General features: G+C 42.6%; 3 protein-coding genes across 5 annotated transcripts; all 3 read left to right on the forward strand.

The window, feature by feature from the left end:
* Positions 1 to 9,291: 9,291 nt before the first annotated feature.
* Positions 9,292 to 82,514, forward strand: LOC146752458 (nuclear pore complex protein Nup153-like). 2 transcript variants are annotated; one of them, XM_085531821.1, is made up of 6 exons: positions 9,988 to 10,080; positions 11,374 to 11,594; positions 78,631 to 78,774; positions 79,827 to 79,919; positions 80,156 to 80,246; positions 82,197 to 82,514. In XM_085531821.1, exons 3-6 carry the CDS (start codon positions 78,766 to 78,768, stop codon positions 82,253 to 82,255), a joined length of 252 nt encoding a protein of 83 aa, XP_085387947.1. In that variant the 5' UTR covers positions 9,988 to 10,080; positions 11,374 to 11,594; positions 78,631 to 78,765; the 3' UTR covers positions 82,256 to 82,514. The 2 variants fall into 2 exon arrangements, 1 of the variants encoding a protein (XP_085387947.1); XR_014940611.1 differs by lacking the exon at positions 78,631 to 78,774 and having other exon boundaries at positions 9,292 to 10,080.
* A 1,400-nt stretch (positions 82,515 to 83,914) lies between these two features.
* On the forward strand, positions 83,915 to 112,282 carry LOC146752459 (nuclear pore complex protein Nup153-like). 2 transcript variants are annotated; one of them, XM_085531814.1, is made up of 16 exons: positions 83,915 to 84,071; positions 94,389 to 94,602; positions 96,599 to 96,847; positions 97,478 to 97,617; positions 97,700 to 97,828; positions 99,461 to 99,574; positions 99,688 to 99,732; positions 99,821 to 99,874; positions 101,486 to 101,632; positions 102,583 to 102,635; positions 105,350 to 105,479; positions 107,011 to 107,341; positions 108,868 to 109,236; positions 110,550 to 110,813; positions 111,365 to 111,524; positions 112,068 to 112,282. In XM_085531814.1, the coding sequence occupies exons 1-16, from the start codon at positions 83,955 to 83,957 to the stop codon at positions 112,150 to 112,152; spliced, it is 2,601 nt and encodes an 866-aa protein (XP_085387940.1). In that variant the 5' UTR covers positions 83,915 to 83,954; the 3' UTR covers positions 112,153 to 112,282. The 2 variants fall into 2 exon arrangements, with proteins under 2 accessions (XP_085387940.1, XP_085387939.1); XM_085531813.1 differs by having other exon boundaries at positions 83,924 to 84,071; positions 94,386 to 94,602.
* Positions 112,283 to 112,404: 122 nt separating this feature from the next.
* Positions 112,405 to 115,428, forward strand: LOC146752460 (uncharacterized). The gene is made up of 2 exons (XM_085531818.1): positions 112,405 to 113,115; positions 113,534 to 115,428. Exons 1-2 carry the CDS (start codon positions 113,023 to 113,025, stop codon positions 114,878 to 114,880), a joined length of 1,440 nt encoding a protein of 479 aa, XP_085387944.1. The 5' UTR covers positions 112,405 to 113,022; the 3' UTR covers positions 114,881 to 115,428.
* Positions 115,429 to 143,604: the final 28,176 nt, after the last annotated feature.

Genomic DNA, 143,604 nt, shown 5'->3' on the forward strand with positions numbered 1-143,604 from the left:
TAATTTTGTCTTCTTTACTATCATGTCTATTTGATTAAGCTAATAAAAAAACCGTGCTGCAGGTTGCATTATGTTATTTTAATATGCTCTTTTTCTTCTTGCTTGCTAAGCCTGACTTAGCTCAGTTGTCGAGTGCCAAGGGTTATGGGTTAGACTGTTCTGTGAGCTCATGAGCTGCAGAAAAAGGTTGGGGCTTGGTGGGTTGGAGGAACTTTCTATAGGAAACTAATGGGGGAATCTCATGTCTGCTGTGATGAGTAATGCTTTAGCAGATGCGCATGAAATGATGGAAATAGATCGACTGTACCACCACATTGAGCACTGAAAATAATTTTGGAAAGCCTGTCTATCCAGGCTATCCAAATAAAAACTTGATAGGAATTTCATTGCTGAGCTGAGGAGGGGATGTGGTCAAGAAGTAGGTAACTTAAAATTCATACAGGGAGCATGCTTTAACATAAATGCATGTTTTGAGTTCTGGTAAGATATGAAGTGTGCACACTGGCACACTTGTATCCATTTTTCTATTATGTCATATGCACTTATTAGTGAAAACCTCCATGTAATTTTTAATATGTGCTGAGTGAGTAAGATAACTCTCAGTGTGAATTTTCCTGCACTATAACTTTTGCTTTCTGGCTTCCACAAAGCACCGTAAGGACTTCATCTGTAATTAGTGAGTTGTTCGCATTGCTGTAAAGTGGTAACCTGCTGTAGCTATTGTCTTCTTGGCTGTACACAACTTTCAAAAATATGGTCTAGGATGTCATTATTCTTTTCTTTGTGGTTCAGAAAAGGAATCCATTTTCTTTGATAAAAGACCCATTGATCTTTGTGATCTATAAATCATTCTTTCAAAAGAAGCCCTTTGAAATATCAATTCAAGGTATTCTCACAGAATATAACTTTATAGCTTTTTCTAGTGATGGAAGATAATCCTTGCGCCTATCAAAAAGGAAAATCCATACTATTTTTCATTGAATTTTGTGACTTTAGTTGAAGCTTTCTGAAGGCCCAACATTACCATCTCTAGCCTTGTATACCATATGAAGTCAAAGCCTTTGTGTCAAAACAGCATTTCCTTACCTCCAGCAGAGCCTGAGATAATTGAATTAAAAACAGGACTGTACGAAACAGCACTCCTTGCAGCACTGCAAAGGCTTAGCACCTTTCATGAGGAACACTTGTGCAGTGTGTGATTTCTTCCTATTTCTATTTCTATTTCTATTTTTATTTTATTTTATTATTTTATTTTATTTTATTTTATTTTATTTTATTTTATTTTATTTTATTTTATTTTATTTATTGTCTTTTAAGGAACTGGTTTTCCATTACTGTAAACTGCTTTTAGTAGCCCTGATAAACTCTCTCCATAGGATGCGTTTCTTAGATGCCAGCTTGAAAGTGTCTTACATCCAGTGGAAATACCTGATCTTGCATAAACCTGTCCTGGACAAATCTGCCTCTACCAAGGCTACAGGCCAGGGTCTGCTAAAACTGTCGTATTTGGTGAAACAACTGGAGGGGAGGTGGTGAGTGAGTGGTGTCATCATGCTCTCACACCAGCTGTCAGTCCTGTAGCTATCAAGTTTTTTGGCATAAGGGTGCATTCATGTTTCTCCTTATGCAATAAAGGACTGAGACTTTTCTTTGTATAATCTGAAAACCATGGCCACATCTTCAAGGAAAGCACAATGTACGATAACAATGCTGGCTCTATTGCTAGTGGAGGCTAGAGAGCGGGCCTGGGGTGGCTGCCTTTCAGTGCTATAAGTAATGAGCAGTCCTTAAGTGAACAGTTTAGAATTCCTCAGAGACGTTCAGAAACCTGCTGCACAAACCAAGGAATAAACGCAATGCAGCTCTTTTACATAAATAATCCTTTCTGCTTCTAATCTTCTGATTTATTCCCGTGGTGGCATATTGTTTGCGGTGTTTATCTCAAGGGATTGCTATTGATCTCTATTGAAGTGCTGAGGAAATGCATTTATCTGCATGAACCTGTGTCACTGTAGAGGCGCTCTGTGTCTGAGTGTACAGTTCTCCTCTTCGTGGTGATCACTCCTTATCTTTATTTCTCTTTTCCCTCCTCAGTTTATCTTTTGGGTGGCTGGCGCAGAGCAGTGGAATGCTTGGTGTGGTTTGTGAAACTGATTTAGGAAGTCAGCAGTGCTTCTAGTCCAGATCTTACCTCTTCAGTCTGTGACCTGACTGTGGATATAATGTGATTTGGTTTGGTTTTTTTTTAATAACTTTCTCACAGAGACATCTATACTTCAAGCATGTTCAGTGAAATTGGGGCACTCAGTAGAGGAGGGGAGAAGATGGTAGTGAGGAAATACTACCCAAACTGCATCCTTATTGAAGCTAAATAGGGTATTCCCAAAGGTTGAGAAAAGGACCAAGATCTGAAAGTAGCTGGAGTGCCATGCAGAAGGGGGAGGATTTTGTAGCAAATGTGTCCCTCTGTCTGTATTCTCCTCTGAGAATGTGAGGTCTGAAGGATTCTTCAAAGAGCAGAGCCTTCATCACAGGGTTGTCTCGTCTAAAACTGCAGAATAGAGTGAGAAACCTCTTAGGTCTGGTCCTCAAATGAGAAGATTAAAGAGAAAACCACACTTCTATTTTTGTTCATTTGTCCTTCAACATTAGAAACAAGGCAAATGTTAGATTTCTGTTAATTTTTTTTTTTCCTGTTATTTTTTTTTTTAACCTGGCTTGTATTATAGGGAATGTCAAGGTAACTGACCAAAGCTTTGGTATCATTCCTATGGGTTTTCCTGCCCCTTGAAAAAGGCAACTGAGCAGTTTTTGTGAGACCTAACATCCTGAAGATTCAGATCCAGAGCAATCAGATATGTCTTTGCCCCATTGCACAGGCTGTCACAGCAGCTGGCTTCAGGGCCTTAGGCAAAAAAATCTCCTTGGTCTTCAGCAGGATGCTGTGGAAGGAGTCTGAACTCAGATGAGTTCCTTAAAATCACCCGTAGAGTTCTCCTTCACATTTCTGTAAGGAGTTCAGATGCCATTTCACTGTCTTCCTTGGGATAAGTCAGCTTTGCTGTGGAAATCAGTGAGGCAGGCCATATCCTTGCTAGTTGTTCTGCAGAACCAACCTGCTTGTTCCTGTTGGCTGGGTGAATGGGATTTTGGAAAGATGCTTAATGTCTTTGAAGTATTTTTCTGGTTAAATATTGTTAATCGTCAGAACTATTCAGTTCTTAAGGTAATTTGTGGGTTTCTTTTTTTCTTTCTTTTTTATTTTTTATTTTCTTTAAATCCATTAAAGGCATGAAATGGAAAAAATTCTTTGGTTCAAGATTATTCAATGTAATTAGAACAGTGTCACTCATCTTAGTAAAATCCTCTATAAAAGTGTTTATTTTTTTTTCCTGCTCTCATTAAAACTTAAATCCATGATACATAGGAAAAGATACAAGTTATTGTTCATTTACTCTGTACCTCGCCATATAATATATTCCTAGAAATAGGAGGCTCTTGGTTTTAGTTTTATAAGTTGAATGCAGCTACTGCTACTATAGGTTGCTGCATGTATGGGAGGCCTGGAAGTGCTTTCTGCTGGTATCGGATTAACTACCTCTGTAATGTATGAAATCCTCATGTAAAGGATGGCTGTGCAAGAAGTGTGGCTGGGATGTGAAATATGGATTCACTGGACACCATTAGGCAAGGCAAGCTGCAACGCTATTATCTGCTTGTAGATTGTCTTTAATACCGGAATACATGTTGAGCATCCTTCTGGCCATCAACCAGATGCTGATTGTGACTTGTTGATTTCTCGATTCCAGCTTCAGCCATGACATTCCAGGCTATGAGGAATAAGTTATTCTTACTACCAGTGCTCGGGATGATAAAGAAACTGTTATTGTTTTTCTTCTTCTCTGCTTTTGTCTTTAATTTGATTGCATAAAACCTTATTTTTCATTTTCTATTTTGTTCCTGTAGATCTCATGGTTCAGTGGAAAAGAAATCATGGGATGCTGCTTCCTTCTGCAAGCTCATCACTTTAAATTTTGATCATTCGAGTTAGTATTATTTCAAGGACTGTTCATTAATTAGGATTTGGATTGCCAAATGTGACATTGTGCCTTGTGTAATCATGTATCAACATATCATTGACTGTGCTGTTCAGCAAACTCTAATAGCCATTTTGGGCAGATAAAAATTACAATAGAAATTAAAAGCAGATTTAAGTAGTTTTATGCTTATGCTTTATGCTTATGGCTGCATATATCTAAATTTTCCAAGTGTTTCATTTGATTATTCTGGACTCATCTATTATTATTGAAAGATTTTTTCCCCCCTTTTCTATGCTTCTCATGACTTTTTTTTTTTTTTTTTAAGTATCACAATTTGTTCCTCTCTCTGTGTGATGAAGAGACCTCCTCCTAGTTTTCTTCACAAAAGTTTGGCTTGCTCTCCACTTGAATCCTAGGAATGAATTTCATTTGTAGCCTGAAGATCCATAATCATTCTTTGTCTACATAGCTCACACCCTGTCAGAGGCTGCTGTTTCTTACAAATTGCTGAATACCTGCAGTGTTTTGCCTTCTTTCTGTTTGTAATGATTGTGTAACAGCTTCCACCATTCCCTAAGTGCTATTACTGTAGTCTGTTCTCAGTTTGCTGTGCTCAGTCTTGCACTTCAGCAAGCCTTTGATATTTCCAGTTGTCCCATGTGAAGTCTCCAACAGGCCTGATTTTACCTACCAAATACCCATTTTCCTTGGCTTTGTGAGTTACCACTCATCTGACAGTCTCTTAGATGGAACTCTATCCCTGTTCCTTAGTGAGGTTGGTGCACCTGGCTGGATTGCCAAAGAAGTTTAAAATGAAACTGTTATTTGGAGACATTTCTCCCGCTGTGCCATAAACTGAGGTTTCCCGTGAGCCCATGAGAGGTTATTAACAACAGGCAGTCATGGAAAAGTCTGTTTCGCAGGACACAAATAAGTTCTATGAAATATAGTCCAGTACATTATTATTACTGTGGAGCAAAGGAATCAGGTTTTATTTGTATGATCTGGAAGCTTTGGTTTTTGGCTGGATAGAATGACTGGAAGATACTGGCAGAAGCTAAATACCAGTAATAAACACTCTTCTTTAGTGCTTCGAGCTTGTATTATATTTTTCTGTATGTTTGTCGGTTTGATATGATTGTCATAACTCAAATCCATTTGTTCTTAGGTGTTTAGGAACTGCTGTGAGCAGCTACAAGTATCATCCATTTATTTGCTCTCCTACAGGAAGATGTGTAAGAATACGAAGTTGCCTGAAAGAGACCTTTCCTGAAGTACTGATTTTGGTTCTCACTCTACAATGTGACAAAGCCACCTTCCTAAGACCTTCATCTACAGGTAATATAACATCAGCTGAGTCCATGGTGCTGCTGTTAGATGCAGCCAAATTGAAAATGTATCATAACTATCAATGCACATTGTACATCAGCATACTGAATACATGCATATGACACAGTCTGTAGCTTAGGATCTCTGGATTCCACAGGTTGGAGTATTGGGCACCATCACAGGTTGTTTACTCACCTGTATGTAATGTATGCTCACTATTTAGCAAATATGATAAATCTGGTATCAAGTTCAATGATATGGTTGGTTGAGGGAATCAGGCTCAAAGAAGAAGAAATGGTATCAAAACCAGCTGTATTCTGAAGTGCTTTTGGGGTCCTACAGTTGATAGTTTCTGAAGTGCCCAAGCAGCAGGTTGTTTTTGTTTACTTTAAAGCTTGTTGCCTTCTGATTATTTTCTTTCTCTGGTCACTTTTTCTTAAAGGGAAATAATCTGAGTACCAGGTTTACCCACTGTATTTGTTTGTGCGTAGCTTCTTTGCCTTGTTCATGTTTTTGCTTGAGGGGAATGTTGTCTTTGGACTGACTAGGTACTTAGATATTTCTCCTATGTTAGACGAAATATTGTATCCTTTACAGGGTGGGGAGTGCTACCATTTAAGACGATGGAATCAGTCTGTTCCAAAACTGTTTTATATGCATTAGGATCAAGTTAAAGAAGTTTTTTTTTCTGTTGCTATGACCAAACTGTTTCGGTAGCTTTGGACCATTTGCATCCTCATCTTTGTATATTGTCATTCTGAAGTCAGTGTTTCTACTGCAACACTGGAGCTTTTACAGATTTTGTATTGAGAAACTCTTCCTCAGTCTGGGAACGTATTTCTTGTACAGTCCAAATTATATTCACAAATAACTTGCCTTTGTGCGAGCCCCTACCACCTCCGTGCCTCAGCATGCACCGTACAGGATGAATACATTAAAATGCTTAGGCATTCACGGCTGACATTTGTTCTGTTTAATTGAAATAATTTCATCACCTTCTAAACTAAGCTTTTATGACACATCAAAACTTTGGAACATTCTCTTTTCAATTATTTATAAGCCTTACAATATATTTCTAAATTTCTAGTTTAGTTGTCTCAAATCATGTTTTTATGTTTTCTCATAACAGCCTGCTCTTCATCTTAAGAATGCTGTCTAACCTCTAGCTTTCTAGAAAATGTGTCTCCTATGAGCTGTAGGATGAACACACAACACAATCCACTCCATTAAAATGCACACACCATAACAATGCTAAGCTTTTGATGCAAGAGTGCTTTCAAGAAACCCGTGTTTCTTTGTGCTATAACATGTCCATTGCTGAAAGTGGTCTAGTACCTAGAGCTGCCTAAATGAAGATTGTGTTGTAGCTCGACTATATTACAATGACAGTAAATGAAGGACATATTTTGTATTCACTTACCGTGTTTTTTTTTCCAATTTACTGAAATCATGGAAGTATTTATGGTTAGGTTACCTTAACTGAATGGTATATAAGCCCACTATATGGTGGTACATCTATTCTAAGAGTCTGTAATTGAATAAAGTAGGAAAACAGGGTAAGAGTTTATTGACAGAAGAGTGGTTCTGTGTTCACAGACTTCTGCACCATCTTGTCTTATTAACTGAAATGTTGTTTCCCTAGCATATAGCTGTTCTATGGTTGTCTTAATCATTTTGCTCTGTAGCCTCTAACAGCACCCTCAATGTGCTATTAGCAGCAGGGTCGTTCTGTAAATGAATAAGACAAAATATCTGTTTTTTTTCCTTTTTCCGGTGAAATTTCTCTGCCTACACAAGTTCTGTGTCCCTGGGAGCTGCAAGGAGTCAATCTTTGGTTCAGGTTGGGAGGAGTTTTATTTCTTTTTTTTTCTTCCTCCTTTTTAAATGTAGTTCAGCCAGCCACTTGGAAGGTGAAGATGAGATAGCACTGAGGTTGTCTGCAGACTCAAGTCACGAGGACTTGTAGGCTTCTCTCTCTGCTCACAATATAGTGTTGCAGCGGGCACTTCTTGGGATCCATGATGAAGGTGTATATTTGATTCTAGTTTCAGTGCTTTTCTCTTGGTTTCTGAAGCTGTGTTCTTGCTAAGCAGGAAGGTGTTTTTGTAGTGTTAGAATTAGCAATCAGTGTTGGAACTAATACCTTTGCTGTGAGCTGGGCAAGAGCGCTTCAGAAATAGCGCGTGGTTGTCATTAAATGCAGTGAAATGCGGCAGTGTCTTCTAAAAAAATTAACTTCCAGGATTTCCTGTGGAGCTGACTATTTTCTTGATCTTCATGTAAGTGCTCAGAATTAGTGCTCATAAAAAGATTTTAGTACTAATCCTCCTGTAGGTTCCTTTGAAATACAGTGTTAACTTTTTTTTTCTTTACTCCCGTAAAAGTTCTTAATGTGCCTCCTACGCTTCTTTCAGTGAACACACAGCCTCTGATTTATTAATGCACAACGTGTCCCAGAAATCAGTTTAACTGATTCCCATCCATCATTCAGCACCATTTCTTCTATTATGTTGCAGAGCAGGTGTCTTTGAAGCCCTATTTTGTATACACTGGGTGATAGTTCCATCTAACTTTTCTGAAAAAGAGATAGAACTCACCAGTTTTATTATTTATGATTGAAGGGTGCATTAGTAAGAGCAGAGCCAGAAACCTACTTTCCATAAAAATGTTGAATACTGTTTTTCAGAAGCTGCCTTTCATTTACGCTTCTTAAGTTTTAGGAAATAAATTTAATGATCAAGAAAGGACTGACAGCACCAGTTCAAACAATGTTTAAGGCCAGGTCTGTGTACAAAAGCAAGGTCTGCAATCATACATTGTGCATTACGAATTAATCTAAACTGGAAATGTTATTTCTTGAAGGCCTGGAGCAAAGACGATATTTATTCCAGGCAAGTACCTTCTGTTCTACCATGTTGTGTCTGTCCATTGCTCTTAGCTGCCTGTCATCTCTGCTGAATGCAAAATACACTGATTGTCACTTCTGCCCTCTGACATTATTGAAGCCTAAATAGAAGGATGTAGAGCTAGTATTTGTTATGCTACATCAGCCATAACATACTTCCTGTACCAAAACATTCTCGTAGTCTCTGATGTTCAAAAGTAAGCAATGTCAGGGAAACAAAGACAAGCCCATCACTTGGGGACTTGTTTTATTAGCCTCCTCTAGCTAAATACTCCCTGACCTACATCTGGAGCTTGTCTGCAATTAGGAAATAACTATGTCTGCTGTGTTGAGCAAATCAGGAGAGAAGCTCTCAAAACAAGTGAGCAGTGGGTTATACCTAAGCTGGGGATATTTAAGGCAGAATCCTGAAGTTCACATTCAAGCACGGAAAGTGAGTGACGTGGTAACTTTCTGGTGCGCAATCCTACACCCTGGTCAGAAAGGTGACTGAAAGCAGCCCTCTGTGGGTTTGCTGATGGAAAAGCTGAGTTACCAGACTTTGATCCATAATCAGCACCATTATTCACTGAGACGGTTGGGATGGCCCATGTTAGAGTCAGGCAGTCTCTAATCTTTAAGTAGGAAGTTTGCAAAGCCTTGGATCAGTTACATTCTGAGTAGGAATAAGCTCTGTTTTTTTGTGGGGATTGAATATCAGTAAGACTCCACCAGCAGGGCTCCCCTTTGCTCCCACAGTGAGGTGGTGTCCACAGCTCTGTACCTTTTCCCACATTTCATGGTGTCAGTGTGGAGTTTTTAACAATCAGCAGCACTTAAGTTAGCTAAGAGGCAGGCAGTGTGTTGGCACTGCCAAGAATGTCAGCAAGCAGTTTGTGGCCACCCCACATAATTGACACATCAGTGCGTTATTCAGAGTTTGCTCCATACAAACTGTTAAACAATGAGTTAGGATTGCCAGCAAGGATAGTCAGTTTGGGAGTATGCAAATGTGTGCATCAGCATCTCTAAAATAAGAGAAGAAGAAGCAGCTTTGAGTCTGGGAAAGATTTACAGGTAGGCAGCACCCACTTGCTTTAATTAAGACTGAAAGAGAAGAGCTGAAGGTGACCTGTAGGGGTATAAATGAAGCTGGTGTGTGTAGTAGCAGAATAGGGATTAAAAGACCTGAGGAAGGGAACTGACTATCAGTGTTTGCTAGTGAGGAAGAGGAACCTGCAGCTTTTGGATGAGTACAGAGCTCTTCACTATTCAGTAAGAACCCAAACAGATTGAATGCAGTTTCCTCCTTTCTGGCTAAACAAAGACTGATGGAATATTACAATAAACTTCAGCCTTTTACTGCTTTAGTCAGTATAAAATTATAGAGAACAGGTCAGCCCTGTGAGTGCAGAGGAAATAGGTCAGGGGTAAAGCATATGAACAATAGCATCTCCATTTTCATAAGATATGTTATTCCTGTTTTGAGGCAGATTCTGGTCTTTGTGAAGTGCCAGAGGGCATGTGTTGTGAACTCTGGAACAGGTAGATGAATGGTGGCTGAATTTAACTAATATAAGGAAGCCTTCATTAACTAATGAACTGAATAAGTACAAAGAGAAACTGAGCTTGAATAACTCAGCTTCTCCTCTGAAAAGAAGAACAATGGCATGGAAATCAAATAACATACTCCTTACGTGGGAATAAATTTCTGGCCAATCAGTCCTTGATTTGTTTTCCAGGTTGTACCCATGCTGGCAAGCTTCATTTCTCATGAGTTGCTGGTAGTTGCTGGCTCTGGGATTCGTGGGTGGTTTATGCCAGAAGGTGAGTCCCAGTCTTGGCATTTGAGCTCTGTGTTCCACATGCAATGTAGTTGTCAGCATTTGGGCTCATGACCTTATTCTGACTGACATATCCTGTCCTATGCCCTGGAAAACCCATATGTGCACAATCCACTGTCAAACAGAGTTCATAGAGAGGACACGTTATTCATATAAACCTTGTTTTGAAATCTTTGGTCTTTGCCCTTTACCTGTTTATCTGTAAGTTTATTTACAAGACTGCTCTGTGTCCATTTGTGTCTAGATGATAAGTGACAAAATCAGATCTCACTTAAGGCTTACACTTGTTTACTTCTAGAAGATGGTGTGATATAGGTGCTAGGAGAGGTGAATCTATTGCAAAACAAAACAAAAATATTTCATTCAAAATTGAGCTTAGATACTTTCTTCTTGTAGTTCAGACTCTTTTACAAGGAATACAAATATGCAATCAGGTAATAGTGCAATCAGTGTCTTAATCAAAGTCAGGGGTCACTTGCTAGATGATCTCTTCGTTTGACACAAGTAGTAGGTGGCCAGATAGATAGTAGAGGACAGACAATTGCTATAGATAAAGAAACAATACAACCAAAATCAATTCAAACTTTTTTACTCTTATGACAGCAATATGAGTCATGCTGAAAAAACCTTCACAGCACACCTTTGTTTGGTTTTTTTTTCCCTGGTAAATGTTTCAAAGGCTGAATATGAAATTTGGGTACAATTATTATTCCATTAAAAATAAAGATGTACTGCATCTGATTTCACTGTGTATCCAAACAGTTTTTAACTTTTTTTTTTTTTTTTCCAGAACAAAATTGCACCAAGTAAATTTGTGCTAGAAACTTGCACTTAACACAGGAAAGAAACATTATTTTCTGGGCTGAGTGTACAGATGCTGCTGCTTTGGTACACGTGAAGTTCTTTTGTGTTTTATAGTCAAGTGTGTGATTTTTTTTTTCCACGTGGATGTACTTTTCTTTTGAAATGCCATAAAAATGTATTTTCTCCGCTTCCAAACAAAGATCAACAAGTATGTGATGCACTGACATGTCAGCAGTTACACAGGATAATTTTCCATGAAAAGGATGCTAATTAACTTGAATCAAAATGAATTTGAACTAGAACTTGCCTTCTGGTGGGTGAAGCATGTAACAAAAGTAATAGCCTATGAAAAAATGGGACACGTGTATGAAGGTTTTTCTTTTGTGGTGTGGCACTCAGGAAAATACTCTTCATGTTGTGGAATTTCACGGTGCAGTGGTTGGTAAGTTTCTCTCTATTTCATTCCCCATAGATACTCTTGAAGCAGAACTGCTGAGTCACAGCCTGCACCAGTGACGGAGCTCCTGGTGGGAAGGCAGGGCGTACCCAGGGGAGCTTAAGTGCATGTAATGTGTCTGAGTGATTGGAAGGGCTGGAGCCAAGATCTACCCTTTCCAACACCTCATTTGAGGGTTGGTGGTGAAGGTGAGGATATCTTGTTGGAGATTCCTGTATACCTGAGGCCTTCTCAAAGTAAGTAGCTACTTTTCTTTATTTCTGTGTCTGCTGTGTTTGAGCAAATCCTCACTTGTTGCAGCCTGTGATCTTGCTCCTCTGCTGTTGTAGTTGTGCTTTCTGTTGTGTTACAGCCCTGAATTGTGCTCTTAGTCTGTGGTAGCTCTATGGGCTTTTTCCAGACCTTATTTAAAAACAAATGGAAAATGGGCAAAGTGGGTGTGAGAGTCAGACGAAAAAGTTTGGGTTTCACAGTGTCAACAACATGTATTGCCTCCTTTGGATTCCTTGACAGGTGACAAAAGATCAGAATTTCTATATTCTTCGCTGCACTATTTGTTACAAGGCTATACTACAAAAGGAGAACTGTGGTTTCTTTTTCCTATTTCCATTTCTTTTCTTCCTGTTCATTAAACTTCTCTTTGTAGAACATAGTTTATCAACTGGATGTATATGAAAGGATGCAGCCTTTTCAGCCAGAAATTTGACTCAAGCACTGCTGTTGAGAGGAGAATGCCAGTTGTGCTTGACAACTTAGTACTCTGTTGAGTGTGGAGTAGCTTTTGATTAGTTTTAGTTTTAATGTAGGCATTCTGCAGGTGAGAGGAGGTTCATGTAGAATCAAGGTAAATGTTTTTGAAAGGCTGTTTCATTTCATCAAGCAGCAATAATAAACTTGCAATTGTTGCATATATATTTCTAGGCAAGTCAGTAATTTGCTTCCAAAGTGATTTGGTTATGTTTGGCCACTCATAATGAAAAGCCTTATTCTGATTAATCTACAGCACATGTCAATTAATCTCTTGTGTAAGACTGAACTATAGTGCCTAATGTGGTTCTTCAAAGTGATAACCCTCTTATGCTTTGCTAAAAAAGTACTTGTCTTTGCAGTTCTGAAATAGATTAAATTAAATTTCACATTGTTGCTGTGAAGAGAGGAGGTAGGAAGAGCCCAGTCTCATAGAATCATAACTGGAAAGCAGTTTTGCTCTTCATGAACACTCTTGTAACCTCACTGTACTAACCTATGGGCAGAACCTAAAGGAAATGACATAAAATCCAATTTAACTTCAGACTCTTTCATTTTATAAGCAAGAAGAATTTGTGAATCTGCATAGATGCAATTGAACAAAATATGTAATGCAAGCCCTTTTTCATTGACTTAATTTAACCAATTTCAGCCATGTGTCAAATCACATGAGGGGGATGCTCTAGAAACTAGTAAAGTCACAAACCTCTTAACTAATCTTGTTGATGCTAATTTAAATTCTTGTAATAAATTTCTATTATAAAAATATCAGAGGGAAATAGGAAATGCTGGTACATAATGCTCAGGAGATATGAAAACTAGTCTGATTGGCTGGGAAACTTGTGCCTTTCAAAATTCCACACTTACGAGCAGTCCTATGAATGTTTTGGTCAGTTGCTGGCATTTAATGAAACCTGCAGAATTCATGGCATCTCTAAGAGTCCCACATTGCTTTAGTTGATGATGGGGCTTGGGCCAACAGGCTCAGTGTCTCTGGATGATGGATCTCAGGTTGAAAATCACTGTGCTCGCTCACCCTTCTGATCATCCTGGACGTCAGATTCATGGGAAATCAAAGTTGCTTTGTTATGCTCATTTCTGAATGGAAACGCTTTGCATGCCTCTCATGTCTACATCTGGGCTTTGGGTCAGATGCTTTGCACACTCAAGATTTCATTCAGTAGCTGTGGCAGAGTGCATCATGTTAGGTTTTCATTCGTCAGTCCTGGGTGCTTGAAACTGTAAGGAAGAGCCATTCTCACAATATGAGTGAGAAACCTGAAGTTGTGGGGTCCTCAGCGCATCAGCTGCAGCTGACTAGCTAGTTAAAGATAATCTGGTCTTTCTAATTTAAAAATGTAGTGTAAGATGATAAGTTAAAGGGAACACTGTTACGGTTGTACATGACGCTAGAATAGATTTGTCCTCAGTGCTGTTACAAAACAAGTCTCCACAAACAAATTTTAGTGTCTCATTAAAGACTGCTTTATTGAGAGCATAGTGAACAATGGATATTTAAGGTTATTTTTTGAGAGCAGAAATTATTTACATTTAAAGAAAACTTTGACTTTATTTCTTGACCATCTTAAGCTATAAATCTTAAGCTGTGTTTTACTTGCTCTGTTATTACCAGAAATGCAGTGTAGTAAAACATGAAGTACTCAAAAAAAACCCCGCAAACATTATTGAAGTCTTATATGGGCACTTAATGTTGAAACATCTTTACTACCAGTTTATAGACACTTAAAATATCATTGTCCTATAAGGTCAATTGCTCTTGCAACTTCACTAATGGCAGTTACACTGCCTACCCTGTATTGCATTAAATCTTCGTGTACTTATTTAGAGTCATGTGCTTCTTCCACTTTCAATGCTCTTACATATGTTATAGGAATCAGAACTTTTAAAGCAGGCTTTTAAAAATCGGATGTAACTTTTAAATCATATGTGCCTTCCTTTTGTTTATTTCTAGAGCTGTTAGAGACACAAATGAAAATGCTTTTGTAATATAATTGATGTCTGACTATAACATGAATCTTGTCATATTCAACTTTTACCTCTGTTCTTGTACTTGTATCATTCTGCTCTTTTAGCAGAATTGAAGAGGATAGTGTCTGGTCTTGATAGCTTGGGTACAAAAAGGGATCTATGGCGAGTCCTAAATGAAATCATTTATCTGCTTTAAAACTATACTTCAAGGACTGTTATGCCTTCAGCGGAGATTTGCAGGGGAGGGGAAGAGATCAGAAGGAAAAACTGAAGCGATGGGTCATCATGACATAGTTGCGTACAAGCATCAATAAATACACTTCTTAGGGGCAGTTGCTGGTACGTCTTCCTCCCAAATATGAGTACAGAGGTATGGTGTCTGCCAGCACCCACTGGGCAGCTCAACACACAGCTACATGCCACACACACTCAGGAGAATGCACAAAAGGTAATTTGTGTAGGCATAAATATATGTACCGAGAATATAATTCCTTAGGAGCAGGCAAGCTGATTGTTTGATTCAAATTGTTTCTTAATTGAAACACAAAACAGCTCCTCTTTAATCTTCAGAGTACTTGAAATCATGTCTAGCTGGGAATATATGAACAACAGTATATGAACTGCATCTTTGAGGAATGATGTCTCTACTTTTTTCCAGTAACAGATGCCATTTGGATTAACAAATAGGGATTCTCCTCACAGCAGCAGTATCTGATGGGGTTATCAAATTCTCTGAAACTAAAGAGAATGTGACAGTGACATCAATCAGATGTTATTGCTGCACATACAAATTCATTTGCTAGCCCAAGTGGTAGTTCATTTTTGTGCAGCTGGGAAATTCCTTTCAAGATTTGGTAATAGCTCAGCAGTGTGTATGAGTGGATTTGTATACATAAATGACATATATGGGTGCTGTGGCAGCAGTACAAAGCCATACAAATCTGGAGCTGTTTGTTCCTGATTTGAGGCTTTCCATCATCAGAGCTTTGTCTTTTTGGCCTGTGTTAAACATGGGGCGCATAACATCAAGTTGAAACTTGCCGTGGTAGATTCACAGATGTTTCACCTATGTATTTGTTAAATTAAATGTAGGTCTGTAGTGACAAATTTCAGTCTTGATTAAACCTACGTCGGATTATAGTCTGGTGCTGCAGTTTTCACGTTCATTTTGTAGTGGAGTAGGTATCAGGCTTAAAACCTTAACTTATATCCATAATATTTAGAGGATGTTCAACACTAGACTTCTGTTATAACATTGCCTTTATGGTTTTAAATGGTAATTGCCCTAGTGGCTATTTTATGCACTCAAGTATAAGTGCTCTATATGTGTATAATACCTGGATTTAACAGTTGTCTTTGTTCAGAGCCATATCAGGCATAGCAACAGCTCCTGTGGGTCAAAAGCTTTTGCCTTTTGAATACCCTCCGTGCCTCTCTGAGTTGACCTTCTCTTAGGAAATAGGTTCACAATAGGGCTGAAACGTCCTGCATGCATTTCTCATTTCGTAGTGGAGCAATGCAACTGCTATGTCCTCTTGGGCTTTGAGCTTTGAAGAGCTCCTCTTCCTTACGGCTGCTTTTAGACAAGAAAAAATATGCCAGCAGACTCTATATCTGTGCGTTAGCACTCCATGTACTGCATTCCCTTTCTGGGCTGTTGCATTAATTTCACAGTGTTTTCCAATATCTAGTAGCTCTGAATCAAAAGAATCTTGGTCTTTTCTGTTTCTAGCAGTTCTGGATTTAGAACAGTCTAGAAATTAAACGATGTCCTAATCTTTCCTTAGTGGCAAATGAGGGAAAAGTACTTGTCTGTGTGGGCATGGCCAAATTGTGGCACTGGGACTTACAGTCCTGATGTTAATCCATGGAGAGAACATCCTCCTATCCACACTGTTATTGGGCCATGAGAAATTAGTTTATTATGAACAGGATTTAGGAAAAAAAATTAATGAAGTGTCATTAAAAAATATATATATATATATATACACATATATATTTTTTCTTAAAGCACCCTGTAAAGTAAAAGCATGAATTCAGTTTGTTTGTGGAGTCAGAGGCATCTCGATATGTATTCGCACTTGTTAATGAAGGGGGACAGCTGCCTGGAGATGCAGAAATTGTAGTTGAAAGGAACTCTGAGAAACACTTATAAGTGTATGTCTATGTATTTTTAGATAGTCTTTTGTACAGATTTGTATCTATTCACTGTAAGAGAAACGCTATCCTTTTACAGTCTCCATTGAGTGGTATTGGCTTTGAAAGGTATATTCCACCCCTGCTTTGTTCACATATGCACATTATTTCTATTTTAAGGTTTGCTGTGAGTAAAAGCAATCACTGGGTAGGATTCATCTCCTTACAACTATGTCTCTTTAGAGTCAGTGGAGATCACATCAGGACAGTCAGTAGATTCTCGAGTGCAATTCCTGCTATCTTAAAGCAACACTTAAATAGGTCAGATTAATTGTGCCTGAGAGGTTTATTTCTTTCCACTGATTATGGAGGGAGAGTAGATGTTTGTATCACAGTCATCAGCTCTGAAGCTCAGTGATGTGCATCCCACCTGTGGTGTCAGCACAGAGTGGTTCCTGCAGTGAGGTGCTTCCCATCTACTGGCCTCCCGCTCTGCATTTCTGTGGTTCTGCTTTCCTGCACACCAGTATGATTTTTGCCTTGACATTAGAGTTCATAGATGTGAAAATGTAGTCTCCAGATGTTTTAATTCTGCCTGTCAGCACAAGAACCACATTCTAAAACACTTCATTTGACATAATGCATAGGAGAGAAGTGGAGGTGCTGTAGGAGACTTTGTCAAATGGGTCCTTTGCTGTTACAACTAGGGCAAGTTAGCCCTGTTTTGAGCATGGTTGGATTATGCAACCTCCAAAAGCCTCTTCCAGTCTGGTTAATTCTATCACTCTTCATCCAGAGTTTTTCAAATTCATGGTTATTAGTGGCAGGTTTTAAGTCGGGCAATCTGTCTTTTAACAGGTCATAACATAGCAGCCAGTCTTGGGCCTGTACCTTGCTATCTGACCTACTCCTGGGGCTGGATGAGGAGAGCTGCCTGGATTTTCTCCATGAAGTTAGGCCGGATCTTCTGTAGGTACTCAGCAGAGCATTGCTTGGCAAACTTTTTTTCCCCTTTCCTTCCTCTACAAAGAATAAGTATATAGAATAAAGTGAAAGAAGATATTTTTCTGTTCTGCTAAGGCAATTTTGTAAGACTTGGCGTGAGTATCCTGGGAGTCTAAGCTAAAGATGGTGAACATATGGGAAAGCCCAGGAGGAAGCACAGAGTTTTAGTTTTCAAACCTTACTCTTGGATTGCTACAGTAATGTAATGAAAGGACATTAAATGAGCTGAAGTTATTAAACCCTAAAGGTTACAGAGTCCTATTGGGGGCCACATTCAAAATGTAATTAAACCAAGTCCAGATATTTTAATTTCTAGCTGGAGATTTACACAACATAAGTAAATTCTTCTTCCAATTCTAAACTTTATTGAAAATAAGCTTGTTAATTTGTTTATTTCTCTCTAGCAGTAACTGAATAGACATTGTTTAGAGCCACTTGGCTCTAGTAAAACAGTAGGTACCAGTATCAAAGAGTCATGGTTCAAATCAGATCATGTATCTGGGAAAACAGATGCTTGCACTCTGCTATTAAAGTCTCACTCCCCCAAAACCATGTAGTCTGCAAATGGTTATCCATTCTGATCCTCCAAGGCTCTCCCTGCCTGTTGTTCCAGATGGTCCATTGCTGGTATAATGCTCTCCATTACAGTGTGTGAGAGAACAGTGGTCCTAGAACTGTTAATTCTGCTTATTAGGAATATAGGATTACACTTATAAGAGGTTGTTTCCATCTAAAACATTCCGATTTCATTGTAAAATGAACTTGAGTGAGTTTAACTCTTCAAGAACACTATATTTAAAAAACAAAACACAAGAACAACAGCAACAAAAAGTTCACCAAACATGAACACCACTGAGAAAAATCCTTAAAACAAGCCAAAATCCAAAACCAAGGACATATCTTTATGGATTTGACTTGGCTTCCTATTGCTGGATTGGCTCAGCTTTTAGTAGTCCCTTCTGTCCTCCTGTCTGACTAGCTGCTCTTCTCTGAAGGAGTCGGATTGGCTCTGCTATCTATTTTCCTCAGGGAGAAAGCTGGCATGTGGTTCAGGTGCCTTGTGCTGCAGTTTGCAGGTCTGTGCTGGAAAGCTGACTCTCGAGATGACCCGGGTGAAAAAGAAGACGTCACTCCCTCTGCCCCACATCAGTTTATTTCTTGGACTAATTCTGTGACCTGTTTGGGCATTGTGACTCCAAACAAGTTTATTCATGAAACACATCTTGAGTGTGTCCTGTGACTGCCTTGGAGCTGGGAAGATGATTTGAGGGGGCAAGAAGCCAGCAGTCTGCCTTGGTGAGTTGTGCGCACACTAGCTAGGGTTTGAGTGACCTGGAATAATCAGGCACTGGCAAGGTATACCTGGGTGCTGTGAAAAGGTGTGGATTAGAATTCTTAAGGTGAGGGGAGACTCAGTCCTAAAACTCGCTCCTTGGTTGTTTGTCTTGACTGTTGGAGGCAACGGGCTGGCACTGAAAAAATGCTTAAGTTTTAAATTCAGAACAAAAACCTGCAGCAAGCCAAATCACCTTATTTAGAACTTACTAATTGCTTATAACTTTGCTACATCAGTGAAGACATTAGTTAGAAGCAATTGTGGGGCAAGGAGGAAGATAAGAACATGTTTTTAAGACTGTCTTAATATTCAGTCGTACTAAACAAGGTTGCTATGCTTGAGACAACAAGAGTAGAGGAGAACTGCTGAGAGTTGCTCTCCTGCTGGAAGGTGTTTGTGTTTGGAAGTACAAGCACTCTGCCCAAGAGACAGCGGGCTGCAGGCTGGCGTAAAAGCTGCTTCAAGGACAGAATCCAGTGAGAATGGTTTGTATGCAGGTGGAGGAGAACATGAACCTTGGGCACCACTCTCCCTTTTTTGTTTTGTTTCTCTACTCTGATAGGGTTGTGTAGGGCTGGGCTTCTTAGAGGAGTAACTGTATTAAAGACAGCAATTCCTGAAAAGGTCAATTTAGGATACCTTCGTCTTGATCGGTAAACAGACAAAAAAATAGATGTGTGAGTTTTGCACTTGAATCTCGATGAGCAGGAGGCATGTGGTAATGTGTGAGAAGAGCCTCAATGTGCAGAGCAGCCCAGAGAGACCAGTTCAGCAGCAGATCTGGATGTGGGAGTCAGACAACGCTCCCACATTAATTAATGAGGTGAGGAAAGAAATAGAATCACGTGTTTTCCAAGTTTGTTCTCCAGAGAAGATTTATCTGGAAAAGCTTCTGTGTTGATTTAATGGAGATGTGCACACTATGAGGTGTTTGTATGAACAGTTCTGAGCTATTTGGATGCATGTCCCAAAAGCAGAGTAGGGCAAGCGGTGAGAAACTTCTCCCCTGCTTTTTTATTTGCTTACCTTATTTCTCACTGAACGAAGGTGCATTGGGTCTGAGGGCAGTGTCTGAGCCAGTTATTCCTCTGTCCTTCCGGGGTACAGTGCCAGTCCCTGCCTGTTCCCTGCCGGGTGTTTCCTGAGGGAAAACTGAATGAGGAGTGGGGAGTGAAGAACCTGTTTCCCCCAGGAGAGCAGCTCAGGGATTTGTATTGAAACAGGCCAGTGATTGAGCTTAGTCCATAACCAAAGTGTTAATGCTGGCAGCTTGCCTGCACAGTATAAAAAAAGAAGTAAAAAAAAAGGTAGGGGGAAGGATGAGGGTGAAGATGTGGATGGAAAAGAAAACACAGCAGCCTGTACAACCCATGCAAAAGAGACAAAATGAATGTGCTACAAGGAAGGCAAGCTTCCTGGGTGAGGTCAGAATGGAGAGGGGAGCAGGTCACAGGCACAAGCTTGAGAAGGTTAGCTTTGAAAAGCACTCCAATGGCTTTTTTCTGTGCTAGGGAGCAGCAGCTGTTGGTTGTGCCTCTGCTGAGGTTGAATTTTGATCTACTTCAAGCTGCAGTAAAAAAGATGCAATATCCTCTGCAAAATGCCTGCTGAGCACAGAGCTGGGTTTGCAGGGATTGCATGGGTAGATCAATCTATTGGCTTATTAGCTAAAATGATCAGGAATTGCATCACAATGGACTATCGATGTCCCATAGCAGCTGATGGCTCTGAATTCTCATCTCTTCTCTTTGAATATCTATTTTATGTATGTATATATATGTATATATACATACATGTATATAAATATAAATTTAAGTTTCTTCATAAATTTTTAGGATACAGTGCACTCGTACCTTGAACAATTGTATCTTCTGAGATAATTGTGCCCTTAATTTTTTCTGCTGGTTGTTTCTTCTAGGCTTGCCATCTGTGGGACTGGCAGTCCTCAGTGGCTTCAAACATCCCAGTGAAATTTGATCTGATCTTTCCTTTTTCTTTGTCTAAACAAGCATGGTCTAAACTAGTTGGTTCAGGGTGCGTGGCACACAGAGCATGCTTGACTGAGAGTTTCCAGGCAGGGTGAGGATCCTTATGAGGAAAATCCATTCTCTTCAGTGAAAGCTGCCTTCAGAGCCTGGGAGCCCTGGGACAACTGCAGCCGTGCCTTGCAGTAATCTGGTAAGCAAGAGAAAGATGAGGCTGATTGGAAAATAAACCGAAATGATACAATATTTGCAATGGATAGCTTTCCTCCTGTCTCTGCATATACTGAAAGTTTGTGCTATTTGATGATGCCTCTCCTTTCCCTACCAAATGTTTTACTGTTTTGCTGCTTGCTCTGAAGCTCTAGCAGAGACCTGCTGTGGTACCTAACTTCTAATCTGAGGGTCAGCAGGTTGGGCTCATTCAACAGCAAACTCTGTGGTCACTAAAGTGTCACTGATGCCATGTCCCGAGATACATCCCAGTAAGGTTTTCCAGAAGTGAAAAGATGACAGTTCTGACAAAGGCCAATGAAGTGGGAATTATCAAAGCAATGTAAAAGGGGAGTGTGTTCAATGAAGAAAAGAGAAGTTTCCTTTTGGGATTGGGGGAAAGGACTGAAATGAAACGAAGCTTTCTTGTAAATATTATAGAGAAACTCTTTGCTGGCTTGGCTGAAAGACAAAGTTAGCATGAAGTAAACCGGACAATGAATTGTACAGACAGTTGGATAGGCAGGCCTTGGATTTCTTCATAAAGACCATTTCCTGTGTGTTGTTAATCCTGTTGATTTAAAAACAAAACAACAACAAAAGGTTTCCTTAATTGTCCAGAAGTTTGCTGGACCCAAACCTTGATGGCTATTACGTATTTTCCACAGATTGCACAAATCTAAGTTTAGTTTGGATGTCATTCTAGCTGACTCTTTTTCAGCCATGCAGTGGAATTTGAATGTGGGTTATTATAGTGGGTCCCTTTTTCCTTTACTGACAATTTTCCCAGCGGTGTAATCAGTCTGTGATAAGTTTTGATTCTGCGTTAACTCTTGTGAGATTGTTTTTATGGATTCATAAGGAATCAGACCTTTGGAACCTGCGTTAGCAGAACAGAAAAACTTTTCCTCTTGTCCTCTGGATGCAGAAACGTCGTGTCACCTAGAAAAAGTGACACAGTAATCACAAGCTGAATGTGAATTTGCAGAAGAGGGCTGTTGTATGGTCCTTAGCTTAGAACTGCATGATGCTTCTTTAGAAGGGAGACCCTGAAGAGGCGTTCAAAATGGAGTACTTGATATGCTTCATGTAAAAACCAATGCCTTAGTGGAAATCATGTGTTGCATTTTAATATTTCTGGTTTTGCTAAGGGAGAGGAGAAAAAAATAATCCAGGTTGCTATTTCTAAATGAGTTCTAGCAGTGACCCATACAGTCCACCTTCTTCTTTTACACAGGCACACAAGGGATCTCTCACAGTAAAGAGTGCTAAGTTTGCATGCTTAAATTTAAAATCCTGCTTAAATATTGTTTAACTAAGACCTTAACTCTCTTGACATTAGACCTAATAATTATTAGGCAAAGCAAGTACTGTCTTTTATTAAACTAATGGGTAGAGTTGGAAGGAAAAAGAAGACAAGCTCCTGGGTGTAAAAGAATTTGTCTTTTTTTTCTTTTCCCCCAACATCTCTTAGCGAGAGGTGGGGAGAATGAAGTATTTTCTCTTTCCATTCAGTGCTTTTCTTGCCCATGTCCTTGATTGACCATAACTCTGTTATATACTACATTATGAACTATTGCTGTTCTGTGGTTGTGTGATTAAAAATGAGAGAGGTCCTGTTGGGGGAAGCTGCAGTCTGACTGGGACTAGACTCCATGGTGAGGTGCAGTAAGCAAAGGAGCAGCATCAGGAAGAGACAGTGAAAAAAGCATGTTTACAAAGGTCAGTTCTCCATGTGGTTTTGGTTTTGAAGACCAAGTACGTAATGCAGTAAGCTTCAGAAGCTATCAGCAGCTTCTCCTAGCTGACAATTCAGGTACTGGGGATAAAAGAAGTGATTTTGAAGGAACTGATGAAACTTGTGAGGTTACATGTTAACATCCAGTAGATGTGAGCTCCCAATTGCCAAGCTGGCCTCTGTGTTCTTTCATTTTTTGAGGCCTGTGGCAGATGTAGGAAAACATGAGGAATTCTGACCTGTGAATTAGGTTGGGATCTTTAATTAGGCAGGGAACACTTAGGAAAAAAATTGGCCTGAATGGGGATTTTTGAGCAATGAGCTGATTTGAGAGGTTCAGGTTTGATATCCTGCCAACTAAAGTTTTGCATTAATACTCAGGCCTCTCTTGCTGCGTGAAGTAGGATGAAATCTGTTTGGGTTTGCCCAGTTTAGCAACATTTTAACTGGTACAAAGCACATATAAACTGTCTGCAGGCTGCTCAGTGTCCCTGACTCATGCTGGATACAAGCAGCAGTTAAAGTTACAGCATCCCATTCTCCAGCTGTGCCTGGTCTAACAGGGCAATATCTGCTTGAGACTAAGAATGGTGTGGGTCTTCCTGGCCAGTTGGAAGAAAGCTTTAGCACGCAAGCCTGGATGTGGAAACAGTCTCGTCTGCAAGAGTAACTCATTTCCATTGTTCTGAGACCTCATTTTCTATAATGATGTGGAAACACTGCTAATGAATTTCAATTCATGTTCATCAGATCTCTTGGATTTGATCAAATATAGGCAGGTCTAGTATAAGACTCAGTAAAAGGGGATTTAGTTTCTCAATAGCAGGAGTTATGTTCTCTCTATTGCCCTGTATTATCCAGCATCAGAACTAAGCTTGGTAGAGCCTGTTGCAAAGGTGGAATGTGCTTAGCTTAAAAACTAGGTCATGGTCTGAGTAGGCAGTGATTAATATCAGGGTTCAGACCATGTGTAACCCATTTCTGTGAAATATTTATATTCTCAAGAAGGATTTTATCATGGGAGGATTTCCCAGCAGGTTAGGCATATACCAATGTAGCCTTCATTTTTCATGCTGTGATTTAACTGGGTCTATTCAAGAAATGAGTAATTGCTACATCATTGTGATTTTTTGCTTTATCTTAGAACTGCAAGTTTACCTGTTGCCTACAGCGTTCTAATATGAACCTGGTGAACCACGAACGAAATGCTGTTTTGGAATGTAGCTGAAATTAAATCTTGATGTGGATCCTTTGCATGATTTCTAGAATAATGTTCTGCAGGGTATCCCATAACACTGCTGTGATTCTAACACTTGCCTGTAAGAATGTTTCCAACGGTATCCCTAACAGCGACTGGGAATCACTGTATGTTTTCATCTGAGATGTGTACTGACAAAACTTTTAGAAGAGTGTTTTGAGAATGTGATCATTTTCTATCACTTCTATTTTCTTGGAGTGTTTGCTGCTAACTGTGATCATAAACATAATAATAAGAAAGCAAGAGGATGAAAACTGAGACACAGGCAAGATCCACGTACTCTACCTGGTGCTAGTATTGCCTCGCTATGAGAATCATTGTTCTCATCAGCCACAGAAAATGTAGTTTAGTTTTGTCTTCTCAAGCTTATCTACTTTACGCAAGCAGCTCTAAGACACCAGGCTGAGTCATGCCTGGTATGCCTGGTAGATAAGTCTACTTCATGCAGTCATTTAAATTACAGTGCTTATCCCTTTCATAGCATAACGAGTCTTTTTTTCATCTTTGAAGTGCTTTCAGACTGTTTGCTCTTAGTTCACCTAACACCTGAGAGACAGTGACTGAGAAACGGAGGTTAAGGGGCTTGCTTCAGGCACAGAAATAGTTGGTGTCTGGGCTAAATTCAGGTTTCTGTACACTTGATTCCCATTCCAGAATTAGGAGCCTCCATTTAAAAGCCAACTAAAGCTTATATCTCCTTTTTGTTTCTTTACTTTTTTAAAGGGTAAAAACTATTTTGTTGCTCCACTGCAGCAACGCTAATGCAAGTTTTAATGTGGTAGCTGTAAGAAGGTATTTGTTACAGGTGACAGCTTAGAGTTTCTCATAATGACAGCTCCACACAAATAATAATCCAGTAGTTCTGTGTTAGGGTTGTCTGATGGCAACAAAATTCTGAGAATCAAAGGTATGGATGTAATTAGGAATCTTGCTAATGATTCTGTGCGTTTTTGTTTTTTCCTTCTCAATGAAATGAGATTCACACAGATTAATTACTACCTGCTATAAATAAACCCTGAGAATGGCAATCTGCATCGCAGTGGCAGAGGGTAGCTGTCATTTAATATATCACAGCTTTCCACGCACCTGTTCACCCGGTACTGTTCCTATGGCAACTACACTTTATAAGGGAAGCTCTGCATAATTAGCATGGATCGAGGTCTATATCAACCAGAATAATTTGGAAGAGTATGGAGAGCCCAAAGGAGAAGGCAATGCTACTTGTCTCAGTAGGGAAGGTATCAGACCTCTGCTGCGTGCTACATAGTGAGGCAGTTACTAGGAGAATTCAGCAGAATTAGCAAATCTGAGGAAGCCAAATTATACAAAACAAGAAACTTTATCTTTTTTATTTTTTTGGTTATGAAATCATGTTAGAATGAGCTTTGAAAAGCGAACAAAGACAGAAAACCAAACTAAAACAAAAACCATGCTTGCATAGGAGGCTTTGTTGCAACTTAGGACATTTCACAGAGTGCACAAGTGTTGTCAGCCTGGGGACCAGGCGGTGATGGCCAGCACTGCTTGTAATGTCCAGCTATGCCTTTTACCTTATTGATCTTTGTTTTTGGTCAAGACCTGCCAGACGCATTTCAAAGTGACAGATGCAGATGTGTGACCCGTGTTGCCTCACAATGCAGCACATTAAATGTAGAACAACAGCTTTAACTTCAGTTTTATTTTTTTTTCTTGGCTGCTGGTGTCAGAAATGTCACTTAAAAAAAAACAAAGCTCAATGATTTTATAAAATGCCTATAAAAAGAATAGTGCTGAAACTGGGAGAGCTTTGTGTCTGGTTGTGTGTGTGTGCACAGAAGACTGAGCGAGTCTTCTAACACTGTCTTGGCTTCAAGTCTCATCTGGAAGTGACTCAGTTTTCAGTAGAGGAGCTGTATCAGGCTCTGCAGCTGTATGTGAAGTATATGACTTTTAATTCACTGGGGATCCAGTTTGAACGCAAGTGTTGATAGAGCAGAATCATACTTGTGTTGTAATAAAACTTCGTAATATGAGTCATCAAAGTATCTCAAAAGAAAAAGGGAATGAGAACTTGAAAATATGTGCTCTTCAGCATTAGTAATGCTGGAAAATAATTTGAAATACAATGGGTGTTAGAGGTCATGCAACAATGTGACAGTGTAGTATGTGTACCATCTTGGCTTTTGAAGATGCAGTTACTGAAATCGGTCTAAATTTGCAGAATTTGTAGATCTTGTATGATAAACAAGGTAGAATCCTTGGGTGATACTGATTTGTGTTACTTCATCATTGCTGAGTTCTGCATTAGGTGACAGGCTGTAGGAAACTCCTTTGCTACATCTGAGTAAAAAGTCTAGGAGAGAAGGTGCTTTTTTTGCTTCTACTGGTTCTGGATTGGGTACTTGGTGGAGAGGCCTCCACTAATGCTATATGTGATTTTTTTATATTTTATTTTATTTTATTTTATTTTATTTTATTTTATTTTATTTTATTTTTCCCAATGGGGATGATGGTGGGAGGATTCTTGACTAAAAAAACTGGCATTGCATGCCTCTGTAACAGAATACAGAAAAGATACCCCTCTTAGGTTCTGTGGAGGACAGGGCAGGGACTTGAGTCCTTGATGTCTTGAGGGTTCCTTCCTGCATGGTATCACAGCTTCAAGAGGCAGAGCTTTGGGTGCCTTCCATTTAAGCAGGTGTCTGCAACGCTCATTTTGGAGAATTAGTTTTGAATCTCCCTAAAGAGAGACAATGGAAAGAAGAGCTGGGGTGCAGCCTTAGCTGCGCTCATTCCAGCCTGGCTTTGCACCATTACCATTGTGGCCTTCCTGGGCAGGCTCTGAAGAAGAATTTCAGATATGACAATTTCCAGTCAAATAAGAAAATGAATAAGGAGCTTAATTTCTTCCAGGAAAAGGCTGCAATTGAGTGAAGTTTTCTGAGTTGCAACTTTCCAGGGAGATAACTAATAACTACATTCCCCAGAAAAATCTTGCTTTTAGGAGCAAATCTAGCTTCAAGTCTCTATTCTAAGTTAAGGATTTTAGCTCTGAGAGTAATGATGCAATGTAAGTACTTTCATAAATTCAGTTCATTTAAAAAATATATATATTCTGTGGCCCCAAAGTGCTGGATCTCATAAGCTACCCATTTGAAATAGTTAGATAAGTGAGTTTTTTTATTGTTTTTCAGTAGGAAAACATAACCTCAAGATAAGGATTGTTTGGTGCAATCTATTCAGTTTTGGAGATGTGTTCTCTTTGGAGTTCTGCCTCATTTTACTTTTGTGTAAAGGAGAACTCAGTCCTTAGCTCCAGTGGTTCAAATCTTTTCATATTTCTAATCACGTTGAAGAAAAGGGGAAAAAACTTGGCCAGAAAAGCTTAAGTAATATGCGGTCCTAAGTTTTGGAAGGTAATCTTTGTACTCCATTAAGGTTTAAGGGCGGCACAGACAGTGGTTAAAAGAAATTTCCTAACCTATGTCAAATTATTCTGTGATCTACAAAAACAGCAGACTGGACTTTTCTCAGCATGTCTGCTTCTGTTTTTTTCCAGTGTTCATTTTTTGGTTATAAAATGCTATCCTTTTTGACATCTACTAAAAAATGCATTAAAATCTTCCTTAAATATATGACCATCCATTTATCTGTGCATCGTAGATCTATCTGAAGTAAGAAGATGAGTAAAATGTCTCCTGATGCAATGCTTTAAACAACTAGACTGAAGCAAAGATTATTTCTAAACAGATAATTTACTGTTTATTAAAGGGACTAGATTGGGATAGCAAGAAAAGGTCCTCTAGATCTGAATGTATTAATAAGGAAAAAGCCCACTGTCTTGTCAACTTCTGTGTCTACACCACCAGGGATACTTCAGTGACAATTACTGAGAGATAGTTACTCATGGAGATTAAATATAAGTTTACTTCCCTCTTCCCCTGCCCCATCCCTCCTGAGCTTAGTGGTATTAGAATGGACCACTGTCATCCAAAAACTTGAGCGAAACCACTGAATCATTCTATATGTGCATTCAGAAACCCCTTTAACTACAACAGGCTTTAATCACTATCTTTAAAAGAAATTGAGATGAAATGGAAGTCTGGTACGTGTGTTATCAGTTCCCAAAGCTAGCCAATACACTTGGCATAAAAATACGTTCATATTCCAGGCTTACTTTCAATGTATCTTGCTGAAAATGAAGAGACTGTACAAAACCATTCCACCTTTGAGCTTACAGCTGATTTATGTAAGGTAGCAAAATGGGATCAAAGGTGTCCTGATGTGTCTTCTAGATTGTGGTTCTTGTAGATTCATAAAACACTAGTAAATTCAGCAAATTTCACCCTCATGACGAATAGTTTCTTCAGTGAACAATGTTTAATAGACTCCTGGTGATGAGACAGGCAGAACTGCAGGAAAGATCTTTGAAGGTCTGAGGATTAGCAAAATGCATTTGGAGTTTGGGTTTTCCTTGTAAAATGTATGGTATAGTTTGTCCCTCAAAGACCCAGACTAACTAGTTTCTTCTGTAAGGATGGACCTTTGCTTTGTTTTTCTTTGGTTTCCACACTTTGAATCTGTGTAAATCTGTGTGCCACGCTGAAGAACAGCTGTTGTGAGTTTGCCTTTATTTCTCTCCTTCCCCCCCCCTTATTTTTCTGCCTAATTTTTACTGAATCTGTCTTCTCTTGCAGCTTACTTTAGCTCATTCAGGGCTAGAGATCTGGAATGGGAATAGGAAAAGCAGTCAGTCAGATCTGTAAGCCTTACTTCTTTGGCAAAAGCATTGGCACTAACTCTAGTTCTTCATCACTTTTATTACATCATTATGCTGGCTTACTACACTGACTTTTCAGTGTAAAATTGGCACAATGTGGGCTTTTGGAAGGTGGGGTTTAATGCAGGTACAAAGCCATGTAAAGCACTTGCTGGGGTTGCACACTGGAGGAAAGAGTAAGTAGGAAAAGAGGCAGATCCCTGTAGCGCCCACATGCTTTTATCTCAAATAGTGGATCTGTTTGTTTCCACTGGCATATGGAGGTGCTTTGGAGAGCAAAAGGATCCAGAATTTTGCCATCTGAGTGAGACTAGGAGTGAAATGTCATGTACCCTTATAGGACTCAATTAAAACATTTTGAAATGCTTGCATTGGGCATGCATACAAACACATTCAGAAGAAAGGCAAGGCTCGATTAATGATGGTGCATCAAAAGTTCAGCATCCTAAACCTTCCCTTTTAAACTCAGGGAGTCTTTAGAGATCTTGTCAACGCTGTTTATGTTGCTTAACAGTGTCTTCTGCCATTGACAAAGCAGCACTTCGCTTCTGTAGTTAATGTGGCAGATTCTCTCTGTCCCTATTCGGATGCTGATGGAAGTTATTTACAGCCTCAGCAGAAAGATCACACAGCGCTGTGATAACTGGCCCCTATCGACACTGCCAGGTTTCCAGGTCTGTAAGACAAATGTTGCTGCTGGCTCTCAGCACCCTGTGTGCCTTGCATTCTGATGCAGATTTTTATTACCTGGCAGGTGGCTTGGGAGAAAAAAGAGCTGAGATCAATAACTGCAAACGATCAAGTCATGTCAGAGAGGGGTCAGCAGCCAGCACTTGTGGAAGCTGCCCCTTGACACGGCTCTTGTGGAGGAGGAAAGGGCCTTGATTTCTGAAAAGCACTGTGCTGTGTTAAGAGTGCCTAATTATCGCTGTTGCTACGGCCGGCTAAAATAACAGAGGGCTTTGAACAGGACTGGTGAATAACTGCACTTAGCTCTGATTGTTGGCTGTGTTGCTGCTGTCTCTCAGGTCTATGCTGGGTGTTCCTGGTCTGGAGACCCAAATGCACAGTGCTGTGGGCCTGGGAGAAGACCCAAAGGCCTTGGGCAGCCCCACACCAACTGTGGCCATTTTGTGCCTGGGGTGGGCCTATCTCACCTGCTCTTAAACACCACCAGTGTCACCTTCCTTTAGCACACTCCTGTGTGGCAAAACCAAAACCAGCAATTTTTGCTCTGGTTGCCAAAGCAGAACTATTAGAGGCAAGGGCCTTGTCAGAGTTTCAGACAGAACTCCAGCAGATATAGCAACCTCTTCATTTCATCTTGGTTCGTATCTCCTTGGAATTAGATGAGCAGCAGATTCTGCAGTTTTCTTCCAGCGCAATCCAGGAAGATGTCTGTAAGCAATTTCTGCATTAAAGTCCCTATTTATATCCGTAATTAAAGAAGTAAGTATCGTAGTTATCTTTCTAATTTCATAATTACCTCTTTGAAATAATAGCCCTGTTCCAGGTGTTTTCAAAAATAAAACAGCCAGGGAAATTAATTTCAATTAGAATGGAAAAATACAAACTGAAGTGGAGTGTTTTTTTGTTTTTAAAGATAACAGAAAAAACAACAATAAAACACAACTGCAAAGAACAAAAAAAGCCCAACGTGCACTTCCTGGAGTGTACTTCATTTAGATAATTAAATCCGTACAGTGTGAATGAACCATTGGCAGCAGTGCCCTTTGTCAAATGACATTTAGAATGCATTAATCTGCTCAATTCTGAGGCTTCCCAGCAGCTTAAAACACATCTGGAGGCAGAAAAAATCAGTGATTTCTTAATGGGAGTGAATAGTCTTTTGGTATGTAATACAGATGCTCTAGGCTTTCTCACTTGGAAGATTTAGTAATGTTGAGAAACTCAAGCTGTATTTGTGTGAATTCAGAAGCAATCACAAGCTCATAAGCTTGTTTATGCGTATGTTTAAGTGTTTATGTTGGGGTTCAAAATAAAGACTTTTTTTTCCATCCCAAAGAAAATGAGAGAACCCATGAAGGAGAACACTCTTATCTCAACCATTTCTTTTCCTCCTTTCTCCCTAATCTTTCTTCCAGCACCTTTTGTATTGTCTGTTACCACTACAAATCCTAATTTCTTCCTGTGACAGGGTTGTAGGGGAAACTGTTTGATGTGGGATATGTGGAAAGGAGCTCTTAAGAGAGCTGCCAAAGCTGACAGATTTTGGGAGAAAGTCATGCTTGTTAAAGCTCAAAGTCTAAAGTTGAATTCTGTTAGCAGCACCTGTTCTCTTCCCTTCTCTGGCTCTTGGCAACCCTTCAAAGTGGTCACTAGAACAGAGCTCGTCAAAACAGATAAGGCCTGAAAGCAAATTATTAAGGTCACAACTCTCTTCTGGAGTCTTTCAAAGTGTGTTTGTTGCCCTTGTGATGTTGTTGCTCCTATCGGGAATGACATCAGTGAAGTACAGTAGAACCTACCTTCCTGCAGGTCCCCTTGTGAGCCATTAAAATTTGAGACTTTGAAAACTTATTCTGAGTTTTTAATTCATCTGTGCAGGCCTTTGGGGATGAAGCTTCAGGTTTCAGTAAGTGTTTGATACAAGAGAAGGCCTCAAAGTCTGGACCTCTGGATTTGTGTGACATCTGAAAGTGGCCTGGACATCTCTGAAGAGTGTGTTCTCGGGTTGGCTCCCTGAACTTCTCGGAAAAGATCTAACATTGTTCTTAACAAGTACGAAGAAGTGCTGTGGCAGATGGTGAAAATGAACAGGAGGGTTCATTTTACCTCTTTAGAGGTAAATTACAGTACTGGGAATACTTGGTGTCTAAAAGTATGTGCTTTGAGGTTTAGAGGGAACTTAATGATATCTGTGTTATGCTAGCCGTGTACTGTTTCCATTTCGAAGTAAGATCTGGCACGTGCCAACCTTTCCCATCACACACATCACCCGAACTAAATGATTGTTTTCAATTGCATTAATTTTTCTGAATAAAATGTTAGTCCTTTAAGTAATAATGTGGTACAACACATTGGGTGGGAAGGTTCTATGTGGGCACTGAATAGGAATGGAATGAAAGATGACCAGGATTCATTCATAGAAAAGGTGCATTTCAAATTGAGGGTGGGACCGCAGATCAAAAGAAGAGAAACGGAGTGCTTATGATCTCTGAAATTAGTGCTTTAAAAAATAAATAGGGGGAAAAATAATTTTTGAACATTGCAAGATGTAAGGGAATTTACATTGGACGTTTTTCGTAAATGTTCTTTTTGTTAGTAACTAAGGCTTTTGCAGCTTGAAGACTTGATCCCTTGCAGCCTATCATTTTATCTCTCCTTGATCCTGCAGTGAAATCATAATACTTCATTTTTTTGAGCGATATTATGATCATTTCCATGGCAACAGACTGATGTCCAAAGTACGGGATCATGACTTCAGTGTAGGATCAAGGAAGGGGAGATAAAGTCCTTATTAAAATACGCACTTTGTCAGTAAGAAACGAAACTCATGAAAAATCAATTAATTTTATTATGTGTTTCCTTCTCCAACTGAACATAAGTACAATAAAAAGTACCTTTTTTTTTTTTTAAAGAGGCTGTTTATTTTTGCTTGTTAATGCTGATCAATAAAACTTTGGCTTTAAAGAAAACATGAACAAAGGAATTCAAGCTATCATATATCGTATACATATATAAAACCTTACATAAAATCCTGATAATATACATATATATTTAAAAAACAGAGTGTTTTCTCACAATCTTTAGTAGGTCTACTGTTATGAAAGTAGACCTTCTCCCCAAAAGATTACTTTTGTGCACTTATATGCCAATTAGGAAGCTCCTGATCATCCCAGCTGTAGTTGTATTCCATTAGGCTCTCTTGGTCATGATATTTCTCTCTTAAGACATTTGTTCTGCCTCCAGTTACCCACATTAGGGAAAAAGAAATACTGGCCCCAGTGACCTATGCTGCAAACCCTGATATGTGTTTGGCAGAGGTGACTGCCTTCTGACCTACCAGATATTTTGGAGGGCATCATGAAAGCCAATGTTAAAAGATGCTATTGGCAGTCCAGAGGCATCAGAATTTTGCCAGATAAAAATGGTCAGTGTTACATTTGTTTTGTGCGCTCTCTTTCCCTAGAACTGGCTTGGAGAGGTCACTGCATGAAGACTTTCTTGATGTTTCTAAGTAGGAGCAAGAAGGAAGCAAGGGATGTCCTGTTTTAGTAGTCCCATACTGAAAAATACACAGTGAGCTCTGTGGAATCGTGCCTCATGCAGTGGTTATTAGCAGAGGTTTCATACTCAGTCTGAAGTGGTTGTCAGTCCTGTCTACTCCCTCTCAGACCTTTTCTCTAACCAGTTGTCCTCCAGTGAGGCAGTACCAGGCTATCTGTATGTCTGTGATGTGTGGAAGGGCTGAACGTGTGGTTGCCAGCCTGTAGTGGAGAAGAGGGATGGTAAGGCAAGGATGGATGAGGCTGGACCATGAATCCCAGCCTATCCCATGCTGTTGGCTTCTAAGAAGCCACTATGAGTCAGTCTGTGGTACTCTAATATACTTGCCTTTTGTCACTGGATGAAGATGTTGAATTATCTGCTATCACCCCATGGGCCTAGTTCTCCTCTGTCTTATACCATGTGTGTCAGAAGTATTCCTCCTGAGACCAATATTTTGGTGTAAATTAGAGGAGAATAAAACCCTCACTGCAGTGGATAAAAAAACAGACATAGATTTCACGATCTCTCCTCCCATCAGTGTGTGCCTGATTTATGCACAAAACTCCTATTAGCATTGGTGGGAGAAGAGATAACTTACATTGCTAAACAGGTTGTTTTTTTTTTTCCTCAGCTGCCTGAAGCTACTCAGCATAAGCCTGTTGTGAAAGTGATTGGAGATTTAGGAGAAGGAATGCCAGAGAGAAATAAGAAAAACAAAACTAATTCTAAACCAAGCAACTGTAAGAACTGTGGGCTTTTTCTTGTGGTTTTCCTTGAAACCTAGAGTTTTTAAGCAACTAAATAACTATTCTTAATGGTTTTGAAGTCTTGGAGCGGCTCTGTGGGTGGGGATTTGCAGAGCCCCTGATGAAGGTGGATGTGAAAGGACAAGGAAAGCTCTTAGGTGAGAAAGCAGGAGTAATTTCTCTGCTCATTTCCCTTATCCCAATGTTCCTTGTGACAGCAGAACTCCGTAGAAATGCAGCTCTAGCCCTTACTATTTTGCAAATCAGGTTTTGCTCCCTTTTCCTTTTAATAAAACTTCTGATCTCATTGCCAGCCTCAGAGCTGTAACATTTAAGATTAGTTTTCCCTCTCTCCCTCCTTCTCTGCAATGTCTTCTGAATTTCTGTGACTCTTCTTGAATTTCTGGTCTCTAACAGAAAACTTGTTGTCTTGCCCTTATATACAGCCACCAACTTACTCACTGAAATTTTGGGTAGAACCTACCCATTTTGCTGTTTTCCAGGTGCTGGCATTGCAGTAAACTCTTGAAGGCAAGAGTTAACCTTTTTAAAGCAGAAGCATACAGGACCCACATAGACTCTATAGTCTCACTATATTCTCACACTTACCATTTCCTTTATTGATTTGCCTGTCTAAATGAGTACTTCTAAACTCTGTGGGAGTTTTCCAATTAGATAAAAGGCAATTCATGTCACCCTGCTGCAGCTCTAACAGCCATAACCAAGAGCGTGCGTTGAGGACTCTCAGCAGAACAACCTGGTTTAATCAAGGTGGCCCCCTTCGGTGCTGCCTCATCTGTAGGACATCTCTCAACATGCTTTCTTTACTGGAACTTTAGAGGAATGGGCTGCAGCTACACTAACAGCTAGATGGCTAGCAGAGAAGATGTGTGAGCTTCCCTCTCTTCACCTGTTTGGGGAAAGTGCTGCTTCTTTCAGAACACAGGTGTGATGCACACAGAGCTTGGCAACTGTCATCAGCTGGAGCTGCCTGTAGCATCACAAATGAGAACAAAATGTCTGAGAATGGCACTGCTGCTCATGTGAATGGTGTGGCTTCTGTGAGAGCTGAAACTGATAAACTCGCTAACAGAGCCAAGGTAGCGTTTTCTGAGTCTTATGCGTTTGCTGGAGAGTAATGGACTCTGTGTTTTGTGAGAGAAACTCATTTTCTTGTATGCCTGGAGAGTGCTTATGTACCCTGTCCTGAGAAGCAACTGATGGACAACCTCTGGGCATGGCTGAAGAAACCACAATGGGAAGTGGGGGTTTCAAATTGAAACTCCATTGAACATTTAATGCTCTGCATCCTATCCTGGCTTTGGCCCTCTAAGTTTCTCCCTGCTGCTGCCTTCCACCCTCCTCTGCTGTATGCCCTTCCTAGCTGACCTGTCTACCTTCAGAAGGATCTCCATGCTTTTTGGTTTACTCTCCTGCATCAGGTTTCCGGTGCCTCTCCTTGGTTACTCCAGTGAAGCAGCCCACACAACTACCCATCTTTTTGAGGCTGCGAGCAGTCTCCGGGCTCTGCATGGCTTTTAAAGGCAAGGAAGTCCCTCACATCACAAGGATAATGGTCCAGCAGCCTCCTGTTAGCACAACAGATCCCCAGCAGGTCCTTCTTGACCTTGGGCCAATAGTAGGATTTAGCTGCTGCTGAGAGGAGGCTGGGGAAGGCTCAGGAGGGAAATGTCCCTCTCATCCAAGAGGAACAATTCTTGGGCCTGAGGGGGCTGAAGCAGAATTTAGAGTAGCACAGCCTGGTCCCACTAGGTGGGAACCCATCATGAGGATAAAGGGGTGGGGAAGAGATGGGCATTTGTGGCCTCAAATATTTGTTATTAGGAGAGAAATGTGTCCGAGTATACAGAACTTCATTTGCTTTGCTTCCTACCTGCAGTCCTCTTGGAAGACACCTTTGCTCAGAATTGTTGAGTGGCACTGGGCTGAAGCAAGGGAGATGGGTTTCTCTCTGTGTACTCCTTGGTCTCATTTACTCTTTGGTGTATAGTGAGGGCTGCTCATAGCTCTTTCCGCCCACAGAAAGAGCTTGTAGCTTTGACTGTAGAAGACAGATGTAGATGTGACCTATCTAGATTCTGAGCACGACTGAAATTTCTTTACATGTGTAAGATCTCCACAAAATACTTCTCAGTATCAGATGCTCTTTCTCAAGGAACTGGGCCATCTAAGAGCTCCTTGAGACTCTGGAGCAGTGCTGCTATGTGCCCCAAACTGTGATCAGAGTCCTGTGGAATATTGGGTGGCTGAGGAGTATTTTTCAGTTGCAACTTCCCACACTGTCACTAAAGTTACAATGAGGACTATGTTAATTATTACCAATGCATTTTGTCATTGTCAGAGTTAATGCTGAATATTATTCTTTCTTTTTTTTTTTTTTTCTTTTTTTTTCTTTTTTTTTCTTTTTTTCCCAGCAGGGAGAAGTGAAAATCCTGTTATTTTATTTTTTATCTAATATGATTGTGATATTAGTAATGCACTTTTTTTTTGAGTAATACAACTCTTTGTTCAGCCTTAGCAGTGTATTTGGAGTAGTGGTCTTCTCTTGCTGCCTTGTGTGTCTGCTGGGATGAATGCTGCAGTAACTCTGTAATCTGTAGCCCCTTCTCGAAGTGTACCAGCTGCCCTAACATTCTCATTCTGCTGCCCTTTGTTGTGTGGCTACATAAATCTTTCCATCAAGCACGGTGCCCCTTAGCTGAGAACACCTCAATCCACTGAGGCATTAGACTTTTCTGAGGAAACAGTATGGCTGAAAAATCTTGCTTATTGGCAGCGTTGGAGAATGTTGCCAATAGGAAAACCCGTGATTTGTCCCTCCTGCCCGCACTACTGCAGTAACCCCATGGCTGACCTGCAGCCTTGCATTGTCAGTATGTTAATGCCACCTGGCTGCTGTAAAGCAGAATGGGAGACGGCTCTGCTCTGCTTGTCTCTCTTCTGGAGTGTTGCTGGCTGTGCTGATTTCTGTCTTCTCTACTCTGCCTACGCATCCACTAAACTTGTAAGAACTCAGTTATGTTAGAGGCTATACCCTCCCCTTTCAAATTCGGGTGAAGTTAGCTACTGAACTCAAATGATAGGGGAGGACTTGCAGTTTGCACATTTGCTGGACAGACAGCATGAATATATCAGCACACTACTATTAGAAAACTAGGCTAGAAATAAATAGTAAAATTCCTGTGAATTTATGATGTGGTTCTCTGTATCTTAAACATCCTCATGATACTTGACTCACTTAAACAAATCATTATAAAAACATTCAGTGGGGGAAGTTAGGAAAAATCCCCTAACGATCATGGCAAATGCTGCTTTTCAGCTCTCACTGGAGCACATACCAAGACGCAGAAACCCAGCGTCCAGTGCTGTGATGACTAAGATGCTGCTTCTTTCTCACACTGAGAGACCGAGGGCAATGTGAAAAGGAATAAGAAAAGTAAAAGTGTAGTGGAGATGAAAATTATTTGATGGCAATTAACATGTTTTTCCTACACAAGACTAAGAAAGTTCTTCTTCCTTTTTAATGTTTAGAATGCCCCTAGCTGTAAATCTTACAAGTGTATGGGAGGACTTTATTAATTTTGAGAATTCTTTAACCTTGCTTTACCATCATCTGGGAGGCACAGCTTTACTCAGGAGTATGTAATTGCTGAACAAATGCTGCATCCGAGGGTAAGATGAATAGAATTAAGGTTGCCATGGGTACTTCACTTTTGAATTTCTTTACTTTGGAATTTAAAGTCTAAACATAAAAAATCCCAACAATTTTTAGCGCTGAATACACGTGTAAATTAATGTCTTAGCTCATGGCTGCAGTGTAGCCATTACTGTCTAATGTATAATTCTCTGTATACAGACAGCTTTGTTTTCACTTGTTCTCTAAGTTTTTAATTGCCTGATGTTTTGCAGTACAACATAAAGCACAGGTGTTCAGAAACAATGTAGAAATGAAGGGAAAAAATTAAAAAAAGAGAAGCAGGTTATCTTTTGACTAAGAAATTACCTCTGGTGTTTGGCAGAGCGAAAGGGAAGATAAATGATGATCAGCGTTCGGCTGGGGGTTTTATGGGTACTGGTGCGGGCTATAAAAAAACAATCAGAAGGAGTCTGTGAATAAAGGCATGTAAATGTCATTGATTGGGGGAATATCAAATTGCAGAGCATCTCTTCTCTTATATGCAGACCTGGGAGCCTGTCTCTGAGAGGGGGGTTATCTGATTCCAGCCTGAAGGTTTCATTGTGAAGGGAGGTTGTGATGAGGAGGGGCTTGGCCTCTTCTCCCAGGCAACAAACAGGACCCAAGGAAATGGCCATAAGTTGTACCAGAGGAGGTTTAGACTGGACATAAGACGGAACTTTTTATCTGAAAGAGTGGTCAGGCACTGGAATGGCTGCTCAGGGAGGTGATGGAGTCGCCGTCCCTGGCAGTGTTCAAGAGGCGTCTGGATGAGGAGCTATGAGATATGGTTTAGTAGCTTGTGGTAGCAATGGTAATGGGAGGACAGTTGGACTAGATGATCTTGTAGGTCCTTCCCAACATTGTGATTCTATGATCAGAAAGTTGTATTACATTGTTTCTGATGTTCATGCTGGCACCTCATGGATAATGCAGTAGGTGCTGCCTTGAGGTGAGGGGCACTGAAACGATCCCAGGAGGGCCAGACTCACCTCACTGCTGCTGATCTGCCTGGGACCTCACATGTTTGAATGGGGCTGTTAAGTTCATTTTCTGCAGTGTGTTTCTGAAACCTGACAGAAAGACCACAAGACCCTTTCAGGCCTGAGTTACAGGGACAGTGCTCTCATCTGCCACTGAATTAGGCACAAGGGAGGATCCCAATATGTTCTGACCCAAGCTACACCTGGTTGAAGTACTCTTAATGAAGTTCGTGTAGGGTGGGAATTTCAAGAGAGTACTGAGCAAGCAAGCAGAGAAGTGATGGTTATGTAGGGGCGTCTGCTGGCAGGGCTAAATTCCTGCCCATTTCCAGAGATGCATTGATAGGCAACTCTACCTCTTTGAGTCTTGTGAGATATTCTGGGAAATGTCTTTTTAATGGTAATAGCCACAAGTTATAAGGTGTGCCTTGAGACAGGATGGCTTTTATATATTCTTACCCACATTACAAATTGTGGTACGTACTTGTGGTATGAGCTGGTGTGTGTGTTAGTCTTGATAGAGTTTAGTCATTATTTCAGCGTCAGTGCTTTTTAATCATGCTTCCCCTGTCAAACATAGCAAATATTTCCATTCTTCACTCGGGTAGTTTTTTCTTTTTCCCTGTAGCCCTTCCAAACGAGACAAAGCAATAGCATTATTTTAGTTCATCTGTATGTTTGTGCATCTCTGCTCTTAGCAAAGAGCATGCTAAAATCGATGTCCATTGAGGAACTGTTGCTATTGCCCTTGCTGCCTGATACTCCACAGTAACTGTAAACTGAAGTCCACTGGAGAGTTTGGGGTTAGAAGAACGCTTAATATCAGAAGGGAACCCATATGGTAAATTGTCTTAAGACTAGTTGCTGGAGGATTTGTAGTTTCTAGCCAAAGCAAAGCAATAGTGGATATTTTGAAGAGAAAGAGCCCAAATTTCACTAAGATCAACAATGCTCAGGCTGGGATCTAGAGAGAGTAACTGTGGAGTTCTTCTGATTTGTTCCCTGACGTGTGTTCTAATCTGGGACAACTCATTTACTGAACCTCTAGCTTTGGGTTTTCCTGGCTGTAAAATGAAGATGTGAAGGTTCACAATGATTAAGATGAGAAATGTTATGCAAGTGCTGGAGGAGAAGGGAATGAGATGCTCCTTCTCAACACCAGTCCTTAGAGGAATGTCATTGTGGCATTGTCTGAAATATCTTCGTCTTCACTGTTTTACTCTTCTTGCACTTTCTCCTTTGGGTTAACCTTTTTATTAAGTCTCCAAACTGGCTCAAATTCTCTGTAGACTTAAAGTAGAGGGGTTTGGTTCTTTAATTCCATGGGGACTGAAACAGAGAGGAAGAGGCCTTAGGAGAGGGCCTAATCTGCAGTGTCAGAAAGGGCTAGAGAAGAAAGAGGAGTTCCAGAGAAAGCTGATGAATTGTGTATATGTGAGAACAGAATGTAAGATATATTTCATGGAACAGTTCTTGACAGAGGCGAGGTGGAAAAGCAGTCCATTGTGCACCTGATTACCTTGATGTATTCTGTGGCAGGCTGTTGTTGGATGGCTTTCTGGCTGGATGGCTTTCTGGATACTTGTCCTGGGGTGCTGCAATATAGCCATTCCTCTTCAGCCCCCAATCTCTTACTGTTATTTTAATATTTCTTTTAGATGTCTCTCATCTCCCATGAGTAACTAACCACAGGCTATCCTGAGCTCTTCTCTATCTGAGATTTAATATCTTTGATATTAGAGATTCTTTCCATTACAACTCTGTAGTGTTTTTTCTTTCTGTTTATTGACATACGTGCACTAAATAAAACAATGTTAAGCCCTGTTTTGTAAAAGTTCTTTGGAGCATTATTCCATATATTGGAATTTATAGTTCCCTATATAGATTGCCTTGAAACCTCAACAATAGATTTGAAGAACTTTCTGCACACAGTTTTACTATTAGTCTGGAAGCTATTTTATGTATATATTCTTTGTGCATGGGCTCCCTCTGGAGCTTTCTCTTATTAAAAAAAGAAAGAAAACCCTTTAAAACATATTTAGAGGGAGATTTTAATAAAAAGCATCAGAAGTGCTGCTATGTCATTGCAGGGTTCAGTAGAGCACTGTTTGATATCAGTGTTAGGTACATGAACAGAGTCTTACTGTATTATGCCATCTGAGGAGAGGGGCCCTTATAATTAACATCTAGTTGGTCTTGGAGAGAGCCTTGTGTGAAAACAATGCCTCACAGTGTAAGAGTAATTAATTACAGTACTCTGAAGATGCAAAGTGCCATGTAAATCCCAGACATTCATCATAGCGTTTAGACTCTAATGGCTAATAACAGATTTGATTTCGCTTTCAATGAATCATCATAATCAAAGAAAATTTTGCTTCTCTGAATATTTTCACTATTTTCCAGATGTGTTTTATTAGAGTGTGAGCACAGAGGGAGGAGAAACATTTTAATTTACTGAAATCAAACTCTGCCAGTATTGGTGCAGACACTTCCAGTGCTTTCCCCTTGGAAATTCTGGGAAATTTTTGGAAAGAATTTTATGTGTGAAACCTATTCGGTGATGCTGAAGCGTTTACCAGCATCTAGTGGCTGGCAACCCTGCCTGCAGTGGGGCGTTGGAAGTTGGTGATCCTTGATGTCCCTTCTAACACAAGGCATTTAATGATTCTGTGCTTTCATAGTTTTCCTTATCGAGGACAAAGTAAGCAGTAACATCTACATTGGTTTTCTCTGAAGGGAAGATAGTAAAAGTCGTATTTCCTTGAATTATGTTACTACTTTTTGAAGAGCTTATAGATAGTGTTATTCTGAGGAGCATTTTCTCTTTATTTTAATAAAATTGGATATAATTGTTCTGTGACCAGCTACATGTACTTTTTAAAAGATGCAGTCTGATTGACAACAGTAACAAAAAGACGTTATGTACTTGGATTTTTATCCTGTGATCTGCTTCCCAAGAGTCTTAAACTGAGCAGGGTTGTAGTTTGCTCATGTCTCAGTGCACTGTGACAGGTGCATCAGAAATTCTGTCACCCTTCTGGCCATTACTGTTTTTATCAGAGATTTTAGTACCTTATCAGATTTGAAGGAATTTCTACCGCATAGCGGCGCGACTGGGTTTCTGTTTCTTTTTTGAAGCTATTTCAGTGTTTTCTTGGTTTGTCTTCCTTGTGTTTAACATGAATGGAGTCTTGTACAATTAGCTTACAGACAGTGATGTGATAGAGATATTTCTTGCATGGTTGTAATGAATTTATGACTCTTCTTATAAAGGCATTCTGATAACAAACAATCTTTTTCCTGTGGAACACAGGGAAGGAGGCCAGGATGTTCAGCTTCAACAAAGATTCCCCAGTCATTGTTATATATATATTTTTTTACTCTATGGTGAACCAACTTTTATTTGCTAGTATTAGAAGCTCTTTTGCACTCCAACTTTTGGCAAGAATGACCCAGTGAGCACAAACACTGTTGCTGGGTACGTAGAATCTCTCAGTTTTGGCTGGTGCTCCAGACCCCTTCACATCTGGTCAATTTTTCTCTTGAAGTACATTGGTCTGATTAATTGTCTGGGGTGGGAATATCATGGGTGTCCATACTGTTCAGAGTTTCTTCTAAACGTGGAGGTCTACACAAAGTGCATGCTCCCTTACGCTGGTATTAATCATCCTTGCCTATGCATCTTATTTTTGCAGCATTCCTTCCTGTAATGGGAGGTTGTTAGTGGTTTTGCTGGTCTTGCTGCTTATTTTTATTTATTAGCCAATGCAGGACTAATAGTATATCGGTTTTAAAAAATAATAGAGCCATTATCTTTGAGACCACTATAAGTTGAGTTACTTCTTCCATTAATAATTCACATTTTTAGTCCATTTGCAAATTAAACATCACATTTTCATTTTTAACATCTACTGCTCTTTGGAAAAATTTAATTTCCTATCATTGTCTCATAATTAAGCTCACTGTGCATACTGTGTAACTTAAAGGACTCTAATAAGTAGGACATAGAACCAACTGTTTCAAATCTCTGCCCTTTAGAGTAGACACATTGAACATAAAAGTGGTTAAAAAAATGAAAAAGCAAGGGAAGCAGCAAAATCCAATGGGATTTTGTTGTTTCACTGAGCCATGTGCCTGGTACTGTGACTGTGGTCCTACTGAAAAAATGTTTCTTGACACTGTGGTAAAATGGGAGTTACCTTTCAGGCTGAAAACTTTTAATGAAGTTCTGTTGCAGTTTGGTTTGGCACACAGCACACGCAGGTGTTTTTGCTCCATTTTCTGTCTTCTGGATCCAGCCACTCTTTTCATGTAGCGAGAAACAACAGCAAGGGCTTCAGCCTGGCAGGGACTGCATGGGACTGATGCTTTGCAGATGGAAAGCAAAGTGCCTTACCCAGGCAAACACAGAGGCACGGCAAAAGTAGGACTGCAGGGAGGTGAAAGAACCAGCTATGGGTCCAACAACATTAGTAAGTTAATTTTCTGGACATCTGTTCAGATCCCATGAATTGTAAAAGGATACATTTTCCCCTGGTGATAGGACCCCACAGTTTGCTCCCTGAGATTTCCGCCTCTCTTTGCAGAGTGAATCTCAGGTGTTTTATGAGCAAATGAAAACCAAGATTTGCCTTGGTCCTGTGCTGTTAACAAGGCTGATTTTCCTCTGTCTGCTTGAGCTGCTGCTGATGCTGCACAAAGCCCAGCTGGTTTTGCAGGAATGGAAATGATATTCCATGAATGATATGAAAGGCATAGAAAGGCAAGAAAGAGGGAAAGTAATCGTGTGGGCTCAGCTGTTTACTATTTTCAGCGTACAGGAGACTTTTTCTGGTCTTCCTAAGTGAACCTGGTGAACTGAATGTATAATGTTAGCTCAGACCATGGTTCCTCAGTTTTCTGTGGTTTGCTAAGTAAGGACAGTGATTACAATTCTTCTTTTTCCTGTAGAAGATCACTGAAAACTAAATGAAAACCGTGCGCTTGTGCTGCACTTGCTGCTATGTCTTTTTCTTCCTCTCTCCCTCCTAACTACCTCCTGACCCAATTAACTGATGGAGAGGTAGAATAATAAAAAAGAATGAGTTCACATTAGTTTCTTGAGCAGAGGTGTCTCATTGAAGAAGATGGGTCTTGTGCGTGCTCCCACAAAGCGAAAATCCTTGGAAAATGCACACAGAGTGCAGAGCTGTGCTTTGGATCAAAACTTTGTAGAAACTAAGCTTCTTAGTTTTGGCTGCTGATGGCTCTGTTAGCTTGTCATTTTAAATGCATCAAGTTCCTCTTTGTGATGGCTGAATGAGTGTTATTCCATTCATTTGCTTTATGTGAGGACATTTTCCATACAGTTGATGCATGAATGGGTTTATGGTCCAATTTAAGATGAGTCTGGGGTTCTTCTGGAATGCTCTGCTCTACCTGTAAGGCTGGTGATTCATAAGGCAGGAGGGGTTTAACATCACAGACAAACACTGATTTATAAGAATATAAAGTGTTAAAACATTCTTTTTCCTCTTATAATTGTCAATCCTAAGTCTCTTGTGGGGAAGACATATTTCACATTAAAATAAAAGTAAATGCCACAGTTATACTGAAGACAAGAAGGATTCTTCCCCTCCCCACCCCAGTTTGATTAACCACAGCATTGTTTTTACTCTTGAACATTACTTGTTTCCTCTTCTATCTTGTACCAATAATATCCAGAGAGTGCTTGTACAAGCTTAGAGATTTTATTCCTTAATTTATACTCCAGGGGGTACATCTCCCAGAATCTTTCTAAGGAAAGGCCAGGGAAATGAAAATTGTTGGAGTTCTTATAGCCGCACCACTGAAGTATTTTAACCTTTTTATTGCTGTGTGGGTACATGCCTACAAATATTACCACTGACCTAAGTTTGTTCCGGGTTATAAAACTGCCTCTTGTTGATAAATGGGACTTGTCTTTCCAGAGACCAGGAGGCCAAGTATTTTAGGCCTCACATGATTATGATTTCCTCTTTTATTTCTGCTTATATGAGCTTAATCCAATACCCAGTTGAGGAGATAAGTCTTCCTGTTGACGCATGCAGCAATTGAAGGAAAAGATACAACAAAGCTGTTTGAAAGTTTCTGGTAGTTTATTTTTGTCAAAACAGAAGTGATTTGGTGGTTTCTTTACAGCTCTTCTCTCTGGCTGTAAATATGCCTGGAGAGGGAGCCTCAGTTCTAAACCAGGAAGAGCAGCCCCAAACCACTTACCCCATGCTGCTGATGAGTGTCTGAAGTGTACAGGACCCTTTTGTATTCTCTTTTTGCTACCACGTATAAGAAAGACCTTTTATTTTCATTCTTATACAAAGTGACATTAAGTTAGGTCTGCTTTCCCAACAATCCCACTGATGCATATCTTGGACTTTCTCCTTTGGGCTGCTTCTACAGCATGGTGTGATTGCAGTGGTACAGGGGTCATCCTAGGTGGCTGAACTTCCCTTCGTGCAGAGGGCCATCACTGAGCCCAGAGGAAACGTAACTTCCACAGGAGTCCTAGTCTGAAAGTGAGCAAGGACTTTAAAGTGGCCTTTAGGGGCGAATTTATGTCAGCCTCTGCACTCTTCCTTGTGTTAAGCATGCCTTCTGTCATGGAAAAATCCAGGCTTGATTATTTTCATGGATGTATTTCTCAAGCGTATTTAACTCTATTCCTTTCCTCCTTCAGGACTCCAAATAATGTCTTGTGTAATTGCCATTGCGAGCGAATTTTTGGAAAGAATATTGCATTTGAGCTGTCAGCAATGCAATAATATAATAAGCAAATACAAGGTATGGAATAGGGTTGCATTCACAATATCTAAGTGCGTGTATACATAAATGTGAAAACTTGTATGCGTCATATATGTGGAGTGTACATAGGTATAAGTATCTATGTATGTACATGTAAGGAGATTCTTTTACTGCAAGTGGTATTGGTCAGCTGAAATCTGTGAAATAATAAAGTAATCCACATATTGCATGTTGAGAATGAAAGGGAGAAATGTGCATGAGAATACATTGAAAGATCATGTAGCTGTACAGTTAAAGTAAATGTCTCAAAGTTTCAAGAGAAAGTAGGAAAAATACTCTTTACAGCTGTGCACTTTGCAGTTGCTGATCTATGCAAACTGATAAGACTGATAAGCATTTTGGAAAACAGACCAATAGGAAGGGGAAGCTTGTAAAGTCACCTCCCCACACAAAGCAAACAAACAAAAGAAGATAATTCTAGGATGCAGAAATGGGAAGTAATTGCTTTGCTGAGTACCTGAGATACTGCCAAACTCTTCACCTGGTGTGGTTTACTCAGTTTTGGATATCACGCTAAAGAAAGATGTGAACAAACTATAGAGAGCTCACAGAAGAGAATAATCAAAGTGGGAAAGACACACCTGAATGAAGCAATTTCTCAGCATAGAGGGAAGGTGACAGGGTGGGATGTGGTAATGTTTTTCAAATATCCAAGGTGGCTATGTGAGGAAGGAAATAATCAATTTTCGGTATCCAGAGAGTTGTTTGCTAATATGAGTACCGTCATCAGATGCAGAATTGAACTAGGATTTCTTATTTATTTTGTGAATCAACATATGCATGGTCATGTATGCAGCCATTGCTGAATTTGATGGATTTTGTTGGCTCTGCACTACATGCATATGTTGCAGATATCAAAAAGAAAAGTGTATTTTACCAGAATCTATTTCCTTACATTTTCTTGGTGGCTTTTTCTTGTCTTGCTCCCACTCTTGATGCAAGTTCATAATAAAATTAGGCCAACTTGATTCGTTTTTACGCTTGTGGCCTTTTCTTTCTGTAAAGCTGAACTAGATCCACAAAGAGACATCACAGAATTTGGCATCTTTATCCCATCATGTGCTAGGCTGCCTAACTCTAGGTGCAGCATTTGGGAGCTGAGCAGAGGGGCAGGATCACCACCTTTCACTTGCTGGCAGCACTTGCCCTCATGTAGCCCAGGACACCATTCACCTTAGTGGCCAGGGCTCCCTGCTGGTTCTGCCTAGTGTCCAGCAGAACTCTAACTTACTGTCCAGATGGTTGGCACCATCTATGAAAGAGCCTGGTGATTTTTCTCCTCAGTTGCAGAAATTTGCTCTTCCCTTCACTGAGACCCACGGGGATCCTGCCTGAAATGTAACAGTGGCACAGCAGCAGGAAAAAGGGGAGAAAGCATTTGGGGTAGGGAGGCAATGACCACTATGCTGTTGGCAGCACCAACACGATTCTGCATCTCTGTTTCTGCTTGATTTCCATGGTGGAAGTGGACAGCAATGACAGGAGTCCATGGGAGCTGATTTGTGTCCCAGCTGCCACACAGCCCCAGTCTTGCCAGCTCCACCACTGTTGTATTGCTGCTGCTGGTGGGGTGGAGTCTTCCTTGGTGATGGCAGATCCTAGTAGTTACTGGCCTTCCTCTTGGAGGCTCATTGGGTCCCCCCAGATGGGCTGATGCCACAGGGCCCTGCCGTAGGCTCTGCCAGTTCATCACCAGATGATGCGTGATCCACAATGAAGGTGGAATAGATGCAGCTCTTCTGCCATGGTTGGCACCTCATCCCTGTTGAAGCTGGTCGGGCTGCTGAACTGGGCAGAAAGTCTATTACAGGTGTGCTTGCTACGGTGTTTCACTTCATTGAATAATACGAGATTAATTCTCATTTTTCCTGTGTTCCCTTGAACAGCCACAGGAGCCTCGTGCTATTTGGAGTTTTTTTAAAAGCAAATTGAGGTATCACATATGAAGCTGTTCTCCATTTTAAAAAAATCGGGGGATTCAAGTAAAAAAAGATCATGATGTAACTTAAATGTTTCAAAAACCAAGGGTATCACTCAAGGCTATGTGCTGCTATTGGATTGGAGTTTGATTCTTTAGTGTTTCGTGTGTTTTCCTTCCTCTGATGAGTTCCTGCATTACTCACAGTGGGATGGTTTGGGACGGGGTCTGATTTTGTGATGTCATCACGCAGTGTCATCACATGCAATCATAATTGGCTCATCTTCTGCTTATTAGGGTCTTTGTCTCTTTTATTAGTAATATCAGGAGTGCTGATTTACGGTCCTAAATTTCAAAGATGAAATTTAACACCCTCTATCTATAAGGACAGAAATATGGAGAAAGCAGCATGGGTAGCATGGGTAGGAACAGCAGCGCCAGCAATCTTGTCAAAAACACAGAGACTTTTTGTTCTAAGTTTTAAGGGATGTTTATTAGGTATTATAAGCAGCAGGCCGAGAGGCAGATGTTGGGCTCCCGGCCCGCCGGAGCCGTGCTGTGACGGCATTGCGGTGCCGGCCTAGTGCCGCCGCCGGGGCCGCCTCTTGCAGGGCGGCGCAGAGTCCTGGGGGCTGCTGCGGGCCTTCCTCTTCGGGGGGCGCCGGGGCCCCCCAGACGAGCGGTCGCTGCCCTGGGAAGAGGGACCCGCTGTGGCCGCCTGCCCTGGCTCCGTGCTGGGCCCTGCGGTGCTGGTGGAGCGGCCTGGGCCCGAGGCAGGAGGCTCCTGATGGGAGGTGCTGGTGATGGTGCTGGCTGCAGGACTGTCCTCCCTCCCTCCAGCAGCACGGGTGTCCTGGTGGTCCAGCTGGTGGCGGATGGTGGGGCCGTACAGGGCTGCAGCGATGCCGATGAGCCTTCTGACGAAGGGCACCACGTCACCACTGGTGGTCATCTGCAGCGCCTGCACCAAGGCCTCCTGGTCCAGCCCGTGCTGGCACAGGAAGTTCACGGTGGTGCACTGTGCCACGTAGACTTCCCACCAGTCGTCGCTGGACACCTCATGGATCTCTCCCTGCAGCCATCGGAGCAGGGGTCCGAGGTCTTCCGGATGTTGCTGGAAGAAGGCAGCCCAGACCTCGGCTGGGAAGTTGTGCTCAGCTGGGATGAGCACCGGCTCTGCAGGCCCCTGCTCGTCCTGCAGGCCGTCACCTGAGTGCGCTGCGGGCTGCGGGACAGCACACTCCAGGTAATCCTCGTCCGACCTCACCGAGTATCGGATGGTGGCGACTTTGTGCCCGCATATGGCACAACTCGGCTTCTTCTGTGCCCACCAGACGGCACAGCCGTAGCACAGCTGGTGCTGGCAGGGGGTCACGTAAGCCACATCCTCCCGTACTTGCCCACAGATGGGGCAGGTCCAGTCGGATGTTGCATCCATGGCCCGGGCTGTTCGGTGGGCTGGGGAGAGCTGAGGTCGGGAAGCTGCTCCCCTCACAGGTGCTGCAGCAGGCAGAAAGACGGTGTCACCAACTGCAAAAGACAGAGAGAGGCCACGGTCACTCACTGTCCCAGTCTCTCATCAGCAAACCCTCCCGGTCCCTGTTCCCCTCCTGCCACTGCGGGGGCCATGTCCCCACGGGCATAGGCCGGCCTGGGGAGGGGCCCTCAAGAAGCACCCCCAGCTTCTGGCGTCAGGCATTGCCACGCTGCCCACCTGCGCTGCTGCACGCTCCTCTCCTAGATGTCCCAGACGCCTGCAACCAGCAGGGTCGGGGTACAGCTCAAGAGGCTCTGGGACGGCGGCTGAGTGCTGCGCAAGCAACACCCAGATCACGTTCCAGCTCCAAAACTCGCCCTGTCCACACTCCAGTCCTCGCACACTCGCTCGGTTGGAGGCCAGGCACGAACTGCTGGGCTGGGCTGCTGCGCCCGCATTGGAGCAGTGTGGGCCAAGCAGTCACAATCCATCGCACGGAGATGTCACAGACCAGGGCTTGGCCGTGTTGCTGGGCCTCGCCTTCACTGGGGGACATCACCACCCGTCCCACAGCGACGCCGTCATCCACTGCTTGCTCATCACTATGCGCCAGCCTCACGTGCTGCACGTTTTATTATTCAATAAAATTTCCTGCTTCCCTCTGTCTCTTGAAGTTGGTGATCTTGGAGATCTTTTTCGGCCTTCATGAATCTATGATTTTGTGTTACCCAAGATCACTCTGATTTAGATGCTGAGGGAAACCTTTGTTAATGAATTTTCACTGCCAGTGTATGGAATCTGTTTTAAGATTTTTATATCAAGTAGTTTGAAGAAGGTAAAATAAGAAACAATTTTCTATCCAAGTATTTAGTTGGACATATGCTGCTGGTGTAAAGGAAAGTTACATGGTTTTTTATTATGGAAGATTAAAAATATTTTTTTTTTCTGTTTTTTAGTAAAGTGATGTTTTTATTAGTAAGTATATAAATTTTATTCCTGTACATAACACTGTGCTTTAGCCATTTTCATAAGCCATCTTGGAGTAGATTTATCTTAGAGTAAAAAAGTTACTTCTTACATCCAGTGTCTTGTTTTTCTGTTTTGGAAGAGATACAAAACAGAAGTCAAATGCACATACATCAAGTTATTAGCACTCAGTGGAGAAAATGTAGTGCATTACCAACAACAGTTCAGCTCTAGCTGATCTCCAGACAAAGGTACTTTATGATTCTTACACCTTCACTTGTATGGAGAGCATATCTACTGTCACAGAATATCGCCCAATTGAATGCTGTACTGGCACTATGTAGAAAATGGCACCCACATAAGTGAATGGATGTTTTGTTACTGCTTTCAAAGTGCTACTGAGTATCAGACTTGCCTTGTGACTTGCATAAGGACTGTCCTATTTGAGTTGTGGCTGAATTGATGCTGTCTCCCAGCAAGTGGTTTTGAGGCTTCTCTCTTTCAGCTAGCTTTGAAGGCTCAGGGGCAGCAATTCCTGGCTGAAGGTGAAAATTCTACTGCAAAAAGATGAACTGTCCCCTCGCTAGTGCTTGCTTGTATTTCTGTTCTATTTGGAGTATAATTTCATTTTGGGCCTTCTTCCTCCCGTGTCATATGAAAGTTCTATGCTTCTTTTTGGGTATTTTTTATTTAATTCCTGTCCAGAGGGGTATAAAATGCAAGATGAATTAAGCTCCTTGAAGATAGGAACATCTACCTCTTTTCATGTACCATTTTGGGTGAATGTATATAAAATGTCTAAGAAGATGTTTCATTGAGAAGTAATCTGAAACCTATGGACTGAGTGACAACAAGTTTGTTTTCTTTTGACATGAAGGACCACGTCAATTAATGTTTGAAATTTAAATGACCTTGTGAAGGAGAAAAATAAGTACTAGCACTGTCGAAGGACCTCATGGGACTGGTATCTAAACCTTTTTCTACTAAGCACGGTCCTTTTCAGTGGGGAAAAAAATATTAAGAATATTAAGGAGAATTAGAACTGGATTTTCTTTAAGGTCCTTTCCAACCTGAGCCATTCTATGACGCACTGCTTGCTCTCTTCTGAACTAGAAGAACTTTGCCCTTAAACTGATGCAAATGCAGTAGCTGACATAGAAGAACAAGAATGCTCTCTGAGAGTTTTTGTTATGAAATACGTCAAATTTGGGTACCTTACTAAAAATACATTGTGTTTTGATCTTATTGGCTGTTGGAGCGCTTGAATAGTTAAAGAAACATTGAAAACCAGGATATTTCTGTTGTGAGGTGACTGTCGTTTGAGTTTTCTTTCGTGATGAGCCTTCTTATTTTAAAGGAGCATGATCTTTGTACTTCTTGTTTATCACCTTAATTTTTTATGAATTCAGAATGCTTTAAGAGAACTTGCTATGTCTCTTTGTTTATCTTTTTGCTTTTGTCACTATTAGTTTTGAACACATGAATGTGTGATCAGCTTTAAGAAACTGTCCGGACACAGACCAGAAGAGGAAAAGCTGCCGCAAAGACATGCCATGGTTTTTAACCTCCCAGCAGTTAGCTTGCTCATTCTGACTATGCAATTTTTTAAAAGCCTGCATGAATCCTGGTGTAATCTGAGTCTGCCACACTGTGATTTATGACACCTTAATGCAGGAATTTAGATTTTTGCTTGTCTGCCATGAGGCACCAATTGTAGTAAAGAGTTAACGAGGGGACATGAGTAACTTGAGCACAGAATAATTTTGCTGCCATAGGTAGGATTTAAGCCTTACAAACCTGAACATTGTGTTATAAATATGGTAAACACTGCCTCTTGTGTATGCCATTTGACAAGGAAAAAGTAGGCAGTGTGTTTGGAACTTGCTCCCTATAAATGATAGGACACAGAGCATTCATGCATAATTTTCTGGGGTCTGCATGTGCAGGCTGGTACCAAGTTAATATGCCACATAGGTGCAAATACAAAACATGAAAAAACCACTCACAAGTTGTTCTTGAAGTTTCCATCAAATGCCCTTTGAGTTTATACTTTATTTCTAGGAGTCCCTTATATTTCTTTTTATTCAAGATGTTTGTCATGATGCATCGGATGCAGCACAGATGGGAAATGAGATTTTTATCTGGAAATGTGTATTATCTTTTACAGAAGCATAGAGTCCAGAACAACTCTGAAAAATGAGTTTATCTGTGCAGCTGCCTGGGAGAAGTCTTTCTTAGTTTCTATAGGTACCTTGTATGCTCAGTGGGAATGCATGACCAGCCACTCTTTCTCTGATCATGCAACCTAATATATTTAATTTCGTGGGTAAGGTTCAGAAAAAAGGTGGAAGGGATTTGTCAGGGAATACAGCCAGTACGTGTTTGAAATGTTTCTTTAAACTTGGCTCCTTTAACTATAAAGCTAGAAATTTAACTTGGCTTCCTGGGCAAACTTCAGTCGTCCTGATAAACATACACAAGGATGTTTGGATAACAAAAGAGAGAGCATTACCAAGGTGATGCTTAATTGAGCTAAATCCACATATAATCATTCCTATTATAGTGAAGTGCTGTTCCTCTTAGATGAAGTAAGCCACTTAGAAAATTCTGCAAATGTTTCATTGTGTTGCTGCTGCTTCTCTGACTTACACTAATGAGGATGAGGAAATGCTCTACTGAAATCCGTGGTGCTAAGCAACTGTTAAACATCATTTGACATGCCAATATTAAGACAGACTTATGTTTTCTTTGATTTTCTTTTAGTAAATTATTCATTATTATTATAAGTGATTGGGCAAAACTTCAAAAGGAAGAAAAAAGCAGCTAAGGATTGAAACAGGAGGAACTCACGTTGAACTGTTAATACGAAACGATCCCAGGAGGGCCAGACTCACCTCACTGCTGCTGATCTGCCTGGGACCTCACATGTTTGAATGGGGCTGTTAAGTTCATTTTCTGCAGTGTGTTTCTGAAACCTGACAGAAAGACCACAAGACCCTTTCAGGCCTGAGTTACAGGGACAGTGCTCTCATCTGCCACTGAATTAGGCACAAGGGAGGATCCCAATATGTTCTGACCCAAGCTACACCTGGTTGAAGTACTCTTAATGAAGTTCGTGTAGGGTGGGAATTTCAAGAGAGTACTGAGCAAGCAAGCAGAGAAGTGATGGTTATGTAGGGGCGTCTGCTGGCAGGGCTAAATTCCTGCCCATTTCCAGAGATGCATTGATAGGCAACTCTACCTCTTTGAGTCTTGTGAGATATTCTGGGAAATGTCTTTTTAATGGTAATAGCCACAAGTTATAAGGTGTGCCTTGAGACAGGATGGCTTTTATATGTTCTTACCCACATTACAAATTGTGGTACGTACTTGTGGTATGAGCTGGTGTGTGTGTTAGTCTTGATAGAGTTTAGTCATTATTTCAGCGTCAGTGCTTTTTAATCATGCTTCCCCTGTCAAACATAGCAAATATTTCCATTCTTCACTCGGGTAGTTTTTTCTTTTTCCCTGTAGCCCTTCCAAACGAGACAAAGCAATAGCATTATTTTAGTTCATCTGTATGTTTGTGCATCTCTGCTCTTAGCAAAGAGCATGCTAAAATCGATGTCCATTGAGGAACTGTTGCTATTGCCCTTGCTGCCTGATACTCCACAGTAACTGTAAACTGAAGTCCACTGGAGAGTTTGGGGCTAGAAGAACGCTTAATATCAGAAGGGAACCCATATGGTAAATTGTCTTAAGACTAGTTGCTGGAGGATTTGTAGTTTCTAGCCAAAGCAAAGCAATAGTGGATATTTTGAAGAGAAAGAGCCCAAATTTCACTAAGATCAACAATGCTCAGGCTGGGATCTAGAGAGAGTAACTGTGGAGTTCTTCTGATTTGTTCCCTGACGTGTGTTCTAATCTGGGACAACTCATTTACTGAACCTCTAGCTTTGGGTTTTCCTGGCTGTAAAATGAAGATGTGAAGGTTCACAATGATTAAGATGAGAAATGTTATGCAAGTGCTGGAGGAGAAGGGAATGAGATGCTCCTTCTCAACACCAGTCCTTAGAGGAATGTCATTGTGGCATTGTCTGAAATATCTTCGTCTTCACTGTTTTACTCTTCTTGCACTTTCTCCTTTGGGTTAACCTTTTTATTAAGTCTCCAAACTGGCTCAAATTCTCTGTAGACTTAAAGTGAAATGCTAGTAGAGGGGTTTGGTTCTTTAATTCCATGGGGACTGAAACAGAGAGGAAGAGGCCTTAGGAGAGGGCCTAATCTGCAGTGTCAGAAAGGGCTAGAGAAGAAAGAGGAGTTCCAGAGAAAGCTGATGAATTGTGTATATGTGAGAACAGAATGTAAGATATATTTCATGGAACAGTTCTTGACAGAGGCGAGGTGGAAAAGCAGTCCATTGTGCACCTGATTACCTTGATGTATTCTGTGGCAGGCTGTTGTTGGATGGCTTTCTGGCTGGATGGCTTTCTGGATACTTGTCCTGGGGTGCTGCAATATAGCCATTCCTCTTCAGCCCCCAATCTCTTACTGTTATTTTAATATTTCTTTTAGATGTCTCTCATCTCCCATGAGTAACTAACCACAGGCTATCCTGAGCTCTTCTCTATCTGAGATTTAATATCTTTGATATTAGAGATTCTTTCCATTACAACTCTGTAGTGTTTTTTCTTTCTGTTTATTGACATACGTGCACTAAATAAAACAATGTTAAGCCCTGTTTTTGTAAAAGTTCTTTGGAGCATTATTCCATATATTGGAATTTATAGTTCCCTATATAGATTGCCTTGAAACCTCAACAATAGATTTGAAGAACTTTCTGCACACAGTTTTACTATTAGTCTGGAAGCTATTTTATGTATATATTCTTTGTGCATGGGCTCCCTCTGGAGCTTTCTCTTATTAAAAAAAGAAAGAAAACCCTTTAAAACATATTTAGAGGGAGATTTTAATAAAAAGCATCAGAAGTGCTGCTATGTCATTGCAGGGTTCAGTAGAGCACTGTTTGATATCAGTGTTAGGTACATGAACAGAGTCTTACTGTATTATGCCATCTGAGGAGAGGGGCCCTTATAATTAACATCTAGTTGGTCTTGGAGAGAGCCTTGTGTGAAAACAATGCCGCACAGTGTAAGAGTAATTAATTACAGTACTCTGAAGATGCAAAGTGCCATGTAAATCCCAGACATTCATCATAGCGTTTAGACTCTAATGGCTAATAACAGATTTGATTTCGCTTTCAATGAATCATCATAATCAAAGAAAATTTTGCTTCTCTGAATATTTTCACTATTTTCCAGATGTGTTTTATTAGAGTGTGAGCACAGAGGGAGGAGAAACATTTTAATTTACTGAAATCAAACTCTGCCAGTATTGGTGCAGACACTTCCAGTGCTTTCCCCTTGGAAATTCTGGGAAATTTTTGGAAAGAATTTTATGTGTGAAACCTATTCGGTGATGCTGAAGCGTTTACCAGCATCTAGTGGCTGGCAACCCTGCCTGCAGTGGGGCGTTGGAAGTTGGTGATCCTTGATGTCCCTTCTAACACAAGGCATTTAATGATTCTGTGCTTTCATAGTTTTCCTTATCGAGGACAAAGTAAGCAGTAACATCTACATTGGTTTTCTCTGAAGGGAAGATAGTAAAAGTCGTATTTCCTTGAACTATGTTACTACTTTTTGAAGAGCTTATAGATAGTGTTATTCTGAGGAGCATTTTCTCTTTATTTTAATAAAATTGGATATAATTGTTCTGTGACCAGCTACATGTACTTTTTAAAAGATGCAGTCTGATTGACAACAGTAACAAAAAGACGTTATGTACTTGGATTTTTATCCTGTGATCTGCTTCCCAAGAGTCTTAAACTGAGCAGGGTTGTAGTTTGCTCATGTCTCAGTGCACTGTGACAGGTGCATCAGAAATTCTGTCACCCTTCTGGCCATTACTGTTTTTATCAGAGATTTTAGTACCTTATCAGATTTGAAGGAATTTCTACCGCATAGCGGCGCGACTGGGTTTCTGTTTCTTTTTTGAAGCTATTTCAGTGTTTTCTTGGTTTGTCTTCCTTGTGTTTAACATGAATGGAGTCTTGTACAATTAGCTTACAGACAGTGATGTGATAGAGATATTTCTTGCATGGTTGTAATGAATTTATGACTCTTCTTATAAAGGCATTCTGATAACAAACAATCTTTTTCCTGTGGAACACAGGGAAGGAGGCCAGGATGTTCAGCTTCAACAAAGATTCCCCAGTCATTGTTATATATATATTTTTTTACTCTATGGTGAACCAACTTTTATTTGCTAGTATTAGAAGCTCTTTTGCACTCCAACTTTTGGCAAGAATGACCCAGTGAGCACAAACACTGTTGCTGGGTACGTAGAATCTCTCAGTTTTGGCTGGTGCTCCAGACCCCTTCACATCTGGTCAATTTTTCTCTTGAAGTACATTGGTCTGATTAATTGTCTGGGGTGAGAATATCACAGGTGTCCATACTGTTCAGAGTTTCTTCTAAACGTGGAGGTCTACACAAAGTGCATGCTCCCTTACGCTGGTATTAATCATCCTTGCCTATGCATCTTATTTTTGCAGCATTCCTTCCTGTAATGGGAGGTTGTTAGTGGTTTTGCTGGTCTTGCTGCTTATTTTTATTTATTAGCCAATGCAGGACTAATAGTATATCGGTTTTAAAAAATAATAGAGCCATTATCTTTGAGACCACTATAAGTTGAGTTACTTCTTCCATTAATAATTCACATTTTTAGTCCATTTGCAAATTAAACATCACATTTTCATTTTTAACATCTACTGCTCTTTGGAAAAATTTAATTTCCTATCATTGTCTCATAATTAAGCTCACTGTGCATACTGTGTAACTTAAAGGACTCTAATAAGTAGGACATAGAACCAACTGTTTCAAATCTCTGCCCTTTAGAGTAGACACATTGAACATAAAAGTGGTTAAAAAAATGAAAAAGCAAGGGAAGCAGCAAAATCCAATGGGATTTTGTTGTTTCACTGAGCCATGTGCCTGGTACTGTGACTGTGGTCCTACTGAAAAAATGTTTCTTGACACTGTGGTAAAATGGGAGTTACCTTTCAGGCTGAAAACTTTTAATGAAGTTCTGTTGCAGTTTGGTTTGGCACACAGCACACGCAGGTGTTTTTGCTCCATTTTCTGTCTTCTGGATCCAGCCACTCTTTTCATGTAGCGAGAAACAACAGCAAGGGCTTCAGCCTGGCAGGGACTGCATGGGACTGATGCTTTGCAGATGGAAAGCAAAGTGCCTTACCCAGGCAAACACAGAGGCACGGCAAAAGTAGGACTGCAGGGAGGTGAAAGAACCAGCTATGGGTCCAACAACATTAGTAAGTTAATTTTCTGGACATCTGTTCAGATCCCATGAATTGTAAAAGGATACATTTTCCCCTGGTGATAGGACCCCACAGTTTGCTCCCTGAGATTTCCGCCTCTCTTTGCAGAGTGAATCTCAGGTGTTTTATGAGCAAATGAAAACCAAGATTTGCCTTGGTCCTGTGCTGTTAACAAGGCTGATTTTCCTCTGTCTGCTTGAGCTGCTGCTGATGCTGCACAAAGCCCAGCTGGTTTTGCAGGAATGGAAATGATATTCCATGAATGATATGAAAGGCATAGAAAGGCAAGAAAGAGGGAAAGTAATCGTGTGGGCTCAGCTGTTTACTATTTTCAGCGTACAGGAGACTTTTTCTGGTCTTCCTAAGTGAACCTGGTGAACTGAATGTATAATGTTAGCTCAGACCATGGTTCCTCAGTTTTCTGTGGTTTGCTAAGTAAGGACAGTGATTACAATTCTTCTTTTTCCTGTAGAAGATCACTGAAAACTAAATGAAAACCGTGCGCTTGTGCTGCACTTGCTGCTATGTCTTTTTCTTCCTCTCTCCCTCCTAACTACCTCCTGACCCAATTAACTGATGGAGAGGTAGAATAATAAAAAAGAATGAGTTCACATTAGTTTCTTGAGCAGAGGTGTCTCATTGAAGAAGATGGGTCTTGTGCGTGCTCCCACAAAGCGAAAATCCTTGGAAAATGCACACAGAGTGCAGAGCTGTGCTTTGGATCAAAACTTTGTAGAAACTAAGCTTCTTAGTTTTGGCTGCTGATGGCTCTGTTAGCTTGTCATTTTAAATGCATCAAGTTCCTCTTTGTGATGGCTGAATGAGTGTTATTCCATTCATTTGCTTTATGTGAGGACATTTTCCATACAGTTGATGCATGAATGGGTTTATGGTCCAATTTAAGATGAGTCTGGGGTTCTTCTGGAATGCTCTGCTCTACCTGTAAGGCTGGTGATTCATAAGGCAGGAGGGGTTTAACATCACAGACAAACACTGATTTATAAGAATATAAAGTGTTAAAACATTCTTTTTCCTCTTATAATTGTCAATCCTAAGTCTCTTGTGGGGAAGACATATTTCACATTAAAAAAAAAGTAAATGCCACAGTTATACTGAAGACAAGAAGGATTCTTCCCCTCCCCACCCCAGTTTGATTAACCACAGCATTGTTTTTACTCTTGAACATTACTTGTTTCCTCTTCTATCTTGTACCAATAATATCCAGAGAGTGCTTGTACAAGCTTAGAGATTTTATTCCTTAATTTATACTCCAGGGGGTACATCTCCCAGAATCTTTCTAAGGAAAGGCCAGGGAAATGAAAATTGTTGGAGTTCTTATAGCCGCACCACTGAAGTATTTTAACCTTTTTATTGCTGTGTGGGTACATGCCTACAAATATTACCACTGACCTAAGTTTGTTCCGGGTTATAAAACTGCCTCCTGTTGATAAATGGGACTTGTCTTTCCAGAGACCAGGAGGCCAAGTATTTTAGGCCTCACATGATTATGATTTCCTCTTTTATTTCTGCTTATATGAGCTTAATCCAATACCCAGTTGAGGAGATAAGTCTTCCTGTTGACGCATGCAGCAATTGAAGGAAAAGATACAACAAAGCTGTTTGAAAGTTTCTGGTAGTTTATTTTTGTCAAAACAGAAGTGATTTGGTGGTTTCTTTACAGCTCTTCTCTCTGGCTGTAAATATGCCTGGAGAGGGAGCCTCAGTTCTAAACCAGGAAGAGCAGCCCTGAACCACTTACCCCATGCTGCTGATGAGTGTCTGAAGTGTACAGGACCCTTTTGTATTCTCTTTTTGCTACCACGTATAAGAAAGACCTTTTATTTTCATTCTTATACAAAGTGACATTAAGTTAGGTCTGCTTTCCCAACAATCCCACTGATGCATATCTTGGACTTTCTCCTTTGGGCTGCTTCTACAGCATGGTGTGATTGCAGTGGTACAGGGGTCATCCTAGGTGGCTGAACTTCCCTTCGTGCAGAGGGCCATCACTGAGCCCAGAGGAAACGTAACTTCCACAGGAGTCCTAGTCTGAAAGTGAGCAAGGACTTTAAAGTGGCCTTTAGGGGCGAATTTATGTCAGCCTCTGCACTCTTCCTTGTGTTAAGCATGCCTTCTGTCATGGAAAAATCCAGGCTTGATTATTTTCATGGATGTATTTCTCAAGCGTATTTAACTCTATTCCTTTCCTCCTTCAGGACTCCAAATAATGTCTTGTGTAATTGCCCTTGCGAGCGAATTTTTGGAAAGAATATTGCATTTGAGCTGTCAGCAATGCAATAATATAATAAGCAAATACAAGGTATGGAATAGGGTTGCATTCACAATATCTAAGTGCGTGTATACATAAATGTGAAAACTTGTATGCGTCATATATGTGGAGTGTACATAGGTATAAGTATCTATGTATGTACATGTAAGGAGATTCTTTTACTGCAAGTGGTATTGGTCAGCTGAAATCTGTGAAATAATAAAGTAATCCACATATTGCATGTTGAGAATGAAAGGGAGAAATGTGCATGAGAATACATTGAAAGATCATGTAGCTGTACAGTTAAAGTAAATGTCTCAAAGTTTCAAGAGAAAGTAGGAAAAATACTCTTTACAGCTGTGCACTTTGCAGTTGCTGATCTATGCAAACTGATAAGACTGATAAGCATTTTGGAAAACAGACCAATAGGAAGGGGAAGCTTGTAAAGTCACCTCCCCACACAAAGCAAACAAACAAAAGAAGATAATTCTAGGATGCAGAAATGGGAAGTAATTGCTTTGCTGAGTACCTGAGATACTGCCAAACTCTTCACCTGGTGTGGTTTACTCAGTTTTGGATATCACGCTAAAGAAAGATGTGAACAAACTATAGAGAGCTCACAGAAGAGAATAATCAAAGTGGGAAAGACACACCTGAATGAAGCAATTTCTCAGCATAGAGGGAAGGTGACAGGGTGGGATGTGGTAATGTTTTTCAAATATCCAAGGTGGCTATGTGAGGAAGGAAATAATCTATTTTCGGTATCCAGAGAGTTGTTTGCTAATATGAGTACCGTCATCAGATGCAGAATTGAACTAGGATTTCTTATTTATTTTGTGAATCAACATATGCATGGTCATGTATGCAGCCATTGCTGAATTTGATGGATTTTGTTGGCTCTGCACTACATGCATATGTTGCAGATATCAAAAAGAAAAGTGTATTTTACCAGAATCTATTTCCTTACATTTTCTTGGTGGGTTTTTCTTGTCTTGCTCCCACTCTTGATGCAAGTTCATAATAAAATTAGGCCAACTTGATTCGTTTTTACGCTTGTGGCCTTTTCTTTCTGTAAAGCTGAACTAGATCCACAAAGAGACATCACAGAATTTGGCATCTTTATCCCATCATGTGCTAGGCTGCCTAACTCTAGGTGCAGCATTTGGGAGCTGAGCAGAGGGGCAGGATCACCACCTTTCACTTGCTGGCAGCACTTGCCCTCATGTAGCCCAGGACACCATTCACCTTAGTGGCCAGGGCTCCCTGCTGGTTCTGCCTAGTGTCCAGCAGAACTCTGACTTACTGTCCAGATGGTTGGCACCATCTATGAAAGAGCCTGGTGATTTTTCTCCTCAGTTGCAGAAATTTGCTCTTCCCTTCACTGAGACCCACGGGGATCCTGCCTGAAATGTAACAGTGGCACAGCAGCAGGAAAAAGGGGAGAAAGCATTTGGGGTAGGGAGGCAATGACCACTATGCTGTTGGCAGCACCAACACGATTCTGCATCTCTGTTTCTGCTTGATTTCCATGGTGGAAGTGGACAGCAATGACAGGAGTCCATGGGAGCTGATTTGTGTCCCAGCTGCCACACAGCCCCAGTCTTGCCAGCTCCACCACTGTTGTATTGCTGCTGCTGGTGGGGTGGAGTCTTCCTTGGTGATGGCAGATCCTAGTAGTTACTGGCCTTCCTGTGGGAGGCTCACTGGGTCCCCCCCAGATGGGCTGATGCCACAGGGCCCTGCCGTAGGCTCTGCCAGTTCCTCACCAGATGATGCATGATCCACAATGAAGGTGGAATAGATGCAGCTCTTCTGCCATGGTTGGCACCTCATCCCTGTTGAAGCTGGTTGGGCTGCTGAACTGGGCAGAAAGTATATTACAGGTGTGCTTGCTACGGTGTTTCACTTCATTGAATAATACGAGATTAATTCTCATTTTTCCTGTGTTCCCTTGAACAGCCACAGGAGCCTCGTGCTATTTGGAGTTTTTTTAAAAGCAAATTGAGGTATCACATATGAAGCTGTTCTCCATTTTAAAAAAATCGGGGGAGTCAAGTAAAAAAAGATCATGATGTAACTTAAATGTTTCAAAAATCAAGGGTATCACTCAAGGCTATGTGCTGCTATTGGATTGGAGTTTGATTCTTTAGTGTTCCATGTGTTTTCCTTCCTCTGATGAGTTCCTGCATTACTCACAGTGGGATGGTTTGGGACGGGGTCTGATTTTGTGATGTCATCACGCAGTGTCATCACATGCAATCATAATCGGTCCATCTTCTGCTTATTAGGGTCTTTGTCTCTTTTATTAGTAATATCAGGAGTGCTGATTTACGGTCCTAAATTTCAAAGATGAAATTTAACACCCTCTATCTATAAGGACAGAAATATGGAGAAAGCAGCATGGGCAGCATGGGTAGGAACAGCAACGCCAGCAGTCTTGTCAAAAACACAGAGACTTTTTGTTCTAAGTTTTAAGGGATGTTTATTAGGTATTATAAGCAGCAGGCCGAGAGGCAGATGTTGGGCTCCCGGCCCGCCGGAGCCGTGCTGTGACGGCATTGCGGTGCCGGCCTAGTGCCGCCGCCGGGGCCGCCTCTTGCAGGGCGGCGCAGAGTCCTGGGGGCTGCTGCGGGCCTTCCTCTTCGGGGGGCGCCGGGGCCCCCCAGACGAGCGGTCGCTGCCCTGGGAAGAGGGACCCGCTGTGGCCGCCTGCCCTGGCTCCGTGCTGGGCCCTGCGGTGCTGGTGGAGCGGCCTGGGCCCGAGGCAGGAGGCTCCTGATGGGAGGTGCTGGTGATGGTGCTGGCTGCAGGACTGTCCTCCCTCCCTCCAGCAGCACGGGTGTCCTGGTGGTCCAGCTGGTGGCGGATGGTGGGGCCGTACAGGGCTGCAGCGATGCCGATGAGCCTTCTGACGAAGGGCACCACGTCACCACTGGTGGTCATCTGCAGCGCCTGCACCAAGGCCTCCTGGTCCAGCCCGTGCTGGCACAGGAAGTTCACGGTGGTGCACTGTGCCACGTAGACTTCCCACCAGTCGTCGCTGGACACCTCATGGATCTCTCCCTGCAGCCATCGGAGCAGGGGTCCGAGGTCTTCCGGATGTTGCTGGAAGAAGGCAGCCCAGACCTCGGCTGGGAAGTTGTGCTCAGCTGGGATGAGCACCGGCTCTGCAGGCCCCTGCTCGTCCTGCAGGCCGTCACCTGAGTGCGCTGCGGGCTGCGGGACAGCACACTCCAGGTAATCCTCGTCCGACCTCACCGAGTATCGGATGGTGGCGACTTTGTGCCCGCATACGGCACAACTCGGTTTCTTCTGTGCCCACCAGACGGCACAGCCGTAGCACAGCTGGTGCTGGCAGGGGGTCACGTAAGCCACATCCTCCCGTACTTGCCCACAGATGGGGCAGGTCCAGTCGGATGTTGCATCCATGGCCCGGGCTGTTCGGTGGGCTGGGGAGAGCTGAGGTCGGGAAGCTGCTCCCCTCACAGGTGCTGCAGCAGGCAGAAAGACGGTGTCACCAACTGCAAAAGACAGAGAGAGGCCACGGTCACTCACTGTCCCAGTCTCTCATCAGCAAACCCTCCCGGTCCCTGTTCCCCTCCTGCCACTGCGGGGGCCATGTCCCCACGGGCATAGGCCGGCCTGGGGAGGGGCCCTCAAGAAGCACCCCCAGCTTCTGGCGTCAGGCATTGCCACGCTGCCCACCTGCGCTGCTGCACGCTCCTCTCCTAGATGTCCCAGACGCCTGCAACCAGCAGGGTCGGGGTACAGCTCAAGAGGCTCTGGGACGGCGGCTGAGTGCTGCGCAAGCAACACCCAGATCACGTTCCAGCTCCAAAACTCGCCCTGTCCACACTCCAGTCCTCGCACACTCGCTCGGTTGGAGGCCAGGCACGAACTGCTGGGCTGGGCTGCTGCGCCCGCATTGGAGCAGTGTGGGCCAAGCAGTCACAATCCATCGCACGGAGATGTCACAGACCAGGGCTTGGCCGTGTTGCTGGGCCTCGCCTTCACTGGGGGACATCACCACCCGTCCCACAGCGACGCCGTCATCCACTGCTTGCTCATCACTATGCGCCAGCCTCACGTGCTGCACGTTTTATTATTCAATAAAATTTCCTGCTTCCCTCTGTCTCTTTGAAGTTGGTGATCTTGGAGATCTTTTTCGGCCTTCATGAATCTATGATTTTGTGTTACCCAAGATCACTCTGATTTAGATGCTGAGGGAAACCTTTGTTAATGAATTTTCACTGCCAGTGTATGGAATCTGTTTTAAGATTTTTATATCAAGTAGTTTGAAGAAGGTAAAATAAGAAACAATTTTCTATCCAAGTATTTAGTTGGACATATGCTGCTGGTGTAAAGGAAAGTTACATGGTTTTTTATTATGGAAGATTAAAAATATTTTTTTTTTCTGTTTTTTAGTAAAGTGATGTTTTTATTAGTAAGTATATAAATTTTATTCCTGTACATAACACTGTGCTTTAGCCATTTTCATAAGCCATCTTGGAGTAGATTTATCTTAGAGTAAAAAAGTTACTTCTTACATCCAGTGTCTTGTTTTTCTGTTTTGGAAGAGATACAAAACAGAAGTCAAATGCACATACATCAAGTTATTAGCACTCAGTGGAGAAAATGTAGTGCATTACCAACAACAGTTCAGCTCTAGCTGATCTCCAGACAAAGGTACTTTATGATTCTTACACCTTCACTTGTATGGAGAGCATATCTACTGTCACAGAATATCGCCCAATTGAATGCTGTACTGGCACTATGTAGAAAATGGCACCCACATAAGTGAATGGATGTTTTGTTACTGCTTTCAAAGTGCTACTGAGTATCAGACTTGCCTTGTGACTTGCATAAGGACTGTCCTATTTGAGTTGTGGCTGAATTGATGCTGTCTCCCAGCAAGTGGTTTTGAGGCTTCTCTCTTTCAGCTAGCTTTGAAGGCTCAGGGGCAGCAATTCCTGGCTGAAGGTGAAAATTCTACTGCAAAAAGATGAACTGTCCCCTCGCTAGTGCTTGCTTGTATTTCTGTTCTATTTGGAGTATAATTTCATTTTGGGCCTTCTTCCTCCCGTGTCATATGAAAGTTCTATGCTTCTTTTTGGGTATTTTTTATTTAATTCCTGTCCAGAGGGGTATAAAATGCAAGATGAATTAAGCTCCTTGAAGATAGGAACATCTACCTCTTTTCATGTACCATTTTGGGTGAATGTATATAAAATGTCTAAGAAGATGTTTCATTGAGAAGTAATCTGAAACCTATGGACTGAGTGACAACAAGTTTGTTTTCTTTTGACATGAAGGACCACGTCAATTAATGTTTGAAATTTAAATGACCTTGTGAAGGAGAAAAATAAGTACTAGCACTGTCGAAGGACCTCATGGGACTGGTATCTAAACCTTTTTCTACGAAGCACGGTCCTTTTCAGTGGGGAAAAAAATATTAAGAATATTAAGGAGAATTAGAACTGGATTTTCTTTAAGGTCCTTTCCAACCTGAGCCATTCTATGACGCACTGCTTGCTCTCTTCTGAACTAGAAGAACTTTGCCCTTAAACTGATGCAAATGCAGTAGCTGACATAGAAGAACAAGAATGCTCTCTGAGAGTTTTTGTTATGAAATACGTCAAATTTGGGTACCTTACTAAAAATACATTGTGTTTTGATCTTATTGGCTGTTGGAGCGCTTGAATAGTTAAAGAAACATTGAAAACCAGGATATTTCTGTTGTGAGGTGACTGTCGTTTGAGTTTTCTTTCGTGATGAGCCTTCTTATTTTAAAGGAGCATGATCTTTGTACTTCTTGTTTATCACCTTAATTTTTTATGAATTCAGAATGCTTTAAGAGAACTTGCTATGTCTCTTTGTTTATCTTTTTGCTTTTGTCACTATTAGTTTTGAACACATGAATGTGTGATCAGCTTTAAGAAACTGTCCGGACACAGACCAGAAGAGGAAAAGCTGCCGCAAAGACATGCCATGGTTTTTAACCTCCCAGCAGTTAGCTTGCTCATTCTGACTATGCAATTTTTTAAAAGCCTGCATGAATCCTGGTGTAATCTGAGTCTGCCACACTGTGATTTATGACACCTTAATGCAGGAATTTAGATTTTTGCTTGTCTGCCATGAGGCACCAATTGTAGTAAAGAGTTAACGAGGGGACATGAGTAACTTGAGCACAGAATAATTTTGCTGCCACAGGTAGGATTTAAGCCTTACAAACCTGAACATTGTGTTATAAATATGGTAAACATTGCCTCTTGTGTATGCCATTTGACAAGGAAAAAAGTAGGCAGTGTGTTTGGAACTTGCTCCCTATAAATGATAGGACACAGAGCATTCATGCATAATTTTCTGGGGTCTGCATGTGCAGGCTGGTACCAAGTTAATATGCCACGTAGGTGCAAATACAAAACATGAAAAAAACCACTCACAAGTTGTTCTTGAAGTTTCCATCAAATGCCCTTTGAGTTTATACTTTATTTCTAGGAGTCCCTTAGATTTCTTTTTATTCAAGATGTTTGTCATGATGCATCGGATGCAGCACAGATGGGAAATGAGATTTTTATCTGGAAATGTGTATTATCTTTTACAGAAGCATAGAGTCCTGAACAACTCTGAAAAATGAGTTTATCTGTGCAGCTGCCTGGGAGAAGTCTTTTTTAGTTTCTATAGGTACCTTGTATGCTCAGTGGGAATGCATGACCAGCCACTCTTTCTCTGATCATGCAACCTAATATATTTAATTTCGTGGGTAAGGTTCAGAAAAAAGGTGGAAGGGACTTGTCAGGGAATACAGCCAGTACGTGTTTGAAATGTTTCTTTAAACTTGGCTCCTTTAACTATAAAGCTAGAAATTTAACTTGGCTTCCTGGGCAAACTTCAGTCGTCCTGATAAACATACACAAGGATGTTTGGATAACAAAAGAGAGAGCATTACCAAGGTGATGCTTAATTGAGCTAAATCCACATATAATCATTCCTATTATAGTGAAGTGCTGTTCCTCTTAGGTGAAGTAAGCCACTTAGAAAATTCTGCAAATGTTTCATTGTGTTGCTGCTGCTTCTCTGACTTACACTAATGAGGATGAGGAAATGCTCTACTGAAATCCGTGGTGCTAAGCAACTGTTAAACATCATTTGACATGCCAATATTAAGACAGACTTATGTTTTCTTTGATTTTCTTTTAGTAAATTATTCATTATTATTATAAGTGATTGGGCAAAACTTCAAAAGGAAGAAAAAAACAGCTAAGGATTGAAACAGGAGGAACTCACGTTGAACTGTTAATACCCACAAGGAAAGTGTTTTGGAACAACAGTAACAAAAAAGGCATAGCCTTTGTCCCAAATCATTTTTCCTCTTGAGTCACTTATCTAAGGACTGTTTGACAGATTCTGGCTCCATTTAATAACAGTTTTATGCACTCTGCACTCTCATTTTCTGTGGCATAAGGAGAACCTGTTGCTATTCAGGTGCCTATTTGGCTAACATAGATAAGTTCACGGGAAATTGGTAGCAACCAGTACATCTGGGAAGAGAGAGATCAACTCAGTATGTTCATTCCGATGCTTTAACTTCTCTTGCTTTTTAAAATTAATTTAATTTATCAGAAGTTGGTAAAAGATTGAAGTAAGGGGAGGAAATGGCATAGGCTGTGGTTATTTCACGCTTGTATTTTGAGGTTGTTTTCTGGGCATGATCTGCATTCCTTGGTCTTGCTTCACTCTATGTAGTGGATGGAGATGGAGGGCTTAGCTCTGGTGTAAAGCCAGCTGTTTCTGCTAGGAATCATGATATTCATTCACAGGTTTTTCCTTCAGGTGATTTTTACTGAAATTAAATGGTCTGGGAGTTACTTGAGTAGCTTATGGTGCTTTTCTACAAGCATAAGTGAAGTATTCCTGGTCTTTTAGAGCACAGCTTTTCTTTAAATTAAGCCATTTTCTGTGTGCTTTTATATAACCATTTCTTTATCCTTCTTAATAAAATAAAAATAAAAAAAGCAAGTTTATACAGGAGGGAATACAGGAAAGTAGAGAACGATATTTGGCATGTTTTCTGAAAAGGGCAGATTGGGTTCTTGGCATCTGTTTGTTCCATATTTCTGAATATTGGGTTGGCCACAGTTTTTTGCAGTCTTCTTTCTGAAAGCTTTGGTCAGCTTGAATTCTAGAACAGCTGGATCTTCTGTGAAAAGTAGGCGTCAAGAAGACTCTGAGGGTCCTGGATTAGCAATTTCTTTCCCCCAGTCTTTCAGGCTTTCAGTCGATTGTGGCTGACAGTGCTGTACTTAATACATTTTCTTTCCAGTTGTTTCTGACAAATGTAAAGAAATCAATTCTGATATTGCTTTAGAGGAGCACCTTGTTCTCTGGTTTCTTGCTGAAAGCTCACTAAGATCTTATTATTCAGAACTCAGCAATTCCTTAGAGGAATAACTGCTGTAATTTGGACTGGGAATTTAGGTAATGGAACAGTATTTATGTGAGTCCACTTACAGTGGAAAAGAAGGAGAAGAAAAATGTGAATAAAGGAAGGAGAAATATGTCAAGTATTAGTTCAGAAAAAATTAGCATTCAGTAGTTTTGTTCATATTTTATATTAGAATGGCAGATTGTTTAAAATTTAGTCCTAAAGTCCCACAGTAGTGCTAGTAGTTAGATAGACCTCATTTTATCTTTAGGATAGCAAGAATAATTCCCTTTTTTTTTTTTTTTTTCTTTCCTCCAAAATATGAATTTAATATTGTGACTTGTTAGATATGAATCCGTTTTGCTTTCCTAAGGGCTTGTGCATCGCTGGAGATATTAAAGATGGAAAAGCCTTATTCAGTCATCAACAAGGCCGTTACAGGTTTTATTCTCTGGACTATGGTTTCTAGTATTGTGCTCTCCTGGTTTGATATGCTCTCAACAATAAGGCTGCCTTATCTTTTCTCAGGAGGATGTTCTACTGCCTAATACGAATCACTATCAAGAAATACTTAAGATATCAAGTGTACTGTTTCTAGGAGATCTGATGCAGCAGTGTATGAAATTGCTCTGTATGGAACTCGTGCTGATCCATCGACACAGGGAAGCTCAGTCTGAGCTTCATGCTTCTGGAGTTCGCAGGAAGGTTCTCATCAGAGGAAAAGGTTTCTTATTTTGCTGCATATATTCCACCTAAAATTAATTTTGAACAAAACTAATGATAATTCATCCACATTGGTGAAATATGAGGTCTGCTTCAAAAATAATGCTTCCTACTTTGTTGGCCTACAACATTAGAGGCAGATGGTGGTGGTACGGCAGTAGAGAATGAAAATTCCCACCAATATTCCATTGCATTTTGTTGCTGTGTGACAGATAGAAGCAGAAGGGCAGACTAACAAAGTGGTTTCTGGCATGGAAGTGCAGAAGAAGCAAAAGTGTGTCATCCAGTGGTTTGGACAGGTTATGGAGACTCTTAATTCTCCCTTATAGATGAGTTCCTTTACTTCATGTGTCTTACTTGTCTTTAAACTCTGTCCATTTTATTAACATAAAGCAAAATTTGCTATCTACTAACTAGAACTGAAGGCAGTTCAGCATGTGAAGTCACTCTGAAGCCAAAGAAGCATGGATTTTTACCTCCCCAATTGCTAAGCAGCAGATGTAATAAAGCTGAAATATTTGTATCAGTTATACTGGAAGTATGCTCAGTTATGTCACTATTTTCAGCTCATCTCTGAAGTCAGTTATGTCTATGCCTGCAGAATACCAGGAAAGCTTGTTACGAGTATTATCTACTTCATTACCTACTTCATCCCAACCAACTAAACTAGTGAAGGAGTTTCTCCTCTGTAGCACCTCCCCATGACACGCCTGTAATCTTCATAGATGTTTGCAGAATTTTTGCCATCTCACGTGGTTGGACGTTTGCTGAGGTGCCTTACTGCTGGCTTAAAGAGGAAAGCAACTGAGAGAAGGACCTTTGTGACAGCAAGAGCAGAGTAACTGGTAAAGCCCATTTAGAAATCTGCAGCTTTTCTTGGCCAAGGGCTCCCCAGGGAGCTCTCTGGAAGTAGTTCTGTCCATCTGCTGAAAGTAAGGATACGTGCTGCTGCTTAGCTTTGCGCCCAAGCCTTCTTGGTAAGCTAGTGTCAAGGTTTTATCAGTGTTCAGTTGTTACTGCATCACCTGCTGAATAGACAGCAAAATGTGACTGCATGAGCAGTGGGAAGAGCAAGGGGCATTTTATGTATGTGCACTAATGTGAAGGCAATATTAACTGCAGAACCTCCAATTTGCTTTGGTCAGAAGCTGCTAAGTTTGCTTTTTGTTGTGAGGAGCAAGATTGAAAAATAAGTAAATCAAGAAGTTTTCTACTGCTTTCATCAGTATGAGTGTGAATTTAGGCCACAGAATAAAACAGAGATTCTGAATTAATACTAGGGAGTACAGCATCTGAACCTTTACCTGAACAGGCTTTTCTACTGTACCAGCTCTAAATTTCCGTTGTTCCTAACACCAACCATACATGTAAATCTTTTGAGATGTGTCTCTTCTGAGAAAGTGTATCGAGAGGTGACCTTCAGTGTGCTGCTCCTTGTCACCTTCTAACCAAAGCCACTATGTTCAACTTAGTAGGCAGCTCTGCTCAAAGTGCTTGACTTATGTTTGAGATGCTCTGCACTGCTCCTTCCAACGTGTGAGATATTCTCAATAGCATTTAGACTGTCAGGAATTGACAGATGCATCTGTTTTAGCTGTTCCATGTTCATAGTCTCAGTCTGCACCAGCTGTTTTCTCCCAGTCCCATTCAGGCAAGAGGGCAGACTGAGTGCCACGTATATCCTTTCTTTGTGTGTTTGTGACAATAAGTTGTCTACTCCTTCATAAAATGCGTCTGTGATGACAATCTCATATAAATGAGGGCAACCTCTTGAGACACTATCTCTTTTTACAACCATTGTTTCTCTTTATTGAGATACACAGAACTATTTTCATGAAATAGGATAGTTTCTAAGGCTTCTAATTGTATTATTTTTTGTTTTTCTCAGTCTGTTGCTTTATAAATCAGCAAATCTCTAATGTGTTTGACACTGGGTTTCAACAGCGTAGGCAGGCATTCTGGTTTTCAATTTTCTGTTGAACACAGTGTCGGAGGGTGACAACCCACACTTTAATGGTATTGTTCCTTAATTAAATAGTACAGAATACGAATAGGAAACTGATTCCAAGGTCTTTCAAATAAGCAATTTATTTTGATACTGTTTTCCAATACCTATTTAAATGAAGGATAATGGTGACTAGTGGTTGCTTGTCTCTAGGTGCTCTTTAAATTCATCTCCATTAAACTCTGGTCCACTTTCAGACATACCTCTGGGCAGGTAGAACATGCAAGAAAAATGCATTTGATATAAGCAGTTGTTAATTCAATTGTGCTATCTTCTAGTGAGACTGTTTCAGAGAAATGCAAGTAGAAATCTAAGGGAAGTTTGTTTTAATACACGGAATGAAAATGGATTGGGAGTATGCCACTCCAGCCGTGCTCTATCATCTAAATTACTTTTGGTGACCTAATCCTTGCCAATAGCTGTTGTTAGTAACCATAAATGCAAACTGACACGTGAAACCTGTTTTGTTCAACTTCAGGCAAAGGCTGCTGAATTTGCCTGTTCATCAAATTGTTATGCGCCTCATATGTTTTAAAGTACTTCTATTTTCTCTCTTCGATGGTGTGTGATGCCACAGTAAGTAGTTACTAGTTAATGCTGTTTAATTTCCACCCCTATGAAGGGAGACAGGTCATTTTTACACTTTCTGTATATGAGCATGTGGACGTTCAGCCTTTGAACTAAACCTTCAGTTTAGTGTTACAAAAGCAACACTAATCCCCATTGCTGGGACATCCATCAAGAAGTCCATTTGTTTAACTGTTCCACACCATAGACATGAATCCTTTGGTTTCTATGTCTATTTTTGCCACAGCATCCTCGTGTTGTCCTCTGTGCTGCCTTGACTTCTTTTTCTTTGGTAGCAGACTGCTTGATAGACTTCATCACAGCATATTTGAACTGAAGAGGTCAATTGCGTAGCCTGAGCTGAACTCTGTTCCTAGCATCAGTTGTCTTGAGTGGTGTAGCTCTGCAATCCGTCTTTAGTTTAAAGCATCTGTCGTGGTTTTCAACTCCTTCTCCATAACTGAAGAACCAAGTTATAACATTCAGAACAGGGCAATACAGTGAAGCACTGACATGTTTTGGTAGTTTAAAGAAGCTCCAAGTTTATTGTAGTAAAACAGGGACAGACAGTTTGCATTTGCTTCTGCAACTCTAATCTCATCAGAGTTAAGACAGCCAAGATAAACCTAAGGCAACTTCACACTTAACATATCTTTTTAATGCAGTCATGCTTAACGGTGCTGCTGCTGTATATTCCTAGGGTAACTATGGCCTGTTTCTCAGTGTGTGCTGAAGTGTTTCTGTTTTTAATATAAGGATCTGACTTGAAGAGGAGAAAAACATCCCTTTTCCAAGTTTTTCATGCTGAGAACTACAATTAAAAGTAATTGCTTCTATTTCCAAAGTAAAACATGACTTTTAAAAGCTGTAATATTCAGCAGTACCAGGAGGACGCTTATGTCATGTAGAGACAGTTTCGATATTTCACTTTATAGGTGCTCCCATCTGCCTCTCTTAAAGCAGGTTCCTGAGAGATGAATGAAGCAGGTTTCTCAAAAAGGCAATATAAAGGGAAGAGGAACACAAAATACCAGAAGTAGAAAAATGAAATAAATATAAATGCCGCATCAATCTGAAGGCATTTGTGCAAATTGCCTCATAAATATAAACAGTGTAGACTGCTGTGATAAGTAGAGGCATTTTAGGGCTGAGATGTTTTGTATACAACTCCGATGCTAATTGTAAACGAAAAAGATTATATTGATAAATGAACCTTGTCTTACTTCTTTTTTTCTTCTTCTTCTTTTTTTTTTTTTTTTTTTTTCCCCACATAAAATAGAGGTACAAATTGCATGAGTTAAATTTGTTTTACCTATAAGCCATTATAAATAAGAGAATCAAGAGAATGTCTGAACTTTGAGAGGAAACAGAACAACGTAAAATGGGTTTAGAAACCTATCTTGATTGGGCAATGAATTGTGCTGAAACAGCTCAACATAGAAGGACATGATCAGAATATCCCAAATTTGGAAATTTAAGTTTTATGCCTGGGAAGGAGAATAGACTGAATTAAAACAAAATACAAGTTCAGATGACATTGGAAGGGGAGATATGGCTTTCTGCAGAGTTTGCGCCTGCCTGGGAAAATCTGCTGTGATCTGACACATCCAGAACAACTGGACAAGTATTGGTTTTGCTGGCTTCCTTAATGTGTTGTTCCCTGGAGTGCACACTGTGGACAGAGTAAAAGCCAGATGCTTGCCAAATACAACAGAAAGGAATTACAGAATTAGAACCCTTAGCAGCCTCTTAAAACGCTATGAAACTTGTGAGATTTACACACGGCATCACTGCTTTCCGGCTTAATGAATTGGCCAAGTCCATTTTCCACTGCCCTTTGGACCTCCTCTGTAGGTCATCTCCCTGCAGAGACAGGCCAGCCTTTTAGGAGACCCAAGCTTTCAAATAGAAAAGCCATTTTTTTAAAGGCCATGCTCCTGTATCCATAGATGTAGGAAGTACTTTTAGCAGTAAGGATGGGGTAGGTTGGAGCATATGTAGGAAGGCTGGGAAACCTGATGCCCTGACATCCTGCTCTCCATACATTTCCTGCAGGATTTGGGGCAAATTACTTTGCCTCTTTGCCTGGCAGTTACACAGTTGTGAAATGGGGACAGCTGTCCTCCTCTATTTCTCAGAGGACTTGTGAAAATAAAGGCATTAAAGATTGTGAAGCCATCTGTTGCTATGGTGATGAGGCTCATTTAGGCACTGAAGCACCAAGATTAGAAACTAATATGTTTCCTGCACAACTTATTTAGAAATATGGATAGGCGGCACTGACGTGTAGGGTCTGGCTCTGCCTCCAGTAACAGGGTTACTGATTTTCATTGGGAACAGAATCTGTAGATTGTAGCAGGCACTCTTTGCTAAGCCTTGGTATGTTAAATGCCTCAAATTGGGTCAGTTGCATAATGCCTCATGGTTGCTTGTTACACCAGGTAAAAACAACGTGCAGGATTTTAACACCTATTATGATTGCTAGATGCTTTTGCATTTCTTGTTAGGCATTCAGAGCTCAGGTGAACGCAGTGGGAATGTGAAAACTTTGCTGGGGAGGTACTGGAGGAAAGAGCAGAGAAAGGGTATAGGGAAATGGATTTTCTTACTTCAGCCCTGCCATAAAGAGCATGCTATGGTTGAGTCAGAGGCTGGGGAGAAGGATCAGTGGGATACCTGTGATACTGCTGTTGGTGGGGAAGGATGATGAAACTTACTTCCATTGTTGCTTTGCCCTGCAAGTGTAAGTTTGATATCTTGAGGCTGACAGATTTTGCAAATCTTACCTGCCTGTCTTTTCCCAATGCTCTGCATCAGTACAGCTAGTGCCGTTTAGCTGTATTGAATAATTCAGGTTGGAAGGGACCTTTGGGTCCTCTGGTCCAATGCCTTGCTCAAAGGAGGGTACGCTTCAAAGCTAAACCAGGTTACTGGAATTCTTGTCTAATCAAGTTTTAAAAATCTCCAAGGATGAGTATTCCATACCCTTTATGGGCCCCAGTTTCAGTTCTGATCCACATTTTTCACTATTATTTAACTAGAATTTTCTTTGATGCTGCTTATCCCTGATGGGTCTTTATTGGACTCTGAGGAAAAACTGCAGTACCTTGAAGCCACGAGACTGTGCTTACAGGACATTTGCTTATTAGCAAATGCTGCATGACCAGAAATCTTCCTGCTTGCAAGGCCTGAGCTTCACCCCACGTGAGACAGCCCTCTGCCACACTGCTGCTCATTCTCAGCCTGAGTCCTTCCTGCATTATGCTGCTGTGCACCATCTGTGTTTGCCCTTGGAAATAAAAAGACTGGAAAACAAAAACCTACTTATGATGAGGAGCTTTAATAAGCACTTGATACAAATAGAGAAAGCATCTGGGGTCGGCTGTAAGATGTTTGCTTTTAAATGGCCTATCAAAGTATGAGATGCTTTCTCTAAATGTGATCTTGAGAGAAATCTGAGTTCTATATCCCATTTCCAGATGGCATAACTTAATATCATGGTGAATTATTTGGCACACTTTAAACAAATTCTTCTTCTCTCTGCACCTGAGACAGAAGCATCATCAAATTATGTCTGGAAAGTTTAGTGAATTATTGTTTCTTATACTTAAAAACATAATACAGCTTTTCAGACTTTTCTGGGACCTGGTTAGTATTCTCTCTTTTTAAACCTAACATGACTTTTCTCCTATGTGTTTGTGTTTGGGAGTTATTCTAGCACACCATTCTCAACCATCTGTTTTTGTTCAGTGTTTTGAATCTTCTTCCAGCTTCCCTATAGCTCAGAAGTCTCCAATGCAGAGGGAGAATAGGCTCCAGTAAAACACTAGAGTGGTTAAGTGGTTCCAGCATGACCAGCGTGAGTTTGCTCTGTTTTTAAACAATGTGAATATGAACTAAATGAAAATGCTCTGAAGGAGAAGGACAAGGCAGGAAAACTTCTTATTTTCTGTATCTTGCTGAGACATTGTAGTCAGAAGTAACAGGAAAATTGATCATTTTCTCACATCCAGGTGATGGCGCACATGGCCTCTATTAGCTGACAACAAATTTAGATTATGTTTATGTTGTAGCCAGCTTTGTCAGTAATTTTCTTTTGAAGTAGTAAATAATATTAATTGTGTAGAACAGAAGCATAAATACTCTTCTTTACCACTCTCTGCTGTTTAGAACATTATTTTGAGAAGGATTTGTATTTCCTACAGTTTTTAATATTAATTTGTTAAGTCATTCATGGCGTGTTCAAGTGATTAAGACTCAAGGTCTGCTTTCCTGTACCTCTAGGTCATTGCAATGAATTTCAGTTTTTATTTGCTTCTGTTGCCTGAAGTACAAGCCAACAATCACATGTAAATGCACTTCAGAAATTCCACAGGTGTTCCATGAACACTGGCTTATAAATTGAGTTGAGACAGAATAGGATGCAGCTGAAACATCAAAGTAAAAGGTTGCAGAACTGTATTCCTGCAGCTGGGACCATGCCTTGGGGGGCATTTATCAGTTCAGACAGCCTCCTGATTAGGACTCAAAGAAACACAGGAAAGCACAGTTAGGGTGGATGTAGGAATAGGGCATTGCAGAACATACAAGCCAAAATCAAACATCTGAGGAGTCAAAATGTCAGATATGGAGTGGCCGAAAAACAATTGGAAGTCAGTCAAAGGATCCCAAAGCCATCACAACCAAAGCAAAATGTGGTCAGAAACAGGGATAAGGCAGGAATGAGTGGTGCTGACCCTTAGAGCAATCTCAGGATGAGGTGTAAGAGCCCCACGTAGCACAGTGGTGCTGTCCCCATGTCCTCCATGCCTGCCTGGGTGCTGCCACCATGCCTTAGGCTGACTGTGAACACTCTCCAACACCTGTGCAAGCTGTACTGCTCAGTTGCATTTGCAAATTCTTAAACACTTTCTCCTTGGCAATGCCTCTGCAAGGAAACGAGTGACACTTAGGTCTCTTTCCTTTCACTGTCGGCCTTGTTCTTTGGCTTGTCAGGGTTATTATCATTAAGGGGTTGCAAAGCTCTCTTCAGCCTGTTAGCAATTAGCAGACTGTGGCCTGGGATTTCTGAGACAGAAGATGTGGCCTTGCAAAAGCAGTTACAGCTGAGAGTGGTGTCTTTGCTGTGCTCTCTTAATGCGTAATTGACTGCTCCAGGGCAGAGAGGGAATGAGCAGACAGAAGTATCGGGGAAAAGTGTATCGTTCTGCTTTTTCTTGATCTGATCCAAGCACTTGGTTGAATCTACAGTGAGCAAGGCATGCTTGTAATTGGCCTGACTTTTCTTTGCTGGGTTTTGTTATTCCCCGAACTATTTGGAGCTCTCCAAAGTTGGTGTTAAGTCTAAAGGAAGGATTTCTGTATGTTATACTCAAAATGGAGTAAAAGGTCTTCAGGGCCAAAAGCCTTTGGACCTTTGTGGTGCTACCATACTGGAAACCCAAGTTAAACACTCTATCACCACTGCAAGCTTTGTCTCTGCCTTAGAAACTGGACTAGTATTTTGTGGACTAACCTTTGTGTCTGTGAAAGCAGACTTGCACTGTGGTTCAGACCTGGTAGAAGCGAAGTTCTGCTGATCTGGAAGAAATGATTCTTTGTTCCTATTTTCTTCCACTGTTTGGATAGAGAATGTTTTATGAAAAATGACTGTGTTCCAGGTAGCTTTGTTGCAGCTGATAGCTATAGCACTGCCATGTAGCTGTATCATCTCAGTGACTGCAATAAAAGATTCAGTGGGCTTGATTCTGCTCTCCATCTGATGTGTTTATGCCAGCAGGCTTCTGTGGCTGTATTATTGTTTGTTTCTAACAGTGTCAGAACAAGAACAGAGCTTCTGGGGACAAATATAGGTAAATGGAATATTTCTTTGGAATTCAACTCATTCGTTGCTCTCCCTCACCTGTCTAGGAGCAGACTACCCTGGCAAGGCTCTGAACCAACTTCCCATATTGGTCCTGTTCCAAGAAGGTCATCTGAAAAGTTGTACCACTTGGCAGCGATTTAAAAACAAATAATGTTTTGTCTCATTTCTTCAGAAGAGAGAGAAAGGGCACCAGTCTTAAAGAGAAATTTTTGAGCTGTGAATTCCAAGGAGACAGTGGCATCAACTACGGCCATGACAAAGTTGGAGGAGAATGCAGATTTAAGAATTACTCTATCCTTTCTGAATAGTTGTTAGATAAGGGTGGAGGAGAGTGGATTTTACATGGTCCCTTAGTTAGTGAGCTTGAGTGCATTATATACTGCTATTATGCATTAAATGCACCATGTACTAGACAAGATGTCTCAGTAGAGTTGAGGTCTCTAAAGTCAGATATAGTAGTGGCTGTCTTCAGCTCTGTCTTTAGTGTGAACATCTTTGCCAAAGGAGGGAACTTGTTTTAATTGACTTTTTTTTCTCTGCCAACATTTTGCTTTGGTAAAATAAGTGAAAAATCCTATTAGACAGGGGAAGGAAAAAAGAGAGGGACTTTTTGTCCCTCAGTGTGTTCTGAATATTTGAAGGATGTGATGTTTAGAAATCAGTGAAAGCTAGATGGGATTTAAATATTAAGGGGCAGGAATTTGCCTTCAGGTAAAGGATGATATTTGCATGACTCATGTTGTTAGGTGAACATTCCTGTGTATTGGTGACCTTTTACCTTGGTAGCAATGGGAAATATGTTAAGTAGGGGGCCCAGTTCTTCATCATGTTCCACCATAGGAAATGATTAGAGGGAACTCAAAAATAGTGTGTAGCATAACAAGATGCTGAACTAAATATTTTCACTGCTCAACTAAATCTCCCATTGCTTTTAATAACACACTATTTTTTTTTTTTTCTTTCTTTCTTTTTCCCATGAATACCATACAAGAAGAGGAAATCTTGTAACAACTGCTATGGAAGCCATGAATTTCACTGCAATTTCATTTCTATAGTTTAAATTATATGAAAGAATATGCTGATTTATCTGCTTAACCACGTCTCTCCTCTGCCTGGTATTACAATTTTCAAGGTATCCAAAGAGTAGGAATGTTTTGGTGGAGGTTTGTATGGTTTCTATAATGCAGCGATACTTGAAACAAGTGTCAAGTATGTAAACAAAGTTTATTGAATTTATTCTTTCCTGTTTAAGTCTTGTACGGGCCAGGAGTCCAAAAGAGAATTAGAAAATGGTGTTCTGCATGTCTGCTAATGATGACTTAGGATTGCTGATACTTACTGAACTTGTAGTGAAAGGTTTTTTTTCCTGTTTTAAGGGGAAAAGATCTATTTTATCAAACTGTAGCCACAAATATTCAAGATTATTTTTCTGATTGGATGTTATCTGAGCTGCCTATGACTGTATCTTTAGTGTCAGTCTTTATGTTGGTCTTTTAGCTGATGCAATATAAAGAAATCATAAACAATGGAGTATGTTTATGTAATTCAAATAAAATAGTGATGCAGATAAAAATAGCTAAGTTCCATTAACTTTTCAGACCATAATAGTGAAACACTTGTAAGTCGTAGGATACGCTTGAATGTCTGTAGTACCAATTTATCCCTCTGCTTAGTCATTCATTCCTATTTAGATCTTGGTGCTTCTGTGCAGCCTGTGATTAGATTGGCAGTTCTCATTTAAACCCTAACTCATTCAGTCTTGGTTATCAAATAGCTTAAAAGGCAAGAACAAACGCTGTTGTTTTTAAGATGTACTGATATATGATTTGCATCCTTACATGTGGTATAGGCTGGATTTACCAGAGTAAATGTTCTTTCATCTGTAGTTTTCTTTGTAGGTATTTTGTGTTTTGTTGTGTGGGTTCAGTACACAATACTTTAAATGTTATATTTGTTCCAAATTCGCTGTTGTAGCGAATCAGAGCGGAGCAGGATGAGAAAGTAGCATGTTTTGTAAAAGAGAAAAATTTTACTTTACAGCTCTAGGAAGTGGAGGAACCGGTACTCCCAAAAATATCCCTACCCATCAGTACTGCATCTCTGGCTCCATTCAACTTTAGTTTTCTGACTAGCAGTACTGTCTCATCGTCACCAAGCACTGTTTCAACATCAGTGATGAACAAGGTGAATCTATGTTGTATGCTATAAATGCTTTCCTGTATGAGTCTGTATCTGCTCTTTTGTAAGTTAACTTCTGTGGTGCTCATGAAATTAACTGGTGTTAGTTCATACTGAGTTGAGTAAGTCAGAGTTGTATTGCAGTTTGGAGAGAAAAATGCAGTTTTTTGATTGTCAGTCTTAGACTTGCAAATGTCTGGTTAAAGATAACTGTTCAAACACTATGGAATTTTAGGGAGGTGGGATTTTATGCCAAGTTCTTCATAGTGGTTTTGTCAGAGATAATTGTCTTTATAGTAGCTATGAAAAGTTGTCAGTCTGTGATGAAAACAGTGTTGATAACAGACCGGTGTTCAGCTGTTGTTGTGTAGTGCTTACGCAGCATCAAGGCCATTTCTGCTTCTCAAGCAGCCCTGGCAACAAGAAGGCTGTGGTGCACAAGGGCTGGAAGAGGGCTCGGTCCCGTGTGACCAAAGGGATGAGCCATACCGATAGCATCATGCTTGGCACTAAACATGGGGCCAGGAGGGAAGGGGGAATAATGGGAGTATGTTTGAGGGAGTGAGTAACTGCCTACTATGGTTACGCCATGATATGAAGTTACTGAATTAGAGGTAGCATAAGGTGATCATTCAAGCCTTGCATAGAATGAGCCTAGGGTGCAATAATTGGAATATTACTATATAGGAAAAAACATTAATTGTTCTAGAATACTTGAAATAGTTTTGCATTTTTTGAAGCAAATATCTGCTTTAACCTGTTGAGGAAGTTCTTTAGTAGAGCTGAGTTTAGAGATGTCTTCAATTTCCTGCTTTTCCATCTATTTAGACCTAATTAGCATGTCATCTTTTTCTCTTGGTTTGTGTGATTTGGTTTTAAAGATGATGTCTTGTAGACTCACTAGCAGACTTCATTTTGTTTTATTATTCCTCTAATCTGTGGATTAGAAATAACTAAAACACCAGATTTCTGAACTTCACTGCAAAACTTGTGTTGCATTCTGAATTCAGGTAGTTGCTGCTCTTAGATATAAACCTTTCATTCTTTTGAAAATACAGGTACAACCAACAAGTAACGTTGGCAGTCTTGTGTTCAGATTTTCATCTCCAATTGTGAAATCTACTGAGGCAGAAGTGCTACCTCCGTTGTCTGTAAGTAAAATGAAAAAGCTCAACTTTTTATCAGACATTTAGTAGAGTATTGCGGACCATTAAGACAGAGGTGGCTGTGCTAGTGGGGAAAACAATTATGTGGCTTTCTGCCTTATAATTAATCATCCAGTATGTATAGCAAAAATTTGGAGACTTGCTTTCAGATCTGTGCTTGTGTGTGAATTTCATTAAAGTTTCTTAGGTTTCTGACTCTGAAAAACCTTTCTTTTTTGTAGCAGACTGGGTTTACCTTTAGTGTTCCTGTTGTAAAATCGGCAAAGCGTTCTGGATCCAGCGATACACCAGTGACATCCTTACTTACCCGTGGTAACTGCAACTTTAGCATTTCAGTTCTGAAGTGCAGGTTTTCTTTTTTTGGGTATCAAATACTAAATCTGTCCTTTCTGAGCATGTTAGCAATTGCAGACAGTGTTGGGCTTCCACAGTCCTTTTTTCAGTGACAGATCTGCTTTATAAAGTGTAACTAAAAGTTGTAAAGTGGGCTGAATGTTAAAGATTCTTAGATTCATGAAGGTTGGAAGTTGTTGTTTGTGGCAGAAGTGGATGTGTTCTGTTCTTGTTGGATTGTGCCACGAAAGATGTTTTTGTTTACTCTTGTTTCTAAAGAAACAAACCTGCAAACCTGCCAGCAAGGGACTTCACTCTTATGTATGTGTAGGACGTTCTCTTCTGGCTTATGGCATTTAATTGGGGTAGTAAAGATATCTCATTCATCTTTATTTTTATACGAGTGTGTTAGGACACTGGCAAAACCTAACACTCACTTGTAGACTACTTGTTTAGCGTAACAGGATAAGGTGGGAGATTGTTCCTGGGTTTTGTCATGAAAATCCTTGTGTTCCCTTCCTCCTGCAGGAGTCTGGCACCATTATTAATGTGAAAGTCAGTTCAAATTGGTTTATAAATCTGATATTTTAAGCATACAGAAGTGCAGGCTTCAGCTGCCATAGCTGTAAAAGTTCTGTGGACTAAGGATGATCCCTGCTGTCAATCTCAGCCTCAGCATTCAGCTTTTGCTTACCCTCCTTAGTGTTAGACTTCTCAGCTCACACTTTGTACATTTACAATATACATATTGTATACGCATGTATACAATATGCTTTTCAACCTGGAAATTATTGGAGATAACTTGTTGACTTAAAGGAGGCAACCATAAACACAAATATCCTAATAACAGTGCTTTAATTTCCTGCCTGTCCTTGATTATTTCTGTGGTATTCCTGATGACTAGGTGTTTTAGTTATGAAGTTAGAAAACCTTAAGTGATGACTGTATTCAAAGCAGGTGAGAGAAGGGAGGAAAACTTATCTTTGAGCTAGCAATCTTGTGCCTTTAAACTACTCATCTTGGAAGGTATCAATGATTTTCTAGGCCTTGGATCTAGTTAACCCTCTGTGTATTGGATTACTTGTTACTTCACAATATATATAATGATAAATAGGTCAGGTTGGAAACAGAATATTCTAAGAGCAGAAATTGCTGTGGCAGTAGCTGTGGAAGCTGCTAATGCCAGGTGAGGCAGTTCCCTACTACTATGTGTGATGTAGGTATACATATATGGAGGTGGGGTAGGGGCATCAGTTTCAGCAATTGCAGCTGGCTCTCTCTAAAGCAGAGAAGCACTGGAGCTGGGCACAGGAATTTGTTGGGCCATTCCCTTGTGTGAGCTGGTGATCTTTAAAGGATTAGGTTGAGGGGATTTAGTAACAGGAGCATGACTTGAGCTAGAGGTGAGAGATAAAGCAGAGAGAATCTAGAGGGAAATAACTTGCTTGTGTGTATATATGGAGTTGTTGAAGGGGAGAAACTCAAGACAGTAGGTGTAGGCCTCTTGAATTTGGATGGCAGTGTTACAGCTTCAAAAGCTTACAAGGTTTGCCACTTTATGTGTATGTGATTTCACTTAGTCTGGTGCCGTTGTGGCCTATGACCAAAGCATGTGAGCCTCAGAGAAAAAGTCTGTGGCCACCCCATTGTTTGAGGTTTCCTATAGGAGTATCCAGTAATGGTTTCGTAAACTCTTTCCATTGGATACAGCTGCAGCAGGGGGTACCTTTACACAAAACCTGCTAGTTTCTTCAAGAATAGTAGTGGGGTGTTTCCTATCTCTTCTCTGATCAGGAAGGTTTGAGGGGCTTCTATTAATCTCTAAGTCAATGAGAGAGGAAAAAACAGCTATGGAGAAAGGTTAAAGGGTTCTTAAGAGGATGCATGAATAGTAAATGGTACTTAAGCCATGAATGTTTCTTTTTGCAGGGATGCTCTGGACCAACCGCTTCTTTCTAGCGCTACCTCAAAGTAACGTGCAGATATAACTCACAGGGAAGACTGATCAAATGGCGATGATCACTATCATTCTGCTGGATGCATATATATATTTGCCTTTTTTTTTTTTTTTTTTTGTTTCGGCTCACTTTTAGCAACAATTAACTGAAGTGACACGTGTTAACGGGCACTGACTACACCTGCAGATATTTCGGAGTCGTGAGTGTCATTCAAGGCCTGTCACTTGTTTAGAAATTGTTCTAAATGGGAAAAACGGAAGTGAAATAAATAAAGCAGCGTTTGAATTTACAGAGGAAATTAGAGTTGAGCATGATAGTCGTGTTCTTGACTATTGACTAAAGATGAGGCCTTCCATGTTCTGCAGGGAGGGTGTTGATAGGAGCCATCCTGCTGCTGCTCAATGTGTATTGACAGTGTGTGTGGGGGGGAAGCTCTGAAAGTGCAGGGTGTAATTCTGCTCACCAGGGGTTTCAAAAGTGCTTTGTATGGCAGTACACAAGAACTGAGAGCTAACAGATCCTGGAGGATGACCCTGAAAACACCGGAGGGGGGTTTAAAATGACAGCAACAAAAAAGCATGCAACTACAAGCGAGGATTTATTGCAAAGCTTTGGACTGAGACTCCTGCAGCAGTTCCTTCAGTGCTCACTTTGTGTGGACTTTGACTGGGGAAAGGTGGGAGGGCTGCGAGCAATCCAAGGGCTCCCTGTGATGGCCTCAGTCACCTTCTGTGTTCCTTCCACATGAAGATATTCTATGCTCGCTGTCTCATTCCACACAACTTTGAGCGTGTTCTGTGCACGAGGAAGCACGTTTGAGTGCTTCCTCTGCTTCCCCTGCTGTGCCAGGGGAGATTCAGCCTGGACATTAGGAAATATTACTTCTCATAAAGGGTAGTCAGGCATTGGAATGCACTGCCCAGGGAGGTGGTGGAGTCACCGACCATGAGAGTGTTCAAGAAACGTTTGGATGTGGTGTTGAGGAATATGATTTAGCTGGGAAGTATTGGGAATGGTTGATTCTGTGTTGATTCTGTGTTGAATTCTGTGCACTGTAGGCGCCGTGCCTCCCTGCTGTGCCCACTCCCCAAAGCAGCGTTCTAAACGGGCGGTAGAGCCGCACCGTTGCCCTTCCAACACCACAGCAACACAATGGCACAATCGAACGTTCTATTCTTTCCCACTTCACAGGGGAAAGGCGCACTTCAGGCCGAGTCCCGTGCCGGCCGCGTTTTCTGAGGCGCTTCAATTTCTGTGTGTTTGCGGCCCACTCGCCCACGTTCTCGCCGTGCTTTCCCGCGCAGCCCAGCCTCCACCCGTGTTCACTGTGCATGCCGGTCCGTCGCGGTTGCTGACGCTTTGGCGCTTCCCGGTGACAAGCGGGCAGCTTGGTGTGGTTGGTCGGAGCCGGAGCCCGGAGGGGGGTGGGGGCGAGCGGGCGGGCGGGCAGCGCGGGGCCGGCCGGCGCCCAGAGCACGAGGCGGCAGCGGGCGAAGGTCGCGAGGCAGCGGGGCTCGGGATTGAGGCGCGCCCGGCTGAGGAGAGGCGGAGCGGAAAGGCCGGCGGAGCGGAGCTTTGGAGAGCGGGGCGGAGGGGAGGAGCAGGGGCAGGCCGACAGGGGCTCCCGTGCCTTCCAGGCCGCGCGGCGCGTGGCTTGGCGGGAGGTGACGGCGCAGAGTGAGGGAGCGGCCTGGTGGAAAGGAGGGCAGCCGAGGGGCCGCATCCCAGCATGGCCTCGGGTGGCGGTGGAGGAGCGGGAGGAGGAGCCGGCGGCGGCGGCGGCAAGATCCGGACCCGGCGGTACCACCTGGGCACCGCGAATCCTCCGTACCGCAGGAGCAGGCAGGTGAGGAGCGGCGGAGCGGGGCCGACCCTCTCTCGGTCCCCACGTGCGAGGCGGCGGGTGAGGGGCGGGAGGGCGGCCCCTTTTGTTCTCCTCGGTGCCGGCGGCGGGACCGGCAGGGAAGAGGCCTCACCGCCCGGCGGGAGGGAGCGGGGACGGGAGCGGCCCTTCCCTCATCTTCGCCCGCCCTGCGCTCCGCGTGTGGCCCGGGAACGGAGGGGGCGGGGAGCAAAGGCTGGGAGGTTACAGCCCCTCCGAGCGGCCCGAGGAGCGGGAGGGGAGTATGTTGGTACCCAGTGCCTGTGGGTGCCCAGTGCCCGCTGGCTTCGTATGGTTGTGCCTGATCTGCATCCTGTTCTTTAAAGGAGCGCTGAGTCTCGCGTGCTCCATTGACTGAGCGATGCTGTCCACGTGAGGCTGGCAGCACTTTGTGTGGAGCATCGCCGCGCTGACAGTGCTGAAAGCTCTGACTGAATCAGTGTTGAAGTTGCTGTGTATTTCCTGCACTGATAGTGCGTCTGATAAGCTTCATGCTTGTGTTTAAAGTAATCGGCAGAGGTGGCTTCCTAGCTCTGCTGTTGTCTGATATCTAGAGGAATTTCACAGCATAAACCTGTGCTGAGGGATGGATGTTTAATGGCTGTTTACAAGGGTGGATAGCGATAGGATAAAGGGGAATGGTTTTAAACTGAGACAGGGGAGGTTTAGGTTAGATATTAGGAGGAAGTTTTTCATGCAGAGGGTTTGTGCCACACTGGAACAGGTTGCCCAAGGAGGCTGTGGATGCCCCATCCCTGGAGGCATTCAAGGCCAGGCTGGATGCACATAGCAGGGGGGTTGAAACTACATGATCATTGTGGTCCTTTTCAACCCAGGCCATTCTATGATTCTGTGATTCTATGTCTGTGGGTTCTGCCCTGGTAGTGGGTGCTGCAGAGCCAACGTGTAGACTAGATCAAGAGTAGCTTGTTGGAGCGGGAAGCTGTAGTGTGTTAGTAAATGATGGACTGAGAGATGCTCTTATTATAGTGAATAGCTTTTTAACCGTGTGAGTAGTGTAAACTCATATTACATAAAAGAATGAGCTCTAGGTAGGTAGCTAACTGACAACGAAGTTGAAATTGAAATTAATGAACATATGTTCCTGTTTTCAATATAAGGTTTGCTCTCCACAGGGGATCTGTGATTTATTAGTCTCAGTGATGAATTCAGGAGGACTCGAAAGTGATCAGCGCAATTTTATCTTGAAGTCATACCTCTGATTCTGATCATTCCCCCTCCAGATTTTATCATTAAGTAGATTCAATTGAGTAGACCTGCTTGAGATGCTCACGGTCAAAATAGTGGCCCCCAAAACCCTTGGTCTCTTACTGTCAAGCTCTGAGGGTGACTGGGCACTCTGGGCAGCATAGCAGGCAGCTTTGAATCTCTGGGAAATCCAATTCCTTCTTTTTTCCCCACTTGTATGGGGATGATTAGGGGGATGATTAGCGGGATGCCAAGCTCATCACCATCTACTTTCTGGGTGTTGTAATTTAACTGTTGTTCTTGGGGATTTAAGTCAGGTGGGAATTCTCCGATCGTCTCCAATATATGCTGCAGTCAGTCTTCTACAAAACACAGTGACAGCTTAGGAAGGCGTTTGCAAGAGGAGGTGCTGATGCTTTTTAAAGGCTATTAGTTATAGCGTTTGTTCAAAATGTGGTAGACCCCGCTTCAGTTTCCTTTTTTTGCCTGGAGCAATCAACCCACATCTTCCACTTTGCAGGCAGATATCCCAGCCATCAAGCTGCGCGTTAGCTTCAGCTCTCCTGGTTGAAGCTGTGCTGCTATCCAGAAAAAGAAAGCGTGATTCACTGAGCCAGAAAGAGGATATATAAGAAAATGCTGCCCTCCAAGAATGGAGGTGTGCAGGCTCTGGTCCACGGTTTCAGAACTTGTTACTCATTTTATATTAGATGTTCCTGCAGCGAGCATCCAAAGCCTAGTATTTCCTGCCCATATGCTTGATGATTAATCTTTTGAACCATGCTTCATTATGCTTTTATTTGTTTGTTTTAAAGTCTAGTGCCTTTTTAAAATCAGCCATAATAGGAAAGGTGAGCAGATGCAGTCTGGAGAAGAACGCTGGTGACTTGCAATTCATGTGCTGTCCTGGAGGATGGAGATACGGATGCTGATTGTCCCAGAAGTGAAGGAACTTAAACCATGGTGCTTTCCCTCCTGCCTTACAACAAAGGGCACCGTCAGTGGCTTTGTTATCAAACAAATGAGAAGTAGCAGCCTTACTAAGTAAAGGGGATACAGACTCTTCCACTGTGAAGGATTCCTGGTTGGCAGTCCTCAGAGCCAAAAGGGCCCTTCTGTATTTCTAGGTGAGGCATTCTGCAGGTAACATTTAGGAGTTCCTCTCAGCAACTGGGTTTTCCTAATGGCTGAATGACGACAGCTCCATGCTGTTTGTGTTGACTTTTGGTAACGCCATACTTGGCAAACGACCTGTTCAGTCAGCTGCCTCGTGCTGAAACATCCATCCTCATTCAGCACTACCTGAAGAGTGTGGACACTTGGCCTAAAGTCATGTATTTGCTCTGAGGGCTCAGTATGGTACAGCAAGGGACCTGTTGTTCCTGGCATGTGGGTTTCATCTCCTGGATGTGGCTGGAAGTGCTTTAAATGCTGGGTTGTCCTGGTCATTTAAGTAGGATGATGACTGCAATTACTAGGGTGGGTGTGTTAATGGGATATCTGTTGACATTATTAACTTATTAAATATCTATATGATATCTCTGTGTTCTTATTGTTAGTTTTAGGTTTAGCTTTGCTGTTTTGTGTAGATGTACTGATTAGCGTGGAAGAAACCAGCAGGAGTTGCTACATATTTGTGATCAGTCTGATTCTGACGTCCTTGGGATGATACCAGAAAGATGAGAGGTGCATTTTCTGTGTGTCCTGATTGTAAAGCAGCTCTGCTTGGATGGATGAAGTTTAGTGTCACATGCGACGTCACGTAAGGACAGAGTAGTTATGGGATTGGGAACTTCCACTGTCTGCAGCAATGCCTGAATCATTGCATTATCACTAGATTCTATAATGAACATGGGCCAGTTATAAACTCACACTTGATTTATGTCTGGGATTTCCGTGGTGTGCAGTGCCTGCAAGCAGTGGGCAGGAGTTTTATAAACTGCTGGGTTTATTTGGGGATGAGATCTTGAAATCATGCAGAAAGTTCCTAGAATATCCTGTTGAGTAATGTAAGTTAGTTCTTGTAAATCTTAGGAGGGAAAATCTTAATCTATAAAAATACTTAATCTATTAAGAATGTCCATGGAGAGCTAAGCAAGTATGGCTATCGGTTTCATTCTTACCAATAGGATTATACCGCAAAGTGTGCTGAAGTGGTTGTGTTTACACTTGTATGTCTCTCTGCTGGTTTTGATTTAGTAGCAGGTGAGCACATCGGGCTCAATGTTTGTGAACTTCCAGAACTAATTGAATCATCATCCTTAAATGATGTTTCGTCTCTGTTCCAACAATATCAAATTGTATTAGCAAAACAGGTGTTTAAATCTAATACTTGGCTTTGGAGCGGCGTCGTATCCTGGTTGGGAAGACCTTAGCTGAGATGCTGACAGTTTTCCCTCACTGAAGCTGGCAGTGCTGTCAGTGGCACGACAAGCAGTAGAATCTGATTGCTGTCCCATTTTATGAATATTTTGATTTCTGTCTTGCAAAGTGTTTTCACGACAGCCTTGGGGGCTAAGTGTTGGAGGAGAGCAATCTTAGTGAGCGGTGTCTTCAGACAGAAGATTTTAAAGTAGATGAAAGAATGGTCCCTTAGCTGGGACACTGACACGGCCTTCATTTGCCAGCCGCTCATCATTTCCTCCGTGTTGTTTATTCCTCCAGTCGGTAATTAGCATTGCTTCTTGCTTCCCTGCTGTGTGGGAACTGAGCTGCTGATTCAGAAGACTGAGGGTAGAGCACCACATTTCTTCTGCTTACCTGAAGAAGTTTATTTTGGATCAGCACGACTGCTACGGCAGCACTGTGTAACAGATTTAACATAAGCAGGATGGATGGTTGGCTCAGTCAGCATGGCTCACCCAGAGATCAGCAAGGACCTCAGCATGGTCTTTTCTATTATTTGTGTAGACAGATTGGTGAAATACATGCTCATCAAGTAGACTGCCAGGTGGTTGGGCCAGACTAGCTGACCATTGGCCTTAAAGAGTTGTGATCTGTGCTGCTGAGGGACACTGACAGCCAATTGTTAAGAATCTCCTGGGGGTTGATATTTGGACTAATTCTGTTTTAGGTCTTTAGGAAGCAACAGGGACAAGAGAAGGGCATGCACCCCCAGCTGGCTCCTGGGTGACAGCAAACTTAAGGGGGCAATGTCCGAATGCTGAAGGGCAAGGCTGCAGTGTTTCTTGACAGTAGTGGGCTGACAGGAACCTTGTTTTGTTGGGGTATAACAACCCCATGCAGTGGTACAGGTTGGGGAAAGTGTGGCTGTAAAGCTGTCCAGCAGAAAAGGAACTGGAGGTGTTAGTCAACGGGCAGATGAACATGAGCCATCAGTGTGGCCAAGGACACCAATGACATCCTGGTCTGCATAAGCTTCGTACTCAGTTCTATGCGTCACCACTTCAGGCTGTTACTCCCTCACCTCTGTTAGTGAAAGGGACTGGAAGATTACAGAGCCCTTTAAAGCCAAGGCAGATGGGTCATCTGAAAATGGGGCCAAGGCGAGCAGGAACTAGCTTGTTTGACTGCCTGAAGCGTAAGTCATTTTGCAACTTGCTGATGCAGTGTTTGTCATAGTGGTATTCTAGATTATTTTACAAAAAGCACTCATTAATTAAAAGATCCTCTCAACTATAACGTTTGCTTTTCTTTGTTGTTATTGGAGGGAATACAGATATATTCCCCTTCTTTTGACAAGAGAAGACCTGAAGTCATTTTTCTGCTGTCTAGGAAGTGGCACAGCACTAAAGCTATTGTGGTGGGGCGGTAGCACTGACGTTTTCAGGGCGGCAGTTCCTTTTGAGATTCTGTAACTCATCTTCTAATTGCACTTGGCATTTAATTATAGTGTCTCTGTGCGTGCTTGGCATGGTTGTGATTGCCATCTAGTGCATGGGGATAGGACTAGGGGTAATGGGTTGAAACTACAGCATAGGAAGTTCTGCACGAATGTGCGCAAGAACTTCTTTACGGTGAGGGTGACGGAGCACTGGAACAGGCTGCCCAGAGAGGTGGTGGAGTCTCCTTCTCTGGAGATATTCAAGACCCGACTGGACGCCTACCTGTGTGATGTGGTGTAGGGAACCTGCTTTGGCAGGGGGGTTGGACTCGATGATCTCTAGAGGTCCCTTCCAACCCCTACAACTCTGTGATTCTGTGATCTTTTTTAAAGTAAGCATAGGCTCATGATAATCTCTACTTTTGTTGCAGAAAAAAATGTGTTTGTTAACATTTATACCTCTGGAACTAGGCTTAAAGCTACAGTTTTAACACACATGCTTGCTTTGCAAATACCTGTGCCAGCAGAAAATTTTCTTTCTCCTTGGTAAGGTTGTTTATTATTGTCTCCATAACGCTGCTGTTGGAAGGAGTTGTGCAAGTGTGTCCTGAAAAAATAGCTGACTTTGCTTTGAAGCTGTAGCTCTGCTTTGAGACAAACTCTTTTCTGTGTGAATTGGGTCTCGTGGCTCCTTCCCCTCTTAGTGCTCTACCTCTGCTTGTCTCTAAGGTATCAACCAAAGATTAAAACTCTTCATCTGCACCAGGCATGTGGTCATTCTAATATCACAGCTGCTGTAATATCAGCCTTAAGTATTCACTATGATAGTATGCAAAGCTGCAGAATACATACAGATTTGTAGAACTGTATGCTGTTATCTACAGCCACTGAGTAAATCTCTGTGCAGTGACAATCTTTTTTGTTTGGTAGTGGTAAGATAATGGTATTTAGAGATCCACTTACGTTTGAGAGATGCTCTTGATTCTGTCAGATGAACTGTGGAGAAGGCACGTGGCCAGAAATATGTTGCCTAGGGCCCCGTCCAACCTGGTCTTGAACACCTCCAAGGACGGGGCATCCGTGGTGTCACTAGGATTTAAGCTATAGTTACATGCTGGTTTACATACAGGAGCACACCATACACTGGCTTTTTGCACTCGGATGGAAGTGATGATGATGGGCTGTCGTCTTCCTGCTGGAAATCTGCAGGCAGTGCCAGAATGCAGAACAGCACCAGTATCCCTGGGTGTTCATTCTAGAGCTGGACTAAGAAAGGCTCGTTTATCACTATAAGAAGGAAGTACTGGCATCTGAAAGCGTAAACCCTTCTTCGTGGTCTTTGGAAGTAAAGTTGTACTAGTCCAGTTGCCTTAAATAGTTGTTTTTTTCCACTGTCGTATAATTGATGACATTCCTGTAACATATTGTTCTTATTAAGTCATAAGTTTTATTGTCTGTTTTCTAAATGAAATATCAAACTCTGCTGTCCTACATCCAGATTGAAACCACTCCCTAAAGGAAAAGAGCACGGCGAGTTCGGAGCCATTCTGCAGGAGACAACCATGTCACATTTCCATTTCTGTCCTTGCTTTTGCATTATCACCACTGTAACGAAATAGTGAGCTGTTGCAAGCTGAAGGTGAAATTCTGGCTGAGTTGGTTTGAAGCAGGCCTGGTACGGCTGTTCATGGTTGTGTATCTGTGGATATTTGCTCAAAGGAAGGTCTTGCTGCTTCTTTATCTTGTCCTGCTGCCCGATATTTCTCTTTCTCCTGAGCCATTTTCGTTGCACTGCGCCAGCTGAACTCATTAGTCCAGCAGAGAAACATGCGCTTTTTGCCAGATTAACAAATTCAGCTAGTAAGGAGAGCAGCCTGCTGCGCCAGAGCTGGCACCGGGTAATGTGGGGGATGGAAGGAGCCTGAGTTCTGTTGGCTATTGGCTTTTATTTCTTTATATCAACCATTTCAGAAAATGGTGTTTCAAAGTAGTAAATTAGGCCACCTGCTTGCTTACTCTTGGGTGCCTACAGCACATCATTTGTTTGGAGTCGCATCCCAAGGCAGCGAGCCTCTGAGCTGCAGCTGTAGTTACTGTTGCTGTGGTGGTGCATGTATGTGTTGGTGGAGACATACCCAGCAGTACTGCAGGTGCTTGGGGGGTACCATGTTCGAGGAGCTGTTGTAAATACCTGTTCATAAGCTATTGGATCTCTTCTCCACGTTCTGTGTTTTGTTCTGCTTTCCTGCCGCTGCTGTTTTCAGATGAGCTTAGCGTGTGAGTGCATTTAACATCAGCAGACAACTGCTGGAACTGAGAGCAGCTTTCAAACTGCTGAAATCAGTGAGTTAATTCTGAATCTGCTGAAGGACCAAAACGTATTCACTGACCAAATTGCTGCTACTCACGGTTTGGATTCTCCCTGTCACCGTATCACGTTTCAGAGCCTCCCAGGCCAGTAGCAATGAGGAACTACAGAGCTGCCCTTCCTCTGAGCACAGGGCTGGCACCAGAAGAGTTTTTGTGCGGCAACACATTGGGCGTATGTCTAGTGAGTTCAGGTGACAAGGGAGGGCCTGGTAAGTAACTGTGGTGTGAAGAGGTGAGGGGTGAGCATTTCACAAGTAAGTCTTGTTATAAAATGAAGCACGTCTGTTTCTTGGGTTGTTTCCTTTTTTCTGCTTTGCATGCATTGCCCAGTATATTCCAGGAATTGTAAGAATCATTATGTATTTTTTTTGTAATGAAATCAGCTTGGAAGTTATAAGTGAAATAAACACAGGTAGCGTTTTACTTGTATTTGATTTACTTCACCATATGCATTGGTCACCATGTGGATTGATGGGCTCAGGCCAGTTGTATGAGGTTCATTGAGACCAATTTTGCTCACAACAGCCCCATGCAGTGCTACAGGCTTGGGGCAGTATGGCTGGCAAGCTGTAAGGAAGAAAATGATCTGGAAGTGCTAGTCAACAGCTGGCTGAACGTGAGCCAGCAGTGTCTCCAGGTGGCCAAGAAGGCAAATGGCATCCCAGCTTGTATCAGAACTAGCGTTGCCAGCAGGAGTAGGGGAGTGATCATCTCTCTGATGAGGCCACACCTCAAATACTGTGTTTGGCTTTGGGCCCCTCACTACAAGAGAGATGTTGAGGCCCTGGAGCACATCCAGAGAAGGGAAACAAAGCTGTGAAGGATTTGGAGCACAGGTCTTATGGGGAATGTCTGTGGGAACTGGGGTATTGTTCTGTCTGGAGAAGGCTACTCAGGAGAGACCTCATTTCTCTCTACAGTGACCTGAGTGGACTCTGAGTTGGGCTCTTCTCCCAGGTAACTAGTGATAGAATGAGAGGTAATGGTCTTAAGTTGCACCTGGAGAAGTTCAGGTTGGATATTAAGAAAAATTTCTCCTCTAAAATAGTGATGAGGCATTGGAACAGGCTGTCCATGAAGGTGGTGGAGTCATTATCCCTGGAGGTGATGGAAACAAATGGAAAGAGATCGAGGGGAGAAACAGTGAAAGAATAGATGAAACAAAGGTGAAAGAGATTTTCCACCACATTCTTGGATCCAGTGTTGTCTTGAGTTGGAGCCTTGCTCTGTGGGTGGAGACTCAGCCAACAACAAAATGTGTGTGTTCACCATCAAGTATTCCAGTCGTTTAGAGGATGCCGTTGAGGTGGCAGGTCCCTCACATCTGTTCAGCAAGGGAGTTCTAGAAGATAACAGAGTTTTTGACAACGGCCTCTGGTGGTTGTGCACCCTCTCGTCAGTAAGATGCCATGAAGGGAAGCGGGTAAATCTGCTCATTGCCCTGCCTCTGCAGGACCCAGTTCTTCTCTTTCTCGAACTCAAGTTGTTGAGTCAGTTTCTACTGACTACATGAAGCAGTGCCTTTTGTGAAGGAACGCAGCCCTGGGTGCTGTTTGTGTCCTGAGCATTTGCTCTTTTTTGCAAATATTATCCCGTCTGATTTGTCCCAATGCTCTTTCATTGGTAGCCCTGGTAAAAAGTGAAGTGTGTCAGGGAAAAGGGTGTAAATAAGGGGCTGGGGGATTAGAAGGAGCCGCTCTGCTGACACCTTGAGTTGAACTGCTTGTGAACTCTGGCATCATCTGCATTTGTTGCAGGGAAGCTGAGGCTTAGCATATAAGAGAATAGCATCATTCTGAGCATTTCGTAGTCGTGTGCATTTTAAGGTAGTAATTGTGATGGATGTGTTCATTCCGTGGTATCCTGTGTGGTTCAAACTGTCCACGGGTATTTATTCTGTCCTTGTGCAAATAAACAATAGAATTACAGATCATTAGGAAAAATGTCTAATTGTGAATTAGGATGACTTTCTTCCTGCGAAAAGGCTTTTTGTTTTCTACTTTTTCCTCTTCTCTTACCTCCCTCTCAGCTCTGGATTCAAGGATGTATTGGTGTTTATAATTCTTGTATCTCGGTTTTTGCACTGTTTTCTGTGGAATACTTCAATGATACAGGGCTTTATTTTGGTTATTTGGGTTTGTTGTTGTTGTTGTTATGTGTGTGCATGGTTGTTATCTCAGAATTTTGTTAGACTGTAGCTAGCTTCAGCACGTTCAAAGCATATTATCAATTTTCTACACCCAAATAACAAGTTCAGCTGGGGAATTCTATTTCCCAAACCCAGAAAAGTGGTAGAGCAGGCCTGTTGGTACAGAACCAGCCAAAACCTGGATGTACCCGTTAGCAACAGATTTTTTTTGCTGAATTCCATTCACTCTTGTGTCACTTCTTGGTTTTCAGTGTTGGAGTTGCTGAGTCAGCCTTCATGTTTGCTTGTAGTGTAAGGAGCCAAGCAGCTCCATGGTTGTCAGCAGTGCGAGAAGGAGTGCTGCAAGTGATTGTCTGCCTGTGGTTGAGATTTGACAGAAAGGGATGCTGAAGTTTCCAGGGAATGATAGCAGATACAATGATCCTCACTATCACTGCAGATAACTGCTGAGCTTCTGTTTTAGGTGGTTTCCATTGGAGTGTGTGGAGGAAGAGTTGTGAAACAAGTATGTAGATGAGGAGTTATGTAGAAATAGTTTCCTGGTGGCCTTGTGAATTGACTCTGATGGAAGCTTCGGAACTTTGAATATTAATAGTTAGTCAGAAATTAATATTAGGGAAATTTTAGGCATCCCAGAAGCATAGCAATCCTACACTTAGGATCAAACTCTTGCATCTTACTCTTGTCTTTGAGGTTTGTGGAAGATTGTATCCCAGCATATGCTGTTGTCTGTTTCTGTAATTAAAGAAGCATTTCTTCTTTCAAGCAGGGAATCATTAGCAGAATGACGGAGTCGGTGAAAAACATTGTACCAGGATGGCTACAGAAGTATTTTAATAAAAGTGAAGATGAATGTGCAGATACAAATGAATCTACAAACCAGGAAGAGAATCCAGTAAATTATCATCACGATTGTGGAGATGAAGATACCATAATGACCGATGGGAGAGTCACGCCTGAACCAGCAGGAATTAACCTGGAAGGTATGTGAAAAATCATGTGGTGTTCTGGTTATCTCTATTTCCTCACAGATTTCTGGTTTCAAATCTAAATAACCAAAGGAATTTGCTAAGAGGGTTTTTGATGTAATTAAAATCAGCCCCTCCTCCGCAAGTTAACAAAAAACCCACCCAAACCTCAAAACAACAGTTTGTGAAACTGTCTCTTAGCTTTAAACTGTAAATACAGTTGTAAAGCACAGAACTTACAACTCTTGGAAGCCGTCCGTTGACTTCATGTACTCTATTAGTCAGGGAGGAAACGTTGAAAATACTCACAAGTGTGCTAAATTGTATTTTCTGTTTTATTTTTTAGAAGACCTGTTAGACTTTGTCTAACTGCCTTAGGCAGTTAAAAACATTAATTTGTTTTGAAGTCCTGAAAACAAAAAGTAGATTCCAGAATGGCAGAGGAAACATTTCTTCTCATGTCTTGATTTTTAAAATTTTATTTATTTTTTTATTTGTTTATTACTTTTTGGACTGATCGATTTAGTAATGCTCGTTGTTAGCTTAATAGCGAGCTGGGGAACTCATGCATGTGATATATTATATTATTTTTAGAATATTCAGTAAAATTAAGATATGTGTTAGTATCTAGGCTGTTGTCTTTGAAAAGATATTTGGACTCTTGGCAGAGACTTGCAGCCTCTGTACTATGTTAAAAATTCATCTTTGTTTTAAATCAGGTTCCTCCCACTGGTTCTGTAGTCGTGCTGTGTGAATTTGCGTGTGCTTTCAGTTGGGTTCCTCTTTGATAGCTGTTGGGGGAACTTATCTTTTAATAAGGAAAGTAGTTTAGTCTGAGCATGTAAAGGTAATTGTAGATAATGCGGAAAGTCGGTTGCTCTGGAATAGATAATAGATAATGTCTTCATGACTGAGGAGCGTGTGTTGGCTTTTCTACAGGACTGTGTGAAAGGACCTTTTAGTAAGAACAGCTGCACAGCAAACTTATTAAGTCCAGAATATCGGAAGCAGGTGGACCGTGTGGGACCTCTGCTAGCTTATGTTGCTGTCTGTGTATGTTACTTGCTATATTTCAGTTTTTTGTTTAAGATTAGTTATTACTGCAATTTTAGAAATATGTATTTCTTCAGCTCTGAGATACCTACGTGCTACAGCATGTATTCCTTGCTTGGCCAATAAACTGTCAAGCAATACTGTCCTCATAATCTGCTAATGTTTCAGAGAACTGATTAGTGCTACAGCAGTGGTAATGAGGATTGAACTAGCTAGTTTAAGCTTCAGTGCAAGTATCAAGGGGAGAGCGGCTCAGAATCTTTTGAATTCCCAGGATTCCTGAGAGAGTGAACTTTCATCAGGCAAGATATTTATTAGTAGTCCTGTTCATTCAGCAACTTGGAGCTGTGAGGCCACCCCCTCCAGGCCACTGGCAGTGTTTGTTGACCCTTTGGTTCCAGAGGAAAACATGCTTACTTGTTTCTTGACTTAAAATCTCCAAAGTTTATGGATAGGAGATAATGTTTACATGTGGCATGACCTGATTTGTAGATTTGTTTGGGAAGGAAAAATAAAAAGTACTGCAAACATTCATTTTCATGTTGTATTCAAACTAATGTACTGAGATTATGTAAACGGCAGTGTTGTCTGCAATTTGCTGCATGGTCTCAAATTTTGGAAAGTTTATTGCAAGCTTTTCATGCAAGAGGAAGGAGTCTGTATGTTTGATGTAGTTAAAGATCCAGTGTTGAAGTACTTGAGCATGAAGTCAGGGCCCGGTGTTGTAAAGCCCTGTAATTAACTTCTTCTTAATGTGATATTAATACTCAGAATTGCAAGTAGTGTTGCTGTTATAGTCACACAGTTGAAACTCTATCTGGATGAGGAAGAAGTTAAATTTGGCTTCTCTATTTTTGTGCTTAGATCTTGGCAATAGCTTGACTGTTGATAGAAAACAGATTTTGGCTTCTATGAGCTCGTCTATAGGAAAGCTAATCGTCTCCCTGTTTGTATTTAGAACCATCCACGAGTAGATCAGTATTGAACTGTTCATCTGTATTAACGAGGCCCTCTCTTCATTGGGGCCATTTGAACTGTAACGTGTCAGATTCCACTGTGCCACCCTGTCAGCCCTCTACATCTTCTTCACTTGGCATTGGCAATCCTGGACTGTCTCTAGTAAAGGAAATAAAAGATTCTACCTCTCAGCACGATGATGATAACATCTCAACAACTAGTGGCTTCTCCTGTAGAGCATCTGAGAAAGGTAATTTTCATATTTTTTTTAGGCTTTAGTGTAATTTTTACATCATGTGAAATACTTTGCATCCATTCATATTCCTCATCAACTTAGTAAATAAGTGAATGTCAACTTTGGAAGTGAGAATTGCATTTTATTTTTAGTGTTTTAGAAGTATTTGTTTCAGTCAACGTTTTAATGTAACTGTGTTCAGAAGTGCATTATGAGACCTTGGTATTACAAAAAAAATCAGTTCTGATTTACCCACTCTCAGCTAGTTGTATGTAAATATTGAACTGGGATGGTAGCAAGTGAAAGTGAATTGCTTTAGCTCAACAACTAGGTTTATTGCTTAGAAGGAAAAGCTACTGTCCAACAGACAGCTAGTGAGTAACTACAGGTGACAAATGGCAATGCAGGTTGTTTTCTTGTGTTTCACAAAGAGCAGATAAAGGAACTATTCTGACTGTGCAAGTTTTGAGCTGCTTTTCTGGCCTTTCTTGAAAGAAGGCTTCAGCTGTCAGTGCTGCCGTGTTTTATGCTGAGTTCACTAAGGAATGATTTTTGTATTAAAGAGCTTAGGTCAGTGTGATCCTTAATAACGGGAGTTCTTTTTGTCCTCGAGGCTTTTATATCCAGTGTTTGTCTTTTTGGCAGATACCGCAGTTTCAAAAAATAATTCAGCACCACTGCTCTGGTCCGCAGAAGCTGAAAGATCTCATTCCCTCACCCAACATTCTGCGTCTAGTTCAAAGAAACCTGCATTCAATTTATCTGCTTTTGGAGCTCTCTCTCCTGTAAGTACTGCACAGTATTTGTTTTAATCATTTGAAATGCATACCCATTTTACTGACCAGTTACCATGCTATGTTTCTATAGACGCTTGGAAACACTTCTGTCTTTAAGACAAGCCAGCTTGGAGACTCTCCATTTTACCCTGGAAAGACCACTTATGGTGGAAGGGCTGCAGCTGCAAGGCAGACAAAAGTGCGAGCTGCTCCTTATCAGGTAAGAGAAAATCAGTGTGGTAAGAAATTGTGGTTGAAATATTAAAGTAGCACTGTAGCTTTGAGAGGGGAGCCAAGAATGTGGCAACAGCTCCTATTCTTCCCTCTTTGCCTACAAGAGCAGAAGTTTAAATGGCAATTGTTATTCAAATTATTTTAATGGTTATTATGTAAGTATTTGTTGGAATGAAGGAGAATGACTGTTAAAGCTAGATGTTTGTAGTTGGGATTTCCTCTGTTAAGTCTTTAAAAATATTCCATTTGAGTGCTGTTGTATACCTCTAACTGTATCACGTTAAAATAACGTCATGCAATTAGAACAATGACAGCACAACACTGAAAACTTGTGCTTATAGTAGCAAAAGCTGCAGTGGTCAGACCTGTCTGATATTTATCTGTAGAAATTACACAATCATATCTATGCTCATGCTATGAATAAATTGTATGAGGCTGTTTGCTCTTTACTGTATCTAGAATTAGCATTACAGATCCTTTGTTCTAATACTGAGAGGAGCATGCAGGACTAAATGCCAATCTCGAGGTGAACAGTAGCATTCTTTTTTCTTTTAATGTTTCGCACTGTTCTTGAAAAGAGTTATTTGCCCATAAGAGTTCTTGGTGTTCTGAAATGAAGCTGTAAATGAATGCTGACAACTCTTAATAGCTAGAGTGCAAGTTTCTGATGTATGGGAAACCTTGAAAACTTGTTTTTAAAACTTCCTGAAAGCTGGGAGCCCTCTATGATCAGTTATTTAAACTTTTTGCAGTGTAACTGTAGGTTATACTGAAAATAGGAACCAAAATATTAGGCTTTTAAAGGAGACAGTAGCCTACTTATTCCTGTATGCTGTGGATTACAGCAACATACTGAGGAGAGTCCAGAAGGCCACCAAGGTGATGAGGGGTTTGGAACACCTCTCTTGTGGGAAGAGGCTGAGAGAGCCGGGCCTGTTTAGGGAGATCTCATCAGTGTCTGTAAATCCTTGAAGAGCGGATGCCAAAAGGGTGAAGCACTGGTCTCTTTTCAGTGTTGCCTAGTGCTGGGACAGGAGTCATTGGGCACAAACTGGAACACTGGAGGTTCCATGTAGATACCAGGAAGCACTTCTGTGCTGTGCAGGTGATGGAACATTGATACAGGCTATTCAGAGGCTGTCGAGTCTCTTCCTTGGAGGTCTCCCTAAGATGTCTGGATGCAGGCAAGAGAGAAGTAGAACTAAAAACTCCTGGTTGCGGTTATATACACTGATTTAAAGATGGTATTGTACCATCATGAAACTCCTGAGGTCTGTGTTGTTAGTGAAAGCTCTGTCTGGATCACAAGCCTTTGCTTCAGTTCAGTTTTCCTAATTACTGCTTCAGAGACACCGGCAGTCATAACATCTTCCATCTTTACTTTCTACACATATGGGCTTCTTGTTTTTGTTTTATCCCGTGTGCAAGATGTATTGGAGACCCAGTTAAACTGCTATAACTCAGAATGTTTTTTCATTGTCTTGAGCTCCCAGCGAATGCGTTTTTCTCTGTCATCGGAGAATATTGGTTATATTGTTCGTGTAGCCTGGGGCCATAAAATACACGTGTGTTTAACTCAAAATTGAACAGCATGACAATTACAATGTTGTTTTTTCAGACACCAGTAAGGCAAATGAAAGCTAAACAAGCAAACGTGCAATCCTATGGTGTGACGAGTTCCACAGCACGGCGCATCCTGCAGTCACTAGAGAAGATGTCAAGTCCTCTGGCAGTAAGCAGCACTCCTTTTAATATATTAGTAAAACTTAGTAGATGTGCCAGTAAAGAATGAAAGTCTTCCCTATGTTGAGCCCTGTTTAATTTATTGCATTATTTTTTCCACAGGATGCTAAAAGAATTCCATCTTCTGTTACCAGTCCACTGTCTTCTGTAAGTTGACCACCAAACCTATTGCATGAAACCCTCTCTCAGGGAAAAAAAACAACTCTAATATTTGGGCGTTCTTTTTTTCCCTTAGCCTGTGGACAGAAGCGTGCTGTGTATCACGGGCTTCCATTCCCCACGAAAACAGGTAAGAACCAGGAACGTCTTAAGCTGAGAAATTGTCTTTGCTTCAGTGCTATCACAAGAAATTTCACAAACCTCGGTGGCAATGTATGCATGAGTACAAGTTAATGTTAGCATTACAGTTATAAATTCATGTCTTGGTTGTGTAGCTAAAAAGTGCCATTCTGCCTGCACTAAATGAAGAGCTGTGAAGATTACTCAGGTTAAACATTTATGTGATCTTTGTGTGGTGGTGTCTTGATATGTCAAATGAAGAAACAACTTTCCTAGAGTGCATAAAGTGGTTTTGTCTTGTTCTGCATCTTGGAGTGAAGCTGTGTGTTAAAATTCCTATTTAGGAAAGCTTGATCTTAAAGAAATTATCACAGATAGCAAAGTAATGATTGAGTGGTCATACAGATTTTGTGCAGGCTTCTGTGTTGATTCAAGCACTGAAAAAGAATACTTCTGTTTACTATCACCATCCAGATAACGAGAAAGAAAACTGTTAATTTCTGTCCTTTATACAATCCCTTGATCGGTGTATAATTAAGTTTACAATCACTTCAGAGTTTCCAAACATCTGAGACTTCCTGCACCTTCTTTTTGTCGTGTGCTAAATTGCAAGATTATTGAAAATAAAGTACAGCTTGTTACCCAATTAACTGCAAGCAAATCTGGTGTGAATTCTCAGTCAAACTGTAGAACCACACCTGTGATAAGGCATTAAGAAAGATCTGCCAAATTTGCAACAGGGAGCTTGAAGTTGTCAGGCAGTAAACGAATGTTGCACACAGCTGTCACTGGGTAAAAGGAGATAGACTGTCTGTTCACAATACTAGGATTCATAATATTTGGCAGGAGAAGGGTGGCCCGTGATGAAAACAATTATTTGTGAAGGACATGGCTCTCCGTTTTCCTGCTGAAGTGAGCGTGTGGTTGACAGAGCTCTTGTACGCTCAGGCAAAACTTTTGCAGTGGGTAGCAGTGATGTATGTGGCATTTCACTTATTTCAAGGATCTGCACCAGACAGAATAGCTCTTGGTGTACTGAACAGCTAACTGGGCAATACTTTGAACAGGGAAGTTAAAGTACTTTAAATCTATTTAGTACAAATCTAAAATGTTAGATGACATATTAGTGAATGAGATTAATTTAATATTATTTGACAACATTTTTTACTTTTTGCTCTACTGTTTGTTTGGCTCTGTAGGAGGAAAATCTATGTAGTATGTAGCTCAGAAGGCCCTATCAGTTGCTTAATGCTTTGAATGATAAATCAATGGGTTAAGCTAGTAAAAACTATCACAGTGTAGGCAGAGGAAGAGAGGGGAGTATTGTAGGAACATGAGTTATTTTGGTTATGGTAGTGTGAATTGTTTTGTCTATGAAACTAAGTGCCAAAGTTTGAAATGAGATTTAGTCAAGCTTTGGCTACTTCTATGTAGCTTCTGTGTAGCTTTCTGGACTTGATCTCTGGTTTTCTGGTGATTTCCCTCTGTGAGTTGAATGCATTTAGAGTTGAGTTCCAAGACTAATAGGATGTTTATAGTTCTGTAAATGTTTTCATCCATAAATACTGCAGTTAGTTTTGGTGCATGAAAGAATAAATTGATTATCGCTTCCCTTTCTAAGATGGAATCTCAGCATCCACCTGTTCAAAGAGTGGTGACACCAAAGGCAATCTCTCTGTCAGGAGTTCTGGCCCGTTATGTCAAGCCATCTCTGACTCCATCTGCTGATTGTAGCAAAATTCACCAGAGAGTAGATACAAAGCACAAAGTAAGTAAATTTTGCAGCCCTTACCTGCCTGGAATGTTTCTGACCAATTCCTATACCGAGATGTTCTTTCTTTGCAGAGTGTACTGCTAGTACATTTGGGATATGCATTAAAACTGTGGGAACTACTGAGAAATAGGTTGAGTTTTTCTGGATTAAATTACATTTTTGGAATGATTAAGTGGCTTGTGGTTGTTTCACAATGTAATGATGTACTGTAGGATCAGGTTGTTTTCAGTGAAAGAATATTAAAAGACAGAAGCGACATTTTCCTTTTGTATCCTCCTGTACACAAAGTTTTCTTTATGTTTTTCTTTCTGAAAAACCACCGCATTCCCAGTATTGGTCTGAGTGTAAAAATGGCCCGGTGTTAAATCTGTGGACCTTATAGGGAAGAGATGAAAGTGGACGGTCATTTCTGATTAATTACTGCTTTGAAACCTCTCAATCTCTGTATCATTTAGCCAGCATAATCTTTCTTTAGAAGAGTTCTAAAAAAGAGCATAGCTGGAACTGCTTGGGTTTTTTTGGGGAGGGAAGGTTGTACTGTTCTGTTTTGTTCTTTGATAAATGATATAACTGAAGCCCTTTTTAAGGGTCGGTAAACTAGCACTAGCTTTATTAACAACTTGATTTGATTCCCTACCATGCAATACTATTATCGTTATGTTTTGTTTAATTATGTTCTTTGGTAGAGAGTTTGACAGATGTGGTTAACTGTTCTGTCAGTTCATCCTCGATGCAAAGAGAAGCAGCAGTACTTGTTTTAGCCCCCAAATGTAGCTGAGCTGTACCTAGAATACTGAATTAGGGAACGAGATTTATTAGCTAGAGGTGTATTTAGTGGTATAAATTAAAAAGCTAGCAAACAAAAATACAAAAAAAAATACGAGTCATTGTCTTTACTTTGCATATAGTATATATCTTCAGCTAAATCTTGAAATAATTTGCAGGAAATGAAAGAGAAGAGTTTGCCTGAAGAACAGCGTGTAGAACCATCTGAAAGGTATGACAGATCTATTAATTTAAGACTAACTTGTATGAAGAAAACTGTCTCCTTTGTCACTATGTTCTGCCTGTATGTCTCTTAGAAAACGCAGTAACAGTTCTCAGTAATGGGAACAAGAATTCTGTATTTTGAGAGCTGTAAAGTCTAAATCACATTTGAAGATCAATATAAGTTTGAAAAAAAATTTGTTTTTAAGATTGGAAGGAAGATAAACAAGAAGAAAATTAGATTATCAGTGATGTATCAGAAATGATTTCTTTCCCATGTCTATATCCTTAGTAGGATAGGAAGATTGGAAACAAGGTATGTCATTGTAGTGGAAATGCTAAGTCACAGCCTGAAGCAGTGATTGAGCACCTGATGGGGGAGGCAGGGCCAACCCAGGTGAGCTCAGGTACCTGCAGTGCACCTCAGTGACCAGAAGGAGTGTGGAGCCAGACCTTATTTAAGGGTTGGCAGTGGAGGTGAGGGTATCTTGCTGGAGATCCCTGCCTGCCTGAGGCCTTCCAAGGGCAAGCAGCTTTTTTACTTTGTTTCTACATCCATGGCTGCTGCATTTGGGATTATCTTCACTTTCTGTAGCCTAGAACTTAGCTACCCTGCTGTCATTGCTGTGTTTTCCATTGCACTGTAGCATTATAGTTACGATGCTGTCTCTGCAGAAAGAGTATTTGCTATTGGAGGCCTTTTTTTCTTTAGGAAGTAAAGACAGTTTAGTTTTCACTTCAATGAAGTCTACAATGTAAGAAATTTCACTTTGGCAGATATTCTGTAGTTTATCAGTTTACTTATTGGCAATGGAACCATTTATCCATCTTGATATTCTCTGGAGCAAGACCTATTAGTTTTAGTTAGGATGAGAACCCGGAGCTTTACAGAACCTTTTGAGGCCAAGTGCCAGCTTGTTCCTAAAACAAAGTTCTCAGGGAGTTAACAGTTGTAATTGTCCAGAGGAGATTGATGTGCTATACTGCTTACTTGGTTTAGGTAGGTAGGATGAGTTCTCCAGATGACGTCAATAGCTTTCCTTTCTGGACTAATAGTTTGTTCTGTAAAGCTTGACTGAAGGCACTTTGCACTCTAAGGTTACCTTTTAGGGTGTGGATTTTTCTCTTCAAACAACAGTAACAGGGCTCTGTTCATCTGCCAAGCAATTCCAGTGTGGCCTGGGGCATTCTTTGGCTCATAATAAAAAACAAAATGAAACAACCAACAAAACAACACCTCAACGCTTTGATTTGGCATTTAAAAGTATGACTTCACAGCAGCTGCCTTGTCAGGGGTGTGAGAGGTTGGCTTTAAGGTTTTGGTCTTAATGAAAAGAGGCGTTCAGTTTGACTTGTGGTTTCATTCCAAACAGCTCTGAATCGTCTTTTGTTGAAATCCATTCTACTCCTACATGTAGAGATTCAGAATACATACTGCATTTTATTTTGTACGCAATGTTTATTGCACTATTGCAATGTTGCAGTGTCTTACTTTTTGTCCATAGAGTAGATAAGCTGGCATACTGGTTAAACTATTTTCAACTTACAAAGGGCTATTTGTTCTTTAAACTTGCCTGGTTGTGGGATGGATTTACTTGAAGCCTGACAAATGTCTTTGCCCCTTGAAGCTGATACGTGTTAAGAGAAAGAGGGAAACAGACTATTATATGCAGGCTATAGTTGTCTGTACAAATATCTATTTTGACATAAGACTTTTTTCAGAATTCTGATTGACTGACAGTTTGGTTTAGAGAAAAGCCTGAGCTTTATGGCCTTAGGGATCTGGCTTCCCCTCAACAGTTACAGTGCTAATCAAGCTGCTTTCAAGTGTCTGACAAGTTTAGACTGATTCTTTTCCTCAGTCTTCCAGAAACTGGACCTGGTATCTTCCAATGTCAACTAATAGATTACTTTAACAACTGATGGGATAAGCATTGATATAATGATTTATTTTTTTTTCCCAGGGATATTTCATTTTGTTGCCACAGTACTTCTGATGTTATTTCTTATTTCACTTCTGGTTTGGGGTACGTTTTCTTCTCTTAACCACTTGCATTGGGAAATCTTTCTGGTTTTGATCTAGGCTTTCATAATAAACAGAGAAATGCCTTTGTATGCATTACAAAAGGGATCTGTGTTCGTGTCTGAAAAGACTTCTGGAATGTTGGCATAGCCAAACACCTCTGCTGTTCCTGCTGATGGCCACATAAAAGCCTGAGCTGCTTCTCAAACTTCTTGCTATCTTAAAGGCTTGCTCTGCTGTTGGCGGTGTTTCCCTTATGTGCATATGTGCACTTTTTGTGTATTTTCATGAGTTGTTCTTTTTATATCCTTGTAGAGTTAATGTTTATCACAGAACTGGAGAACCAGTCCACGTCTGGGCTAATTAAAAGAAACATTAGAAATTATCGATATGAATCAGCTGTTCTATTTCAGGTCTTCTGGCTTAGTCATTATTTCCATATGGATGTTGCAACTTTATGTATGTCATTTTCCTTCCTGTTCTTTTTTAAAACTTGATTTTCTATATAGCAGTAATTGTATTTACCGGCATTTAGGAACTTTTGAAGCAGCTTAACTGTTTCTTCTGATTCTGATGAAGAGGTTTCATTTCAAGGACTAATGATGGCTACAATAGCTCAAAAAGAAATTGACAATTTTTTCTTATTTTTCTTTCCTTTTTTTTTTTTTTTTTTAAACCCCATCCCATGTGTTGTTATTCAGTGCTAGCAATTCAACCTACCCCAAATTCAGTACTCCTGCATCCAATGGTCTGTCTTCAGGAGTAAGTGGTGTTGGCAAGATGAGAAGGGTAAGAGGAGTGCACTACGTGTCAAAGTCTGGACAAGAACAGGTAGGTGACTCTTGCATTGATTGTTGTCTTTGAGATGACTGAAGTATATCAGTTTTATTGCCTCATAGTAAATGATAAGAATGCAGCCTTAGGATTTTTTCTTGTGGGTTTCAGAGCAAACTCGTATTTACTTACTCTGAACCTTGCTTATGAAGTTCTGAATTGGTAGTTCTGCTACGCTGGAGATTCCTCGTACTAGGAAGTTTCCCACTAGCAGTTAAATGAATGAATCCTAAGAGTAGGAATGTTTTGGTGGAGGTTTGTATGGTTTCTATAATGCAGCGATACTTGAAACAAGTGTCAAGTATGTAAACAAAGTTTATTGAATTTATTCTTTCCTGTTTAAGTCTTGTACGGGCCAGGAGTCCAAAAGAGAATTAGAAAATGTTGTTCTGCATGTCTGCTAATGATGACTTAGGATTGCTGATACTTACTGAACTTGTAGTGAAAGGTTTTTTTTCCTGTTTTAAGGGGAAAAGATCTATTTTATCAAACTGTAGCCACAAATATTCAAGATTATTTTTCTGATTGGATGTTATCTGAGCTGCCTATGACTGTATCTTTAGTGTCAGTCTTTATGTTGGTCTTTTAGCTGATGCAATATAAAGAAATCATAAACAATGGAGTATGTTTATGTAATTCAAATAAAATAGTGATGCAGATAAAAATAGCTAAGTTCCATTAACTTTTCAGACCATAATAGTGAAACACTTGTAAGTCGTAGGATACGCTTGAATGTCTGTAGTACCAATTTATCCCTCTGCTTAGTCATTCATTTCTATTTAGATCTTGGTGCTTCTGTGCAGCCTGTGATTAGATTGGCAGTTCTCATTTAAACCCTAACTCATTCAGTCTTGGTTATCAAATAGCTTAAAAGGCAAGAACAAACGCTGTTGTTTTTAAGATGTACTGATATATGATTTGCATCCTTACATGTGGTATAGGCTGGATTTACCAGAGTAAATGTTCTTTCATCTGTAGTTTTCTTTGTAGGTATTTTGTGTTTTGTTGTGTGGGTTCAGTACACAATACTTTAAATGTTATATTTGTTCCAAATTCGCTGTTGTAGCAAATCAGAGCGGAGCAGGATGAGAAAGTAGCATGTTTTGTAAAAGAAAAATTTTACTTTACAACTCTAGGAAGTGGAGGAACCGGTACTCCCAAAAATATCCCTACCCATCAGTACTGCATCTCTGGCTCCATTCAACTTTAGTTTTCTGACTAGCAGTACTGTCTCATCGTCACCAAGCACTGTTTCAACATCAGTGATGAACAAGTTGAATCTATGTTGTATGCTATAAATGCTTTCCTGTATGAGTCTGTATCTGCTCTTTTGCAAGTTAACTTCTGTGGTGCTCATGAAATTAACTGGTGTTAGTTCATACTGAGTTGAGTAGTAAGTCAGAGCTGTATTGCAGTTTGGAGAGAAAAATGCAGTTTTTTGATTGTCAGTCTTAGACTTGCAAATGTCTGGTTTGGTTTTGGAACTGTGGCAGAAAATGAAGTTGCATCAGCTTCTTTTGCATTTAAGAAATCAGATGAGAAAAAGGACGAAACTCCTGCAGCAAAGAGAGGCTTCTCTTTTGGTAACGCGGAGTCGGCTCCTGCCTCGCAGTATGTTTTGGGAAGGACAGAAGAGAAACAGGATTCTGTCAGTTCTGCTCCTCCGTTACTGTTTGGGAAGAAAGTTGAGAATGAAGAGTCAAAGGCACAACCTGTCTTTTCCGTTGGGCAGCCTGAACGTACCAAAGAAGAAAGCACAGCAAAACCTATGTTCAACTTCAGCTTTGTTAAACCATCGGAGAAAGAAACTGAGCAGGCAAAGCCAACTTTTTCATTTGGGGCCCAAGCCAATACTTCAGGTAAGCAGAATATCTTTTGTCTTCAGTTGTCTAAGTCCCTCAGATGGTACCTCTGAAGTCATAAGTTACAGAATCTGTAGGAGTTGCTGGGTTCATGTACTGGAGCTTTAGAAAAAGCTTAATTACTCTGTGCAGTGTGATTTGTGTTCCAGTTGTTGACGTATAGACAATTAGTAGAATTCCTGTTTTGATTTCAGTGAGTTTTAAGACTAGGTTTAGACAAAAAATATATACATATTGTCACACATTAAGGAACCTGTATTGCATCCCACATGAGCATGGATGGTTTGTATGGTTTCTGTGCTAGCAGCATAGTTGGTGGTACAATCTTTAGCGTGGTGACAGAGGCCTCATGCGATGGTTTTCATAGTGAAAGGGGATGTGAGGAGGTGTCTCATTCATGTGTTCTTGCAGCTGTGCTGCTGCAATTTACTGCCATGAAGGTGTGGAAATTGCTTAATAGGTACTACACAGTTTTGTGCATCTTTAACCTTCTGAAAGAGCGGGCTGAAAGATTTTAGTAACAATTGCCATGTGGAAGAATTCTGATTCTGATTTCATGACTTATCAGCCATGGTTTGCAGAACAGCGTTCATTACTCACTTCTACTAACTTTGGAAGTTATAAGGGAAGGAACAGAGAGAATAAAAGCAACGCATGGGGTTATGGTTCTTATGATTGAGTTGAAGTTCTGGAGTTTAATTTAACCATGGAAATTTGATGAAACACCTTGTGTAAAAATGAGATTTTAACAAGCCTTCTTCAGCACAGTAGAGAGACCCTTAAAAGTGGCATAGATGAAAAGGGTCCGTAACTTCTGGAAAAACAGCAGTGGGAAATCAAGAACAGGGTCAGGTGTAATAATGAGAGAGCAGAAGCTTAGGGAAAGCTGAAGAACTGCATACTTTAAAAGATAACTTTAAATGTAAAATTGCACTCAGTACTTTGTGACAGTTCTGTAACAGGGGGCTGTTCTCTGTGGCTCCCAAAAGCAGGTCTTGAAAGTACTGAATTACAGTGAGCTTAAGCCAAAAGAGTGAGGCTGCAGGATGATGGGCTTAGCCAGCTTTAGGGCTGTAGGCACAGGGCTGTAATTTCAGGAGAGGCTACAAAAGCAGCTGTACCACTGTGGGTTGTTTTTTTTTTGCTGTGTTATTTAGCAAACTACAGAAGTGTTGCAGGTAATGCATGTTGTTCTTCTCAGAGCATCTGAAGAATAGTTTTGTTTGAGGAGCTGAGATGTACTGGTTCATTCTGGTTCCAGTTGTTATAGCCAGTGCTTGGTGTCCGTAACTACTAAAGCCTAGAACTGTGGTGGTGTCATCATTCTTCACAATTCTCCCATTCCTTTAATTGCACATGGCAGCGATCAGTGTATTAAACCTGGATTTTATGTAATCCACAGTAGCTGGATAATAGTTGAGACATCGTCCAGCATTTCTCCTTGTACAGTGGCTGGAACAGGGTCTCTCTGTTGCGCTTGGTTTGCCGTCTTGCAGCGTTTTATGTTCTGTTCTCCCTCTCAGATCAAGGAGCAGCAAAGCCATCCTTCAGCTTCTTGAGCTCTAGTTCCTCCAGCGCAGCCGTACCTGCCACTTCAGCCAACAGCAGCAGCCTGTTTGGCAGCGTCACTTCTTCCTCCAACCCTGCACCAGTTCCCACTCCCTTTGTGTTTGGGCAAGCCAGCAACACTGTGAGCAGCACCGCTTTTGGCAATTCTGCAGAATCTACAGCATCTCAGTCATTTGGCTTCTCTCAAGAAAACAAACCCACCACCACATCTTCCACCACTGGTGCAGCAGTTAATCCATTTGTCTTCGGTTCAGGAGCCAACAGTAGCAATGCAGCAAGTTCTGGCTTTACCTTTGGAGCCACGGCCACATCGAGTTCAACAGGTACATTTAAGCAGGTGCTTTTGTTTTTGCTCTTAGATCACAAAAGTGGAGCAGGGAAAGAGTGTTTCCTGGAGAACAGGTAGGGAAAATGCGTGGAAATTGAGAAAAGTAGTGAATATTTACATCCAACAATATATAAACAGTGCTATTGCTTGGGGCTCAGGTCAAGTTTTGAGGCAGTCTGGGAAATACAGTTTAGGGATCAACTGGCTGTGGTGATATTTTGTGCATTGGATAATCCTTTACTGGCTTTCATTTGCATAGGAACTTGTCATTGTGAGAATGAATTTCCCTCTTCTCAGTATCCATCCAGTGCTGAAGGTTAAAAGTTAGTTTTAACTTGAATTTTTCTCTCCCATACCTAAAACTCTTCAAGCGTTGTAAATAACATCAAGATTTGTACTATCCACCCTTCACAAGTGTATATTACAAACACAGTATTGATATATGCAGCTGCTGCTTTGTAAAGCGTGACTTCTAATGAGCACGATAGCCAGTCCTTCATTTTCTTGGTCTTCATAATCTTCAAATCTTCATAAAAGTACTGGAATGCCTTTTAGTCCGTCTTAACTTCTGTTTTCCTTCCTGGAAAAACAATCAGCCATTCCGAGTTACGTTGCAGCAGTTGGTATTTTTATGTTGCGTGACGTCTGCTTAAATTGCATTTAGATTAATAGCGCTATTTAGAAGGTCTCTTTTTGCTCAGCAGAAATGTGTATGTTTGAAGTCACAGCTCAGTCCTGTATTTTTTTCTCATTATTTCTGCTGGCCATGCAGAACCAAAGCAGCTAATTGAATGAGCTTGTTTGCTATTATATGGAGAGACAGAATTATTCTGGTAGCTCAGTTAGGTCCCTGCAAGCCTGATGTGGTCTCCAGAAATTGATAATTGTAAACATTTGGATGAGGAAGGGGTGCAGTTGCTTATGAGAGGAAAGATTGGCGTTCTCCTCATTCTAGTAGATCAGGAGCTGTGTTTTGAACGCTTAAAATAATACAAATAAGTGAGTGAGTGTTCTTTACCCGTGGTATAAATAATCTTAGTAATACAAATTAGCCTGTGCTATTTGTGGGAGCCTGCTTCTAGAGCATGAATGGCTAACAGTAATTTGAGTCTAGACAACCCGTGTTTGAGGTGTGCGTTGTCTGACTCCTTTAAGTATGCTGTTTTTCATGTAACTTACAAGAAAAGGTAGGATTCCTATCATGAATGAGGTGCTGTTTGTTGTTTTACCTACTTGGCTGCAAACATAAAGCTCTGTAACAAACAAAACAACTCAGCACATACTGAAATTTCTCTTCTTTTCCTTTAGGGTCATCCTCTACATTTGTCTTTGGGTCTGGGTCTTCAGCGCCTGCTGCTGGACCAGCATTTGGTGCCAGTCAGCTACCAGCATTTGGCCAGAGCCAGGGCCCTGGCCAGCCAAATGCTCCCAGCTTTGGATCTTTGTCGACATCACTGTTTTCATCTGGCTCTCAGCCTGCGCCTCCTGCCTTCGGCTCTGTGACAAGCAGTACTGTGTTTGGACAGCAATCGAGCCAACAGCCAGGTTTTGGCTCCGGCGCCTCCAATGCTGGTGAGTGTTGACCATCCTTTTCGTTTCAGGTCTCAAAGAGAGCTTGGTTAGTCAGTGAGTTGGTTTCCATGAAGTGCAGCTGAAGTTTAGTGAATGAAATTACTTCTGCCTTTTGTACATACTCTACTGTAAGAATTGCCCTCCATAGAGGGAGTAGACACAGGGTTAAGTATTTTGCATCTGATTCCTTACTGCCGGAGAGGTACACTACCTTCACCAATAGGTTGTACATTGTTGTATATTGTGTGCATGCAGCCATAGACTAATGGCAGTACAGGTAGCAGCAGACAGTTCCTTAGCAATTTGCCAGCAGTCTAAAAATCTCTTTATGATGCTCTACTGAAACAAATGATGTTGTCTAGGTGTTGTTCCTGTTGTAACTTAGCATTTCTGGTAAACCTCCCTCCCACCCCAAGCTGTGCCGCCTTGAGCAAGGTCTAAGCAATGTATGTTAGAGGTGGTGGGAGGAAGGAGGGGAGGACTTTCCTGGAAAGAACAAACTCAAATTTCAACTTTCTTATTCCCTTCTCCTTCTACCCTGTCTTTCTCAGGTCCCGTATTCCAGTTTGGGAGTAGTACTTCTAATTTCAACTTCATGAGTAACCCAGAAGTATTTACTTTTGGTGCAAATCCTCCTGCACCGGCAGCATCAGTACAACCTTCCGGCTCTTCAGGATTTTCATTCAGCCAACCTGCAACGTTTACAGTGGGGTAAGAGACCAAATCAGATTTTCACTTGAGCTTTTGGTACTATCTGTGGAGCGCAGGCAGCCTCTACTGATGTTAAATTGTGAGGTGCTCAGATGTACTTTGGAATTTATGTCTAAGGACAGCATCTCTCCTCGCTCTGTTAGTGTGACTGGCTAAGTAGGCAACGATGGCTTTATAGCAGCACAGCTCTCAGAAATATCATGCAGCCATGAGAAGTGTTCTTGAAAAATAAGATCTGAATTGAGCTGTTACGCTGCTGCTTACCTGCTGAATGAGAGAGATTTCATTGCTTTTGGTTTCTGGAACTCTCTTCCCGTTCATCATACGTTGTCTGTTGCCAGCTGCTGAGCAGTGAGCAGCCAGATGATAAAACAGTTGTTCTGGAATATCTGCTCAGTGCTGCTACTGAACTGTCAGCTAACAGTAGGGAACGTCAGCTGGGTTTAGACCGTCGTGAGACAGGTTAGTTTTACCCTACTGATGATGTGTCGTTGCGCTAACTCTGCGTTGTCCTAACTCTGTGCTACCGGTTTCTATTCATAGGACTAATGGAAAAAATATTTTCTCTGCCTCCGGATCTTCAGTTCCCGGTCGGAAGATAAAGACTGCAATTAGACGTAAAAAGTAATCGGCAGATTGGTTAAGCAACTTTCAAAGCAGCTGCTGCCCTGCATTGTTCAGTTGTTGGGATCGTACCTCGTGCTGGGTTAGCTGAAGTCAGATCTGCCTAATGAAATATAAAACTTTGCTGCCCTTTCCTTCTCTCTCTGGTGTAGTTCATTTTGTAACAACTAGAGTTGGCAACAGCACCGTTCTCAAGCAAAACTATTTTAGAATCCAGCAAGTTACTTCTTTCACTGACTTGGCATGGTTCGGCTATAGAGATGAATATAGCCCGCACAGTGAATGGCTTGTACAATACCTCTTCATCTGCACCACTATGTGAGCTCATCCTGTGCAGCAGGAGGAGAACAGCTGGGAGCTGGAGGTGCTGCAGGCCCAGCTGGAGGGCGAGCGGCTCCACTGCCAGGAGCTGCAGCGCCGCTGGGCTGCCGAGAGATGTGAACTGCAGAAGGCGGCAGAGCAGGAGCGGCAGCTGCTGACCGACCAACTGCGCTGTGCCTGGGAGAAGCAGCAGGCCCAGGAAGAGCAGCAGCTGAAGGAGTGGGAGCAGCGGCAGCGGGCGACGGGGACCCGTCAGCTGCTGCTCTGGAAGGAGGCCGAGCTGCGCGCGACAAAGGAGCAGCTGCAGCGTGATTGCGATGCAGCCCTGCGCCAGGCTCGGGAGCTGCAGCAGCAGCTGGCCAAGGTGCTAAGGAACCCCCCCAGCAGCGAGGCGGCCCATGCCCAGCTGCAGGACGTCCTCAGCAAGCTGCGCTGGGAGACGGATGGTGAGCAGCCCGCCTGCATCCGCCACCTCCAGCGTCAGCTGGAGCTGGAGAGGAGGCTCTTCACCTATTACATCGTGGGGAGCTGGGCAGACGTGCTCCGTAACGCAATGTCCTGCTCCCAGGAAAAAGAGGGAGCTCTGCGCCGCCACCGTGCAGAGCAGGGCTCCAGTCGACTTGCCGTGAAGGATGCTCATGTCCAGGTGAGATGACACACTGAGAGAGTGGGGATTGTTCAGCCTGGGGAGGGGAGGCTCTGGAGAAACCACAGAGCGGCCCTCCAGTGCCTGAAGGAGAACTGGGGAAAGCTGGAGATGTACTGGTTGTAAGGGAGGGTAGTGATACAACAAAGGACAATGCCCTGAAAGTAGAAGAGGGGAGATCTGGATGAGATATAAGAAGACAGGACACCATGAGGGGGCAGAGGCGCTGGCACAGGCTGCCCAGAGAGGCTGTGGTTGCCACACGCCTGGCAATGCCCCAGGCCAGGCTGGACGCACCTTTGGGCAACCTGACCTAGTGGAAGTTGTCCCTGCCCTTGGCATGGGCTTGGAACGGGAGAGTCTTGAAGGCCCCTTCCTACACAAACCATTCTGTTATTCTATGATTTTCTGGTTCTAGGTGCCAGAGACAGCCAAGGAAGACCTGGGGCTCCCGGGCAGCCGGCCCTCTCCCCGCCGGGGCCCGGCACAGCCCCCCACCTGCCCTGCACAGTGGGAGGAGAAGAGGCAGGAGCTGAAGGCACTGCAGGCCCAGCTGGAGGGCGAGCGGCTCCGCTCCCAGGAGCTGCAGCGCCGCTGCGCTGCTGAGAGACGTGAGCGGCAGGAGGCGGCAGAGCGGGAGCGGCAGCTGCTGGCCGACAAACTGCGCTCCAAGTGGGAGCAGGTGCGGGTGTCAAAGCTGCAGCGCCTGCGGGAGCAGAGCCTGAGGCAGTGGCAAGCAGAGATCTGCCAACTGCTGCAGGAGAAGGAGGCCCAGCTGCGCCAGATGCAGGAGCTGCTGCAGAAGCGGCGCAACAACACCATCCGCCAGGCATGGCAACTGCAGCGGCAGCTGGCGGAGGCGCTGCTGAGGAGCGACAGCAGCAGAGCGGACCGCAGAATGCAGCAGGAAGTCCAGCGGCAGCTCTGCTGGAAGTCCCGTGCAGAGCAGGCCGTGGAGAGCAAGCGCCTCCAGTGTGAGCTGCAGGAGCAGAGAAGACACTTCCTGCAGTACATCCTGGAGCACGTGGAGGGGCAGCCACGCGTCTTCTTCAACAGGGCCAGGGCCTGCCATCGGGCTGTAGCAGAGGTGGGTGTTCAGGCTACAGAGCAACAAGAGGCCTGCCCACCTGAGCGCAGGGAGCAGCAGGAGCAGAACACCCATCTGCTGAGGAAGCTGAAGGAGCTGCAGAGACGGTGCAGCCTCCTTGAAGAGAAGAGCAGAAGCTCTCAGCAGATGTGGGAGGAGGTGGAGTGGCTCAAGGACAAGATGCGTACGCTCTGCCTCCGTACCCAGCAGCTGCTGGAAATAGTCCAGCAGCTCAAGGAGGCCTCTTCCACATCCAAAGAGGCCACAGAGAAGGCAGAGGACATCAACCAGCTGCAGGGACAGCATCTGGAAAAGGAGAATGAGATGGCCAAGGAAGACCCGGGGTTCCCAGGCAGCACAAGCAGCAAGCTGCTGGAGCAGTGCAGCTACCTCCAACAAGCCCTGAGCAACCTGGAGAGTCACTGCCAGGCCCTGAAGGCCCAGAACCACCTGCTGAGAGACCTCCAGCAGGCTGACATCAAGCTTGGAGCGCTCAGCAAGCGTCTGGAGGAAAAATGCACACAGCTCCAGGAGATGGGGAAAAAGCTGAGGCCACACAGAAATCCCAAACAGGAATGCCCCAATCCCCAGGAAAAGCCGGGGGAGTCAAAAGAGTGGCCAGTGGCAGTCTGCATCTACATTTTCGCAGACCATCACCACCAAAACGAAGATTCTTAGCTCGTCACAGCTACAAAATCCTTATGAGGGCCCTAATGAGGACCCAGAAAACGAGCTTCCACTGACAGCTGGACAATACGTTTACATCTGTGGAGACATGGATGAGGATGGCTGGTTTCTGGGAGAGCTGACGGACGGCACAAGAGGACTGGTCCCTTCCAATCTGGTGGAAGAAGTTTCAGATGATGACCTGGATACCACCGTGCCTCCAGGGCTTCGTGATCTCCTGCTGGATACCGATGATGAAGAGAGACCAGGCAGCAGGAGCAGGGGCAGAAAGTGATGGTCACCATCCAGAAATCTGTGTCCGTGTGTTGGCTCAGCCTGGGGGACGCCGAGATTCCTCTCCATAAGACAGCAACATCCCATCAAGATTCCACCTTTCTGGATGAAGGCTACCTCATGCTCCACTTGATGTTCAAGTGGAGTGTGGTCCATCAGCAGGAAGGCCTTAAAAATTCATCCCTTGTAAGACTGAGAATTTATTACATTGGACTTTAATAAAACAACAAAAAACAACAAAAAACACCAAAAACACCAAAACAATTTAAAAAAATTTATATATTTTATGTTATTTATATATTATATATATTATAATATATGATTATATAATATATATATTATAATATACATAATATACATTATATACATAATATATATAATATAATAAATACAATGATAAATAATATTATATTATATATATTATAATATTAAAAAAATACTAATAAAAATAACCAAACCCAAAAAGTGTGTCCAGTCTTCTTGTTTTTAGACAGTCTGCTTTTGTAAAGGTACAAGGAAAGGTAGAGGCTGAGGAAAGCCTCCAAAGTCTTTCTCAAGCGCTCTACCTACAAGTATTAGAATGAAGAGAGAAAGGAATCATCACTGCTTGCCTCTGTTCTTTGGGACACCTGAAGTACCTGGGAAGGCCACACTTCCTGAGCCCTACAGACAGTCTGTCCCAAAGCAGCTGTTTGATCATTTCCATTGGGTGACAATGCATAGCGCTTGCATTGTCTGCAGGCATGGACTCAGATCCACATCCTTAACTGTAGGTCCGTACATCCTTTATGTACATGTTCCAGCTCCCCCTTGAAATTTTCTTTCTGTCCCTATATGTCAGCAGAGCACTTAGCAAGACTCCTTCATGTCTAGACACCAACTGCCCATACAAGTGCGTGTGATAATGCACACGGCTGCGGCCAGCACTCTGTGTAAAGAGAAACGTCAGAGAGCTGCACATCAGGGAGGGGTTCCTTGGTCTCAGCCTCTGCTTGCTTTTCTGGCTGGCTGTGAGGGATGCTCACGACCAGGTGAGATGGCACACACAGGGCGTGGATCTCTGGGAGACAGGAGAGTTACATTCCTTGGAGCCAGATGTGCGTTCTTCATTCTCGAGTGTTGAAATCTCTCCTGGTGACAAAGCTGGTGAGACTCAGACAGAGGGATGCCGGTGGATGAGAAGGCCAAAAAGACAGCAAGAGCTGGAACAGTACCTGTGGGAGATGCTGATGAGCATGGACTTGATCAGCCTGGTTCTCCAGGGAAGGTTTTGGAGAAGGCAAGGGGCAAGAGATGGGAGCGCAGGGAGACAGCGAGATGCTCTCAGCCAGCATTTGTGTGCCGGGGACAGAAAAGCCACTGGCACTGGTGTTTCTTACTTGCTTGCAGGAGACTCGAGCTTTGTGGAGGTGGCCGTGTATTTCAGCAGGGAGGAGCAGGCGCAGTGAGTGCTCTGCCGAAATGTCATGCCGTAGACATACAATTCCATGGCCCTGCTGGCAGAGGGCTTTGCTGCCTTTCCTCCTCATGAAGGCATCTTGGGCACTGCAGAGTGAGCCTGCACATGCACCAGAATAAGTGCAGTGCATTTCCTTCCTGATGAATGCAACAGCAACTACAAAAGAAACACGAATGAGTGTGAGTTTCAGAAGAGATTAATGTGCTCTGGACTCTGAGGGAAGACCCACAGTCACCGCTGGCAAGCAGGTGTCAGTCAGCCTTTCAGTGAGGTTAGGGAGGGATGAAACAAGGCTCCAAGTATTTGTTGCACAGTTGAGTTGCTTCCTGCTGTGCTTCACAGCACAACGTGTTTTTATAAAGATGAATGCCTGGGGAACGGAAAGACTACTTTCATACATCTTGTTTGTGTTAGCTGACTGCAGTTCCAACCAGCTGGACATACAGGGTCTGGCAAATGACACCTGGAAGGAGGTACAGGCAGGAAGCCCAGCACCCTGCAACCTCCAGGTGAGGGAGAGCAGCCAAGGATTCCTTTGGGACCTGCAGGTTCACTGTGTGCAGCATTACATGCAGGAGCATCTGAGTATAGAGATGATGGCAGAGGTACAGAGCTAAGCATCACAGAGAGGGAGAGTTGCTCATCTTGTTTCCCATGGTGAGACAGGAACTAGGAGCCACGAGGAAAATGTGGCCGCATTCTGCTTTCCTCTTCTGTCCCACACCAGCCCCGTCAGAGGGGAGGAACAGCCACGCTTCCACTGAGACGTTCCTCTTCATGCACAAATGAGCGTGCACAGAGCTGTGGGCAGTGCTGGGGCTGCACACACGTGGGTGTGCACAGGTGTGTCCATGCACTGCAGAGATTTGTGCATGCATGTGGGAGGGTGTGCAAGGATGAGGTGGTACGTGTGTGTGTGTGTGTGTGTGCAGGGACGGGGTGGTACATGTGTGTGTGTGTGTGTGTGTGTAGGCAGGGAGTGCAAGAATGGTGGTGCATGTATGCATGCAGCTGGGGAGCGCGAGGATGAGTTTTTGAGTTAGAATAGCTCTAACCTGGTCTGGGGCTGTGACTACCAATTGCCTTCCAAAGGTCAATTTTCTGCTCTCTTCTACTTGAAGGGCGGTTGCTGCTACGGCTTGGATGTACTCTGGCCACCCTTGTGATACTGGATCTATCAATTTAGATAGGTATGCCGCTGGTTGACGCTTATGTCCCCATTCCTGGGTTAGCACTCCCAGTGCTGCCCCTCGATCTACAGTAACAAAAAGCTGGAAGGGCTTCAAGGCAGGAAGAGCTAGGACTGGGGCTGTAATTTGGCCTTGTTTTAATTCTTTTCTTAGTTCCTTCTCTTCAGTAGTCCACTGAAGCATGTTGGGTTCTTCATCTAATAACTTAAGGTATCAGCCCTTGATATTCTGAGCATATGCCTCTATCCAGCGTCTGCAATATCCTACTACCCCCAGGAATTTTCTCAGTTTCCTCTTTGTTCTGGGCATGGGTAGCTCGATAACTCCCTGAATCCTCCCTGGGGTTATTTTATACATTCCCTCAGAGACCAGGTGTCCCAAAGACTTGGCTTCTCTTTCCACAGACTGTGCCTTATTCTTTGATACTCTCAGTCCTTGTTTCCCCAGGAAGTTTAGCAGTTCATTTGTGGCTCTTTTTACTCCCACCTTCTCTGACCCTGACAACACGAGGTCACCTACATCTTGTAGGAGTTATGCTCCCTCTGGTGGCCGAAAATGTTCTAATATTTGTTCCAAGGTTTGCCCGAACCAATTGGGTGACTCTGTGAACCCCTGGGCTAGAACTGTCCACCAATACTGTTGTTTCCGCCCACGCTCAGGATCTTCCCACTCAAAGGCAAATATGTCTCTGCTTTCAGATCCAGTGGACAAGACCAAAAGGGCATCCTTTCGATCTATAACACTGAACCGCCTGTTCCCATTTGGGATTTTGTTCATCAAGGTATATGGGTTTGGAGCCACTATATTTTGTACTATGTCATTAATTTTTCTCAAATCTTGCACTAATCAGTAGGAACCATCGGTTTTTTTTAACTGGCAAAATGGGGGTATTGAAAGGTGACAGCCATGTTCCAGCAACCCATCCCTTAGTAATCACTGTATTACAGGTTTAAGGCCAATACGTCCCTCAAATGGATGTGGATATTGTCTCTGTCTTATGACTTCATATTTTTCTTGCATTTTTATTTTCAAAGGGGTTATTTTTAATCCCCCTCTATTTCTTTCTTTGACCCAAACCACAGGGTCTATCCCTCTCTCATCTGCCTCAGTTAATACATTTATTGATACAGTAATTCCATCTTGACACGTTGTTGTTTGTATTCCTGGTTTCATCATGAGATGTCTCCCCAGCAAGTTAGTCCCTGCATCAGGTACGTAGAATAATTGTCCTGTGATTGCTTTAAACCCCAGTTTCAACTCGATACTTTCATCCCAGTTCCCTCTACCCCATTTATCTTTAAGGTCTCATTTCTTAATTTGAGTCCTGACACCTTATGGGCCAGCGATGAACAAGCCGGCCCTGTAAAAACACAAATTCTTCCCCCTCAGGTTCCACTTTTATATTTATCAGGGGCTCCTGGTGGGACCACAGTTTTGAAAGCCCCGGACCCCCCTATTCTGAATTCAAAGCAGCTGGTAACTTTTCCTCTCTCTTCCGTTCTGGGCAGTTTTTCTTTATGTGTCCTGGCTGACCACACCAGAAGCATTTCCCTACACTTGGCTGCAACTGGGGCCTCACTGGATATCCTTGGGATCTTCCTTCTCCCTGCCTCCCTCCAGGGCACAACCTTCCTCCAATTTTCTTTTCCCTATTACCCATTCTTTGTTTCACCACCTGTTCTGCCATGGAAACCATTAACTTTGCCTTTTGTTTTTCCTTCTCATCTCCCCTTCTAACATACACGCTCTGAGCCTCTCATAAGATCTCCTCCAGAGACCTCTTACTCCATCCTTCTGTCTTCTGAAGCCTCTTTTGCACATCTGGCTGCGCCTTGGTTACAGAGTTAACTTTTAGAAGCCCTTGGGCTATAGGATCCTCAGGATTCATTCCCGAGTATTTTCTCATTTTATCTCTAAGCCTTTCCAGAAAATCACTGGGGGGTTCTTCCCTATCCTGCTGAATCCCAAATGCCTAGGTAAGATTCGGGGACTTGGGTACTGCCTCCCTAATCCCAGCCATTATTATGTCTCACCGATATTTTGCCAATGTTGTGCATTATTACTATCCTAGCTGGGGTCTGCCACTGGCTATTTTTGCACTCCAGGACGCCCAGGAGGGTTATTCTTTTCCCACTCTTGTGTAGCTGCTCGCCTAATCATGCCTCTTTCTTCTCCAGTAAACAACATATCCATAATAGACATCATTTCCATCCATGAGTACAAATTTGGCCCCAGAAATTGATCTAATTGTTCTGCTTCTCTTATAGGATCTTCAGTCGAGGATTTCAATTCCTTTATAAAACGTCTGACTTCTCCACTAGTGAGTGGGGAGTTTACACAGCCTATTTGTCCTTGTCCCAGTGGTACCTCCTGTAAGGGGTACACTGAGGTGCTGGTACGGCTGGTGTCTGGTGAAGGAAAACTTTCGATATCTCTTTTACATACAGGGTCTTGCAAATGACGCCAGGAAGGAAGTACAGGCAGGAGGCCCAGCACCCTGCAACCTCCATGTGGGGGAGAGCAGCCAAGGATTCCTTTGGGATCTGCAGGTTCATTGTGTGGAGCATTGCATCAAGAAACATCTGTGTATAGAGATGATGGCAGAGGTACAGAGCTGAGCATCATAGAGAGGCAGAGAGGCTCAGCTCGTTTCCCACCATAAAACAGGAACTAGGAGCCACAAAGAAAGTGTGGGCGCATTCTGCTTTCCTCTTCTGTCCCACACCATCTGCCCCGTCAGAGGGGAGGAACAGCCACGCTTCCACTGAGACGTTCCTCTCACAGCCAGGCACGCCTCAGGTTGGAGCATTGCCGGCTGCTGGATGGGAAAAGCAGCTGCAGAAGTGCGTGTACACAGGAGTGTGCGGAGAAGTGGGGTAGCAAAAGTGTGTGAGTGCAAGTGTGAGTGTGTGCAGGGATGGGTGGGAAATGTGTGTGCATGCACGTGCATGGAGTGCAAGGATGGGGCTGTGCACATTGGTATGAGCAGAGGGGTGTGCAAAGGGGTGGGGTTGTACATGTGTGAAGATGCAAAAGTGTTCCTGGATGGTATTTGCACGTGGATGTGCAGAGCATCTGCAAGCATGTGGATGCACGTGCATAAGCAGTGTGTGAAGGGATGTTCTTTCACATGTATTTGTGCAAGGATGGGGCTGAATGTCAGGGTGTGCAGGGATGGGGTGGAACGCGTGTGTGTGTGTGTGTGTGTGTGTGTGTGCAGGGATGGGGTGGTACGTGTGTGTGTGTGTGTGTGTGTGTGTGTGTGCAGGGATGGGGTGATACGTGTGTGTGTGTGTGTGTGTGTGTGTGTGCAGGGATGGGGTGGTACGTGTGTGTGTGTGTGTGTGCAGGGATGGGGTGATACGTGTGTGTGTGTGTGTGTGTGTGTGTGTGCAGGGATGGGGCGATACGTGTGTGTGTGTGTGTGTGTGTGCAGGGATGGGGTGGTACGTGTGTGTGTGTGTGCAGGGATGGGGTGGTACGTGTGTGTGTGTGTGTGTGTGTGTGTGTGTGCGTGCAGGGATGGGGTGGTACGTGTGTGTGTGTGTGTGTGTGTGTGTGTGTGTGTGTGCAGGGATGGGGTGGTACGTGTGTGTGTGTGTGTGTGTGTGTGTGCAGGGATGGGGTGCTACACGTGTGTGTGTGTGTGTGCAGGGATGGGGTGGTACGTGTGTGTGTGTGTGTGTGTGTGTGTGTGCAGGGATGGGGTGGCACGTGTGTGTGTGTGTGTGTGTGTGTGCAGGGATGGGGTGGTACGTGTGTGTGTGTGTGTGTGTGTGTGTGTGTGCAGGGATGGGGTGGTACGTGTGTGTGTGTGTGTGTGTGTGTGTGTGTGTGTGTGTGTGTGTGCAGGGATGGGGTGGTACGTGTGTGTGTGTGTGTGTGTGTGTGTGTGTGTGTGTGTGTGCAGGGATGGGGTGGTGTGTGTGTGTGTGTGTGTGTGTGTGTGTGTGTGTGTGTGTGCAGGGATGGGGTGGTACGTGTGTGTGTGTGTGTGTGTGTGTGCAGGGATGGGGTGGAACGTGTGTGTGTGTGTGTGTGTGTGTGTGTGTGCAGGGATGGGGTGGTACATGTGTGTGTGTGTGTGTGTGTGTGTGCAGGGATGGGGTGGTACGTGTGTGTGTGTGTGTGTGTGTGTGTGTGTGTGCAGGGATGGGGTGGTGTGTGTGTGTGTGTGTGTGTGTGTGCAGGGATGGGGTGGTGTGTGTGTGTGTGTGTGTGTGTGTGTGTGTGTGTGTGCAGGGATGGGGTGGTACGTGTGTGTGTGTGTGTGTGTGTGTGTGCAGGGATGGGGTGGTACGTGTGTGTGTGTGTGTGTGTGTGTGTGTGTGTGTGCAGGGATGGGGTGGTGGCCATTTGCACGAGCACAGAGGTGTGCAAAGCGGTGGGCGATTGCTCCGTTGAAGCAAGAAGCAAGCGTGACAGTGCTCCAGTTGTAAGGAAGTGCATTGCTGGAACAGGGCAGAGCTGAGCCTGCAACTGCAGCCTCCTTTGCACAGCCCAGCTCTCAGAGGGTGAGACAGTTGTGCTTCCTGAGCAGCTCAGGGACGTTGTGGCCAGAAGCAGCCGAGTCCAAAGTTCCTGGTGTGAAGTGCTCCGAACATCGGGCTCTCTGGGCGAGCTCCCGGCTGACAGCACTGCTCCCCTCTGCCCTCGCCCGGGCCTGCTGGGAGCTGCAGGGCCTGCTGGGAGCTGCAGGCCCCGCAGGAACTACCACTCCCAGGATGCTGTGCGGCAGCACCGGGCGCCGCCATGACAGTGCTGTGTGCAGTGCTGTGCAGGGCTGGGCCTGTGGGCTCAGGGCACCGGGTGCTCCTTCCCTGAGCCTGCCAGGAGGTAAGGCACCGTGAGGGTGGTTTGGGGGAGACCAAAAGACGTAGAGAGGACGTAGGTGGGACATGGAGGTGAGATAGATGGGGCATGAACTGGATCTAGAGAGAGGGGTGAGAAGGCAAGGTGGATATCCGACAGGTGGGGACAGGGGCCTGTACAGGTCAAGGGCCAAGTCCAGCTCTGCAAGCACAGCAACATGTCGGGGACGCCGGGCTGCGGCTGGGGATGGAGCAGAGCAAGATGGAGAAAGGGGGGAACATTCAGGGAGCGAAGAAATCTCCAAGTGGGGCTTTCTCCATAGCTCAGCCTGCAGCGCAGCCACACGACCTAGGCAGGCCTCAGACTGGGATCCTGCTGCTGGGTGCTGCAGGGTGCAGCCTGGCTCAGTCCTCTCTGCACCTGGGGACTGATGGCTGTGTCTGGGATGGCAGTGAGCCTCCTCCACTCCAGGCTGAGCCACTCAGCTCTCCCAGAATTCCCGTCCATCCCCCTTTCTCATCCCTCCATTCCCACGCAGAACTGACTGAGGAGGGGAGGGATGGGTCCAATGGTGGTGGCAGATCTGGGACACTGCCCTTTCTGCTGCCCAGACTGGGGAGGTGGGCTTTGTAACTGAATAAATGGCTGCAGGCAGAGGTATAGCAAAGTGAATGCAAGGCATAATTGAACATACCAAACAGTCAAGAAATGACAGTATTCCCAACCATTTCCCACCCTAACAATTCTTTCTGATCCCACCCCCTAAAACTCCCACCCCCAATCAACTTCTCGCCCCCCCGCTCCCTCCCACCAATAGTTCCTTCCCTGTGCAAAAAAACCTCCCAGCCCCCTGTTGTAATCCAAGAAGAATGGCAGCAGCCATGGATCAAGAGAAGGACTTGACAGAGCAGCAGTTGTGGAGCAGGATAAAGAGCAAACCGTGTTGGTGGTGGATGCGACAGGCAGTGCCAGCAGGGCGTCCCCTGCTTCAAAGTGCACCTTTCCTCTCTCACCCACCACACATTCTCTCCTGCATTCAGGGTCTGAGGGATTTCTTCCAGTTGTACTCCATATCCGCATGGCCAGTGCGTGATACAGAGCCCAAGTGGAACACCTGCTTGGAAAATGAAATCAACTCTCCCATTCAGTTCTATGAGCGTGCGCCTTCCTCTCAAGTGATGCGTGGTCATATTTGAAAAATCCAAATTAGTTGGATATAAGAGAGGTAATAGCATCATAACCGAGCATTACTAATACATTCAATGATTATTTCCACAGATTCCAGCACCATTGGTAACATCAGACCCCATTGGATTCACATCCAATCTATTAACATAGTAGAAGCACAAGATAACCTGGATAATGCCTAATAACTCTCGTTCCTGAGACAGTAGTTGGCAAACCTGAAGGCAAAAGGTCAGCGTGCTAGGACAAACAGCCAGACAGCAGTATGGTTAAATATGGCTGCGTCCATCGACTGCCCGAAAAGCCATGCTTTTATAGCAGACAGACGAGGGCATTTAAAAACCACAGACACCAACTGGAGGAAAGCTACCGCAATAACAACCCCTGGTCAAAGACCCCCTTGAAAGCCGCGAGCTACTCATTCATTCTTTTCCTAGAGGTGTCCTTGGTTCTCATGCTGTTTCTCCCTCCACAGCTGCTGCTCTGTGAAGCCCTTCTCTTGATGCATGGCTGCTGCTCTGTAAAATACTTCTGGTATTACAACGGCCCCCCAGATTCCCACCCCAATAATTCCTTCCTCCAAATTGCAACACTGAATTTCAGAGTGTAACATTATCAGAGTACAATTTCTCCCCCAGAATTGCCACCGCACCAAGTTCCCTCCTCATCTCCCTTTCTGCTCTTCTCGTCTGCGCGTCTTCCTTACTTTCACCCTGTCCTTTCTCTTCTGGTGATGGATATCTTCAGGCTGGAGGAGCTCTTGTCTTGCTGCAGCCACCCCAGCATCTCTTGCCAGCTGTGCTGTGCCCAAACTCATCCTCGCTGATCCATGCCAGCCGATCATCAATGTCTGCGATGTCCTCTGGGCTGCCTGCGCTTGTTGTCACTGCTGGAACAGCAGTCTGGAAAAGGCAATCTGGAAAAGTAAGTTCTTTGTACTTGATAACTTCTCAGTTCCTTCTGATCTCGATATACAAAGTAGTTCCAAGTCCCTGTAGCTTTTGTGTTTTCTTTTGCAGAAGGATTCTGTGATTCTGTATGATTCTGTGATCTTTGAGATCCTTTTCAACCCAGGCCATTCTATGACTGTACAGTTCCATACTGGAACAAATATAAAATGCTAACTATGTAAAACATGGAGTCAAACCTGTGTGATTTGTCCACACCAGGAGGTGATTAGAAAACAATTTGTAAGCTACAAAGCTGCTTGCTGGAAAGGAAAAGAAAATAAAACTACAAGAATAAGGGAAGAGAAGAATAACATTTCTTCCTGAAAATAGGAAGAATAATGGACCTGCCATGAAATTTGGGTGAAGCTGCCTGATTTTATGAAGCTATTCACATTATTTTCTTGGTGCTGTGTTTCCCAAATGAGTGGTTTCTGGCTCTGCTGCAGCACCAGTCTGCATGTGAACATCAATTCTATTCACCATCTGGGAAGATTAGGACTTCTCCCACCAGCACCACTGAATTACAGTTACTAAGTGGTTAAACAAAGGAATCCTTAAAGAAGGGTTTACAGCTGTCGTGTTATGTGAAGTGCTTGGGGCATTCTGATGCTATTAAGCTCTATGTATTAACAAGTTAAAAATTAAGGGTAGGCATCTGATTGTTGTGACAGTTTCTAAGTGATTTGGAAAGCTGTACCACCCAACCACTCCTTCTATTTGATGGAGGTGACAAAGCTCAGTTTAATTTCTGACTGCTGTTTAAATTTTGAAGCTCGAGCTGGTTCCTGGAGCAGAAAAAGCTCGGAAGCTGTCCCTCCTACAAGCAGGCACCTCTGAGCAAAATATGACATCTCGATTTCTGATGGTAAGGTCAGGAGATCTGATTCCAGCGTCTGGCTTTCGGCTTCATGCTGTGTTAGTGGGACCTTTGGCATCTAGCACTGACCAACAGCAACTGACAGGCTGGTAACAGTGCACCCCAAAGCAGTTATGTGTCTCTTTATGTTATGAGGGAAAATTGTATCACATTGAGATTTCCTATTTTTACACTTTGCAGATCTAACTAGCTGCTGGAAGAATCCTGTACGCCATGTTCACACCATTTTCAATCAGCTGGATGAGTCTGTTGTTGGCATTTTAATACCATTTACCAGGCAGGCAATATGTATGGAGTATTTGGCTCTCTCTACAGTCATGAATATTTGAGTATCTTCAACATGTGGCTCATTGCTTCCATTTCAGGCTGCCCAGAGAAGCTGTGGGTGCCTGTCCTTGGTGTTGAAGGCGAGGTTGGATGGGTGATGGGCAGCCTGAGCTGGTTAGTGGGCAGCCAGCCCATGGCAGGGTGTTTAGAACTGAATGATCTTGAAGGTTTCTTCCAACCCAAGCTCTCCCGTGATCTTATGATTCTGTGATTTCATTCAGGTTTATTAAGATGAGATGAGTTCTCCTAAATGCGCTGTTCTCCATATGATTATAATTGGAGTCTAGATGGGTGACTGAAACCAGACACCAAACTTTCTGATGGCCAAAATGAAATGAAATCAATCCTTGACTGTGTCAGTAGTCTGTAACTAGAGCTTATCAGGTAATTCCCAGCCTCCTGCCTGTATCAGTGGCTGCACACAGTGAAAAAGTCTGATGGGATTTTAACCTCTAAAATGTTCCAAAGCAACCAGAGGGTCAATATATTCACTATGCAAATACCTGCAGGAATAAGCTTGTCATGTATGTCCTCAGGTACCACAGTAGTTAATGGTGGGACTCAGTAGGTCATGCTGAAAGTTGAGTCTGCTGATCTTGAAGGTCTTTTCCAGCCTACATGACCTTATGCTAATATTTCTGTATTTCTTTCTGATCAGCTCCCAGAAAACCTCCCACCCAGCCCCCAACTGACCCCGTGGTGAAAAATAAAACAGAAACCTCAGTGACGCTGGCATGGTCCCCTCCGAAGATGCACTGCCCCATTCCAATCAATGGCTACGTCGTGGAATGCAAGAAACTAACTGGCTTCACCTGGGTGAGGTGCCACGAGTCTCATGTCCCCGTCCCAGAGTTCACGGTGAGCAATCTGTCTGAAGAGGCTGATGATCAGTTCCGAGTGTCTGCAGTCAATGCGCATGGACAGAGCCCGTCTCTGGAATTCCCAGGGAGCGTGCACCTTGGTAAGCACAAAAACCCCAATGGAAATGGGTCAGTGTGTGCTGAGCAGCTGTGTTGGTTCCCTAAAGATGTTTCCTTTGACTTTAAGGATAGCAGTTCATTAACACACCAAAGGCTTTCCTTTATTCCTAATTCTCCTATCTCATATCAACCTCCAGCTACCACTAAAGTGATACAAGTTCTATTTCTGTGACAGAGACATGAATATCCTTATCTTTTGATATCTCACATGTGCAAGAAGCAGAACTTTCTGTAACAGATCTTAAGCACAGAAGTGCTTCTTCCAGCACTCATGCAAAGGGAGAAGTAGAAATGTCCCTATGATTTAATCTTCCATCTCTAAATGAGATACCAGACTTTCATCTAAAGAGCATTAAGACATACATGTTGTTCTTCCTCAGGACCAGTCCTGGTTGTTTAATCCCCCCTAACAACTGCTGTACCTGGAGGGGACGCCATGTTTACTATTGACCTTACAACAACGTGTTGCGGCACTTGGTACCTCAATGGTAAAGTCTTACAGGAAAGAGAGACCTGGATCATCAAGAGAACCCAAACTACTCACAGCCTAATCATAAAGAACGTCACCAAGAACGATGATGGAGCAGAAGTGAAATTTGTTGCCAAAAATGTTGATGTCAGCAGCAAGATGAGAGTGAGAGGTATTTGCTTTGATCCTTCTCCTTTCCTCTTACAGTCAAGGCATAGTTGCTGTGATCTGATGATTAGAACTGGGGCTGCAGGCATTCACGGACTGTACCAAATACCTGAAATTGCATCCCATGGACTGACGTGAGTCCTGGTAATGACCTAAACATGATAGCACTGAGTGTAGGGTAAGCCAATCTACCCAGCTGCTTGGTATCTGAACCAGATTGCTTCATGCCAGCTGATGAATGTCTGCAGTTCACAGCTATTGGCCAGTGCATTCAGTCACCATGTTTACCACTGCATCACCATAGAGCAGTACTTTCAGCTCCAGGTTCAGACAGCCTTTCTGATTGCGCTGGAATAGTTTAGAAGTAGGGGAGCAATCATTCCAATAATATCTCTGTCAATCAGCTTTGCATGACAAAATATTACAAATATTCATTATGGGAGGAGCTGTTTGTCATTGGGTGGAAACCTCTGCAGAAGCATGTTTAGAGCATTATTAATCAGTAGAAGGAGATGTTTGGTTGATTTTTACTTAGTAAATCCGGCAAGAAGACTAAATGAAATATCTTGAATTGCTCAGCAGTGACACAATGATGAGTGCAGGAACAGAAGGTGATACTTTTTCAGAGATCTTGCAGCAAACATTGACCACGTTAGCCTGATATAAATTGAAATAACGCGGCCTTTGCTCCTGACAGGTGCTGCAGTGAGATTTACCAAGAAGAGCAAAGATGTAGAAAAGATCTGCGCTCGGCTGCGTGAGGAAGCCAAACTGCAGGCTGAGCTTTCAGACACAGGCGCTACTGTGGAGTGGATGAAGGATGGGAAAGAGCTCAAGGCCAGTGAAAAATAGGAACTGCACATTGTGGGGAAGAAACACACCCTGAAAATTCACAGCGTCTCAATGGATGATGCTGGAAGTTGTCAGTGCATCTGTGAGGGGGATAAAATCCTCTATCAGCTTTCAGTGAAAGGTATGTGACAGTCTGGGCTGTGCTCTTCCGGCCCAGGGCCAGCAGACTGCATTCACCTGACTCTCCTACAGTCCAGCTGTTGTCAGACAGCATCTGGGGTGTTTTCAGTGGCTGTTTTGACTTGAACTGGCCAATCTGCTTTGTAGAGCCATTTGATTTCTGTGTTCTGTCCTGTGATTCGTTCCTAAGATATAGAGGAAATGAAGGGAAAGATAGGAAAAAGAGCATCCCAGCCTTCCTGCTCTTCTGTCAGGGTGGCCACAAGAGATGATGTCAACAGCTCTTTTTGTAGCAATGATCCCAAATGTGGAAGAGACCTGTGAAGAGTCACGGGGATGTTTACTTAGCTGTCATTCCATGGTGGGCTTTTTCTTACTACATCTTTTCTTACTACATCTACAGATGTAGAGAGAAACTGAACTTTCCCACGCAGGTCTCTGTTTTGCTGCAGGGTGTAGGTCTGATCTCTGAGATCCACACGCTGGGCCTTGATTGCAATAAATGAGAGCCCTTTGTTTGCTCCAGTGGAAGACTTTCCATTTCTGCAGTACCCTCTGCAGATGACACAAATGCAAATGCACCTTCTTCCCAGCAACAATTGCCTTTTTTTTTTTTTTTACACTGAGTATGCATGAGGCTCTTCATCATATTCTGCTGGCTTTTCACCCTTGTTGGTCCATGGAGAAACAACAAAGCCCTAGGGTAGTGTATGCACTTTGGCATTGGAGAGCTTACTTAATTGCTTCTTCTCAAAGAACGAACTGCAGAGAGGCATGGAGACAGCTCCCAACAGAATTGAATAATGGGACTAAATTGATGGAGAGCAGAACTTCCTGCCAAGGCTTGTCAGCTAGTCTTAATTTTGCTTTTCTTCTCTCTCTTTGTCATGTTAGCATAATATTTCATACTGGCAGGTCTGCCCCAGAATTAATTGAATTAGCTGATGGACGTTTCCATGTGCTTTGCACTGTAATGTGACTATCAAATGAGTAATCAATGCTGTTATTTTAAAACCTGTGTTGGCAAGCTGTAAGACAAACAACTGCTGTTGGTAGCTTGGTTACTGCAGAATCAGCTTTCGTGTATCTCATAGATAGGGAAGAGACCCTGAAGGGTCAGCTAGTTGGACTCCCCCCGCAATGAACAGGGGCACCGCAGCTCCATCAGGTGCTCTGAGCCCTGTCCAGCCTGACTTTGAACATCCTCAGGCTCACCAATCTTATACCCATGCCACACACTCGCAGTATTTCACCATTCAGCATCGCCACTTGTATCTTCTCTTGCTGTAAACCAGAGCTAGCTGGTAAATCGTCTGCTGTGCGGGTCAGCTGTGTCTCTGCCATGGGCATCACGTGGCTGCTGGGAGGCTCTGAAGAGCTGCAGCCAGAGGTGTGTCACCCGCTGGGCCTCGTGCCCAAAGCAGCCCACAGGAAAGTGTTGTTGCAGTTTGTCATGCACTGCACTGCCATGAGACTTGACGTGCCAGACATCCTCTGACACGTGACCTCCTGCATCCAGGCAGGACATCTGAGACGTCTCCTTCAGCCTGACGTGGCTGCAGTTTCACACTGGTTTTACTAAGGAAGGAGAAGGCACGTGGATGAAACTCTTTTCTTGCTCTTCCTCGCATTAGCTCATAGTACAAGTAAAGCACTGTCAGGTCAAGCCTGGAGGAGTAATGCTTGTCACTGACATGTTCCTGTTCAGGGTGGAGCTGGAGGGTAAAATAACACAAGAAATTGTCATTGATATTCAATATCTGTGAAATTCAGCTGGCTGCATTCACAGAACCTGGCGTTAAGATCTGTTTTCTGGTTTCTATCTTGAGCCTCTTTTCCATAACCCAGTCCTCATTTATGAACTGAAGCTCTACTGAAAGCCTTTCGCTGTGTATGCTCATGCTGCAGTGCAGCGCTTGTGACCTTTAACAGCACATTCACGTTCCTCTGATCACAGGATCCTTAAGGTTGATTAAGACCCTCTAGTCCGGCTGCTCACCCATCACCACCATGATGCTCACCATCAGCTAGCTAAAAACTCAGCAGAGATGATAGATCAAGCACAACACTGGATTTGGGGTGTCTAGAGATTCCTAAGATATTGAAGGATTGCTTGCAGGTGGTGTTGGCTCAGGTGTTCACCCTGCATCCCACCTCCTGTTCTGTTTGGTTGAGAATCATGCATTCTGCAATTTTACTTTGTAATTCAAAGACCCTGGCTTTATCTGTTGAAAAACTGATCTAAAACAAGCCAAGAAGACTCCGTTGGAACTGGTTGATGCAGAACAAAGGCATCCCCAAAGGACAAGTTGCACTGTTTGATGAACATTATTGGATGAGAGCTAAGCTAAGATTTAAAAAGTTCTGGGGCTGTCTCTGAGCATCAAATACAGAGGAAGCCTGCATGATTCCCTGAGAATGGATACCTCCTACTTTGGTGTAGGGTGAAGGGAACACTAGCAGTAACTCCTATCACAAAATGTCGCATGGCTCAGACAAAAAAGCCATCAAGAGGGCTTAATTAATAGCACCAAATGGTCACAAGACGGTCTTAGGGCAGGGAAGTAATCTATCTATGTAATATTGGTTGGTGCTATTAGTTCTTCACAGCTTGACTCTAGAGGGACTGTTCTTCTTTGGTCACCTAGTTTTAAAAGAATAGATGTCTCCTGTCTATTACAATTTTTAACGAGTTATTTGTTCACTGACGCCATAAATGTTCCTGGCATAGCAATTGGCCTTGGTATATTCAGTGACTGAAAGCAACAGTTGTTGCTCTAAGAACTGCAATACTAAGCTAGGTCTGCCTGTAGCTAACAGCCATCAGCTTGCTCCTCAGGCAGGTTCTGTGTGGATGGAATGAAGGGCATGAAATACTGATGTGCTCATCAAACGCTGCTTGTTAGCTTAGAGACAAGGTGTTGAATAGGTTTGTTCATGTATTGCAAACACGTTACTTAGCTGCCTTCATTTTAGCTTCAGAAGAACATGTGCAGAATACAGAATTGATTAAAAGAAATAAGAACTGTCTGCATAGAACTTACTCTTTCCTTACACAGGAGAATCAAGCAGATGTTTGTATGTGAGTACCTCCAGAGGTGAAACTCAATCACCCAAATGTAATGAGCAGAGACATTACAATCAGTTCTAACTGTATCTTCATGCTGTGCTGAATAAGCCTGAGTCAGGATGTAAACCACTTTCTCTTTTTTTCTTCAGATGAAGCCATTAATCTTGTCAGCAAGTCCAAAACGACTCCCGAAATATCAGTCACTCCTTCTGAAGACCTGGAGCTGGTGTGTGAGGTGTCAGCTGCAAGCGGAGCTGTCGTATGGAAGAAAGATCAAACAGAGGTGAAGCAGGACCAGAGGACAACCATCATTTCCCAGGGGACGCACCTCAAGCTCATGGTCAAATATGTGACCCTGAAAGACCAAGGGAGCTACAGCTGTGAAACAAAAGATGACAAAGCAACATTCCAAGTGAAAGTCAGAGGTGAGAAAATGCTTGGAATCCCAGAGATAAAGGAACGCTTCATTTGGTGTGTCTTGCATTGGGAGGATCAACTGACAGCCTCTCTGGTGCAAAACATTTTGGCTATAGGACTTTCTTTGTCATCTAGTGTCATAGCAACTCTTTTCTACATGTGCTTTTCCATCAAGGAATGAATTACTGCAACAAACAATAGGCAAGGAGGGTAACTTGTGCAGCTCTTGTAGTCAGCTGGTGTCTGCAGGGTTACAGTGCAAGAGCACACCAGGCATGCAAGGAGTGAGAAAAGGGGAGGTGTTTGAAGAGATCTGGTTACAAAATTTTAATGACACAATTAGGTGGAAAATGCCACTAATCAGACTCATAAATGGCCTGGGTTGCAAAGCCCCACAGTGCTCATCCAGTTCCAACCCCCTTCTTCCTATGTGCAGGGTTGCCAAGCAGCAGCCCAGGCTGCCCAGAACCACATCCAGCCTGGCCTTGAATGCCTGCAGGGATGGAGCATCCACAGTCTCCTTGGGCAACCTGTTCTAGAGGGCCGTTCCCTTCTGATTTTCTGGAAATGTAGAGAGACATCAGAAGAAAAAAAGAGAAGGGAGGAGGTTCAGCAGTGCATGCAGGTGTTCTAAATCTCATGTCCAAATCTGCTATCAGACTGAGAAATGTTTAGCTTTGTGATATGATGTGATATGATGTGATATGAAATGATATGCTTATCATTTCCCAAGGCAAAATAGAGGGGAAAGTATTTTCCTGTCTTAATGAGGCATCACGATGCTCCCTGTGAAGGGCAAGTATAGTGAAAACGGGGAACTGGAGTAAGCTCTGCAGCAGACTACAGCAAAACGGTGTGACTGTTGTGATGTCCCTGCAGAGAAAGAAGATGTGTTTACAAACAAGGACAAGGTACAAAAAGAGGTGAAGGCTGTACTGACTCAAAATGCCACGCTGAGCTGCGAGGTGGCCCAGGAGAAGACAGAGGTGAAGTGGTACAAGGAGGGGAAACTGATCACCTCGAGCAAGAAGTTCAAGGCTGAGTCAGAGGGCAAACAGCGTCGGCTGGTGGTGAGCCAGGTGGAGAAGAAAGATGCAGGGGAGTACAGCTGCGAGGCTGCTGGCCAGAAACTCACCTTCAAGATTCATGTAACTGGTAGGAAACACATTTTGGTTGATATTCTTTGATTATTCCATAGTCTGGCTGTGGAAACGTCTGTGTGAATGTGTCCTCTTGATTCTGCCATGAAACTGTTTTTGGGAGGATGAAAAGAAATGCTTACAAACGTGCAGCTAAAATGATTATTTGTTTTTAACAGTGTTTCATCCAGCTCTTCCCCAACGACTACTTTTATAATGAGCTGTCCATAGATGTCCAACTGTGATTTATACAATGTGCAACACTGCTCTACCAGTTGATATTTCAACAGTAGTAGTTACAGTTCTCTACTGTGGGTGCACTGAGGTTTGGTTGTTGGTGTCCTAAGAACTTTTAGTCAGAGGCATTGCACTTGCCTTTGGCTTGTTGAATCCCACGTTGACGACCATTCGTTCCATGTTCTGTAAATGTAATGACCAGTTGTCATGGTTTTGTAATTTTGTAATTTTGCTATCAGTATTCCACATCATAACATCATGTAAAGTATGGATACTTCTATTGAATGTGCAGTCCACAGAAGAAGACTACATATCCCAGAGAACAACAGGGTTAATGATAAGTCACGGGACCAGGACTCTATATAATCTCATTTCCAGGCTGGAGTGCCCTCCTTCTTCTCTCGAACTTCTCGGAGAGTGGGAAGCGTTCCAGCCGTGTCGCCTAGAGTTCACAGTAGGCCTCTCGGTTTTCGGGGACTCTCTCTCTCTCTCTGTTTCGTTCGATTTGTTAGCCTCAATTATATTATATGTGTTATCTTGTATTTCGGTATCATATTTAGTAAAATAAGTTTTTCCTCCTTAGATTGTCGCTGTTTTATCCCACTCCCTTTTTCCCCCTCCTTTCCGGGCCCCGGGGGGGGGGGGGCCACGGGGTGGCTTCCCCTGTCACGGGCATAGGTAAATCTAAGTAACCCGTGACAGATTTTTTGGTGGAGAATGCGGGCATAGAGCTTTTTAGCTTTTAGAACGACTCTCTCTTTACTCTTAAAGAGCTTCGTTAGGGGAGTGTTATCTTTTCGTAGCTGCTCACTGAGAACGTGACCTTGAAATACCAGACAAATTGTCAGCATTAAGGGCTGCTGTACATTCTCAGCACTGCTATCTAACTTTTGTGTAGAAAACAAAGGGATTTCTTTCTCCCTTAGAGCAAAGCTAGCTAGCTCTGACTTTTACAGAGCCTGCCAGCTATGAATCCACTCTTCATCCCAGTTGCTCTGTTTAAGGGATTGAAAGCAATTATGATCTTCTTAAAGTATTGGTCAACTATTAACACCATAATTTGGTGTTGTGGAATTGTGCAGGTATATAGCCTAATAAGGTGGATACTGATGGAGACACCTGCCTGGTACTTTTATGAGATGTGGTATGGTCAGAATTTTGGCACCTACACCCCAGATGGAATTGTGAATCTTACAAACACTTGCATCCCAGATGGAATTGCGAATCTTACAAGTACTTGCATCCCAGATGGAACAGGCAATTTTACAAACAGCACCATGTTTAATTCATTGTACAGGCTAAAAAAACCCTTTTTATTTAGGTTGTACTCTCAGGTTTCCACACGCCTTTCAGTAACTGAGATAGGGTTCATACTTGCATCCATGTTATCACTATTAATGAATGCATATATGTTCCTATGCATTCGTTCTATGCGGAAGTCTCCTCCAGAACCAGAGAATGATGACTGGCAGGGAATATGGAAAGGTTTAGGAAAAGTCTTAGAAGCATGGGGACCCGCAGTGTCATGGGATTTCACTCTTGAACACCTAAGGGACCCTAAGAAATTAAGTGAGTATTTGGGTCAGAGATCTAAGGAGGTAAACCTTATGTGGGGTTTGGCTTATGCATACCGTGCTTTGTATCATACTATTCTGGAGAGAGAGAGTTTCCGATCTGAGATTCAAGCCCAAGTTAATTCTGATCAGTCACAGGAGGCATCAGTAGCAATATCAGTTGCCCCTGTGGAAGGCAAGAAATGGAAACGGGTGTCCATGCGTCTAGAACGAAAAGAAGGAGAAGCACAGGGGGGGGTTGCAGAAGACCCAGGTGCCGGGCATGGAGCAGTACCGAAAAAAGCAAAGGCAAAAACCAAGAGGCATGAAGAAGAGACTGATGAGGAGGAGGAAATCACCTATTGTCGACCTCTGAAGCTGACTGAAATCCAAGGCTCAAGAAAGGAGTTCACACGGCGTCAAGATGAAGGTATCCTTGCTTGGTTGCTTCGCTGCTGGGACAACGGGGCCAACAGCTTGTCTCTAGATGGTAATGAAGCTCGCCAACTAGGAAGCATTGCCCAAGATGCAGGTATCGACAGAGGGATTAGCAGATGTTCGGATGGAGCTGCCACTCTCTGGTTGCGGCTGTTAGAAGCCGTGAGAGAAAGGTACCCCTATAAGGATGCTTTGAAGCCTAAATTTGATAGTTGGAATACCGTCCAAAAAGGTATTCAGCGCCTGAGGGAATTGGCCATGGCGAAAATGTTGTACAGCCCTGATCCAAGCGAACTTGACCCTGAGAGAGTGAGGGCCGATCCTGACATGTGGCAGAAAATCACAAGTACAGCACCAGAGAGAATGGCACAGTCATTGGTAACAGGTTCTAAAGGGTTCGTGGACAGATGGCCCCGAGTTGTTGAGCTGATTATAATGCTTCAAACCACCGATCAGCAGCTCCCTCAACTGCATGCCGCAGTTTCTGCCATCTCACGGCTAGAAAACCGAGTAGATGAAATGTGCAAGAAATTGTTTCCATCAACTAATTGCAATGATCCCGTAATAGTATCAGAAACAACTGATGAAGGTCAATCCTCGTACGGGCCACCAGGTCTAATGAAGGATCTGATCAAAGTATTCCAGTCCTACTCCTCACCTGCATCATCAAAAGTCTCAGCTGTTAAACGCACACGCTTCCCAGCTCGAGCAAAGAACAACAGTACGATTGCACCGCGTATTTCCATGTGGCGCTACCTACGTGACCGTGGAGAAGACATGAGGAAGTGGCATGATCAGCCTACTTCTGCACTACGAGCACGGGTGAAAGAACTACTAGACATACCAACCACCAGTGGAGTTGCTCCAGTCATCACAGGTAACCAATAGAGGGGCCCTGCCCTCAGTCAGGGGAGGGAAAGGGATAATAGAGTTTATTGGACTGTGTGGATTCGATGGCCTGGCACATCAGAACCACAGGAATATAAGGCGCTGGTGGATACCGGTGCACAGTGCACCCTAATGCCCTCCAGTCATGAAGGGACAGAATCAATCCATATTTCTGGAGTGACTGGGGGCTCTCAAGAATTGACTGTGCTGGAGGCTGAAATAAGCCTCACTGGCAAAGACTGGCAAAAACACCCTATTGTGACTGGCCCAGGGGCTCCATGTATACTGGGTATTGATTACCTCAGAAGGGGGCATTTCAAGGATCCTAAGGGGTATCGATGGGCCTTTGGGATAGCTGCTGTTGATATGGACAACATTAAGCAGCTGTCTGTTTTGCCTGGCCTGTCAGAGGACCCGTCTGTTGTGGGGCTGCTACGAGTAAAAGAGCAGCAGGTACCAATTGCTACAAAGACAGTGCACAGACGGCAGTATCGCACCAACAGGGATTCCTTGCTCCCCATTCATGATTTGATTCGCCAGTTGGAGAATCAGGGAGTGATCAGTAAAACTCACTCACCTTTTAACAGTCCCATATGGCCAGTGCGTAAAGCCAGTGGAGAATGGAGGCTGACAGTAGACTACCGTGGCCTGAATGAGGTCACACCCCCATTGAGCGCTGCTGTGCCGGACATGTTGGAACTCCAGTACGAGCTGGAGTCAAAAGCAGCCAAATGGTATGCCACCATTGACATTGCCAATGCCTTCTTCTCTATTCCTTTGGCTGCAGAATGTAAGCCACAGTTTGCCTTCACCTGGAGGGGCATTCAGTATACTTGGAACCGTTTGCCCCAAGGGTGGAAACACAGCCCAACCATTTGCCATGGGTTGGTCCAAACTGTACTGGAACAGGGTGGTGCTCCTGAACACCTGCAGTACATTGATGACATTGTTGTGTGGGGTGATACAGCAGAAGAGGTTTTCACAAAAGGAGAGCAGATCATCCAAATTCTTCTACAAGCCGGCTTTGCTATTAAGCGAAGCAAAGTAAAAGGACCTGCCCAGGAAATTCAGTTCTTAGGTATAAAGTGGCAGGATGGACGTCGTCACATCCCAACAGATGTGATCGACAAAATCACTGCCATGTCTCCACCAACTAGCAAGAAAGAGACACAATCTTTCCTGGGTGCAGTAGGCTTTTGGAGGATGCACATTCCAAACTACAGCCTCATTGTAAGCCCCCTTTATCAGGTGACGCGGAAGAAGAACGATTTTGCATGGGGCCCTGAGCAGCAGCAGGCTTTTGAACAGATTAAACAAGAGATAGCCCGAGCTGTAGCTCTGGGGCCAGTACGGACTGGACAGGATGTAAAGAACATCCTCTATACTGCTGCTGGAGAGAAAGGCCCCACTTGGAGTTTGTGGCAAAGAGCCTCAGGAGAGACCCGAGGCCGACCCCTGGGATTCTGGAGTCGATCATATAAGGGGTCTGAAGAGTGCTACACTCCAACTGAGAAGGAGATCTTAGCCGCGTATGAGGGGGTTCGGGCTGCTTCCGAAGTAGTCGGGACTGAAACACAGCTCCTTTTGGCACCTCGACTGCCAGTGCTGAACTGGATGTTCAAAGGACAGGTTCCCTCCACTCATCATGCTACCGATGTCACCTGGAGCAAGTGGATTACGCTGATTACACAGCGAGCGCGAATGGGAAACCTCAATCGTCCAGGAATCCTAGAGGTAATCATGGACTGGCCTGAAGATAAAAAGTTTGGAACATCACCTGCAGAAGAGGTATCACGTGCTAAAGAGGCCCCACCATACAACGAATTACCAGAAAATGAAAAGAAATATGCCCTATTCACAGACGGATCATGTCGCATTGTAGGGAAGCATCGCAAATGGAAAGCTGCTGTGTGGAGCCCCACACGACAGGTTGCAGAGGCCACCGAAGGTAAGGAAGAATCAAGTCAGTTTGCAGAGGTAAAAGCTGTCCAGCTGGCCTTAGATGTTGCTGAACGGGAGAGGTGGCCAATGCTGTATCTTTATACTGACTCATGGATGGTGGCAAATGCCTTATGGGGGTGGTTACAGAGGTGGGAACAAAACAACTGGCAACGGAAGGGTAAATCTGTTTGGGCCGCTGAATTATGGAAGGACATTGCTTCCCGAACAAAGAATATGGTTGTAAAGGTGCGTCATGTGGATGCACATGTGCCCAAAAGTCGGGCTACTGAAGAACAACAAAACAACCATCAGGTAGATAAAGCTGCCAAAATTGAGGTGGCTCAAATTGACTTGGACTGGCAGAATAAGGGTGAATTATTTCTAGCTCGATGGGCTCATGAGACCTCAGGTCATCAAGGAAGAGACGCGACATATAAGTGGGCCAGAGACCGAGGGGTGGACTTAACCATGGACGCTATTGCGCAGAATATTCATGATTGTGAAACATGTGCCATAATTAAACAAGCCAAAAGGATGAAACCTCTCTGGGAGGAAGGGCGGTGGCAAAAGTATAAATATGGGGAGGCGTGGCAGGTTGATTATATCACCTTGCCACGATCTCGCAGTGGTAAGTGTTATGTACTCACCATGGTAGAGGCAACCACTGGGTGGCTTGAAACATACGCAGTACCCCATGCTACTGCTCGAAACACCATATTAGGTCTTGAGAAACAAGTCCTGTGGCGACATGGCACCCCAGAAAGAATTGAATCTGATAATGGGACACATTTTAAAAATTCCCTTATAAATACTTGGGCCAAAGATCATGGCATTGAGTGGATTTATCATATTCCCTACCATGCACCAGCTTCTGGTAAAATTGAACGATATAATGGGTTGTTGAAAACTATGTTGAAAGCAATGGGTGGTGGAACATTTAAGCACTGGGAGAAGAATCTGGCAGAAGCCACTTGGTTGGTGAATACTAGAGGATCTGTCAATCGTGATGGTCCTAGTCAATCTAGCCCCCTACACACTGTAGAAGGAGATAAGGTCCCTGTTGTACATGTAAAGAACATGTTGGAAAAAGCTGTTTGGGTCCTTCCAGCTTCTGGAAAGGGCAAACCTATCCGTGGAACTGTCTTTGCCCAGGGACCTGGGTGCACTTGGTGGGTAATGCAGAAGGATGGGGATGTTCAATGTGTGCCACAAGGGAATTTGATGCTGGGGGAGAGCAGTCAATAATTTTATGTATTTATATATATATATGTTTGCATGTGTAGTGTATTTTAGTTATTATAGTTGTACATTTAGTTATGTTACATGTAATTCTACTGTTTAGCTATCATAATTTTACATACGTGTATATATATGTATATATATATTTATCATGATGTAATAATGTAGAATAAGGGGTGGAATGTCATGGTTTTGTAATTTTGTAATTTTGCTATCAGTATTCCACATCATAACATCATGTAAAGTATGGATACTTCTATTGAATGTGCAGTCCACAGAAGAAGACTACATATCCCAGAGAACAACAGGGTTAATGATAAGTCACGGGACCAGGACGCTGTATAATCTCGTTCCCAGGCTGGAGTGCCCTCCTTCTTCTCTCGAACTTCTCGGAGAGTGGGAAGCGTTCCAGCCGTGTCGCCTAGAGTTCACAGTAGGCCTCTCGGTTTTCGGGGACTCTCTCTCTCTCTGTTTCGTTCAATTTGTTAGCCTCAATTATATTATATTGTGTTATCTTGTATTTCGGTATCATATTTAGTAAAATAAGTTTTTCCTCCTTAGATTGTCGCTGTTTTATCCCACTCCCTTTTTCCCCCTCCTTTCCGGGCCCCGGGAGGGGGGCCCACGGGGTGGCTTCCCCTGTCACGGGCATAGGTAAATCTAAGTAACCCGTGACACATCCTCAAATCTTAGAATCCTCAATGCTTAGCATCCTCAATGCTTAGCATCCTCAATGCTTAGAATCCTCAATGCCTAGCTTAGAATCTTCAATGCTTAGAATCCTCAATGCTTAGAATTTTCAATGCTTAGAATCCTCAATGCTTAAAATCCTCAATGCTTACAAACCTCAATGCTGAGAAATTTTATTGTTTGAAACCTCATTGTTTAGAATCCTCAATGCTTACAAGCCTCAATGCATAGAGGCCTGAATGCTTAGAAACCTCAAAGATTAGAAAAATCAATGCTTGGCTTAGAATCCTCATAGCTTAGAATCCTCAATGCTTAGAATCCTCCATGCATTGCTTAGAATCCTCAATAGTTAGAATCCTCAATGCTTCGCATCCTCAATGCTTAGCTTAGAAACCTCAATACTTAGAATCCTCAATGCTTAGCATCCTCATTACTTAGCTTAGAATCCTCAATGCTTCGCATCCTCAGTGCTTAGCTTAGAAACCTCAATACTTAGAATCCTCAATGCTTAGCATCCTCATTACATAGCTTAGAATCCTCAATGCTTAGAATCCTCAATGCTTAGCATCCTCAATGCTTAGCATCCTCAATGCTTAGCTTAGAATCCTCGGTGCTTAGAAACCTCAATGCTTAGCATCCTCAATGCTTAGAATCCTCAATGCTTAGAATCCTCAATGCTTAGCATCATCAATGCTTAGCATCCTCAATGCTTAGAATCCTCAATGCTTAGAATCCTCCATGCATTGCTTAGAATCCTCAATAGTTAGAATCCTCAATGCTTAGCATCCTCATTACATAGCTTAGAATCCTCAATGCTTAGAATCCTCAATGCTTTGCATCCTCAATGCTTAGCATCCTCAATGCTAAGCATCCTCAATGCTTAGCATCCTCAATGCTTAGCATCCTCAATGCTTACAATCCTCAATGCTTAGAATCCTCAATGCTTAGCATCCTCAATGCTTAGAATCCTTAATGCTTAGAATTCTCAATGCTTAGCATCCTCAATGCTTAGCATCTTGAATGCTTTTCTTAGAATCCTCAATGCTTAGAATCCTCAATGCTTAGAATCCTCAATGCTTTGCTTAGAATCCTCAATGCTTAGAATCCTCAATGCTTAGAATCCTCAATGCTTAGAATCCTCAATGCTTAGCATCCTCAATGCTTAGCATCCTCATTGCTTAGCTTAGAATCCTCAAAGCTCAGAATCCTCACTGCTTAGGAACCTCAATGCTTAGCATCCTCCATGCATTGCTTAGAAACCTCAATGCGTAGAATCCCCATTGCTTAGAAATTTTATTGCTCTGAAACCTCAATGCTTAGCATCCCTAATGCTTTCAAACCTCAGTGCATAGAGGCCTTTTTGTTTAGAAACCTCAAAGATTAGAAAACTCAATGCTTGGCATAGAATCCTCAATGCTTAGAATCCTCAATGCCTAGCTAAGAATCCTTAGTGCTTAGAATCCTCAATGCTTAGAATCCTCAATGCTTAGAAACCTCAATGCACAGAGTTCTTAATGCTTAGAAACCTCAATACTTAGCATCCTCAGTGCTTAGCTTAGAATCCTCACTGCATAGAAACCTGAATGCTTAGAATCCTCAATGCTTAGAATCCTCAATGCTTAGCTTAGAAACCTCAATGCTTAGAATTCTCAATGCTTAACATCCTCAATGATTAGAATCCTCAATGCATAGCTTAGAATACTCAATGCTTAGAATCCTCAATGCTTAGAATCCTCAATGCTTAGCATCCTCAATGCTTAGCTTAGAATCCTCAAAGCTCAGGATCTCAATGCTTACAAACCTCGATGCATAGAGGCCTTAATGCTTAGAAACCTCAAAGATTAGAAAACAGAATGCTTGGCTTAGAATCCTCAATGCTTAGAATCCTCAATGCTTCGCATCCTCAATGCTTAGCTTAGAAACCTCAATACTTAGAATCCTCAATGGTTAGCATCCTCAATGCTTAGCATCCTCAATGCTTAGCATCCTCATTGATTAGCATCCTCATTGCTTAGCTTAGAATCCTCAAAGCTCAGAATCCTCGGTGCATAGATACCTCAATGCTTAGCATCCTCTATGCTTAGCATCCTCAATGCTTAGAATCCTCAATGCTTAGCATCCTCAAAGCTTAGCATCCTCAATGCTTCGCATCCTCAATGCTTAGCTTAGAAACCTCAATACTTAGAATCCTCAATGCTTAGCATCCTCATTACATAGCTTAGAATCCTCAATGCTTAGAATCCTCAATTCTTAGCATCCTCAAAGCTTAGAATCCTCAATGCTTAGCATCCTCAATGCTTAGCATTCTTAATGCTTAGCATCCTCAATGCTTAGCATCCTCAATGCTTAGCAGCCTCAATGCTTAGCATCCTCAATGCTTAGCATCCTCAATGCTTAGCATCCTCAATGCTTAGAATCCTCAATGCTTAGCATCCTCAATGCTTAGCATCCTCAATGCTTAGAAACCTCAATGCTTTGCTTAGAAACCTCAATGCTTAGAATCCTCAATGCTTAGAATCCTCAATGCCTAGCTTAGAATCCTCAATGCTAAGAATCCTCAAAGCTTAGAATCCTCAATGCTTACAAACCTAAATGCATAGAGGCCTTAATGCTTAGAAACCTCAAAGATTAGAAAATACAGTGCTTGGCTTAGAATCCTCATAGCTTAGAATCCTCAATGCTTAGCATCCTCAATGCTTAGCATCCTCAATGCTTAGCATCCTCAATGCTTAGAATCCTCAATGCTTAGATTCCTCAATGCTTAGCATCCTCAATGCTTAGAATCCTCAATGCTTAGCATCCTCAATGCTCAGCATCCTCAATGCTTAGAATCCTCAATGCTTAGAATCCTCAATGCTTAGCATCCTCAATGCTTAGAATCCTTAATGCTTAGAATCCTCAATGCTTAGCATCCTCAATGCTTAGAATCCTCAATGCTTAGAATCCTCAATGCTTAGCATCCTCAATGCTTAGAATCCTTAATGCTTAGAATCCTCAATGCTTAGCATCCTCAATGCTTAGAATCCATAATGCTTAGAATCCTCAATTCTTAGCATCCTGAATGCTTTGCTTAGAATCCTCAATGCTTAGAATCCTCAATGCTTAGAATCCTCCATGCCTAGCTTAGAATCCTCAATGCTTCGAATCCTCAATGCTTAGAATCCTCAATGCTTAGAATCCTCCATGCTTTGCTTAGAATCCTCAATAGTTAGAATCCTCAGTGCTTAGCATCCTCATTACATAGCTTAGAATCCTCAATGCTTAGAATCCTCAATGCTTATCATCCTCAATGCTTAGCATCCTCAATGCTTAGCATCCTCATTGCTTAGCTTAGAATCCTCGGTGCTTGGAAACCTCAATGCTTAGCATCCTCAATGCTTAGAATCCTCAATGCTTAGAATCCTCAATGCTTAGCATCCTCAATGCTTAGCATCCTCAATG

The sequence above is a fragment of the Coturnix japonica genome, unplaced genomic scaffold (assembly GCF_054131305.1).
Source record: "Coturnix japonica strain WE unplaced genomic scaffold, WE-NBRP24 Scf045, whole genome shotgun sequence".
NCBI classification, from domain to species: Eukaryota; Metazoa; Chordata; class Aves; order Galliformes; family Phasianidae; genus Coturnix; species Coturnix japonica.

Bases quoted from the DNA above. Each gene is read 5' to 3' on its own strand.
- LOC146752458 (XM_085531821.1), top strand. The intron at 79,920-80,155 runs GTAAGTAAAATG...TCTTTTTTGTAG, and splicing joins AAGTGCTACCTCCGTTGTCT to CAGACTGGGTTTACCTTTAG. The intron at 80,247-82,196 runs GTAACTGCAACT...TTCTTTTTGCAG, and splicing joins GACATCCTTACTTACCCGTG to GGATGCTCTGGACCAACCGC.
- LOC146752459 (XM_085531813.1), top strand. From the start codon at position 83,955: ATGGCCTCGGGTGGCGGTGGAGGAGCGGGAGGAGGAGCCGGCGGCGGC. The intron at 105,480-107,010 runs GTAGGTGACTCT...TTTGCATTTAAG, and splicing joins CAAAGTCTGGACAAGAACAG to AAATCAGATGAGAAAAAGGA. The intron at 109,237-110,549 runs GTACATTTAAGC...CTTTTCCTTTAG, and splicing joins GGCCACATCGAGTTCAACAG to GGTCATCCTCTACATTTGTC.
- LOC146752460 (XM_085531818.1), top strand. From the start codon at position 113,023: ATGTCCTGCTCCCAGGAAAAAGAGGGAGCTCTGCGCCGCCACCGTGCA. The intron at 113,116-113,533 runs GTGAGATGACAC...TTCTGGTTCTAG, and splicing joins TGAAGGATGCTCATGTCCAG to GTGCCAGAGACAGCCAAGGA.